Source organism: Talpa europaea (assembly GCF_964194135.1).
Source record: "Talpa europaea genome assembly, chromosome: 12".
NCBI lineage: Eukaryota > Metazoa > Chordata > Mammalia > Eulipotyphla > Talpidae > Talpa > Talpa europaea.
The window spans coordinates 64,651,947-64,796,125 of record NC_140079.1 but is presented as its reverse complement, the minus strand read 5'-3'; the positions used below and the strand labels follow the sequence as shown (position 1 = coordinate 64,796,125).

At 41.7% G+C, this 144,179-nt stretch overlaps 3 protein-coding genes across 4 annotated transcripts; 2 read left to right on the top strand and 1 right to left on the bottom strand.

Annotated features, from left to right (window-relative positions):
* Positions 1-4,343: 4,343 nt before the first annotated feature.
* On the top strand, positions 4,344-55,229 carry MPZL1 (myelin protein zero like 1; the record flags this gene model as incomplete). 2 transcript variants are annotated; one of them, XM_084250860.1, is made up of 6 exons in its annotated part: positions 4,344-4,493; positions 40,771-40,937; positions 44,416-44,629; positions 45,354-45,486; positions 47,921-48,017; positions 55,128-55,229. In XM_084250860.1, 6 exons carry the CDS (start codon positions 4,403-4,405, stop codon positions 55,227-55,229), a joined length of 804 nt encoding a protein of 267 aa, XP_084106986.1. The 2 variants fall into 2 exon arrangements, with proteins under 2 accessions (XP_084106986.1, XP_084106985.1); XM_084250859.1 differs by lacking the exons at positions 44,416-44,629; positions 45,354-45,486; positions 47,921-48,017 and having other exon boundaries at positions 4,403-4,493.
* Positions 55,230-69,286: 14,057 nt separating this feature from the next.
* Positions 69,287-70,963, top strand: LOC311180793 (glycerol kinase-like; the record flags this gene model as incomplete). Its single annotated transcript, XM_084248757.1, has 1 exon — positions 69,287-70,963. The coding sequence occupies exon 1, from the start codon at positions 69,302-69,304 to the stop codon at positions 70,961-70,963; it is 1,662 nt and encodes a 553-aa protein (XP_084104883.1). The 5' UTR covers positions 69,287-69,301.
* A 3,821-nt stretch (positions 70,964-74,784) lies between these two features.
* On the bottom strand, positions 74,785-141,343 carry ADCY10 (adenylate cyclase 10; the record flags this gene model as incomplete). The annotated part of the gene is made up of 32 exons (XM_084250614.1): positions 141,223-141,343; positions 140,101-140,205; positions 138,879-138,917; positions 138,527-138,670; positions 136,305-136,510; positions 134,373-134,469; positions 132,638-132,726; positions 130,156-130,347; positions 127,379-127,497; positions 126,312-126,388; positions 124,157-124,346; positions 121,259-121,314; positions 117,417-117,570; positions 115,218-115,410; positions 114,162-114,248; positions 110,635-110,909; positions 108,670-108,806; positions 100,643-100,768; positions 98,877-99,155; positions 98,192-98,482; positions 96,477-96,546; positions 95,975-96,206; positions 93,703-93,810; positions 92,750-92,925; positions 89,659-89,815; positions 85,665-85,869; positions 85,490-85,586; positions 84,863-84,978; positions 83,494-83,611; positions 81,667-81,862; positions 75,515-75,703; positions 74,785-74,946 (listed from the first exon to the last, which is right to left on the bottom strand). Exons 1-32 carry the CDS (start codon positions 141,239-141,241, stop codon positions 74,785-74,787), a joined length of 4,701 nt encoding a protein of 1,566 aa, XP_084106740.1. The 5' UTR covers positions 141,242-141,343.
* Between the last annotated feature and the right edge of the window lie 2,836 nt (positions 141,344-144,179).

Below are 144,179 nucleotides of genomic sequence, written 5' to 3'. Positions count from 1 at the left end.
CAGTTGGTTCTGACTGTATTGCCTGGGCTGCCTGAGCTGGAAAGGGAAGTTTGCAGGAGGAAGGAAGTATCTGAAAAGGAAGAGGTTTGATGAGTAAGAATCTCAAGCTATCAAGAGTGAAATCCAAGGGTTTCTTCCATTTACTATCTGTATCTGTACAAAAGGATCAGAAACTACAGTGCAAGGGCTATGGCTGAACAGCCTTGCATGAGTCATCTTTTTTTTTTTTTTTAAATTTATACAAGCACTGGGTACAGTCAGAAGCATGGGAGGGTGAGAGAATTCACCAGAGTGGCAGACTGACAAAATACACTCTTGCGGGGAGCAGTGGGCACAGCAGAAGTCTGCGCACCATGTGGGACCCTCCTCTGGTGGCCGGGGAGCAGTCAGGGATCGAACCGGCGCTGCAGAGGCTGTGGGCAGCTTCGCAAACCAGCGCTCAACTGCTGCTCCACCGGGGAGGTCTATGAGTCATCTTTTTCTTTGTATCATCTCCAGATTAATTCATTCATTCACTCATCTATCCATTCACTCATCTATTCATCCACTCATCTATTCATTCAACAAACACTTTTTGACTATGTACTGTGTGCAAGATTCTCAATGTATCAGTGAACAAACCAGAAAATACCCCAGTCTTAGTGAAGCATATATTCCAGTGAGGGAAGACCATTTGTGCAAATATTGGAAAGATCATGAGGATATGTGTTATGTGTTTATCTGAGTAGAAGGAATATCCAGGACACAATCCTAAGACAGGAATGTTCCAGAAAGAGAGAGTAGGATAGTGGGCTAAAAGGAAGGGGCATGAATGAGAGTAATAAAAAGATGAGCATCAACTATATGTCAGGCTTTGTCTTAGGTCCCATGGCAAGGCCATCATGTCCCTCATCTTATATGGGAGACAGACAAGTAGTGGCTTAATATCAAGAAAGTGTTGATATAATAGCAGTGACACATATTTAATATTTACCATGTGCCTGACACTGTCAATTAATCACTTACTAGCTTGTTCACGTTCTCAGAAGCCCCTAGAGACCCTTAGAGATGGGTCTTTTTATTAAATCTAAAGGTGCTTTGATATAAATCTGTATGTGTGCAGAGCAGTAACGGGCCAAGAGTGGTCTATTCTACACAGGGCAGTGTAGGGCAATATTAGAGACTACAAGAGAACTTTCTAGAGGAATTCACCCTTGAGTTGTGCTTTAACAGATGAAAAGATAAATAGGCATTGTCTGTCAAGGAACAGAGAAAGGTGTGAAGGGGCATAGTGTATTAGAACTGAAGGCAGGTATGGAAGGCCCAACTGGTATACAAGACAGGGGCTCCTAAAAGCAGACAGTAGGGATGTGTCTGTCAGTCAAGGCAATTAGGAGTCAAGGAAAGACTTTTAAAAGGGAATACATGGGGGCCTCCCAGGTGGCGCAGCGGTTGAGCGCTGGGTTGCGAAGCTGCCCGCGGCTGCAGCGCCGGCTCGATCCCGGGCTGCTCCCTGGCCACCAGAGGAGGGTCCCACATGGCGTGCAGACCTCTCCTGCCGCCCGCTGCTCCCCTCAGCAGTGTACTTCGGTCCTTCTGCCTGCTCTGCTCCCCGCTCTGGCTCTGGTGAATTCTCTCACCCTCCCGCACTTCTGACTGTACCCAGTGCTTGTATAAACAAAACAAACAAACTAAATAAATAAAAACCATGCCTCTATAAAAAAAAAAAGCTATCAGTGTTGCTTACTAGAATTGTGAATACTTCTCTTTCTTTAAAAAAAAAAAAAGGGAATACATGGGAAATTAATTCTGTCAGCTTGAGGTGGTTGTGGAAGTTGTGGAAATATCTGGATTTTTATAGGGTGCACTGAGGGGAAGTACAGCAGAGGCGAGCCCCCCCTTTTCCCTGCTGTCTAGAGTTGCACACAGACTAGGGGTGGCTGGAGAAGATTCTGAAGGATGGGATGGGGAATAAGGATGGGGGAAGAAGGTGGCTGGGGTTTGGAGCCAGGGATGAAAGGAGAACTGGCCAGATTTCTCCCGGAGAAGCCAAGTCTGGATGTCATCCAGAAGTCCCTGGGAAGAAGGCCCATTAAGCAACTAGCACTCAGACAGACATGCCCTCTGACTCTTCCTAACAAATAATGTCTCAGAATTCATTTTCATCCATATCTCATATTTGAGGAGAAGGAAATTCTATTAACTTGAGATTGGCCATCTGAAACTATTTACTGTGGAAATATTTTGCCACCATTGTAGGTTCAGGTTTTTATCTTAGCCCTTCTGCTGCTTTCCTGGCTATACCTGAGACATCTAACTTACTTTCATTTCATCATTAGGATCCTCAGCACTTTAAGCCAAGGCCTGGGTCTTTAGCTTTCCTCACAGACCAGGTTCTCTACCTGGTTTTTGTCTTGATTATCAGACCACCTCTGATAATTAGCAAACCACTTCTGTCTTTTTGGATTCTTTTCTTTTAATTAGATTTTCCATCCAATTTCAGCACCTGGTTCTGTCATTCTTTTTTCGAAAGTTTTCTCCATTCCTTGCCTTCTCTCCACCCCTACTTCCGACACCTATATTGTGTTCATTCTTGCCTTGTCTGCTGCAGTGGCCACAGTATTAAAAAACACACCTGAGTTTGTCATTCCCCTTTCATCACCCCCAAATAGCCAAAATATGACTCCACCCTACTTTCCCAGCATTCTTTCTTTCTCCTTTTTTCCCTCACTCCCCTGAAATTCTAAACCATACAGGATTCTTCAACTATTTCTTGTACCCACTATTCATGCTTTCTTGTTCCTGTGTTTGCTTTCCCTATTCTGCCTGGTGAATTTTCATTCATCCATTAAAGTCCCTCTCAGGTGCTGCATCTTCAGTGCATCTTTCCTAGACACCTCTTAGGTAAGTGGATTCAGAAGAGGGGGGTATGCATGAGGAGATAAATTGTGGTCTGCGGAGTTGTTGACACTACCTGAGTCTTTGAGGACCTCTGTCCCTGTTGCTGTTGGGTTTCTCCTTCATTGGCATGTAAAAAATTTTAGTACATAGTACTTTTTGAGAGTAGGGTCTAAATGTTCTACATCTATAGGACATAGCACTTGCTCAATGCACTTGCATTGTGTGATAGCCCAGACACTTCTTAAGGAATTTGCTCAGAGAAATAAGGCAAAGCACCTATGTCATGCTCATTTAGTTTTCTCTCACTAATGCTAAAGTAATTAGTATGCACATGATGTGCTACAAGGCTAGAAAGCTAACACAGCAAAACTATCAGAAGGGGCTTTGATAAGATTGACTTTAGACAAAACCTAAACAATGGGAAGACTCTCTCCCACCCCCACTCTTGTCCAAAATGTCTAAAACTTGCTTCCTTCCCTCACTGTCTCAACCACCACCTGAATCTTTCCTTTCTTCCCCCTCACCTTTCCAGTCTATCCTTTTTGAAGGCTGCTATTCTCATAAGGACCCTTCCAAACACTTTTCAGTATTTATTGGGCAACCAGTAAATGGCACACACTGTTCTGGGCCAAGGTAACCAAGTTGAGCAGGGGCAGTCACGACACTTCAGAAGTGGGTGAGGAACTTGTCCTATCCCAATTTTTATTGACAAATGGCAGGACATTTTATTTGCAAAAGCTAAACTAACAAAAAGCACATTCATTTGTGTTCCAGGTAGTAGGACGGGCACTTCTTTTTAATCTAGATTTCTCGGTTTGCAACACAGGAATTAAGCTACTCTGGGCGAAAGGCAGGCCTGGGGACAGGGCAAAGTGGGGGAAGGGAGATGCGTTCTATCTGAAGTTCCTCTCCCTCATTCGTATGTATGTATGTATGTATGTATGTATGTATGTATGTATTTATTATTATTTTTTTTTTAAGGTCAGGCTCAGCGAAAGCGAGAAAAGCAGAAACAGAAGAGGACAGAAAGGGCAAAGACCTGTGGCTGGTAGACACAATGGCGAGATCCGCGCGACTGGACCTTGGAGACGCAGAGAAGGCACTGGCAGGCAGTCGGATCGGCTGGGACAGACCGACCGGCGGACAGCCACGCAGGCAGGCCGGGAGCGGGCTTGGCGGCTGCCGCCTGGGATGCTCGGGACAGGGCCTCCAGCCCGGGATAAGGCGCCTGGGTGGGACCGGAAGGCGGGGCCCCACCAGCCCAGAGATGGACAGCTCGTGCGGCCCAATCGCGTCCTCCGTCGGAGCGGAGCAGCCAATGAGCAGCCGGTTGCGGCCGGGGCGGGGCCGGGGCCGGGGCCAGGGCGGGCGGGCTGACAGCCCCGGGGCCGGGAGCGGGGAGCGAGCTCCGAGGTGCCACCGGGCGCGGCGGCGGCTGTTCTGGTCCCCTGCCCCGAGCCGAGCCCACCGCAGCAGGGACCGGGATTCAGGGGCGCGCGGCAGCGGCTGCAGCGGGAGGACGATGGCAGCGCCCGCCGGGGCCGGGGCAGTGATTGCAGCCGCAGACCGCAGACTCTGGCTGTGGTCGGTGCTGGCGGCGGCGCTCGGGCTCGGTGAGTGCCGCCGGGACCGGTCCGAACCGGGCGGGCGGCGGGGGCTCCCGGGGCAGCACACGCCCCTCGTGGCGATTGCGGGCCCTGCGCGCGGGGCACTGAGGTGGGCAGGGGGCGCGGCCTGCGCGCTCCGGAGCGCGGGGCACCGAGCGGCGGGAGCCTGGGCCCCGCGGCTGGCTGGGGAGGCGCGGAGCCTCTTTCTTCTTCCCGAGTCCCGGCGGGTGGAGGAGGAGGGGGGAGCTCCCCACCTTGCTCCTTCTCGCGGGGCGGCCAGAGGAGGGGGCCCCGCGCGCGGCTGCCTGGAGCGCACGCGAGTCTCCTGCCTTCTCCCCCCTGGTGACTCTGGGGCGCCCAGGGCCATCCGGGGTTCCAGTCCAAGAACCCGGGGTCCTGGCGTTCTCCACCTTTGCGAGGTGGCGGAAGGTTGCAGTTGCAGGCCCTTTGTTGGTTGGTTTCCATGTTTTTAGCGAATGTTTTGCTTTACCTTGTAAGTTTTATTTTGAATGCTCTGCTCTGCGTTTTTATAAGCTTCCGTCATGGAAGAATCCTGGAGTCTCATTTGTCTCGTCTCTGTAGTCTGCACCAAGGAGAAATTTACAGTACATTTGGGTTAGGATGCAAAGCACTGGCAATGCCACTGACATGACCTGGCTTAAAAGAATGCAGCCACATCCATAATAATTCCAGACGTGGTCACTGGAGTTGGACAAGACACTGAACATAAAAAAGCACATTTTCCTTCAAAATAAAACAAAACATTTTTCTTGCCAAAATGCTTCGGTCGAGCTTAAGTAAACCTTAGGCTCGATTTATGGAACCGGATGGGTTGCCTTATGGACATCTGAAATGGTGTGTGCTGTAGGGCTTTTTTGTGGTGTTCAAAGCAGAGTAGTGTTGTTGTCTCAGAATGTGGTTAAGTAACGGTTCTAGAGGGCCAACTGCTGAGAAACTGCGTAAAGGTCTTCATTTCTTTTGTTTTGCAAGATGTCAGCCGCATCAGTCTCTGAAAAGTTTACTCAGTGCTTGCTTTCATTAAAAGATCCTTAATGTAATCTTTGCAACCATTTTAAATAGCATTTAACCAATGAGTACAGGGGCTTATCAGGCATAAATGTAAAAGCAACCCCTCTCCAGATTGACAACGGAGGGTATACTTTGTATATATAAAACGAGATCAGTCTGTGTTAGTGTCTCTTCTTCAAAGTAAAGTTAAATGTTGAGTTTTTTTGTTGAGGATGGTAGTAATATTTAAGTGACCATATAAGAAATAACTAAAATGAAGGTTCATCAGATATTGTTATTGGAGGACACAGCATCAGGGTAATCTTAAACTGGAGGTATTAAAAGCAGCATAACTGAAAAGCTAAGTATCAATAGATATGAATCTGAAAAAAGTCACAGAATTATAGCCGCAGCCACTGTGAACATCCCTAGTTTTTCAGTAATGAAAGATGAATGCTGACGTGTAAAATTTAGCAGTTGATATACGTAGAAGTTCACCTTTTACAGAAAACTGAGTTTGACCCAGACATAATTATCCAGCTAACATTTATTAAGAACCTTTTCAGATAAACACCGAAGTATTCCAGGAAGGACAGTCCCCACCCTTTTGTAATTTGCAGTTCATTGGGAGAAACAGTGTGATAAGATGTCTTTGGGAAAGGTGTGCTGAGGGAGGTAATCATCTCAGACCGAAGGTCAGGCTGCTGGAATACACACAGAATTGTGAGCTGACCTGTTGATGGTTCAGTGTGGTGGGTGGTTGGAGTGTTGAAGAGAGACGGTGGTGGGAGACCAGTCAGGAGAGCCAGTCTGAGGACTGTATTTACCCATGAGGAGGTTGGATTTCATCCTAAGGACTGTGGGAAGCCAATGGAGGACTTCTCTGTCCATTGAGATAGGGAGGATGGGTTAGAGTGAAGATGAAAAACCAGAGAGCTGTTCTAGTACTCCAGGGGAGGATGATGAAGATCCACATTCAAGCAGTGGGCCCTGTATAAAGAAGTGCCATGATCATGAGTTCACTAGAAAGTCAATTTGATAGAACTTGGAAACATATTTGATATGGACTTGGAAGAAGAGGTATCTAGTATGATCCTAAGGTTTTGGGCTTGAGAAACAGCTTTTTTTTTTTTTTTTTTTTTTTTTACAGCGGGGCTTTTCGCAGATGAGGAATATGGGATAATAGAATAGGAATGCTGGAAGAATAAGATGATGAAATTGCTTTGGATATGTTGAGTTTAAGATGCTGCTGTGGCATCCTAGTGGAGAGGCACTGAAGGCAGTTGGAAAGATGGTTCTGGATATGAGGAAAAATTTCTTGGTGGAAATACAGATTTGGGAAGCTTAATGTGGATTAATGTGTCAGGTAATGTGGATTGTTTGGATGAGGTCACCAGGGGAGAATGTAATGAAGGAAATAGCAGAGGGCCAAGGACAGAGCCCTGGGATGTATAGGACCTGAGAAGGACGCTCTGATTAAGAGAAGAACTGAGAGTTTGGTATTTGAAATCCCAGAGAGAAGAGGAAATGGTTAAATGAGAGGATTGGTGTCAAGTGAGAGATTTAGTACAATGAGGATTCTCTGGATTTGGCAGTGGGAATGTCTTGGGAAACCCTCAGGGAGGCATGAGCACACAATACATGAAGAGTAAATTTCAGTAATTTGCTCCACCCAGTTCAGTAAATGGCACCATCATCAGTCTAATTGCTCAACCCAGAAAGCTAGGATCCACCCTTAATTCCTCACATCACATCAGATCAATTCTTCCATCTCCAAAATGCATCTGGAACACCTTTTTCTCTATAAGTGGATCACTTATCACTTCAGCCTGTTAGTCAAAGTCACTGTTGTTTCTTGCCTATTTTACTGCCATTTCCTCCCATGTTGTTTCCTCCTTACCCCACCTGCCTCATTTTAATCCATTCTTTATACAACTGCAAGAACAATTTCTTTAAAAATACAACTTGGATTATGTCACTTTCCTGTTTAAAATCCTTCATGACCTGGAACAACATCCAACTTGTCCCCCCGACTTACAATGCTCTATGCCATCTGGTTTCTGACTACCTTTGTAACTTCACTTATGTGTGCCGCCTATACTCGCTATATTCAAGTTACACTGCCCTATCTCCCACCTCAGGTCCTTTGCAACTGCTATTGCTTGGTGTACTCTTTCCCAGAGTGGTCTCCTCTTCTTCAGGGAGATCAGGGACACCTTACCATAAATATGACTTCTCCAGAGAGAACTTCTCCAATTATCCTATGCAGAAGGGTCCCCTGTTATCATTTCCTGGCCCTTTGTTCATTTCCTTATTTCTGACTATTTGGTTTTTCTTCTCTTCCCATCTCCCCACCCCCACTAGAATCAGGACAGAGCTAGCATCTAGCTTGTTGTCTTGTTTATAGACGTATCCTTAGTGCTTGGCATAATGGACATGATAGATTCTGATAAATGCTTGTTCAGTGGCAATGAGGCATGGACATAGCTAGCATTTGTTAGTAGTTTGTAATATGTAGTTAGGATTTAGCCTGGTACACAGTGGCTCCCCAATGTTTGTTGAAAGAAGAAATAGTTTTCCCAAGTCTGATTTCATGCATTATCTGATTATTTTCACTCTGTAAATACCATTTCATATTTTTTCAGAAATGTATGGAATGAATTAACATTCTATGACTACTTTAAACACCATAGTTTTTGAGTTTAGTTATTACATATTTGTATTATTTTATTATGTTTATTATTGTACCTAAGTGTTTGATCAATAGAACTTTTCTACTTTTTGATACACACTAACTAAATTTAAGCTTGAAACAGAAAGACCCCAAATCTCATTCCTTCTGTCAGTCTGACTTATTTACTAGTTGGGAAATAAAACCAAAACAGCCTTTTTAAAAAATGTTCTACCACTCATTTTTACACTAACTGCAGCATAATCACCAGACTCAAATGTTGCTGATAGAAAAAATAAAGACAACTATTACTTGAAAAAAGGATTTATGTGAAAGTCCATAAATGCAAATTTCTGTTTTCACAAAGTTTTTATTCACTTGTCGACTAAAAGAACTCTTTTTGGTGCCAAGCTCTTTTTTAGGTAGGGTACCACAAGGAGCTTGATTCTGCTGAGAGGTGTTAGGAAGGAGGCATATATTCCAATAAATAATGAATACCAAAAGACAGATTTAATTTCTACAGTCACCACTTTTAACAAAATAAGGATTCACCGCTTAGGAACTTTTGCAGCAATTAAAAAGAATAGACTTACTTGCATTACAGAAGATATTTTTAAACTTAAAAAGGATACATTGTTGGGTAACATTTGAAGTTAATCTTTCCTATTGAATTTTTAAAATGTAAAAATGCTTTTACATACTTTTTCAGAAATACTGCTGCCTCCCTCTGTCTAGTAAATGCTGATCTACCTGCTATTTCTCACATTCCTTTCTACCCCCACAGAGGCTGATTTAGTTCAACCACAGTTCTCCCGGACAGTTAAACATTTCTAGCTGAAGTCTATGGGTGTTTTAAAGTTGTCTTTTATCTGAGAATTTGAATTCTCCATGTAGGATGTACATTTCACCCTCACCTAAACCTTTGGGAAGATTTTAAACTTGTTCTCTGCCCCACGTGGTGTCATTTTAAAAGAGAGATTGAAATGGTTTGCTTCGGCGAAGAATTCCTTATAGATTTGTTTTGTCTTTACCCCCCCCCATGAGAGGGAATTTAATTTTTAGCACTAGAAGCTTCTCTTGAGGCCTTAAGTGTCATTGGCTCTGACTCTTAGTCCCTAAGGCTGGGGAGATATAGGTCTCATTTATGTTGAGTGATTTCTTTCTACCTTTTCTGGTCTTATTTTGTTAAGTGCTTGACATTAGCAGTGCCTTGGAGTCCAGATTAAATTCCATGAATTTGGGCTGCCTTAAGAAGGCAGAGATCAGCTGGTTGGTGAACTCTCACTGTGCCTCCATTGAGAGATTGTAATTGTCTCCTGAGAACTATATTTTTCTCCCTTATTCTCCTGTATTTATTCATTATCTTTTGGAATACATGTGGCTGATATAATTTTTTATTCATTCATAATTTTCCCTCAGTGTCTTTGGGTCTTTATCCAAAAACAAAAAAAGATTTCATTGATAAATTCTCCTTCAGTACCTTATTTTCCCTTACCAAATCCAAAGTTTCTTTGGAAATTGTGATGCTTTGTGAATCCTTTCTGGTCTGTTGTCAGGGCCTGTAGATTGACTATATTTCTAGCAGTTGCCACACACCATGCCCAGTTCTTAGCTTTAACAATTTGGGGTTAGAAGTGCTATATTTTTGCTGAGCCTAAGGTATTTATTGCTGTAAACAAAGACGACCCCATAGGATGAAATCCATGACTTGTGCTTTGTTAGTCTCACACTGTAACCAATGGAAAAAAACACAGCAAACCAATGAATCTGCCGCGAACATTTTCTATACTGAGATCCCAAAATTTTGCCTTAGGATCGCGGGAGCTTCTGATTTACAATTTAAAGCCATTTTAAAATCTTCGTATCAAAATTAAGATGTGTTCTTTCCTTTCCAAACATGAAGGAACACATGTGGAGTGATAGAAATTTAGTATAATCTTGTGCTTCTTCTGCATAACACTTGAAAAGATAAAGAGTTGTAAGGTCCTATGCTGTGGACTTGGCTTCAGTGAGAACTGTATCACCTTGTGTCAGACATTGTTCACTAGTTACTGTCCAGGTTAATCGTCAAGTACCTTCCTTCAAAGAGTGCTGCTAGGAAATATAACCAAAAGATTCAGCTTCTTAAGAGAAAAATGTGTTAAGATGCAAATATTTCTCATCTCCTTGTGACTAAGGGCTAAGAAAAAGAGAATGAATGAATTAGGTAGTTAATTTGAAGTTAATTAGGGAGAAATTTCAAACTCATTCTCTCTCTTTCTCTCTCCCCTTTCTGCCCTCCCCTAGCCACGGATAACTGCAGCTCTTTGGCCCTTAAATTTTTGACATAAAAGTAGAACATAAAAGCAGGAACGTGCCAAGCCTGTGCTACATAATTGATATGTGGTATCTCATCTACTCCTTACAACTCTGTGTGGTAATTAATACTTTTATTAATTTTACTGATGACACTACAAAGAAAGAATAATATCGATTGTGTAACTTGTCCAAGGTCACATAGCTAACATATGGTAGATTTCGAACTCAAACTCCAAAGCATATGTTGGCAGCTACTCTGTTATATTACAGAATTTCTTTCAAAGCCTCTAATCATTTTTTGGGAGGCTTCCAGGATGTCATAAATGTTTACAGAGAGTTCTTTTTGCTGTCCCAGGGCATCCACCAGTTTCCTCCTCCTTGCAGTGATGTTTGTGCCAAGAACCCGAGGCCTTGGTGCTGCTCACTGCACTATGGAGGGGCAGAATTGCCATCTTGAAGCCATCCTTACTAGCAGTGTGGAATCTGTGCCACCCCATGCTCTGACTGCTCCTTGGGATATTTTGATGGTTGTAGGTTCTTCTCACTCTTATACTACTTCCTCTATAAGGGACACAGCCTGGATCCATTTAACTGAGTGTCTAACACCATTCTGGGCTTAGAGTGGTTCCTTGCCCCAGCACAGGGGGCATGCATGTGAACAGAGCCACAGAACCTTAGCCTCCCCTCTTGGGCTGAGTTCTTCCTTGGAGGCTGCGCACATCCCTCTGCTGTTTGACTCCAGGCAGGCTTGTCAGGAATTCCAAACCAGCGACTTCTCACCTTGCCCTCCCTTGGCTCTTCCACCCCCCTGCCAGAGGTTCCACCACCCCACTGCCCTGCTGCCTGACAGGAGTGCCAGCCCTTGCTTCTTCACTAGTGGGGACTTGGGGTCTTGATCACTCTCAGCTGTTAAGAATTTAATTCTGTGTTGTTTCTTTTTTCTAAGACTGTGTGTATAGAAGAACCCCAGTGAGGTGTGCTGAACTTTATGTACCAGGGAAGTTAGAATGTATGAACAGAGGTGATGCTGACTTTAATTAGGTTCTATCATGTAGATTTCAGAACAGAAAATGTAGAGGAGAGGAAGCCATTTCTTATTCAAATGATAGGTCTGTAATCCCCTCTCTGCAATTCCAAAATTCCCCAAAGCTCTAAAAACTGAGTTTTCCCCTAAATTTGATATAAACTTCTTTGACTGCAAAATTCAACCTGGACTAATGAGAGACTATTTCCAGTTGTGAGCCACTTGGTATGATGAGTCACATGCTTCACCATAGAAATACTGTGTTTGATTATGGGTTGTCCTATACCTTGCTGGGGTGGGTAGATAATGTATTGTATATGACCTGAATTTTTTTTAATTTTTATTTTTTTACATCATTGTTCATTTTTAAACACTATTTGCTTCCCCCCACCCCCTCAGGTGTAGTCCCCATAGAATTTCCTTCCCCAGTGCACCCGTGCATCATCACCTCAGTCCCCTGTGCTCCTTCCTCCCTCCCTCTGATCCCTCTCCTGCCTCCTCCCCTGCAGGATGTCTCTGGTTTATAATTGTCTGTTTTTGCTTTGTTGTGTTTTGTACTGTTATTATTTTTTTACACTGATATCTTATTTGGTTCCCCTATATTCCTGCTATAAGTGAAACCATCCGATATTTTTCTTTTTCCTTCTGACTTATTTCACTGAGCATAATTCCTTCTAGCTCCATCCACATTGCTGCAAATGGCATGAGTTTATCTTTTTTGATTGCTGAATAATATTCCATTGTGTATATGTACCACATCTTCTTGATCCAGTATGACCTGAATTTTTTAAAATATAAAAAATGCTACATTTTAAAACTTTTCAGGCCCTAAGAGTTCTCAGTTATAGATTATGGGTTAATACAGTATTTTATCTGTGCAGATTTCTTCTGCTTTAGAAATATTAAGAACCACAAAAATATATTTTCATTATTTAAATATTTTGGTCCATAAAGGTAATGGCTAGCCACTTAAAATCCTCCATTCAAATTCTTAATATATGCTAGTCTGGACTCAACTTTCCCCTTTATTCAAAGGGCTCTGGGTCTGTAAATTGGCCTACGTTGTTTGAGGAACCATGGCCTTCTGTTTTTATGATTCAAGTGAAACTCTTATTCATAATCTTTTTAGCTTTTCTGCTTCAAATCATGTATATAATTGTCTCTTCAAAGGCAGGAACTGTGCCTTATTTGTCTTTGGGTCTCCAGCAGTAAGCATGTAGTGTTTAGTAGTATTAGGTGAACCTTGAACCAAACCTCAAGTAGGAACTATAAACATTAGAACAGAGAGTGAGTGAAAATAGAGAGACATAGCTTCTTAGAACCTGGGATCTCAGCTTTGCAGTCCAGACACTGGATTTGACAGTAATATGTCTCAGGGGGGAAGCTGTCTAACCAAGCTGTCAAGGGCATGACATCCAGTAATACAATGTCAGCTTATTAACTTACAGTGAGCAGTATAAATGCTGGGGAGTTAGAGTGCTTAAGTAGACTGGACTGTTAGTGCATCTTTCTCCCTAAGCAAAGACAATCTTCGCAAGACTTTCTGGGGAATATGGGATCAGCTCAAGGGATATTTATTGAATGACCACAGGGCTGCAGTTGGAATACCATAGGAATATAACTGACAGCTATATCAGACCAGCTCAGTTACTCTCTTCACTGAAGAGTCTTGCAACAGACTGACTGTTAACACTTTAGACATGAAGATACAATTTAGAAAAGCTGATTGGATTTTAGAGTTTTCCTGATCCTTGAGAGTTTTCCTGAACAAAAAATCTATTATTTAGAGTAGGTTGACTCTTCAGATGACCAATATCGTACATTGACTGTTGATACTTCTTGTTTCAAAATTCATTGAATTGCCTTTTTTCTTTAACTAATCCAGTCCATACCAGATTTTAAGATATTTAGTATCCTAATGTTGAATGGAATTATGAGAGTGCACCAAAATGAACACAAGTGCAACAAACATGACCATAACAATGAAATGGGAAAGAATAAAATGGGCATAAAGTTGCTCACCCCCATTAGTTGCTGATCTCTGTTGTTCTGCTTTATGATCTCCCTACTCTTTGCAGCTCAAAATATTTTTTTTTCTAATATATTTGTTCTGGGGCACAGTAGGAATTAAGTAGGTGTTTGCTAAATGCATTTGTTGGTGGTAGGTAGTGCTGCCCGAAAATCTTTAAAGTTGGTTAGTTGAAAGCTTGATATAGAGGAGTTTTTTGAATTTTTAAAATGAAGATTAAGACTTTCTAAAATTCTAAGATATAATTTACCGTATACAAATATGGAATTTGAGCTCTGAAATTCTCAGTAGGCACCTCCTTTGCATAAGCAGTACCATGACACCCTGAGAACCCCCACGGAGCCCGTCCATACCTGGGGGATACAACAGAGAATTTGTTTTGTACCTCTCAGAGAGAATCTGGATTTACCCTTTCAATTCATCATGTCCCTGTTGGCACAGTCACTTGTGGGAAGTCCCTGACTTGCCCTCTCTTGAGGAGTTGTTTCTGACCCTCTCCTCTCAGCCTTTTTTGAACCTCGTCATTACGAGAAAATACACCAATTTGCAAATCTCACCCTACTTATCAAGTATCATCTTCTTACAGTCTTACCACAATGTTCTCTGGAACTCATTGAAACCTCCCTGCTCTTACTTAAAATTAGTCACTTCCTAGTGCTCCTCTCTCCCTCTCCAGTCTGGAGTCCATGGTCCATTGTTGCAATCACTTCCTTGCAAACACTCCTACCTCCTGGCCTTCACTGCCTTCTTTGTACCAACCGTCAACCTGGGAAAACCCCACCGCCTCTTTTCATGTCTTCGAGGATCTATTACTTTATTTATTGCCACTCTTGAGATCATTCTTATTACAGTACAAACATGCTCTAGAATTGCTAATCTTTACAAACCTTCCCTTGGTCTCACAGTTTTCCTTAGTTCCATTTCCAGACTCCAGCTCTCAGCAGAATTTCTCAAGAATTACCAGCACTCCTCTCTGTACATACCGCTTCTTCCCACCTTTTCTTAGTCCAACCTTTTCAGAGCTGCCTCCTCAGTCCTCAGGATCACCAGTGAATGCCAGGGTGCCCAAACCTACTGACCCTTTTCTGTAGTGTCTTCTGTTCCCACCCCCCACCACTTCTCTTCCCTGGTTTTTTTCTGGCACCCCATTTCCTGGTTTTCTTCCATTCTCACAGTCTGCTTCCTTTTCAGCCACTTTTGCAGGCGCTTCCCTCCATCTTGTCTGACCACTACAGCTTGGTGCTCGTCCAGATTTAAACCCAATCCTCATCTTTTTTTTTTTTTTTAAGATTTATTTATTTATGCATACAAGAACTGGGGTACAGGCCAGAGGGGTGTGGGGGGGGTGAGAGGAGTCACCAGAGACAGAGTGGGGAACAGAACAGGCAGAATGACTGAAGTACACTGCTGAGGGGAGCAGAGGGCAAACCAGGAGAGGTCTGCTACGCCATGTGGGTTGCCCCCTGGCCAGCCCGGGATTGAACTCCTGATGCAGTGGCTGCGGATAGCTTCATAGGTTGTGTCCTTAACCCCTTGTGCCACCAGGGAGGCCCCAATCCTCATCTTTCTTGACGTTATTTTCCAAAGGGAAATGGAATTTCTCCTGGCTTTAAGTGCCTCCTATATGCTGATAATTTCTGGAATTTACACACAACCCAGACCTTTCTGTGCCTCAGACCTGCATCTCTAATTACCTACTTGACTTCATTTGGACAAGTGCTAGAAGTCTAGAACTTAACATTTCCAAGAATGTAGGTTGGTTTCTGTTCCTTCTGCCCAGTTAAAGCACTAGCTCTGAGATCACCTTTATGCAGATGCTCAAGCCAGAAACCCAGGAGTTATTCTTGGCACATTCTTTTTCATCCCCATATTCAGTTATCAGCAAGAAGTCCTGTTTATTGTCCATTTCTCTCTTGCCTTCTCCTCCCCATCAGTCCGGATCATGACTGCATCAGAACTATTGTAGTATCGGGCCTCCCCGGTGGCGCAGCGGTTGAGCGCTGGGTTGCGAAGCTGCCCACGGCCTCTGTGGCGCCGGTTCAATCCCCGGCTGCTTCCCGGCCACCGGAGGAGGGTCCCACATGGCGCGCAGACCTCTCCTGCCGCCCGCTGCTCCTCTCAGCAGTGTACCTCGGTCCTTCTGCCTGCTCTGCTCCCCGCTCTGGCTCTGGTGAATTCTCTCACCCTCCCGCGCTTCTGACTGTACCCAGTGCATGTATAAACACAACAAACAAACAAGTAAATAAAAATCATAAATAAATAAAAATACATGCCTCTTAAAAAAAAAAAAAGTTTAAAAAAAAAAAAAAAGAACTATTGTAGTATCTTCTTAATGGGTTTCCCTGTTTCTGCCTGCATTTCTTCACTCCATTTCCTACATAGCAGCAAGAACTATTTTTAATCAGATCATGTCACCTTAAGAGTATTTGAAACCCTTCAGTCTTATCAAATTATCCACAATATCAAAAACCTGGAATATAAATGTAAAAATAAGGTATATTGCTTAATTATAATATTATGGGCAGATAGAGTAACTTTAAAAAGAAAACGTACTTTCCAACTTTAAAAATAATATATACATATAGTTGGCCCAAAGGAATTTCTGTAAGGAGCCCTCGCCTATCATCAGTCTAGCATAATCACCACTGGAACAATAGTTTCATTTTGGGAGTGGAACCAAAACTCTGGATATATTAACTTTAGGGTAGTGGTGGTGGTAACTCCAAGCCAAAGTGTATATGTTTCATAGGATTTAGAATTGTAAATGTGACAGAGGTATGCCTTTTTCAACTCATTCAATTGATTTATGTATTGATAAGTTTTATCATTCAAAATTAGGCATTCTATAGAACATTTAGCGTAATTTTTTTTCTGGCTGTCAGAGCCAGCTTCATAGACATGCATCCAGTGTTAGTCACACAGCGTTTCACACTCAGAAGTGCCTTACAGACCACTTGGGGTTTAATGCTTTCATCGCCATCTTGAAATTCTTGATAACTTGGCCTTTGAATGTGTGTTTTTTATGTGAAGGCTGTTGGGATAGTGGAGTATATTCAGGGGTTAGGGCCTTAGCTCACATGCGATCTTGTTTCCTGCTACCTCCCTTCTTGCCAGGGGTGGGTTTTCTGCCTACTGGACTTCAGTTCTGGTGCCCTAGGCCCCAGCCCGCCTCTGACACCTTGTGGACCCTGTGAACACTGGGTGAGAGTCAGGTATGTGTCTGGTAGTGTCTTTGGGTGGGTGATGTGGTGGCTGACCATCCCATCTTCCATAGACTGGTAGCACCAGGGCGGGTTGGGCAGGTAACTTGCCAGGGGCATTCCCTGCATCCTGTTCCAGGTGCAGGCACTTCCCCAACTGTGACTAGTGTTCTGTAAAATATGTAGCTGATGTCTGTTTTGGGTGACTGGTAGCAAGTACCCTGGGAAATTTTTAGACTGACATCAGATTGCCTATGCTATATGGTGTAAGTTGATGGTGTGATCGATCATTTGTCCTTTATTCTGTTGCCATCTCAGAAGAAAGTGCTGCTGTTGTTTTCGGGGGCCTTCCCAGGGTTCACCACCACCTGTGGGTGAGATAGCCACCAATTTAGGTGAGAGCTTGGATTTGTTTTTTACAGTGGACTGGACCTGCATTGTCCTTTGATCTGTCAAGAATGTGGATATGCCTTTGATAATCAACACAGACCACACTGGCAAAAGAATATAACCGGAAGCATTTCTCCAAACAACTTTTATAAGGAGACCAGTTAAGGGAAGTGATACTTGCAAAGGATTGTTTAAGTGATATGCAGTCCATTTATTTCTTTAGCTATTCCATGTTTTATCCTTGACTTTGTACTTGGACCAAGTGTTTGGTTCCTTTGAATCCTGTTGTTGTGTCCTTTATTAAAAAGGGGGTGTCAGGAGAGCCTGCTTTATAAAACATACTGTTGCATCATCACTATGAGTTCTTCTTGGAGATGTAACCCCTACATTACTCAGGGTGCCCTACATAAGGTATATGAGAATTCTCTCCTGGAGGCCAGGAAAGGCTTTGCTTTAACTAGTGTATAGTCCTTACTGCCTGCATATCTGTGTCCTGTTCCCCTACCCCAAATATTGGTCTTTTATCTTAATTTATGTTTCCTGATTTCATATTTGTGTTTATATGTATTTATAGTAGGGCTCCTTCATATAATGAGGTAGAGAATAAGTAACTTGTTTCCAGTGATCAAGTGCTCTTGTTTTATTTTGCCATTGCTCTTGGCCTCTATCTCTGGACGCTCCATGAACAATTGTTGCATATTGCTTTAGGACACATCTAATTTTCAAGAACAGTAGATGTCATTGAGGTAGGCTTTTCTACTCTCTACTTCTGGCACTGCTTATCCTGTTTCCAGAGCTGGTCAGTGCATCAGCATTGTTGAATTCAGTTAAGGAGGGAGACACTAAAAAGTGCTGGGTCAGAATAGTAGCAGCCTGCAGGGACGGTCTGTGCCCTAAGTCCATTTGGGAGAGAACAAGCATAGGTGAACTAATGACACCAACATTTTTGGACTCCCTACTTATGCAGTAATTGTTCAGAGAAGAAAGAAGCTATTGTCCATTTTGATGGTCACTTTCATAGTCCAGGGCATCGCATTGCCAAATATACCTATACATTCCTGCAGCTGCTTATTTATTTATCAGGCATACCTTGGAGTTGACCAGAGTCAGGCATTCTCCTGGGCCCATGATAAAAATACACCCATTTGGTTCTTGTGACAAAACCAGGAGGTTGATGCTATTATTAGAATAGATTCACAGAAGCAGCAGCTCAGGCACAAAGGGGTTTTTGTGCCAGGTTGCACATCGGTCTTTGTTATCTCTGACTGCCAGAGTTTCAGGCTACACTGGTAGTTTTCAGGAAAAAATTTCTGGCTATCATGGTAATAGTTTTTGATGCATGAAAGAGATAGCATCCATTAGAAAGTTTGTCTAAGTCAGGTTCCAGAGTTCTATTATAACCCACATATAGACAGGTGGTTTGCGCACTCTTTCTTCTGAAATGAATTCATACATAGGCCTTAATAAAAGTCGTTATCATGGGCCTTTGCCAACAGTAAGTAAACATTTTTTAATCTTTAAGTTTATTTTCTTTAAATTGGGAGTAGAATCATAATGGAATAATATTTGCTACCATCATTTTGAGAATAAAAAATTCAAGAATAAATATTGTGAAATAGTGCATCTTTGGAGTTCTGCTCACAGTATGTAGGTTTTTCACCCCTCAGCTCACAATTGCGAGACCACTCAGGCTAGGGGTACAACAACAATGGAGTTTATTAACAAACAGGAGATTTGGGGATAGGAAGGATTTCTAAGGCCACAAATGGCCAGCTGTCCTAGGCCAGATAGTGTCCACTAATCCAAACCGAAAGTTGTTCATGCATGATTGTGTTGTCCCTCCAAAGGGAGCCTAGAACTGGTGATACCCCAGTATGCAGTGGACCAGGACCCAACTAATCTGTAGCAGCTCAGGTGGTCATGAGTACAGCGGAGGGAGCACCCCAACAGGGTGTCTCCTGACACTGAAGTCTGTCTTCTCCTGGAGCTTCTTCCAAGCTAAGTCAAACCTCTCCATCACTGAGGCCTTCCCAGGCAGCCTCCCTGTCAAGCTGAGTGTCCATCGAAACCTTTTTCCTTCATCAGGCTGAGTGTGCAGCATCTCTACAGCCTTTGCTTATATCCCCCTTCAGGGTACCTGCTTTTAAATCTGATTGGTCAATTTTCCACACCAGCTGGTCCCAAGACTTAATCGGTGCCAGCTTGAATCTAATTGGTGCCAGTGGGAGCTAGATCCATAAATCCCTGCCATGGTATAGTCTGGCTAATGCTGCTCAGCTGAGGGCCCTGGCACCTTCAGACTGCCAGGACCTTGAGGGGTTACTGTTTCAGCTACTCTGCAGAGGCAGGATGGAATCCTCCCTACCACCTTCCAAAACGTGGTTTGCACATAGGTATTGATGGAGCCACACATTCACTGAAAAGGTACAAAAAGTTTTGCTACTCACATGACAAGACTTTCTGGGAAGTGCAAGAGAAGTATCCCAAGCAGGTCCAAAAATGGCCCAAAAAAACCTGAAAAGGACTGCCTCTGCTTTTCTTGTAATTAAATGGTATGGTTGGAGGAAGGTCCTGTCTGCTCTGCAGATTAGTTCTTGGTTTTAGCTTCACACCAATTCCAAGGAGGGGTCACTTGGATTCTTACTAGCTGGCCCTTGGTGGCACAAAAATGTTACTTACCATTGATGGTATCCTAGAACCGATAGACAACACCAATTTCTGTACTCTGCAAGTTGTTTTCCTCTAAATTCATTTTAACTTCAGAAAAGTATCCACAACTACATGAGCATCAGGGGAGAGCTCATAGGGTCTCCAGTGAGGAGATTGTCATGCAGTTGCCTTCAGGGGAGAGTGGGTGTTGACCCAATTTGAGTGAGTGGGTTACTGGAGATGGCATTCCAGGCAAGAGAGTAACATGCATAGAATGTGTTATTAAGGAGTGTGTTGTTAAAGACGATCTAGCAATCTGATGTGACAGACATGGAGGATCTGATGCGAGTTGGTGAGAGGTCTAAACTGGCCAGAATGGCAACCTGGAGCCAACCTTGGCAGGGCTTTGTGTGGCTTGGGGAGGAGTACGGCTGGGGGATGGGTGGCGTGCAGGCATGGCCAAGCCACCTGGCAAGGCAGCTCGCTCCCCTGTTTGCATTAGCAAGAGGGTGGGTGGCATTGACATAATTGCAGAGGAGTGCCGATAAGGCCCTATATCAGATAAGGTCCATAGTACAGAAACTCGCTAAAATAGAAGGCGCTAGATTCCCCATCTGAGGAGACAGATGGAGGGAAAACTCCCTTCCTCGTGGGAGTGCAGTCTGGGCTCTGTGACCTGTTTTAGAAACCTATTTCTGGCTCTATGACAAAGTTGGTGAAAAATGACTTACAGGAGAGAGTTTTCATGCATGTGGGTGGAAATTTAGGAGTGGACCTTGTAGGAAGTAGCATTTTTGAGCTGTTTTTTGGCATTTCCCCAAGGGTCATTTATTCTTAAATTAAGGGTCATGTATTATTCTTAATTTCCTCTAAAGTGTAACATCTGGGAAGGAAGTTTTTATCTTAAAAGTTTTTTTAAAACAACGAGTTTGGGTGCTCGCTTCAGCAGCACATATACTAAAATTGGAACGATACAGAGGTTAGCATGGCCCCTGCACAAGGATGACATGCAAATTCGTGAAGCGTTCCATATTTTTGCAGGAATTTAGAAAACCTAAATAAGGGACAAGGAAAAAGACTAATTATAATAAAGTCAAAATCAAAATCAATAAGCAACTATAAACCAGAGATACACTGGGGGTAGAGAGAGGGAGAAGGGATTAGGGTCAAAATAAGGGGGGTGGGAATTGTATGGAGAATATAACCAAGATGAAAATGCATACATTGTGCAAAAATGAAAAATGATGTAAAAAATATATAAAATTAAAAAAAAAAACGAGTTTGGGAATTTGATCTATTATCAGAGAAATTTTCAGTTTTGAGTCTCCAAATAAAAAAGGCACAGAAAATTTATTCATCAGAGAGCCACTAAGAGTTAGAAGACCAATGGGGAAAAAGTTAATGGAATCAGAATTCTACAGTACAGCAAAGAGAAACCATGTTAACTGTTCTGTTACTTAGGCTAATTTTAGCACTCATTACCTTCTGCAGGCCCTGAGTGTGTTTTACCCAGAGCCTTGTATTATTAAACCAGTAGAACAAACTAGCTTAGTAAAAACATTTTCTAATTTCATTTAACCGCTAATTAAATTTTTTTTTTGTTTTTTTAAGTTTTATTTTATTTGGGGCCTCCCCTGGTGGTGCAGTGGTTGAGCGCTGGGCCATGAAGCTGCCCGCAGCCTCTGCAGCGCCGGTTCGATCCCCGGCCAACTGCGAGGGTCCCACATGGCGCAACAGACCTCTCCTGCTGTGCCCGCTGCTTCCCTCAGCAGTGTCTTTGGTCCATCTGCCTGTTCTGCTCCCCGCTCTGGCTCTGGTGAATTCTCTCACCCTCCCGCGCTTCTGACTGTACCCAGTGCTTGTATAAATAAATAAATAAATCTTTTTTTTTAAAAAAGATTTATTTTATTTGTTTATGCATGTAAGAGCTGGGGTGTAGGCCAGAGGTGTGGGGCGTGAGAGGATTCACCAGAGCCAGAGTGGGGAGCAGAACAGGCAGAGCTACTGAAATACACTGCTGAGGGGAGCAGCGGGCCAGACAAGAGAGGTCTGCTGTGCCATGTGGGTTTGCTCCCTGGCTGGGGATGGAACTTGTACTTCAGTGGCTGCCAAAAGCTTGATAGTGCTGAGACTTAACCCCTTGTACCACCAAGGGGAATAATATTGTATTAATATAGTTCAAAAGTCAAAAATTTAAAAAAGGATTCTTGGTGAAAAATTCTCCTCTATTTCCCATCCCTTTGCTGATGTAGCCAGTGTTAGTTTCCTATGTGTCTCTGAAGATATTTTATTGAGATATGAGTATGCCCATAAGTGATAGTATCCCAGACACACCATTCAACCCCATGCTGTTTTTATTTTTATTTTTTTAAATATTTATTTATACAAGCACTGGGGTACAGGCCAGAGGCACGGGAGGGTGAGAGAATCCACCAGCGACAGAGCGGGGAGCAGAACAGGCAGACAGACCAAAGACTCTGCTGAGGGATGCAGCGGGTGCAGCAGGAAAGGTCTCTCGCGCCATGTGGGAATCTCCCCGGGCCAGGCGACTGCGGACAGCTTCACAGCTCTGCGCTCAACCCGCTGTGCCACTGCCACCAGGGAGGTTCCCCTTGCTGTTTTTAAACAGTGACTTTTTGAGATAATTCACATACTGTCATACTCACTCTTAAAAATGTGGGATTGAATGTGTTGGTTATTGTTGATTGTTCACTTTATAATCATAAACTTACTAATAATCCAGCTCAAATTGGAAGGGGAGAAGGAAAACATGGAACTCATATAACTGTAGGGAGAGCAAAAAGATACTCCGAGCAGATGGGATGAAGGGGTGCTCTCCTGAGCTGCAGAAGGAATGGCCTGGTGGTTAAGATAAAGCACAAGTCCATTTTATTAGATTTGTCCACAATCAGCAATGGTGATCTTCTTCCAGGGCTTGCTGTTCTCAGACCCTGAGCCTCCATGGCTTCCACAATATCGTGCCCGCCTCACATTGCCAAGGACCACATGCTCTCCATCCACTCAGTCTTGGCAGTGCAGATGAAAATCTGGGAACCGTTTATATTGGATCCAGCACTTCCCACTGACAATATTCCCAAGATCTGTGTGCTTCAGGATGAAATTCTCACCCTCAAATTACCCCCCAAAGATGGAGTTGGACTTGCCACCATTGCCATTATGGTGTGGGAAGTTACCACCCTGGCACTTAAATTCTGGAATAATTCTGTGAAAGCAGGAAACCTTATAACCAAATCCTTTTTCCCCAGTGCTTAGAGCACCAAAGCTTTCTGCTGTGTTGGAACTTAGTCTGCAAACAGCTAGAAGGAGACGCGGCCCAAGTGCTTTCTGTTGCTAGCCATGTCAAAGAACACAAGGGGTTCAACATCTTCGCCAGGTGGGAGGTCTGGCAGTGGGGTATTAGCAAGGCCGAACTAAACATTTATTGTCTTTACAGATCACTTTAGCCATCACTGCCATCTATTTTAGAACACTTTCATTGCTCTATAAGTAGTCTTCCTTCCTGTTTTTATTTTCCTCATTGTGGTCACTCTCTTTCACTTTTGTCCCCAGGCCACCCTCTCTATGGGTTTGCCTATTCTAGAAATTTCATATAAATGGTATTGCATAACATGTGACCTACATCTAGTTTCTTTTACTTAGCATGTTTTCCAGGTCATCCATGATGATAGCAATATTGCAGTTTCTTATGTCTCAATAATTTTCCATTGTATGGCTATGCCATTGTTTGTGTAGCTGTTCATCAGTTGACAGGCCTGTTTTTAACTTGATTGAATATATACTTAGGAGTAGAATTGCTAATTCATATCATAACTCTGTGTTTAGCCACTAGAAGAACTACCAAGCTGTTTTCCAAAGGCCTGTACCATTTTACATTCCCACCAGCAAGGAGAGAGTTCTGATTTCTCCACATCCTCATCCAATACTTGTTATTGTTTTTTTGATCATAGCCATCCTAGTGGATATGAAGTGGTGTCTCATGGTAGTTTTTGTTTGATTTCCTTAATGGTGAGTGACATTTGAGAATCTTTTCATTTACTTATTGGTCATTTGTCTATATTTTCTTTGGAGAAATATCTATTCAAGTCTTTTGCTCATTTTTTAATTTGTTTACTTTACTTGTCTTTTTATTGTTGAGTTATATGCATTCTTTGTGTATTTTTTATACAAGTCCCTTATCAAATATATGATTTGCAAATATTTTCTCCCATTCTGTGGTTTGACTTCTTTCTTGATGGTATTACTTGAAGTACAGAAGTTTTGGGTTTTGATCAAGTACCTGTTTTTCTGGTGTCATAGCTAAGAAATCATTGCTAATAAAAGATCACAGAGATTTACTATGTTTTCTTCTAAGAGCTTTATAGTTTCACTTCCTACATTTAAATCTGTGATCCATTTTGAGTTCATTTTTATATATGGTGTCTCTTTTATTTCCCATTCCCAGTCTTAGAAATTGTTTCATGTCAGTATCAAAAAACTTCCTCATGCTTTCTTATGAAATTATGATATTCCCTTGTATGAATATGCCATAATTTACTTAAACAGTTACTCCCTTGATGGAAATTTATATAAACATTTAGGTTTGGAAATTATTTCAAAATACTATGTGTCTTGGAAGTTATCAGCTTCCTTAAAATGCCAGTTTCAACCACTTGATGGACTTTGTTGCTCCAACCATTTCTTGTCATCTAGAAGGCTTTTAGTAAATTCCACTCTGTTGGGGAGAATGACCCCAAAGAGTTGTTTCAAGAGATTTCATCCATTAAATGTTTACAGTAGGTCAGGGGGCAGAAATTATTCAGTTGTCTGAAAATATCTAGAAAAATTTTGAGGGAATAAGGTATTCTAAAAAGGTATTTTAATCTGTTTGGTTACAGAAGACTTAATAGCATATGTCCTCCTTTTAGTCTTTTTTCACATTATTATTTCTCATGCATGTAAGTCTAAATAAATTATAAACTTTGAGCAATATAGCCAGTCATTCAGTAAACTATAGAATATCCAGAAATTATGAAATATATGGATTTCTTGTATTAATGAACTGTAAACTTTGGGGGAAGTCTTGAAAAATACCGACACTTTACTAATCTGTAGAGGCTTAGCTGGTCACTTGTAAGCAAGCCAAAAAAGGCCAATGAACAGCTAAGATTAATATGACGAGGCCCAATTATACAAGTTCAACAATAATCATGGCTGGTGATATCTAGATAGGGGCATATCTGAATGGCCCCAGAGTGCATCACTAAATTATATTATGTTCCTGGTATCCTCCCAAGTCCTGAGTCCCTGAGTTAGAAAAAAAAAAAAGTGTTACATAGGCTATTATTTCATCCTCAATTTTTACTTTTATATAATTTCATACTTATAGGAATGTTGCAAAAAATGTCAAGAATAGGGCCTCCCCGGTGGCGCAGCGGTTGAGTGCTGGGTTGCGAAGCTGCCCGCAGCCTCTGCGGCACCCGTTTGATCCCCGGCTGCTCCCCGGCCACCAGAGGAGGGTCCCGCATGGCGCGCAGACCTCTCCTGCCGCCCGCTGCTCCCCTCAGCAGTGTACTTCGGTCCTTCTGCCTGCTCTGCTCCCCGCTCTGGCTCTGGTGAATTCTCTCACCCTCCCGCGCTTCTGACTGTACCCAGTGCATGTATAAACAAAACAAACAAACAAACAAATAAACAAATAAATAAATAAAACATGCCTCTATTAAAAAAAAAAAAATGTCAAGAATACTTTCTACCTTTCGCCCAGATTTCTCAGATGTTAAAATTTTATTACATTTTCTTATTCTCCCTCTTGTGTGTTTCTCAACGATATGAGAGCAGCAGCAATGCCAGTACTTTATCCTTAAATAATGTAGACGATACCTTTATCCTTAAATACTGTGTATTTCCTAAGACTAAGGGGATGGTCTTCCATAACCCTGGTGTAATTATCATAATCAGGAGATCAGTATAGAGAACACTATTATCTAATATACAGACTTCATTCTGGTCTTGCCAATTTCCCTATAATGTCATTTAGGGAAGAAGAAAATCCAGAGAAGGGTTTTTTCCATTGTCATGTCTCTTTAATCACTGTTAGTCTGCAGCCCTTTTGGAGTCTTTTCCCCCCTCTCAATTTTACATGAACACCTCTGAAGAGTGTAGGCCAGTTGTGTAGTAGAATGCCCCTCTGTCTGGTTTGCCAGAGCTTCAGGCTGGGCACAATTTGGCAGAAGTCCTTGCAATGCAGAAGTAGTGGTCTGCCCAGGGCATGATGGGAGGAGATGCGCCACCAGTTTGTTCCATTACTAATGCCCTTAACTTCCATCCTTGGGTAAGATGGAGTTGGCCACAATTCTCCACTGTAAAGTAGCTATTTTTCCCCTTTTGTAATTAATAACTACCTTGTAGAGGAGAACTCTTTGAAACTATGTATGTGTCCTGTTTCTCCTCAAGTTTTCAGTCACCAATTATCTTTGTATGAAAACAGAAGAAAAATACATTTTTGCAAGATATCTGTTAAAAATGGTTGTGGAGGTAAAAATAATAACTTCAAGGAACATGTGGCAGCACTCTGACAGATGTAATCTTGTGGAAGTCCTTATTAATTATTTAAGAGATTAGATATACTTAAGACTTAATTTTAAAAAATATCCTCTAGTCACTTTATAAGCTTGCAAAGGTGAAAGTAATTGGGTTTGTTAGTAGTTAATTGCCTTTGAAATATTTAGGAATGTGTCACTCCCGAAGTTTTTCATTTTGTCAAAATATTTTGGGCGAAAACATCTTCTAAAATGCCTCTTCATGCTCCACCTTTTTCTGTTTCCTTACATCTTGACTTTGTCCATATCACCCTGCTTAAAAACATCAGTGCCCACTCCTCACAGTAGACTTCTAGTCTACCTTTTCACCTTTGAAGTCTTTTTTCTACTCCAGCCAAATTGGCCAGTATAATTCATTTATAAACATCATCTCAAAACTTTCTCTCTCTGCAAAGTGGCCTTCCTATCTCTCTAACTTTATTCTTCTCAGCACCAGATAAATGTCAAATGTATTCCTAGGAAAACACTCATGACCTCTTCATTATTCAAACTTCAATTGTAATTAACTATATATAAGCTGTTTGCTACTTTGGGGAGATACTTTAGTAGGAACTTTTTTAGGGAGAAGGTAGTAGAAACAAATAAAAATACAGACGAGATCCAACCACTATGGAGAGCTGTGTGGAGATTCCTCAACCTACTAAAGATGGAGCTTCCATATAATCCAGCAATTCCACTCCTAGGTATTTACCCAAAGGACACAGAAACATTAATTCCAAAGAGCACCTGCACCCCTATGTTTATAGCAGCACTATTTACAATAGCTAAGTTTTGGAAACAACCCAAATGCCCAAAAATAGATGACTGGATCAAGAAGATGTGGTACATATACACTATGGAATATTACTCAGCATTCAAAAAAGATAAACACATGCAATTTACAGCAACATGGATGGAGCTAGAAGGGATCATGCTCAGCGAAATAAGCCAGAAAGAAAAAGAAAAATACCGGATGGTCTCACTCATAGCAGGAATCTAGAAAACCTAAATAAGGGACCAGGAAAAAGACTAACTATAAGAAAGAAAAAATCAAAATCAACAAGCAACTATGAACCAGAGACAAACTATGGGGGGGGGGCCGGGGAAAGGAGGGATTAGGGTCAAAATAAGGGGGTTGCAATTGTATGGGGAATATAAAAATAAAGTTAAATAAATTAAATAAAATCAGTCTTGTTGCTGAAAAAAATAATACAGACCAGGTGGCTGTTATCCCTCTCTTAAGTGCTGTCTTCCTGTGTCCTCCCTGTGACTAGTTTGCGCATGCCCTAGGCACTCATGGTTGGTTCTCTGCCATCTTGTGTGTGTGTGTGTGTGTGTGTGTGTTCATGCAAAGTATTTAATGAGCCCCCCACACATCCTCACACTTATTAACTATTCAATAAGTCAGTTGTTTCATTGATATTATCTTTTTAAATTTTCTAACAAAAGCCTGCATCTCCACAGGAAGGGGGGAAGATGGTTCCATTCCTCACTTCTATTTCCTTCCTGTCCAAGGGTCAGCATTTACACTTTGAACTCTTTCTGGCAGCGATCAGTTGGTGCTGACTGCTCTGAACCCTTTAGCCAAATTTTTCGAAGAGTCACAGAGAACTGGAGTGGGGTAGATGTCTGTTTAAGGGCATTGGTATCTTTATTTGAGGGGGGGAAATGATGCTTATTAGGTTTCATTAACTATAACCTCACATTTTCAGAATCCTAAAAATTCAGCTGTTATCAGTCTGCTTACTCCTTTTAGAGCTTTCTGGCCTCCAGAAAGTATCCTATGTGTTGGGAACACAAAGACCAAATAAGATGTTATTCTGTTGGCCTCCCTGGTGGCGCGGGGGTTGAGCGCTGGGCTGTGAAGCTGCTCGCAGCCTCTGTAGGCCCGGTTCTATCCCCGGCCACCGGCGAGGGTCCCACTTGGAGCTCGGACCTCCCATGCCATGCCTGCTGCTCCCCCCCAGCAGTGTATTTCGTCAGTCTGGCTGTTCTGTTCCCCGCTCTGGCTCTGGTGAATCCTCTCATCCTCCCGCACTTCTGACTGTACCCAGTGCTTGTATAAATAAATCTTTAAAAAAAAAAAAAAAAGATGTTATTCTAACACCTCACTGAGTCATGCGCTGGGGAAGCCTGAGATCACTGCAGTACCAGGACCAAAAAGATTTCTGCTTTTCACTCAAAGAAGCAGCTTCAGGAGACTGCAGTCACAGAGAGGTATGCGAGACACATTGAGCAGTAGGGCTGGAGCAGAGGTCAGATAGAGTTGTGGGGGAGGGGGTGTCTTGCCCATGTCATGTTTGGACGGGGCCTTAAATTCTGTAGGATGAGGCAGCCTCCTTCCAAGCCAAGTGAATACATACATCACGTGCCCAGTGGTATGCCCATCGCATGGCATGTGGAGAGAAGTGAGAGCAAGCTGGAACCTGCTCATCACCTATAGTCCTTGACAAACATAAAGCAGGAAAGGAGGGTGGGGGTGTTACCTTGACATGTAGTGTGTCATACTGAGTATAGTGCACTTAGTGAAGCAATGTGTGTGTTTGTGTGTGTGGGGGGGGGCGGGTGCGGTGGGAGGCTTTTAAACTAGGTTTTAAATGGACAAACTTGAATATTCAAGAATTTGCCCAGAGGATAATCATGTGGTCAGCTCAGCTGGGAGAGGATCTATAGCTCTAAAAAGGATGAAGCATCGCTTCCTGTTTCCAATTTTTTCCCTTCATGGCATTAGGATGTGTTTACTCTGTGTAGCACCAGGCTGCTGTGGCAGCCGGCCCTGGTTTTACTTCCCCATTGAAAACTCCAACTTCTCAAAATACAGACAGAGCAGTGGTTTCAGGCTCTCTCTGCTTTAGAACTTCCAAATATTTGATAGGCATTTCATTTGGTTCTACAGTGTAGTTTATAACCATTAACATAACAGTAGGCAACAACATGGATGGATACTTCGGAGACTTTGGAGACCAGCCATGTTAACTGTAGCGTTCTTCAGAATAAGGCAGATTTTTATAATTTCCGTGTAGACATTAAATTTCTTTAGTCTTTTGAAATATTCAGGTCCACACCTGTGTGCTAATATATATCTTGCAAGTAACATATCTATTCTTACACTCTATCAAATCCTAGACAAGGTTGGCTCATATACTTCAGCAATGGTCTTGTACTATAATATCAAAAGTGAATACCACCATCTACTTGGTCTTCTGGAGAGTGGTACAAGTTTAGAATCACCTAGGGTTTTTTTTCCTTTTTAAAAATCTTCATGCCCATGCCCTAGCCCATACCAATTAAATCAGTTCCTGGACTCTCCTGCACTGTTGGTGGGAGTGCAAACTGGTCCAACCACTGTGGAGAGCTGTGTGGAGATTTCTTGACCTACTAAACATAGAGCTTCCATATGATCCAGCAATTCCACTCCTAGGTATTTACCCAAAGGACACAGAAACATCAATTCCAAAGAGCACCTGCACCCCTATGTTTATAGCAGCACTGTTTACAATAGCTAAGCTTTGGAAACTGCCCAAATGCCCAAAAATAGATGACTGGATCAAGAAGATGTGGTACATATACACTATGGAATATTACTCAGCATTCAAAAAAGATAAACACATGCAATTTGCAGCAACATGGATGGCGCTGGAAGGGATCATGCTCAGCGAAATAAGCCAGAAAGAAAAAGAAAAATACCGGATGGTCTCACTCATAGCAGGAATCTAGAAAACTTAAATAAGGGTCCAGGAAAATGAATAACTATAAGAAAGTGAAAATCAAAATCAACAAAAAACTATGAACCAGAGACACTTTCTGGGGGGTGAGGGGCGGGAGGGGAGGGATTGGGGTCAGAATGGGGGGGTTGCAATTGTATGGGGAATATAAAAATAAAATTTATTTAAAAAAATAAAAGGAGTTACAATAGGGAGGAAAATAAAAATAATAATAATAATAAATTAATCAGTTCCTGGAGTAGGTGTCCCAGTTTCTGGGAACCAGATGTCTGCACCTTCTAAAAAGTAGACTGTTTTTTATTTTGCTTTATTATTTTTTAATGAAGATTTATTTATTTATGCATACAAGAACTGGGTTGTAGACCAGAAGTATCGGGGGTGAGAGGATCCACCAGAGACAGAGTAGGGAGCAGAACAGGCAGATTGCCTGAAATACACTGCTAAGGGGAGCAGCAGGAGAGACAGGAGAGGTCTGCTGCGCCGTATGTAGGTTAGCTCTCTGGCTAGGGATCAAACTGAGGCCGTAGTGGTGACAGTGCTGAGATTTAACCCTAGGACATCAGGGAGGCCCTCTATTGTTTTATATTGACCTTTTCTAGTTTGCATTCAATCTTGGTTCAAATGCCTTCTCATAGAGCTTCGAATGAGATTTGAGAGTGCAGGAAAATTTAAAGTAAAGTAGTCTTTTGCTTGAATAGAAATTTCGATATGTCATTTCAGCACCTGTTAAGTGTAAAATATGTCAGAGTGTCATTCTTTTATCTGTCAATATACTCCAGAGTTTTCAACAGTATTCAGTCACTCTCATCTGTTACAAGAAAAATTTGGTTTCTTCCCAAAAATTTCTTATTTGTCAGCTTGCTAAGAACTAAGAAGTGTTTGGACCCTCGACGCAGGTGATACAATTGAGGATGATGACAACTGTGGTGCTGGTGGGGACAACTTGTTTGGAGACTGGTCTTTATTGGAAACCCTGCCTGGTGCCTGTGCACCAGCTCCCTGTGTGCCCCTGGGGCCAAGTGCAACACTCCGGCCCCTGCACTGTGGGCGTCTGTTTATTTGTCTCCACAGGACTGTCAGTCCATTAAGGGCAGAGGCCAGGTCCCAGCAAGGCTTGAGAGAATGAATGGTTGATTGAAAACAGGAAAGCAGTAACAGCAGAGGAAGAACAGTGTGCACATAGTGGAGGGCAAAGCAGAAACTCCAGGACTTAAAGAGTCAAGTGATTAGTTCGATGACTGGCCTGATTCAGAACTTTTGGATAGGTCTCATTTGAGAAACAGAGAGATCTTTGTTGGTGCAAAAAGGTTAAAGATGGAGATGTGGCCAGCTGGCCATCAATCGTGAGTGGAAGGAATTGAGTCTGGGAGGAATTTGCTCCTGGGTGTGAGTAGAAGGACATGGATTTTTTTAATTGGATGTTTCCAAAGATGGCTCCTTTGGGATTCGCTCATCTAAATGGGAGGATGAGCCCTGGAGGAACCATATCGAAGCTGCCCCAAAGATCGCATTGGCTTTCAACCTGATCTTCATAATTTCTTCAAGCACTATTTGTGTTGGGCATGATGCTGAAGCATTTGTGGTGAAAGAAGAACAATTTTTATTGTTGAATTTATTAGAGTTTGTAGTTTTTGTCTCATTCATTCCTTCTCCCTTCATTTTTCTCCTATATTCAAACAGGTATTTGTTGAGCACCTTGACAAAGGGCAGACGTTTGTGAGGTAATGGGACATGAGGGTGACCAAAGTACAACACAGTCCCTGCAGGTCCTGGTCACAGTCGGTCTTGATCTTAGTCTGCCATTTGAGCAGATGGTGATGAGTGCCTGGAGAGGGAAGGGCAGGATGTCGGCGCCAGGGGGTAGGGAGTTGGGGGCAGACATGGGAGGAAGTCACTTGTAGATTGAGGCCTGGAGCATAAGTTCAGACAAAGAGTGCAGAAGAACGTGTTCCTGACAAATGAAAAGCTTAATTTATTACTACTCAGGGCACATTGAATAGAGTATATTTTTGTAACCTTTTCTTACTTTGTGCAGCCCAGTCAAGGGAGGTCCAAAATAGCCCTGATTCATGGAAGAAAGCTACAGAGTGGCCCTGTTCCGAGGGGTGCGGTGGCCCCGATGATACCCCCTTTGTTCCCACTAGCATGCGTCATTAGTTTGCTCTACTTTATCCATCCAACCCAGATGACTGTGGGGGAATCTTCCGGAATGCTTTCACTGGAACATTTTGGAATTGAGGAAGCAAGTCTCTTATCAACTTACTAATGCCTTACATTCTCTTTTTTTTTTTTAAAAAAAAAAAGAACTGTTGTTATGAAAAAAATCAAAATAGATGAGAGAGACAGAGAGAGACTGTGAATGCAGTTTACAGAGTAAGACTTACTGTGACCTCCCATGCCCTCACTACCTAGCCTGGGAAACTGGGCATTACCAACCTTGTAGGCCCCTCACATTCTGCCCCTCCACCCTCATCCCATCATAAACCCCAGTCAGCATTTTGTGATCAGTGTTTTCTTTGGATCCTTTCTCTTAGTATGTTTTAAAAGGTCATATTTATGCTTGTGTTCGAGGTACTGCAGTACTGGCCTATCATTACCTGCCAACAGCAAACGAGACAGGCTGTTTAAGTAACTTGCCTGTACTTATTCTTTTAAGCAGGAGAATATACTGGTAGCCTCAAAGTGCTTCAAAAAATTTTCTAAACAAGAATTTTCTTTTGATTTTAAGGAAAACCTTAAGGGGGTGTGTTAAAAGGATAAGGTTGTTAGAGACCAGTGAACTGTAAATGGACTTAGCAGTGAGTTGACCAGGAATTGCTTTAGTCAATATGTTTCAGGTTCCCTGTGAGGGCCATGAAAATGTTTATTTGTTTGTAATAATGCTACTCCAGGATATTTCAGTTGCTGTTATGGTGTAAAAGCTGAAATTCATTTGGAGTAAGATCATCTTGTATGTTGGTTGAGGGTATTGTTGACTTTGTATACTTCAATAATTCAACATGTTATCAATAGAATAGATCATGTCAGCAAATAGCTTCTTGAACAGACCCTTATTGAATTTGTTTCTCTTCTTTGTGGATATGATGAATGAATCTTGTACTCCAGATTTGTCATTCACAGTCTACTCCCCCACTCCCCAACTGTCCTGGTTCTCCTTCCAAAATGGAAGAAGATCAAGTTTTGGGTGTCACTTGATTACTATAGAAATGACCCTTGGTCAATTGATGGCAACAAACTTTTTCATTACTTGGCAATGAGCTTGCAAGCTGCTTCATTTGAATTGCTTTCCCACTTTGGGGTTCAGTATCATTCACTGCCAAATGGCACCTTTGAACAAAGTGGTACATTTTAGAGACCTTTCTTTCCCAGAGTACTCTAGGAGAAGGGTTGTATTTATTTTTGTTTTTCTTGCCCTTTAAACTCTAGTGTAACTTAGCAAGAGTCCTTACTTAGGAAGAAAGCTCAGTTCCCATTACCATTCTGAAGTTAACAGGTAAATTAATAGGTAACTCAGAATCCAATATTGGCAGGATATAAAACATGTGTATGTCCCTGAATCTTTTTATTTCATTTCTATGTTTTTATTCCTAAGGTCATTGGTTCTTCTAGGACTCAACAGGAGACGCTTTTTGCCTCAACTGTGAGGTTTTGAAGCAAAGCTTTAACACTTTAAACAGTGAATTTTTGCCACTGTACTGTAATTGTAGTCACAAATATAGTAAATCTTAGCTCTAAGAAAAACCTACTTAATATCTTATTCAGACTGGGATTCCAGTCTACAGTGATATGGAATGAAGTAAACTGAAACAATAGTTTCTTTACATCTTAGTGTTCTTTGCATTTGCATTTTTAGCCATTTTAACTGGCCCGTAGAAACTCTTTTATGACTCTGGAGACAAGCCATCTGGATTCCACAATAATTTTACTATGCATTTCCATAATACTCCTAGTCACTCTAAAAAAAAAAAAAAAGACTGGACAAAGCAAACCATTCCCGATTGTTTAAAAACACGGTGAACTCATCCCTTGCTCGGGCTGCATGGAATGTCGTCTAAGAGGGAAACCTGTGTTTTAGATTCTCTCTTTACCCCCACAAGAGAAACTTCCTAACAAGATGCCATTCATATCATGTCAGTTAGCAGCAACTGTGAATTGTTCTTGGTAAAGTCCTTTAGGATTCTGTGATGATGCGCCTGGAGGCTATGAGCAGTTGTGAGCAAGGCTCTCCCCTGAAACTTCTCTCCCAGCTCCAGGTGCAGAGCTTTGGACTCTCTGCCTTGCACACAGTCCATTGCTCTTCCCATATCTCTCAAGGCCTCACTACCTTCTGGGATACCTCCTGTTTCTATGTGTGTAGCATTCCTCTTATTTTGGGGCACTCATCACAGGCAGAGGAGCAGCATGGTGATAGGTTGTCTGCTGCAGCATGTTTGAGAGGGGAGGAGAGGATGAAAGGTGGCCAGGATTTAGCTCATGTGGGGCTTTCGTCTTTAAACTAATCCTGGTTGATGTGGGGAATCCTTGGGAGAGCTTTGAGCAGAGGAGTGAGGAGATCTGAGTTTCATTTTAACAAATCTCTCTGGTCTCTATGGATTGGTCACAATGAAGTGGGTGAAGGTGGAAGCAAAATCACCAATTTAGGGAACTCCTGAACTAACCCAGGTGAGACAATGTGGCTTAGACCAAGATGGTAGCATTGAAAGCAGCAGGGATCAATTTTGAGATATGTTTCTAAGTGGAGATATGTTTTGTGAGGGCATGGAGGTAAGTTGTGAAAAAGGAGAACTAGAAGGATTCCAGGGTTTGAGCCTCAGTCACTGGGAGGTTGGGGTTGCCATTTACTGAAATGGAGAAGACCATAGAAGGGTGACTTTTTTTTTTTTAATTTAAAAAAAATTTTTTTTAAAGATTTATTTATTTATTTATTTATTTATTTATTTATTTATTTATTTATGTAAGCACTGGGTACAATCAGAAGCGCGGGAGGGTGAGAGAATTCACCAGAGCCAGAGCGGGGAGCAGAGCAGGCAGAAGGACCGAAGTACACTGCTGAGGGGAGCAACGGGCGGCAGGAGAGGTCTGTCGTGCCATGTGGGACCCTCCTCCAGTGGCTGGGGAGCAGCCGGGGATCGAACCGGTGCTGCAGAGGCTGCGGGCAGCTTTGCAACCCAGGGGAGGCCCAGAAGGGTGACTTTGGAGGTGAGAATTAGGAATTCAATTTAGGCATATTAAATGTGAGATGCCAGTTAGATCCAGGTGAAATTGTTGAATGGATATTTGTGTGTGTGCATATATATACACACTCACACACACACACAGGGCTCATCAGCATTTAGGAGGTATTTAAAGTCTTGAAACTAGATGATGTTGCCAAGAGAATGGATATTAAAGAGGTCAGAGGAATGATCTGGCACCCTACAGCATGTAGAGGTCAGAAGAACCAGAAAAGGAACAAGCAAAGAGATAAGAAAATCCAGAGGAAGTTATGTTTCAGAAGTCAAATTGGAAAAACACTGCTTCAAGGAGGGAGTGTGTCAACGCTGTCAAATGTTGCAGGTAGATCATTAAGATAAGTTTGGAGAATTTACCATTGATTTGGCCATATGGAAGCCCTTGGATTCCTTAATAAGAATAGTTTTTTTAATATTTATTTTTATTTATTTATGCATACAAGAACTGGGATCTAGGGCAGAGGGTGAGAGGATTCACTAGAGACAGAGGAGAACAGGTGTATCTACATAAATACATTGCTGAGGGGAGCAGCAGGCAAGACAGGAGAGGTCTCCTGTGCCATATGGGTCAGCTCCCTGTCCGGGGATTGAACTCTTGCCACAGTTGCTGGGATAGCTTGACAGTACTGAGACTTTAACCATTGCACCACCAGGGAGGCCCAGGTAAGAGTAGTTTTTGTGGAGGACCGGAGGGCGAAAACCTGAATGGATTTACTCCAGAGAAAATGAAAAGGGAGAGATTGGATACAGGGAGTATAGACAAGATATGTAAAATAGAGGCAGGCAAAGGGGCTGCAGCTACAGGGAATTCAGCTTCTAAATTTTTCCTTTCTTTAGCTAGGAAAATATGTATATTTATATGGCTGGTGGCAGTAACTCTGTAGAGAGTAAAAATTTGGGGAGAAAGAGAGGATTGCTGGATCAAGTTCCTTAAGTGAGAAGGATAGGTGAGAGAGAGAGATGAGATCTGGTACGCAATGGGAAGGTTGAACTTGTAGAGGAGTTGCAGACATGCTCAACACAGGCAGGTCGTGTGGACACAGATACAGGAGATGGGTAGTTGTGATTGGGATCATGAGGAAGTGCTCTTCTGATTGCTTCTGTTTTCCAGTGAAATAGGAAGCAGCTATTAACCGAGTGTGAGAAGAGGGAGAAGGTAGAGAGCTGATGTTAGAAGGTAGAATACAGAAATAAGATGGTGGAGAGCAGGTGGAGTCAGAAAGGTGAAAGCACTGCCAGGCAGCATTAAAGTCCCTTTGAAGTTAGTGGCCTTGAACTTATGGTGAAACCACTCAGTGGGGTTGCACACTTTTCTCCAGCTATGGTGAGCCACCAGTAGAGATGCAGAGTGAATAGAGAATGGGATTAAACAGGATTGAGATTTGGCCAGGTGACTGCCCTAAAGGGAGACAGAGGCAAGGGAATTAATGTTGCCTGGAAAGGGATGAGGCATCTGATACCCCATGAATCTAATCTGTGGGAGCAAATGACATGCTGGAAACGAGAGACTGTAAACAGACAGGAGGGATGTTGGATTTTAAGTTCCGATGTGACAGAAGATGAATGAATTCAAGGTATTAGGGGAAATGCCCTGGAAATATATGCGTGTTCAGAGAGTAGAGAAGCCTGAAGTTGAGATGCAGTGGGGATACAGGTATTGGTGATTGAATCCCAGGTAGTGGTCACAACCAGGAGCGATTTGCCCTTAGGGAACCCTTGCAAGGTCCAGCAACATTTTTGGTTGTCACAACTGGGAAGGAAGATGCTGTAGACAACTAGGAGAGGCCAGGAAAGCTGCTGAACATCCCACAATATGCAGGCGAGCCCCCTACAATGGAGAATAGTTTGGCCCAATTGTCAGTAGTGCTGAGGTTGAAGCACCCTGGTCTAGGGTACGACCATGGGGACGAGGGGCTGGCATGGATTATTGAAGAAGAGATAACAAAGAGACCAAAATTTTGGAATGTTCATCTTATGACCGATGGAAATCTTTAAGAATCATGACTTAAGAGTCGGAAAGACAGAAACTGGCAGGGGTGAGAGGAATTTGATTAGAGACATGTGGAGTCATTTTTTTTTTTCTGTGTCTACCTGATGGATTAGAATTGAAATTCATAACCGTGGTTCTAATAGCTACATATTCAAAATTAGGCAAAGAATAAGGAGATATTAAAAAAAAAAGCCTTTTATTAACTGGCTTTGGCACAATTAGATTAAGTCTGTCTTAAATACAAGATTGTCCAAAGCCATTTAGGGGTCTGGTTAGTGTTTTTGGTGAAACTTCCGCGCCTGTAAACTTGGACACTTGGCCTAGTTCCACCATTAAATGACATCTCAGAGTAACAGTTATGGCAAACAGGCCTTGTGGTAGGGATCTGGTTTGAGAAAATCCTTGAGAAACTTTGTTTATTGACCTTAAAGACTGTGGTTTTCCTTGCCGTGCTCACCACTTTGGAGAAAACTAGTCAAAATCACACAAAGTAAGGGTTACACACCAGCTTCCTGGAACCAGCTGGTCCAGTCATCCAGTCTTGTGCTTTGTCCTTCATTTTGAACTCAAGGGCCCTGGGGCTACTTTTCTGCCTGCCCACAATAGCAAGGAACGTCTTTTGTTTGCTTCTTGTTTGAACGAAGGGCTTGTTTGGAGGTTTGGACTGCAAATAATAATCCATTGTTCCCTATAATAATAATCCACCTTCTTTAGCAGAAAAAAAATCTGCTGGATGTAGTGTGGCTATCAGTTTATTTAAAAGAATAGCCAAAAGTGCTCATTGTGTCCTGAGAATAAACATTTGGGAGATGGTGGGGAGAACTGGGGGAGGACTTTGGTTCTCCTTGGCCTAGAGTCATAGTTAAGACCTCAGGAAGAAAAAATTCTAACTATGACCAGCAGTCTCGGTGACAACACACAGCCTTATTCTGCTCATCTGTTACATTCTGAGAATAACTGGAATATGGCAGATACGTAGTCTCTCAAGACTGTTTCTTTAAAAAACTTATCTTATTTTGGGGCCGCCCTGGTGGTGCAAGGGGTTAAGCACCGCACTATAAAGCAATCTGCAGCCTCTGCAGCACGAGTTCGATACCCCACTGGCCAGGGAGCAACCCACATGGCGCAGCAGACCTCTCCTGACTCGCCCTCTGCTCCCCTCAGCAGTGTATTTCAGTCAGTCTGCCTGTTCTGTTCCCCGCTGTCTCTGGTGGGTCCTCCCACCTCCTCCTCCGCATCTCTGTCCTGTACCCCCCTCTTGTATGCATAAATAAATCTTTAAAAATATATATTTTTTATTTTATTTTTTATTTTTTTTAAGATTTATTTATTTATTTATACAAGCACTGGGGTACAGTCAGAAGCACAGGAGGGTGAGAGAATTCACCAGAGCCAGAGCGGAGAGCAGAACAGGCAGACTAACGAAGTGCACTGCTGAGGGGAGCAGCGGGCGGCAGGAGAGGTCGCCATGTGGAAACTCTGCCCAGCGGCCAGGGATCTAGCCGGCGCTGCAGAGGCTGCGGGCAGATTCGCAGCCCAGTGCTCAACCACTGCGCCACCAGGGAGGCCCTATATCTTATTTTAAAGATGGTGTATCCGTAAAAACATAAATTCAAAAGGATACCTGCAGCCCTATGTTTATTGTAGCACTATTTACAATAGGTAAGATAGGGATACAACCTAAATGCCCAAAACAGATGACTGAATCAAGAAGATGTGGTGTATATACACAATGGAATATTACTCAGCGATCAAAAAAGATAAACTAATGCCATTCACAGCAACATGGATGGAACTGGAAGGGAATATGCTCAGTGAAATAAACCAGAAGGAAAAAGAAAAATATTGGATGGTTTCACTTATAGCAGGACTATAGGGGAACCAAATAAGGGATCAGGAAAAAAATAATTATAATAAATTAAAAAACAAAATTAACAGGCAACTATAAATCAGGGATATTCTACAAGGGAGGGGGAAAGAGAGGGGACAGAACAGGGGAGGAAAGAGCACAGTGGACTATGGGGATGGTACACGGTGACTTGGTGGTGGGAATTCCATGGGGACTACACCTGAGAGGAGAAAGCAAACATTTACAAAAATGAGCAATGTTGTAAAATATATAAAAATAAATTCTATTAATAATAAATAAATTGTAAACAGTTAAAAATGATGGGTCTAATCTTTTCTGGGCTAGCTTTGTTTCCAATTTTAGGCTAAATAAGTTTCTAATATCTGTTTAGTCTTTGGAAGTGTCCTTTGAGTAAAGATTTTTTTATTTGAGTAGCAGTCCTTGATAATCCTTGTAGTTACCTCTGATTACAGGTCTTGAAAAAGATTGTTTTTATATTGCAAGTGGTGGAGATTTTAATGACTGTTTCCTGGGCTTAGGTTCACTGAAAAAAAACTTGATTGGTGAAATGGTAGTAAGATTTCATTCGCAAAACCAAAATATGTTAAGCATTTGTTGTTTTTACTGAAATCCTTTATAGGAAAGGGGTCAGCTGAGTAACATAAGTGGCTTTAAAATGAAGTATTCTTAGCTAGAATAGTTTTAATTGCTTTCAATGTGGAAGATGAGAAAAGTTCAGCATGACATCAGTTGAAGTGTGACAAATGAATATGAGAACTATTTATAGAAGTAATATATGGTCATAGCATCATTCATAATAGACTATTAGGGAGGTGATCATGATGTCTTCCAGAAGGTGTATGGGTCAGCTGTAGTACATGCACACAGTGATGTCATTCAGCCATTAAAAATGAACTGTCATACCATGACATGACATGGAGGAAACTTAAGTGATTATTGCTAAATGAAACAGGCCAATCTTAAAGGACTAAATTTACTGTTTGATATCCACTGTGTCATATTCTGGAAAAGGCAAAAATATGGAAACAGAAAAAACTCAGTGGATGCTGGGGCTTAAGGGAAGGAGAAGAGAAATGAGTAGGTGGGATACAAGGGATGTTTAAGGCACCGAAACTCTTATGTATTTTACTGCAATGATAGATATGTCATTATACATTTATCAAAACCCATAGAATGTTCCACACAGAATGAACCCTAATGTAACCTGTGACTTTACACTAATGTAACAATCATCAAATATAAAAAAAATACCACACTAATTCATGATATTCATAATATGAGAAATTGGGCCTTGAGAGAGGGAAGAGGGACTATCTATATGAACACTAGATTCTGCTCATTGTTTCAGTAAACCTAAAGTTTCTCCTTAAAAAACTCATTTAGAAGAAAACAAACAGAGGGTATGGCTGAACTAGTAAAACAAAAACAATCCCAGACTGCCAGCAGTTTATCCTATTTGGAGGACAGTACCTGGCCATGGAATATGCTGTCCACAATGGCAGTGCATTACAGCATGGATCTCCTAACTTTCTTGTGTTTTGCTTCATGGTCTTATCTGATATATATGCACAGTGGTATTCATGCTAATCCTACTCTTAAGCTGCCCTTCTTCCCTCTCTTCAGTGACCACTGGCGTATCGGCCTTGGAGGTTTACACACCAAAGGAAATCTTCGTGGCAAATGGGACGCAAGGGAAGCTGACATGCAAGTTCAAGTCCACTAACATGACCGGCACGTTGACCTCAGTCACCTGGAGCTTCCAGCCGCAGGGGACCGAAGCCCCCGTGTCGGTAGGAATGCTTGCCTGCTCTTCGCTGTCCACTCACCCGGTTCTTCACTGAGTAGTGTGACCAATGAGCCATGCTTCTGGCTGCACACTCTCCACTCAGGGGTGTGCCATCTCTTGCAGAACCCAGGCCTTCTCTTGTTCAAATTCTCCAAGAGAACATAAGTTCTGCATCTTTTATAGGCAGCCTGTCTCCTTGTCTTTGCCTGACACCCTACCCTTGTCATCTTCCTGGTTACTCTCCACCATCAACACAACACCATTTTGAGGTTTATCTTTTCCACAGAGCAGTCACTAACTGATACTGGGGACTCTTAAACGTGATTATCCTATCTGTTTTCAGCTTACACTTGCCCATTTTGCATTTATTCTAAGTATTTCTCTCTCTCTCTCTCTCTCTATATATATATATATATGAAGTATATATACACTGTATATACATATATACATATATATACACTGTATATATATATATACACTGTATGTGTATATATATACACACACACACACTTTACCCATATATATATATGAAGTCCCTTTCTGATTTAATTATCAGTTTCTTGACTCACAGTCTTGATTCAGCAATATTCACCCGGAGCTTCCTGTGCTGTGGGCATCATTGTAGGCTCTTCAAAAATGTGCACAACACAATCTCTGCTCTCACTTGGGGAATAATTAGGAGTAAGACTGGTGTGCTGATGACTTCTGCGTAAGGTCAGGAAGGAATGGAAATACACCAGAGGCTTGGGAGGAGGGTTAGTTAGCAACTAGAGGAGTACTGGTTGTGCAGTGGCTGCTGATTAAGTACTTGGGACAGTATCCAAGCCTTGAGGTGCTAATACAGTTGACCGGTGAACAACGCGAAAGTTAGGGGCACTGACCCCCCCAAGAATGCACAGAATCCACATAGAACTTTTGACTCCCTCAAACTTAACTAATAGCCTATTGTTAACCAGAGACCTTACTGATAACATAAACAGTCGATGAACAGATTTTTTTTTAATATTTAGACTTCATTCAGCGGAAGTAATCATTAATCATCAGTTAGTGGATGTGGGTCATCATGAAGGTCATCACCCTTGCCATCTTTATGCTATGTAGATGGGGAAAGAAGAGGAGATGGAGAGGAGGAGAGGAGGAAATGAAGGGTTGGACTTTCCTGTTCAGGGATGGCAGAAGTGGAAGTGGAAAGAGCAGAGGCAGACTGTCACTGTACAGACATATAGAAATACTTCATAATTTCTATCTGTTGTTTTACCTTTTAATTATTCTAAGAATGTTTCTATATGATGCCAATCCTCCTTCCTCCATCTTCTTTAGCTTCATTGCCTGTATCCCAGAAGGGGTTCATGTCTTAAAAGATGTCAACACGATCTGGAAGAATCAGAACCTTCTACCAAATTGTTGATTTTGTTTCTGGCACTCCTCCTTTTGTCTTCTTCCTCTCATCTGGCACTGGCTGGGAAGCTCTCACCTCCGTTAGTTCCTCTGGCACCGTGTCCATCTGTGTTAAGTGGACCCCTGCACTTCAAACCTATGTTGTTTAACTGTGCATGTACAATTTAGAATGTTTCTGTTGTCCTGGCTACATGCTGACTGTCTTTTAACACTGTACCTGCTTCACTGGTGTTGTGTATTTCAGGTTGTCAGTGCTTGGCAGTGACAGGCTGCCACTTTTCTCTAAGGTAAATTCTTATTTGAATGCTAAGAGACTTGTGTTGATCATCGCTAGATGCTCAGCCCCTCATTTGCCTGTGTGATAAAATCTCCACACCTTTTTCCCACTTCCTGGTTGGGGGTGGGGATGGAGATAAACTGACTCATTATTCTCCAAGGTCACATCACTCAGGCTCCAATTGTCCAAACTCTGTTTTGTTGAACTCTGCTTGCTATAGTATTTCCCTTATGCATTATTTCTCTCTCAGATGGAAAAGTCTATTAATAATATTTATTCTCTATAGGCTTTAGAAATTCCTTAAAGCAGTGTTTCTCAACCTCTTGTTTTTCCATTATCACCTTCCTAAAGATACTTTAAGATTTTTTCCTAATTGCTGCTACCCCTCTATGAAATTTTGCTCTACAGATAAACTGGGTGTGTGTATACATATGTGTCTGTGTATATGTGTCTCTGTGCATATATATATATATATATATATATATATATATATATATATATGCATGTATATCTCCTGAGATCTCTCCTTGGAGGAGAGAGCACCCCTATTGAGAATACATGGTCTGGGTTTCTTCAAGAAATTCTCTTATAGTAGCTATAAGGGAATTATCTGCCTCATATTTGCTGTTTTGTGAAAGTTTTGAAAGTGTTTTGTTTTGCTTTGCTGCAGCCCTTTGTGTTAAGAATTTACCCAGGATGCCTTTCCTGAGAGAACAGAGTAATTACCTATAATTGTCTACAGATCTTAGTTCCTCAGGGTCTCCTTTGGGAAAACATAGAGTTTATATCCAGGTGACTGTAGCCCCTGGAATAAAAACATCTTTATGTTTGGCCTAAGTGACTACATTTTCAAATGTGACATTAGAACTATTTTCTGTTGCAATAAGTTTTTAGGAGAAAAGCTTTATTGCCCTGAATTGGAATATATAGCTGATATCCAAATTCTTTATTGGATCAGTGCTCCCCAGGATGGATAGAAAGGGAGGACAGCTGGTTGGGGTGCCTGAGAGGAAGGGAGAGGAAGGTAAAGTAAGGGATTACACATGTATAGGACTTCCTTAGTGGGTCCAATTGGGTGCAGTTCTGTGCAGGACCAGGTGAAGGAGTAAGAGAGAGCAAGAAACCTCACACACATGTCAGGGGGAAGGTGAGTCAGGGGCAGCCTATAGAGACCACAGTGAGCTCAGGTAGGTTTACTCTGGGGAGTCCAAAGAACTATTTAAATGTGTGAAGACTTCCCACAGATGTCATCTGTGCCATTTGTGTCATTAGAGCCAAGATGTGAGGGTCATTGTTTAGTTTCTAGAAAATGTACCATCTTAGGAAGGCAACCAGAGGTAATGACTTTTTTTAAAGAGCAGTTCCATTTATGTTCAAAGCATTTTTGTTAAATCAGTCAAGGAAGATGCACATACATTGAGATTTAATCTTAAGAGCATGCTGTATTTCTGGTTGTTTTGGGTTAGCCAATCTTCGTCATTGTGACCTTGGGCAAATGGCTTTTTTGAATCTCTATTTCCTTATTTATAAAAATATGGGTGGGAATCCCTACATTCTTGTGATATTGAGAGGATTAGACATGATACACAAATTTATTTCTTCAACTGAAATTGGGTGGAACAGCACGATTTTCAAACCTCTGTCCGGCTTAGATTCCATAGCTTAAGATTTGTAATATGAACTTGTCTTTCTTTTTTGTAAAAAGTCTTTAAAAGACTGTTTCACAGCATGTTTACTATAGTGTTCAGAATTTAACTTCCAAAAATAAATAGCTCATGTTTTTTTTTTTTTTTTTTTTTAATTGCAGTTTTTCCACTACTCCCAAGGCCAGGTGTATCCTGGGAATTATCCACCGTTTAAGGGCAGAATCACCTGGGCTGGTGACCTCGACAAGAAAGACGCATCAATCAACATAGAAAATATGCAGTTTATGCACAATGGCACTTATATCTGTGATGTCAAAAACCCTCCCGACATTGTTGTCCAGCCGGGACACATTAGACTCTATGTCGTAGAGAAAGGTATATGCTCAAGTATTTTTGCAGGAATGACACAGACCCCTTTATCTTGTGTTTACTTGGAGAGCAAGTGTTCCATTTCTGGGTGTGATTGGAAGGGGTTTTTCCTCTCTATTTCCATGGATCTGTGTTTTCACCGAAGACTCATTCCAACAGAGCAGCCAGTTCCTCCATTTATGTGCATGGAGCCCTGCTTTCTACTGAACCAATTTCTAGAGTATTAATTTTTCTGTGTTAATCAGGAGTAAGACCAAATTCATGTGTGATAAGAGTGTAGGGGTGTGACTGGTAAAGAGGGACATGAGTACTGTTGCCATATTCTCCCGGAGAAAATTTTGATTTTATAAAAACTGTACAACTATTCCTCCCCCCAGTTTTTTGTTTTTTTTTTTTTTTTTGAGAATGAACATTAAGTGCAGGTTGCAGGGTTTCATGCTGAGACAATATCTGCTTTGTTGGAGAGTAGCTTGAAATAAAGTCACATCTCCAGTTTTTCTTTGATTTCAGAGCATTGAAAGAGACTGTACAAATGACATACTTAGTTCTGTAGTTTATTCCTTATTAGCTAATGTTTATTTGTACGTCATCCATTCAATACCAGGATGTCATCATTTGCATAATGAAAAAGGGAGTGGTAACTGCTAAAGGGAGACACTTGCTTATTAAATCAATTAAGTTCCGTTATCTCCGTAACAAGTACCCTAAACATGCTTTGTTCTTCCTCTAGAGAGCTTGCCGGTGTTCCCCGTGTGGGTGGTGGTGGGCATCGTCACGGCCGTGGTCCTTGGTCTCACTCTGCTCATCGGCATGATTCTGGCTGTGCTCTACAGAAGGAGGAACTATAAACGAGACTACACTGGGTAATAACCTCTGCTTTCTGTGGGAGGGAGGGAACCGGGGTTTATGCTCTTTACGGAATATGAGTTGTGAAGACTTAACTATGGTTTGCTTCCAGGTCAGAATTGTGCAGTCCCCTTAGGAGGGATCGTGGACAAGCAGAAGTCAGGGTCTGCTATTAAATGTGGGATCTGACACTAATCCCTATTTCTTTCACAGGTTTGCTAGCACAAATACCTCAGCACTCTGTGCTGCGCACTTCAGTCCCACCCACATTGCAGTTATATCAGGCCACGACATACCTCCCCCAACATGAGCTTAGTTTGAATCTGTCCCTAATAATCTCTAAGGGTCTTCTTCTCAGTTAAGTAAATATAAAACTCTAATCAGAAAGAGTCGTGCGAATAAGCTACTCCCACCCAGTGTATTGATGCATGGCTTCTCTGTGCTGTAGTTTTGTAAGCAGTTTTAGTGCTTTGGTCATTCTCAAGTGCGTGACTGGACTCATTCAAACTGGGATAACGAAGGGAGAACACCCACTATACTGGCAGTAAGGAAGAGTAGAGTTTCTTTTTGTATGTGGCTTCTCATAGAGAACACCTTTGAGTACATGGTTTGGGATCTAATTGAAGGACTTTCTCTTTTCCCACTCCAGCTGCAACGCTAACCCAGTAACCTATGTAGAACTCATGTGGTAAGACAGAGTGAAGGTTGGATTCAGGCTGACATGGCATGAGCTGTGTCCAGGCACTCCTGCTAACCTTGACCGCCCAAAGGGACTGTGTTCTGAGGATCACATGTCCTGACTACCCTGCTGGTGGAAGTGGTGGGAAGCTCTCTCTTTTGGGCTCTGCTGCTCTAGTTTTTAGGGCTGCTGTGTTTAATGACTGAGTATTACTTGCCTGGAATGCTGTTTTGCTGACTTTATCTACCCCTTGCATGATGAGTGTTTTATGATTAAATATAGCTGCAGTGTTGATTTTCAACATGAAACTAATCCAGAAAAGTGACATGACAGTTTCTGTAGTTCGGCTTTTGGGTTAATGAAGGGGCAGAAATATGTGCCTTAGAATCCTGCATGGCATCATGAATGCTGCTATTCTTCTTACTTTGTTGTTTTTTTTTTTCCCTTTCCCCGCCTTTCTGCCTTGGTGTGCCAGGATCAGATCCTGTTTACCTTCCACTTCTTAAGAAAAGCTGACTTAGACGACACACTGGGAATAACAGGGCTGGGTCTCCTCTTCCACTCCCATTAGACACATGGTAACTAATCACATTGCAGTTGCTGTTAATATTCATGTGTGTGCATTCAACCCATCTCTCTTGTTGACAACTAACCAGCTGGCTCTGAACTAACCCAACAGCCATTATAATTTGTCTACAAATATGTTATCTGTTTGTATTGAAAACATCCCAATGAAATTGGGTTGTCAATGAAATTGGGTTGTCAGGTTACGTAGAGATTTTGTGGCCATCTGAATATGTATGTTCCACATGTAAAATGCTTGTGTGTATGTTTGTTTTAGTTTCCTGTTTTTGTTCATGAATCATTGATGAATAAGACCCCCTTTTTGTTAGAATACTCAAACCATTTTAGGTTGGGGCATATAACTACCCATTAGAGAGAAGAAACAGTTTGCAAAATGCATGGGATGCTTTGATTAGTAACAACACTTTAAATGTGAGCCTCACAAGAAAATGTCATAGAGGATTTAAGCTCTGCTGATGACACACGCTATGAGAGAGTACCTTATGAGTTCTCTCCTGGCATTCACGTTCCCTCACTTATTCAGATTGAGCTTCTCAGTAAAGCACGTCACTGAAAAAGCTCAACCTGGGTGCTGTGGCATTCCTCAGTTTTGTATCATTCATGGGTGGTGTCCTGGGTTTTCCTTGGACTAGTTGTGGGTTTGTGAGGTAAGAAAACATGGGGAACTAGGGACTGAAAGGGACAAGATAAGCCAAGATAACAAGCCTGGATGCACATCTTTTATCTTTGAATTATATTCAGAAGAGGTTTGCTTTTCATAATCACAAAACCAAATTGCCATTAAGAAGGTTAAATTTGCTCCTTTAAACTTTTATACCAGAGGAGGGTTGATGGCAGTGAGGAAAGTCAAAATAGCAAAAGGATAAGTGTATATTATAGATAGGACCCCATCTAGCAGATATCGCTTTGTAAACTGGTTGTACCCCACTGCTGTCTGTGGGGTACTCTCCATTAGTAGGTTTCCACTCTCCATTAGTAGGTTCTTTGACTTGGAAGAATAAGTGTCAGGAATAAAAAAGCTTTGCAAGATATGTGATCGTTTTGATACTCGTTTGTTTTGTTGTGTTCTGTTTTTATACATTTACTGCTTCATCTTGCCATCACTTGCCTTTCTATATTTTTGTTTCCATTTATTTTAATTTTTCACTTTACATTTGTTCTCCAAACTGCCATCTCATCAACTGCAGTACATCAGAGAGTCTGTCACCGGTTAAACAGGCTCCACGGAAGTCCCCCTCCGACACAGAGGGTCTGGTAAAGAGCCTGCCTTCTGGATCTCATCAGGTAACCACTGATTGCAGTTCTGCCCCTGGGCTATAGCCAGTGCTCTGTCACTTCCCTAGCTCTGTCACTTTTCTGGGTGTAGGAAAGAATACCGGCTGTGAGAGCAAAAATGTGAGAAACAGAGGGAAATAAGAGAACTGTTTGGAAACTAAAAGCAAACATGTGGGGAAGAATCTGACCTGAGGAAAGGTTTCCACCAAGCCAGCATGAACAGATGGTTTATTAATAATGTGGCTCCTCTGACCCAAGTGGAATAAGGAAATGGCTTTGTCAGATGTAAAAGTCTCCCTTAATTGCTCAAGGAAATAAGTTTAATGTGCTAGAGTCTATATTGAGGTGCTCAATAAAACAAGGAATTAGCAGGAAAAGTTGATATTCTTTACATTGAAAATAAACCAGAAGAATTATTTTGTGTGAATTCTTTAGAAGAAACTGAAAGAAAACATTTATCAATAATCAGTAGAATTGATGAACAAGGAAAAATTTTGGTTTCTAATTCTTGTAGAAAGTAAGAGATAAAATCTTTTTATCTGTAACTTAGCACAGTATCTAGTACCGGGATTAATACTGTGTTTTGGCCATGCTGTGATAACTATGCTTGTAGGATGGGAGGAATTTCACTCTGTTCTTCTGAGGTAGAAGCCTTCTAAGCAATTTGGCCAGCTTTAACTTTGCTCTGAGGGGGTGTTGGGGATAGGATGAGTAAAATGGATTTAAGAGGAAGAAATGAGTAACTTTTATGGAAGAAGAACCCATAGTCTGTTGTGACAGGAACTTTATTGCCACTTTGCGGTGGGAATGCGATGAAGAGCACAGTAGTCATGGAGCAGGTTTGCAAGGCAAGACTCTGCTACTTGCCATTTATTGAAAGCATACAGGCTAGTAAAAGCTGATCACAAGACAATGGTATGAGGAATAAAGTCCCGAGGGTGGGATTAGAATGGGGGACAAAGTTTTACAAGGAACAGAGAAGGGGCCATCATGACCACACATCAAAAGACATTTGTGCCAGCAAAGTATTTGATGTTATCACAGCAGAGTTATCCTGAGACCACCATGGAGATAGTCACATAATCAGGTCAACAGCTGCCTAGGTGTCCCCAGGGACCTTGCCTCGTTATATGGGCTACACTCCATAGGTAGTCAAGGAATGCTCTGCTGTGATTTGCAGATAGTAAATAGGTCACAGTTGCCCATGAGTGGCCAGCTAGTTGTCAACTCATAGGAACCCACAACAGTCTTTTTTTTTTTTTTTTTTTTTTTTTTTTGCACTGGGATGTAGGCCAGAGTTGTGGTGGCGGGGAGAGGGGGAATAGAGAGGGGGTGTGAGAGGATTCACCAGAGACAGAGTGGGGAGTGGGGAGCAGAACAGGCGGATCTACTGAAATACACAGTTGAAGGGAGCAGCAAGTGAGACAAGAATGGTCTGCTGCTCCATCTGTGGTTTAGCTCCCTGGCTGGGGACTGAACTCAGGTCAGAGCAGTGATAGAGCTGAAATTTAACCCCTACGCCACCAGGGAGTCCCAAGAACCCTTAGTCTTATTCTGCAGTTATTATATGTGGTGAGGAAACTGAAGCATTGTGATAATTAAATTATTAAAAGCACATACCCAGTTAGCAACAGAATTGGGGCTAGATCCCAAGTTTTATACAGTCTTCTACAGCACTGGGCTCATTACTTATAGATGGGAATAGGGTTGTGGATTAAAAGCATGAGAGTTGCAGATAGGCATAACATCTAAAGAAACTTTGGAAACTGTCTTCTGCCCTTCAAGTGCTGTGGGAGTTGTTTTCCTATTGAAAACAAACTAGAAAAAAAGAATGGAAACAATGGAGTTTGGACATTGGAAAGCAGGTTCTGTAGCACTGATCCCTGGGGAAGACAAATAAGTGAGCCTTACACTTGTCTCAGTGTACTGCTTCCATGCACTTTCCAGGCTGCTCGACAGAGACAACAGAAACCGCATAATTGTCTTATTGAGTGGAGGAGGCAGGCCAAGGTGGCTAGAATCTATGAGGCAGAGTACTGAGAAGAAGCTAAAGAGAGAAAGCCTCAGATCTAGAGTGAGGGCCTTATGAGCCTTTCACTGAATACAGATTTATGATGTATGGGAGATAACTCATTCAGAGCTGAGAAGGAACCACCTGAAAAGTAGGAAGTTGCACAATGTCTTGAACTCATACAGGACTGGGAACAGTTTGTTCCTAAAAGTCGGAGTGGAGATATTTTATAATGTACAGGATATTTGGTTGGAGTGCAACATTAAGGATGTTAATGACTTAATAGTGGGGCTAAATTATCACCAGAATATGGAAATACTATGGGCCCACCATAACAATGCTTAAAAGGAAACCTTTAAAGAATCAAACTAAAAGTAATTTAGCTGCATGCAAGAAAAAAATCCATCACTCTTTACAAGACTACAACAAAATCCAGCATTCAACAATATAAAATTTACAATGTCTGGCATCAGTCAAAAATTACCATGCGCGAAAATAAAACACAGAAATGATAGAATTCATAGACCAGAACTATAAAACAAGTATTATAAATCTGACAAAATTAAGAATGAAAAGGAAAGCCTGACATAATGAGGAGACAAATAGAAATATAAAAGAGACCAAAATGGAGCATCTAGAAATGGAATTTCTAGAAATGAAAAAAAAGAAACCATATTAAATGGCATAAAAACAGATTAGACACTATAGAAGAAAATATTAGTAAACTTGAAGACATATAAAGAAATAAGTGCCAGACTATTATTTCTTTATACAATAAAGAAAATTTTATTGTATAAAGAAATATGAAAATAATTTTTACATAACTTGATTATATTGCTGTTAGTAGGTTTTTCCATTTTTGATATATAGTCATTCCATATTATGGAAAATGAAGGCGGGTCAGAGTCAGAATTACCTTAGTTCTCTTTTGCCGACCAACCCTTCTTCCCAACACACTCTTCCATAAATACATGTATCTTATATACACATGCCACTTCCCAGAATGATTTATCTCACTGTAGACAAGCAGTTATTTTTCAGTATTACCCGTACCCATCTTTTCCACCACTGTACTACATACATTTGTTTTCTGATACAATATTTAAAAAAATTTTTCATGGAGCTAATTATACCTTGTTTGTTATTTGCTTACTTTATATATCTATACATATATTTATATTCCATCTCAAAATTCTCTAACTAAAAAATCTGTGTACATTAAAAACATCACATTTTCTTTTGGTTTCATTCTATTCTTGAAGGCATACCTGTTAGACTCTTCTGATCTTTTTTGCACTTCAAGCTGCTTTGTAGCAGTCATCCTGCATCTCATCTCCAAAGGAATTTTCTTCAGCCTTCTCTTCTTTTGAGCCTCAGTTCTTCACCTTCCCAATTTCCATTTTCTGGTGGGGCATATCCTCCATAACTTCTTGAGAAGGAGTGCACAGGAGATAAAAATTTGAGACTTTGTATGATAAGACACTATCATGACCAAAGATGTCCTTCTCTTAATCCCTGTAATGCACAAATTGTGTTACCTTTCTTGTCAGAGGGGATTTTACAGAAGTGATCTAGAATCCCAAGATGGGAGATTTTCCTGGATTACAGGGTGAACTTAATGCAATCATGAGCATTCTTATGAGAGAAGAGGGGGAAGAAGGGTCAGAGTCATAGAGATTTGAAGATGGAAGGGATCATGAGCCAAGGAATGCAGGCAGCTTCCATAACCTAGAAAAGCCCAGAAAGTGACCCTTCGTCAGAACTCCCAGAAGAAACAAGGTTCTGCTGAGACCTTGGTTTGAGCCCAGTGAAACCTATATCAGACTTCTGACTTCCCAAACTCTAAGAGAACACCTTTTAATTCTCCTCTCTCCAGATTGACTGATAATCAGGTTGGGTCAGATTCCAGGTAGGAAATCATTTCTCCCCACATAACTGATATTTCTGGCTCCCAATAATAAGATGTTGATACTATTCTGCTTCCTATTTCCCTCTCTTACAATCTTTCCTAGCCCTTGTATGCTGGAACTTCATAAAATTGTAAGTCTTTTTTCCTCATTGTGCTGACTACTCAGGGGGTTCATTCAATTTGAAAACAGTATCAGATTTTAGTGTATTTTCTTCCAGTATTCTTTAGAATTTTTCCTCCTCCCCTTTTCTGTTCCCTTTTTTGGAAAGTCCTGTTAGGAATTGGACCATGTCTTAGATCAATTGTTTAGTTTTCATATTTTTCCTTTCTGGCAGTTTTGTTCTGCTTTCTAGAAAATTTCTGCAACTTCATCTACTTTGATTGAATATTTAATTTCTGTTTTTTTTTAACTTTCAAGAGCAAATTCTTATTCTCTAATTACAATGGTCTATACTTGTTTCGTGAATACATTGTCTTATCTTTCTGAACATATCAATTTTTCTTTGTTTTGTATGATTTTGTTTTCTTTTGTTACTTGATTTTACTTTGTTGCTTTTGAATTACCTTTTTTCTTTCAGAATTTCTATCTTTCATGATAGAACTTTTCTCAAATACCCTGAATTCCTTGGTTATCCATTCACATTTAAGGCACTCAAATTCTGATCAGAAACTCTTTACAGCAAGGAAGTTTATTGGGTAGGGAGCTTCATTGTTTGTCTAACATACTGGCCAGTTTCATGGATGTGCTTATTCTTTTCCCTGAGGTAAGTCAATTTCTCCATAAAGAAATGCTCTGATTTCCTGCTTGAGAGTTGAGCAGAGACAGGAAAGAATGGGGCTTTCTAGTTAGTAAGCATGCCTGCCACCCCATTTTCAGTTCTGACAACGCACCCCACTGCCCTTGCTGTCCCTGAGTCAGAGATTTGGCTTGCTTCTCCTGTGAGTAAACCCCTGGGGTGCTGCACAGGCGTGACTATGTATGTGATCATTGCATTTTCTGAAGGTTGGTGAGACTTGATTCAGCCATTTTGTTGATCTGTATTGTCATTTTTAATCATTTGCAATATTAACACCAGATTGGCTTTGAGAGTAAAATCAGTATGTTCCTCAGGGTTGAGTTGCTGAGTTATATACTCTGCATTCAGTGTAGGCCCACTGAAGACCTTGTCTCTCCCATAAGTTTTCATAGTAAGTTTATCTCCCAATAGTTGTTTCATTTTAGCTTTTAGTATTTTGTTATAAGGGTGTAGATGCAGCCAGGGAAAGGATTTATAGCCATTTTTACAATCGAGCACATGCATAAATACCTTCCCCTATGAACACACCTGAAAACTCCTAATGAGTCTTTAGGAATAATTACATAGGGCTATACTTTCCAGGAAGTTACAAAATCTAATTTCGAAATCTGACTTATCTTTGGAAGCAGCTGTACCAGGGAGCAGTTAATTTACCAGAAAACATTTTGTTTTCATTCTGTCCCTAGTAGTAGAAAATAGAAAAAACTTTTATTTTATTTTTTTCCTGTTTTCCTTTTGGGTTGGCATTTAACTTGCAGCCTACTGAGAACATAAAGGGTCTTGATTTGAGTTGGTATTAACAGTGGGATCTATTATGTTACCTATGACAGGCGTATGCATATCGCATATAGACAAAAGACACAGTTTGACGATTTGATTTTCATGATCAATTCCCCTTCAAGAAGTTGAAAGCATATTTATTTAACAAGATGTCCATAATAATGACTAATGTATATTGAGTGCTATTTGTTAGGCACAGCCTAAGTGGCTTATAGATTCATCTCATTTAATTCTCATAACTACCCTTAGAGGTATGATACTGTTATTATTGTCATTTTAGAGATTAAAAAAATGCACTGAGGTTTACAATTATGAGTAACCTCATGGTTACAAGTGCTACCATGTTTAAGACAAATATCTTCTGAATCCAAACTGCAGATTGTCCAAGGTCAAATGGGTCTGACCTTTGGTTGTTAATTTGTAAGTCCACTTTCAGATGCACTGTTGTATAGCCTCACTCCTGTAGGTGTAATGTATAAGGTTTGTCCCATGTGCAGATATTGAAGTGTCTGAAGGATCCCAAGTCACCCACTAAAGGGTACAGGGTGTTGAGGTTCCCAGATGGGAGTAGGGTACTTATTTTAAACCACATGCTTTTGGCTACTGAGCTTAGGATTTTAACATTAGATACTAATGCACAATACCAGATTTCTCACAGAGAGTTTCTCTGGGTTGGGAGAAAAGTAGATTTTTGGTTATATTGAGCTGGCCATTTAGAACCAGGGCTGCTTTGTTGTTGCGGTTTATGGTTTGAGAATCTCTGTATTGGAAGGGACTGTAATGGTCATGAAGCACAACCGCCTGTCTGATGTTTGAAACCCCAGACTATGCTCAGATCTCCTGCCCCCAAAAGAAGAGGATTCATTCTGTCCCATCCTTCTCTTGCTCTCCTAGCTGAAACCCCTTCCTTACTGCTGAGGTCAAGGTCATCCCTCTGCTTTGGTCCACCTAGGGTTTTTCTTTGTATCTCTGTACCTGGTGGCATTTGTGTTTTTCTTCTGAATTTTATTTTCAAACATGAAAACCAGGTATCTGATCTTAGCTGTCAAAGAATCTATATATTCTTTGGGAATCTTTTTTTTTATTAGTTATAATAAGACCAGACTAAAAGAAGGGTGCACTAAGTGGCTATGTGAAACAATATTTGAAATGTTTTAAAGTACCTATTAGTCTAAAGTGACCACTTCAAATTGGTTGTATCTTTGAGCAGTGCTGAGCATGTTGGTTTCTGACGTGTGTCATTCTGAGGTCTCCTGATTTTAGCGGGTCTCTCTCAGGTTAGCAGAAGTGCCGGTCTTAGTCCTTAAGACTCTGATACCAGTTACAAGGGTTGAGGAATTCTGTGACCGATATTAAGACAAAAATAATTCCCCAGAAGGGGTATTATGTTGTAGAAATTTCCAAGCAGATACAAAAGGAGTCAGGATAACATAATAAATCTCAGTGTACTAGCTTTAACCTTTGCAACGTATGTCCAGCCTTGTTTTAAAGTCAGTCCTAGACATACAGTCCTAAGAAGTCTTGAAGCCATTCCAGAGAAGGAACTCTTTGCTCTGGAACTCTAATGTCATCTGAAGGGATGTCCAGTTTTCCATTCCTCTCACTCTCTTTCTCTTTTCCAGGGCCCAGTCATATATGCGCAATTAGAACACTCCGGTGGACACCACAGTGATAGGATTAACAAGTCAGAGTCTGTGGTGTATGCGGACATCCGGAAAAATTAAGAGGAGACTCAGATCATATCCTAAGCAAGAAACAAACACCAACTGGACTCGTGCAGAAAATGTAGCCCATTACCACATGTGACCTTGCAAACCTGGGCACGGACAAGCACATGTTTATTCTTAGAGGGAAGAAAAGCTGTGTATAAGGGATATGTATAAATATTCTATTTAATCTGATGTGAGGAGTCAATGTTGCATGATGGAAAGATGGTTTGATTCTACTCGCCTATATGTAAATTGTCTTGCTGACTTGTACTTTATTTCAGGGTCATTTACAATTGGGAAAATTCAAAAACATTCCTATCACCATTGTTTAGATATGGTTTGCCTTAATGGAGCTGGTAGCAGTTTCTTTAGTATTCCAGTAGACATGGCCTTTTTATCTAAGGGCTTAACCAGTCATAGCACTTATCGTAGTTGGAGAATGGAAATACTATGATGGAAGCTTATCCGGGGTGGTTTTAACCCAGTGTCAGCACTATTTGGCTGTAGTTTTTGGAAAACACCCATTTACTATGCCACTTGAAGATAGCTGGAAAAGTTATGTTGTTGTTCTCTCTCTAAAACACAGGGCAGGTTTTAACTTTATCTGCTGTGTAGACTTACTTTAACCTGACACCCTTCAAGCATATCAGTTTGTGGATTCATCCCAGCAAAATTAGCAAAGGATAAATGTGAGAGGTTCTTTCCTTCTAGGTACCTTGAGATCAACAGCCTAGGGAGAGTGGTTGTAGAAAACCCACGCCTTGCTGGAGGAGTCTGATGCTATTATACAGAAAGCGAAGATAGCAGTCATGTTCCTTGCTGAAATCCCTCGTGTAGTAAGAGTCCCCATGCAGCTGAAGAAGAGTTTCATTTCCTCCTAGTAGGCACAAGTGGGATGATTGGATTGTCAGTCTCTAGAGAATTTTCTTCTTTACTAAGTTCCAGCCAAGCTTCCAGCAAGAGGCAGCATCTCCTGGCTCTGGAATCACTCCCAAGACCTTTGAGGATGAGGATGATTAAGGGTCTTTTTAATCCACAAGTAGGGCTAGTACTTCTACTTTGGGAATCTTTTTTCCATTCCTGGTTGGTGGTGGTTGCTGTTTTTAAAAACTCCTCCAACCCCCACTCCATAGAATTGATAAACAATGATATGAAAAAATATGTAATTTGAGTATCCTTCCTAACGGTTCATTTCCTCCCATTGACAACCCCCAATCCTACCTCAAATGTAGGAGTTTTTATTTTTTACTCAAAATGAAATGCATGGTAAAGATCATTAAATATTTATTTATATTTTCATACCCCCCTTTTCTGGATGATTTGTTTTGAAAGTAAGTTTTTACCATTAGGGGAAGAGTACGGACTAGCTGGTCACAGAAAATGTTTGGGTAAGTGGTAATGTTAGTTTTCCTCCCATTTAGTTTGAGGTCCGCGGTGAGCTGCTTCCTTTTCCTTCCTGAATTCTGTCATCTTTGTGAGGGAGTTTGAAGCCTGAGTTCTAGAGAATTCCTAAAGGAGATTAAAGGAGGATTTAGATGTGAAGTTGTGCCATGTGAACTTCTAAACTAACTTTGTCCCACTTAAGCAGTTTGATATTTTCTGAGGAATTGTTTCTTATTCCCATAAGATCCCAGTGACATTCCATTCATAGTAAGTAGGCAGGGAACAGGTTTTAGCATCTCACCTACTAGCTGCCGTCTGAAGGTGAGGTCTGGTTCGTGTTCAGTGAGGAGTGGAGGAAAAGAGCCCCACTGTGCAGCGCCCCCGTCTTTTCTATGTTCACAGGCCTACCGTAGCCTCCGCCAGCCGTTTCTGCAATGTGGCTGACTTTGCCTTCCCTCCTCACACCTCTCTGTGCCCACTTGGAAAAATGCAGGAGCCTTTAGAAGACTCTTGTGTATTTTGGGGAAGGGGAAGGGAACAGATGTGGGCTTGTCACTGTACATCAAATGAATGCCAAGATCGCGATTCTCTTGGTAAGCCTTTGACACTGTGACAATTGTTCAGCTGACCAAGAGTGTTTTTAAGGTAGAAAGGACAACTGTCAACAGACCATGTGTGTATATTTATATATGTGTCCTGTTTCTGTATAGTTATTTTTCAGAGAAAAGAGGCATTCTTCTACTCCTTTTCAACAGGTGCTATGAATGAACTATATGCCCCTAATACTCCTGATGGCAGAAACCCTCATTTCTCCTTTGGGGGCAAGGATTTTATGTTCGTGAAGCTGCCACCAGGGTACCAGCCAGCACCCCTACTAACGATGCCTATGGGCCTTCCCCCACTCATGTGCGAGACAGTACCACCTCCCCACCCAACCAGACACCTCAAACCCTGCCAACGTTTGGCATTCTGTTGGAGAGTCTCCCCACCCCACCAAGCTTCCCTGCCAGGCAAGGGCAGTCACTGCTGGCATCCCTCCTGGGTCTGTGACCGGCTTGTCCAAAGGAACTTGCTCATACTTGCAAGGAACATCTCAGGGCCATATCCTTCTCAAGCCATATCCGATGGAGGCTTTGGGCCTTTCTCCTGTGTCCCAGTGCCCTAGGCCTGGCCACAGGCGGCAGCAGTGAGGCTGCTGCCAGCTGCCCTTTCCATGTCTTATCAGCAGAATGACCTTTATAATGACAGGTGATTTTTGTAAGGGGACACCTAAAAGGGATTACTTTGATGAATGAATTCCAAACTATCTGTAGCTTTTGGTGGAAATGTGTGCAGTTGGGTAAAAATCATTGCAATGTCCATTTTTTTTAATTGTATTTTTGTGAATATTTTAATACATCTTTTCCAATTACTGAATTGTGTTGTGTGCTCATTTTCAATCAAGTAGAAAAAGAGATAAAAGCCTTTTCATGCTTCCCACTCTGGCCACACAGGCCTTCTTGTTCTTCCGGAATACCATGCGCATGCCTGCTTCCAGCCCTTTGCATATGCTGCCCCCTTCCTGGAACATGCATATATTTGTATAGTTTCTCTCTTACTTCCTTTCAGGCTCTGCTCAAATGTCACCTGCTCAGAGAGACCTCTAAAATATAATAAGAATGATCTTACCCCCCCACTCCTAGCTCTCCCTAAACTTTAATCCTGCTCTTTTTCTCTCCCTCTGTCAAATTATATATCACTTGTCTGTTTTCCATGCTAGGGCATAGAAACCAAGGGGCCAGATTTTGCTGTTTTGTTCAGGTCTTCTATACATTCAAGATGATTCCCTACAACATGCACCTCCTTCCTTAGTACATGGATAATACCTGGCACTTAATAGTGCTCAGTACATGTTCCGTGGATGGATGGATGGATGGATGGATGGATGGATGGATGGATGGATGGTTGGATGGATGGGTGGAAGGATGGATGGATGGATGGATGGATGGATGGATGGATGGATGGATGGATGGATGAATCGATGGATGGCTGGATGGATAGGTGTATGGATGGGTGTATGGGTAGATAGGTGGGTGGATGGATGGATGGAAGGATGGATGATGGGTGGATGGGTGGAAGGATGGATGGATGGATGGATGGATGGATGGATGGATGGATGGATGGATGAATCGATGGATGGCTGGATGGATAGTTGTATGGATGGGTGTATGGGTAGATAGGTGGGTGGATGGATGGATGGAAGGATGGATGGATGGTTGGGTGTATGGATGGGTGTATGGATGGGTGGATGAATTTACCTACTCAACAAATCTTTATTGAGAACTATCCTTGCCAGGTACTGTGCTCTGCATAAGGAAACAAAAAGAATGGAAAGCTCCTCCAGGAGCTTACCTCAGAGTGGGGTTGACACAAGATGATTTAATAGTTATAATAGCTACTAAATAGTTGTAATAATAGCTACTAACTAGGTGCTATGTACCAGGCACTTTATGTTTCTTACTCTATAGAGTACTATGAGTTAACACTAATTATACTAATCTTAACCGCACTTTCAGAAAGACATTATCAGGCTTAGCTTATATAACTTGCCCAAGGTCACTGAGCTAATAAGATCCGGAGAGGCAAGGCTGGGACTGATGCTGTTTGATCAAAGCCTTGTTCCAGCTACTGCCCTGTGGGCTTACCAAAGGGAAATGAACTTCTTCCTTATTCCAGGAAAGAGAGTGTGTGCCTGAAATGCAGTTTTCCCCTTGTTCTTTGGGGGCCCGTCAGGGGTAAGTGCAGGAGGTAGTAGTTGTGTGGGTGGCAGACAAACAGATGCCCGGGAGCTTTAACTTCAGTTTGGAAGACTATGGTAACTGAGTCTTTTGAGGGTTATGTCACAAATAATATGTCACTAATATAGCCTTGAAGTTTTATTCTATAAATTCCCACGGACTCAAAAGCCTCTGGCTTGCCTGACTATGATTTCTGGAGCGGAAGAGAACTAGTTAGAGCTGGAGGGGAGGCCTGTGGGGGTGAATCTCACGTGAACTGCATGCATCATCAGTGATGTGGCAAAAAGAACAGAAATGCTTCCCCAGGCCGCAAAAGCAGCAGCCGTGGGATCTGAAGGATTCTTGTCTCTATGGGTCCTCCCAAATTAAACTAAGTATCAGGGAATTCCTCTTCTGACTGGGACTCTGTTTTCTAAGCTGCACAGGGAACAAGCCAATCAAACACACCCTGTCAAATGGTTTGACTTGCGCTTTTTTGCTGCAGATAGCTTCATAGTGCTGAGACTTAACTCCTTGCACCACCAGGGAGGCCCCGGTATCCTCAATTTCTCATTATGAAGACTTTTTAAACATGAAAAGAGAATAGTAAAATCAACTGCCTCAGTCACTTTTTTCTGTCCCTTTTTTGTTTTCCCTCTTTTGAATTTTTAAGAAACATCCCAAAGTGATGTCAATTCACCCCTCCATTCTTATTGTGCATCATTTAAAAATAAGGGCATTACTGGACCTCCCTGGTGGCACAGGTGGTTAGGCGCAGCACTGTGAAGCGCTCCGCAGCCTCTGCAGTGGCTGTTTGATCGCCGCCAGCCTCAGAGCAACCCACATGGTGAGCAGACCTCTCCTGTCTCACCCGCTGCTCCCGTCAGCAGTGTATTTCATCAGTCTGCCTGTTCTGTTCCCCACTCTGTCTCTGGTAAATCCTCTCACCCTCCCGTGCATCTGGCCTGTACCCCGTTTTTGTATAAAAAAGGGGGGCATTTCTCACTTGACTTTAACATCTTGTCACATTCAATGAAAACAGTAAAACAACAACAACAACAAAAAAAAATCCTCCTCGAGTTCATCAAATACCCTGTTCAAACTCAAATTTCCTCTTGTCTCTAAAGCAGCATTTTACAAATGACTTGGTCAAATCAAGACCCAAACATGGTTCTAATAGAGATGCCCTGCCTGTTTTAAAAACAAAAATGGGATCATTATTCTTGGTAGTTTGCTTTCTTCCTTTAGTACTATGCCTGAGAAACTTCCACATGAGCAGGGGAAAAACCAGGCCATTACTTTGTAATACCTACAGAGCCTTCCTTGCATAGATAAGCCATAATAATTTTAAATAATTTCTGAGTTTAGATTGTTCTCAGTTGTCTACATTTTTGCTCATCACAAGGGGTGCTGTCTTTGTCATTTGTAGGAACCAACGCAACCTCGGTAAGAGAAATTGCAGGCCAATAGAATAAGAGTTGCCCCAAGTCCTGTTTGAACAAGTGGACTGAATCATGGACTGGACTGGTGAGATGTGTCCAAACAATTTGGCCCACTATGCTGACCATAAGGAACCATGCTAGATAAAAAGTGTTAGGTCCTGACTAATGATTAGCACACAATTTCTTGGAGAAGGCCAAGAGCCCATAGATATCGTTGAGTGTAACCTGTCCGGGAGTAGCCCATCCCAGAAGCTGTGCTGATGCTGTTTTCCGCCCTGCCTCCCAGACTTACCCTCTAACTGTGTCTTCCTCACTCCCTTCACAGAGCCAGGCTAACTTCTTTCCTGCACTGCCTCCCTCATGCAGTATGAGTCTCTAATAAAGCATTGCCTGGTTCAGCTACACCTGGTGCTCTCTTATGAAGTCTTCCCCTCAGGGCAAGGGACCTACTTTTGGAGCTAGGCCTATACAGAACTATGAAAGAAACAAAAGTCAAATCATTTGCTGCCACAGAAAAAAACAGTTAAAACCAGGCCTCCAGGCCCCTTAGAAATGAGAGCAGACATTGGCTCACCTTGCTCCTCACCTCCTCCCTGAAGCCCTCAGGGGTTAGCAGAAAAAACACAGCTTTCAAGTTTGAGTCTTGGGTTATAAGAAAACACAAGTGGGGGCTGAGCGCAGGAGGAGCTTAGAAACTACAGGAGACCTGGCTGTGTTTGAAAGGAAGGAAACAAATCTTTCCAGATTGGAGACCCAGGGGAGCTGCTGCTTCCAACTTCTGCTTCCTCCTATAAACAGGATGTTTGACTATTGTCCATTCTTAGCAGGGTTTAGATTTGATTGTTGGTCCATTTCTTCACCGAGGGCCTTGCATTGGCCTTTAGTGTTTCAGAATATAAGGAAGGGGGCCTCCCTGGTGGCACAAAGGGTTAAGACGCAACCTATGAAGCTTACCGCAGCCACTGCAGCGCGGGTTTGATCCTGGCCAGGGAGATATCCACTTGGCACAGCAGACCTCTCCTGACTCGCCTGCTGCTCCCCTCAGTAGTATATTTCAGTCAATCTGCCTGTTCTGTGGCCCTCTGTCTCTGGTGAATCCTCTCACCCCTCACACCTCTGGCCTGTACCCCAGTTCTTGTATGCATAAATAAATAAATCTTTTAAAAAAAAAAGAATGTAAGGAAAGGATGAGTTGTTTTTTTTTTTCCCAAATCTCTTGACATTTGGGAAGAGGAAGTCTGGCAGGTTGAATATCCTCAAATTGGCTTTGGGGTTCTACCCTCCAGGGCTATGTGGCTGGCACATGTGTTATTCTTCGTCCATTGGAGCATTAAGCACTCCAGGCATCTGTACCTGAATCACTGCTGTGCTGAGGGAGATGAGAAGACCAAGCTGAGGCCACCTTGCTGAAGGTCTGAGATTTCCCTCCTGATGGGGACCCCAAGGACACTGAATTTTCAGTCTAGACCCAGTCTTGCTCCTTTCTCTGGTTTTCAAGTTATTGTTGTTGTTATTTTTATGAAATTTCTTTTAACTAGGTAAAAGAAGATAAAATTTATGTTTTAGGGAATCACCTTGAATGTACAGCAGACCTAGAAGAATGTGAAACATTTTGCAAAGCCCTCTCTTTGCTATCGCAGACCTAACAGAACCCCAGGATTTGTTTATATGCATCCAGATATTTTCAACTGAGAGAAACCCTGATCCTTTTTACATGTGAGACATTCCTGAAGGAAGTTGCTCCAGTGCAAGGGTAGTTTTCAAAACACTTGCACAAGGATCTTGGTCCCAAAGAATGTAAAACATCTGCAGCTTACAGGAGTACCAGCAGCTTGCAGGAACCGCGCTGCCAGTGCCCTTTAGCCAAGAAAGCCGATCCCAGCTCCGGGGTTAATGTTAAAGGGTATGAAACAGCCCTGCATCCAAGGAAAGGAGCACGCGCTGCCCAGGGAGCCACGTGAGTCCCTCCGACACAGGACACCTGAGGACACGCCGGCCTCTCAGAGGAGACAGAGCTAATGACTTCATGTTGACTAATTGAGGCTGAGCCAGAGAAGAACAAAAGCCCAAGGGAGAGAAAGAAAGTAAACTTAGGAGAGAGCTAACACTTGGTTAGAAATAACTGGCCTCCGTCCATGGACTCTCTAAAAAATACCCCAGAGAAAGTGAAAGATTTGGGTCCCTATTGTAAATTATACATCTGTTTACATTCATTTCAGAGTTTTTGATGACTCTTTCACCCTGCACGCATCCGCTTCCCTATTAGCCCTCATGCATTAGTCATTGCAAAATGCAATCCCTTCCTGTGGAGGCCGAGGACTGATAGGAGGAGGTAGAGAAATATAAAGCTGGTGCATGAACTGTGCATTAGGCTGACATCCTGTCTGGTAGGAAGCACTAGTTTGTCGTCCTGGAGTCACATGAGTTGGACAAATTCACACTGGTAACTAGACACATTTTCTCTTTATTATTATTTCCACTCAGATCCAAGCCGGTGATTCATCACTGCTATATAAAAGTCTCAATTCAACCTTCCGTGGTTCTGCTCTGGCATTTTAAGATTAACACAGTCATTGCACTGTCCTGTGATAGTGACTGGCCATGTGCAGCCATTTGCATTTTAGTTAATTAAAATTAAAGAGAAATTGAAATTCAGATCCTCAGCACACTAACCACATGTCAAGTGCTCAGAGGCTCCCGGCAGCTTGCGGCTACCATATTGGATAGTGGAGAGACAGAACATTTCCTGCATCAAGTAAGTTCTTAGGGCCTCTCCTGGTGGCTCAGTGGTTGAGCACTGGGCTGCAAAGCTGCCCGCAGACTCTGCAGCGCCAGTTTGATCCCTGGCTGCCGGGGAGGGTCCCACATGGCACGCAGACCTCTCCTGCCACCCGCTGCTCCCTCACCAGTGTATTTCTTCGTCGGTCTGCCCGTTCTGTTCCCTGCTCTGGCTCTGGTGAATTCTCTCACCCTCCCGCACTTCTGACTATACCCAGTGCTTGTATAAATAAATAAATAAATCTTTAAAAAAAGAAAGAAAGTTCTTGGACAGTGATGGTTTACACCATGCTGCAGTTGGCAGCCTTTTTGACAGTTGGGCCAGTTTACACACACACAGGCTCACAATCTCCCCACAACCCTCTTTACTTTTGCTATGGAGGCTTGGTGGGTGGGATACACCCCATAGTGGTAGTCTCTGGTGGCCATTGTGTTTTGGTCAGTAGATACTCCTTCACTCTCTCACTCAATATGTTATTGCCTGCTGGGCCCCTCACCTCCTAGGAGGTAGCTGTGAACTAGACTAAGCAAGCTGTGGCCTTATAATGCTTGACCCCATACCCATTGCTGGGGATCTGCCCTTCACAAGGTCAGAGAGGGGCCTCCCTGGTGGCACAATGGTTAAGATGCAACCTATGCCACTGCAGTGTGAGTTCAATCCCCAGCCAGCCAGGGAGCAACCCACATGGCACAGCAGACCTCTCCTAACTCACCCCACTGCTCCCCTCAGCAGTGTACTTCAGTCAGTGTGCCTGTTCTGTTCCCCACTCTGTTTCTGGTGAATCCTCTTATCCACCCCCCCCCCCCACCTCTGGCCTACACCCCAGCTCTTGTATGCATAAATAAATAAATAAATCTTTTAAAATAATAAAATAAAATAAAAATGCAAAAAAAACCCAAAAAACAAAAACAAGGTCAGAGAGGAGACAGCCCCACACAGTCACATGTGCCAGGCAGTCATGGGGGAGCAGCTCTAACAGGAAAGGATAGGCAGACAGCTGGGGGACAATAACAAGGATGACGCAAAACTCAGAGAGAAGGTGATGGGGGTAGAAGCATTTGAAAATGGCAGAAACCCAAAAGACCCTGATAAAGACCTTTCCAGCTGGAAGAACCAGACCCCTTGGTTCAGGGTGGGAGAAAGGGAGGGCAGTGTGATTATAGCATTGGATTGGGCAGGGAGCCAGACAGTCAAAGCCTTACATTCCAGGCTAAGAAAGTGGAATGTTGTCCTGAAAGCAAAGAGGATTTTTAGCAGAGGAGTAACAGATGGGGATTTGCATTTTAGCAAGCTTACCTTGCCAATTGGTAGAGGATAGAAATACGAAATTAAGAGGTCAATTAATTATATAGCTATTGTGAAACTCTGTCAGATTTCGGTCAAAGATGAAGGACCCAGATTTTCAGCAGTAGAAATAAAGGTAAGAGGGATCTGAAAAGTCTTTGGAAGAATGCGTATTGGTAGAATCTAATAACTAGCTAGAAAAGAAACATGATGAGCAGTGACTGGTGCCATTAGCAGAGATGGGAAATTGGCTTGTGAGTAGGTGAACCTGGAGGAGGTGGGATTGCAAGGCTGCGTTGGGCTGGGGGTGGCGAGTGAAGAAGACAGTCCTTTCAGAAACTTATTTTTTATGCAAGTGATTGTAACTTCTCAGTCTAGAGAAATAAAGGTAAGAGGGATGTGAAAAGTCTTAGGAAGAATGAGTATTGGTAGAATACGGTAGTATTTGTTTCCTGGATCTCTCTGTTTTTGTGACTTTTTAGCATTCTCCCTGAAAAGCAAATTCCAGTATATTCTACCTCTTCCAATATCTTTCAAATCTAGGCCCTTATCTGTAACTCCACTGGCCCTTCTTTACTACAGGGCACCGTAATTCTAGCAAGTCTCCCTGCCTTCATCTTGGCCTTATATTTCCAATCCATTCTCCACCAGGGGGTGGTCTTCCTAAAACAGAAGGGTAGACTGTGCATTTGCTCCGTAATCATTCAGCGACTCCTATTGCAGCAGAAGTTCCCAACCCCCTGGGGGCTTTCGTGATCCAGACCCTGCCCTCCTCCCACATCATGACTCACACACCACTCCTCGATCAGCAGCGCTCCATCTAGACCAAATGGACAGCGATTACCACCTGATGACTACCCAGGGCTTAAATATGTGTGTGGCTTCAGAGTTTGCCAAGTAAAGTTGACCTTTGAACAATGTGGGAGTTAGGGGTGCTGATACCCCCCTCACCCCAGGGATGCCATAATGCCCAGGTGTGCCAATCCTTCCATCTCTGCAGGCCCCACATTACTCAAGAAATTCCGCCTACAAGCAGACCCATACAAACCCATGTTGTCCCAGGGTCAACTGGCCTCCTATCCAGTTGACACCCTGCAGAACTCCCCCGCCTTGTGACAGACTAGGTGCATCCTTTTTTTCCAGCTGAGGTCTAGGGGAAGTTGCAACACAAGTGGCCCACCCTGAACTTGCATGCAATCCTGCATCTGGCAACCTTGGCACTGCAGGGTGCTGTCACTACCCTCAGCACTCCTTTGTGGCTGTGTGCACCTAAAGCCATTGCCATCTATTGTCCTGAGGTTTGAGACCCTGGAAACATCAATATTTCTATGTATTGAATTATTTCAAGTGGGTGGTAGGGGAAGGGGCAGATGAGATTTCAGAGAGGCTTAAGCATATTTCTTCAGAAGGAATTTCAGGGCCTCCCCTGGTGGTGCAGCAGTTGAGCACTGGGCTGCGAGGCTGCCTGCAGCCTCTGCAGCGCCGGTTCATACCCTGGCCTCCAGCAAGGTTCCCACAAAAAAAAAAAAAAAAAGAAGGAATTTCAAAACTATCCTCCAAATCAACTTCTGGGGTAGTCTGCACCTGACTTTTTGGGTGATAAATGACCCTTAGCATGTTATAGAACTCACTGGTACACAGGTTAGCCAGTGAATGATCCACAGTGGAGATAAGGAGATGGGCACTACTCATCTGTGAAAGAATTAATTTCTGTTGTTTTCAATCACCAATTTGTGGTAATTTGTAGAGCGGCCATCGGAAATGACAGTAGATGTTCAATAAACATCAATGAAGTGAACAGGTGAGCTCAGTGCAGATATGATGTCCACTCAATGGACCCATAAACTGATGTATCTGGTCCAGGGGTGCTGGTCCACGGGTGCTGTCCATGAGGACTGGAAAGGAGACCTGAGTCTGTCACCAACCTCAACTTTCTTTCTCGTAGTCCAGTGGTTTTTGCTCCAAAGGCATATTAGAATTCAAGTGGGGGGCTTGAGTGTAACTTTTAAAAAACTCCTCAGGTGATTCTAATGTGCAGGTAGTGTTGAAAACTGTCTAGATCAGGTTCTTCATAGATACTGGAAACCCAACCTCTCCAGGACCTCCAAATGTCTCCAGCACTGAACACCAGGTCCAGGCTAGTGAAGTTCTTCACCTGGATGAGTCTTATTTCCACTTCCAGGAAGATTTCTAAAATTTTCCAAAACCTCATTAGGGTGTGATGGATAGGAACCCCCAAGATGTTCAGCACAGGTCTTCCCAAGATATGTCAACGTTAGCATGAGGATTGTTTTGAATTGAGAAGTCAAAGGTTCATGTTTAAAAAAAAAAAGAAAGAAAGAAAAGGATAGCTCATCACTTTCCCATGCCCCGTGTTGCTGAAGCCTTCATGGATTCTTTCTCCTAAGCAGAATTCTAGCCAGAATCTACTTCCTTAAGTGATGTTCCTGAGAACAGGAAGCTAGAAGCTTCCTGTAAGTAATGAGGGGAGCTGTGGTGGCTACTGAAGTGGCCTCTCCATGCTGAGGCTGTGTGGTGGGTCTGAAGACTAAAGCTTGGAGAGATTCATTAGAAACTGTTCCCCTGCAGTGGTCACAGCAAAAAGCCTGTGCTGCCCTCTGCTGGTGGGTGGGAAGATGCACTCAGTCCACCCTGTTGGTAGGAGGCCTGGCCTGGAGGGAAGGGGCCAGTCACAACCTGTTTAATTCAGAGATGAGAAAACTGTCAAATAAGTCACACAGCTGGTTTGTGGCTTAGTAGGGGCCGGGTTCCTGTGAAGCCCAGTGTCCGCACTTTGGGATTTTGACACTTGGAATCTAAAACCTTTAGATGCAGTCAGGCCTTTTCTTCTTCCTCTGTTCTCAATTTTTCTGTCAGTCCTTGGGGAATTACATCACTGCACTTTTAATAATGGCTTCCCTTCTTCCTGCCTCCCTCCGTCAGTCTTGCCCAGTCATTGTTTTGGTTTGGTCAGAAGCCAGTAAAATAAAGACATTTTCAAAGTTTTGGAATGCTTGAAGGATTGTGGGCACCCCCAGCTTCTCCCTGGGGGATTTCATCTCCTAGGAGGCTGGTCACTAAGTGAAATCCCTAACAAATGGAGGGGGAGCTGCACTCCCTGAAAGGGCGGGATGCATGTGCTGGGATAGGAGGAAGGACAGTCAGTTGGCACAACAGACATCAGATGCTGAGCCTTTGCCTGCTATAAGCCCAACACCAAACACCTCTCTTCTACAGACCAAGGATTGCCCAAATTGCTCACCCACTCTTTCTTCTATAAGCTAGTGTTCACCCCACTCTTGTTCTCTACCCATTCCCAGAAAGGGGGAGTTCCTAAAGGGAAAGTCCTTAGCTTTGTCTCCAGAAGGGAACAGCAAATGTCAGAGTCTGTACTCAGATACGCATTCGTAGAAAACCTGGCCTTCCTGGGCCAGTCAGGGCTGTCCTAGCCTAAGTGGCAGCAGTGAAAAAGAATTCCTATTGCTTTCTCCCCATAGATTACCTGCTAAAAATGATCATTGGAGGCAATTCAACCTAGCTCTCATGCCACCCCCAGCTTAATTTTTTATAAATGAATCAATGGACACCCAGCAAGATGGCAGAAACAAAAATCAGACATTTATTTCTTCTCAGGATGTCCAGCAAGTTAGAATGAAATTTTATTTTAAGGTCAAAAGAGAAGGGTGACGGTAGAAGGGAAGGCAGGCCAGATCACATAGGTCTTGCACACCAGAGTAAAAAATTTGGGACATCTCCTCCTTACTCAGTATAGTAGTACACTGGCGGATTTTTTTTTTTTTAATGCTAGAGGATTTTAAATAGGGAGTGTGACATGATAGGATTTGCCTTCTGTGGAAAGTACAGGCTAGATAGAGTAGGCAAGAGTAGAGCAGGAAGAGGAGTAAGAAATCACAATGACTTTGTCTAGAGTGGTAGTGGAAGAAATGGAGAGAAGTGGTATATTCTAGATGGACCTTGAAAATTAAAGGGATTTGCTATAGATCGAAGGGTGTTGAAGAAACAGAAGCATCAAGAATGACCAGAATTTGGCTAGCACTGCTGTGAGTGATGGAGCCATTTCCTGTGCCAGGGAAAGATTGGGGAGGAAGCAGTTGGCTAGGGACTTGCAGTGGGCAGCCTTGCAGTGGGAACTGACACAGCCTTCGTTTTTTAATAATTTGGGAGCCAAATCATTGGTTTCTGAAATCCCCAAAGTCAATCGCATCCTCTAGCCTTGAAACAAAAATCACAGTGAAGCTGGTGGTGTTGAACTGCAGAGAATCCGTGCGCCTGTTGGAAGCTCAGAAATGGCCCTGGGGTGGGCAAAGACCCTCCCCCTCCAGACGAGCCGCTCGCCCCTCCCCCCCCCCCCCCCCCCCGCCCGCCGCCGTCGCCCAGGAAACGGGCAGCGACAGACCGCCCTGTCCACTCGAAGCTGGTTTCATGGCAGCCACGAAGAAAACAGTTTTGGCGCCCTTGGTGGGGGCAGTGGACCAAGGCACCTGCTCGACCCGCTTTTTGGTTTTCAATTCAAAAACAGCCGAACTACTTAGTCATCATCAAGTAGAAATAAAACAAGAGTTTCCAAAAGAAGGATGGGTAGAACAAGATCCTAAGGAAATTCTGCAGTCTGTCTATGAGTGTATAGAGAAAACTTGTGAGAAACTTGGACAGCTCGATATTGAGATTTCCAACATTAAAGCTATTGGTGTTAGTAACCAGAGGGAAACCACGGTAGTCTGGGACAAGCTGACCGGAGAACCGCTCTACAACGCTGTGGTATGGCTTGATCTAAGAACGCAGTCTACCGTTGAGATGCTCAGTAAAAGAATTCCAGGAAATAATAACTTTGTCAAGTCCAAGACAGGCCTTCCACTTAGCACTTACTTCAGTGCGGTGAAACTTCGTTGGCTGCTTGACAATGTGAGGAAAGTTCAAAAGGCTGTGGAAGAAGATCGAGCTCTTTTTGGGACCGTTGATTCGTGGCTTATCTGGTGTTTGACAGGAGGAGCCAACGGAGGTGTCCACTGTACAGATGTAACTAATGCAAGCAGGACGATGCTTTTCAACATTCATTCTTTGGAATGGGATAAAGAGCTCTGTGAGTTTTTTGAAATTCCAATGAAAGTTCTTCCAAATGTCCGGAGTTGTTCTGAGATCTATGGCCTAATGAAAGCTGGAGCCTTGGAAGGTGTCCCAATATCTGGGTGTTTGGGGGATCAGTCTGCTGCATTGGTGGGACAAATGTGTTTCCAAGATGGACAAGCCAAAAACACGTACGGAACAGGCTGTTTCTTACTATGTAATACAGGCCGAAAGTGTGTATTTTCTGAACACGGCCTTTTGACCACAGTGGCTTACAAACTTGGCAGAGACAAACCAGTCTATTATGCACTAGAAGGCTCTGTAGCCATAGCCGGCGCTGTTGTTCGCTGGTTAAGAGACAATCTTGGAATTATAAAGACCTCAGAGGAAATTGAAACACTTGCTAAAGAAGCAGGAACCTCTTACGGCTGCTATTTCGTGCCAGCGTTTTCAGGGTTGTATGCACCTTATTGGGAGCCCAGTGCGAGAGGGATCATCTGTGGGCTCACTCAGTTTACCAATAAATGCCACATTGCTTTCGCTGCATTAGAAGCTGTTTGTTTCCAAACCCGAGAGATTTTGGATGCCATGAACCGTGACTGTGGAATCCCACTCAGTCATCTGCAGGTAGACGGAGGAATGACCATCAACAAGATTCTCATGCAGCTACAAGCAGATATTCTGTATATCCCAGTAGTGAAGCCCTCAATGTCAGAAACCACAGCCCTGGGGGCTGCCATGGCGGCTGGAGCTGCAGAAGGGGTTGGCGTTTGGAGTCTTGAACCAGAGGATTTGTCGGCTGTCACGATGGAACAGTTTGAACCCCAGATCAACGCTGAGGAAAGTGAAATTCGTTATTCTACATGGAAGAAAGCTGTGATAAAGTCAATGGGCTGGGTTACAACTCAGTCTTCAGAAACTGGAGACCCTAGTATCTTCTGTAGTCTGCCCTTGGGCTTTTTTATAGTGAGTAGCATGGTAATGTTAATCGGAGCAAGGTACATCTCAGGTATCCCATAAGTAATACCAGCTCATGGATTCAAAAGATGCAAGCTTTTTACCTAACGAGAGAATTCAGCGATTATGTCTTTTAATGTGATGACACTGTTCATAGACTGATTTTATTTTTAAGCCACTTGCTGCATGACCCTCCAAGTAGACCTGTGGCTTGAAATAAAGAAAATGCAGGAGAAAGAATGCTATAGAAACATTTGGTGTGTTTTTTAACATTAACAGTTAAGATTGGACCAGCCACCTTTCAGGCTGACCCCTCTGTTGCTATCACTTCTGGCCCAGTTCTCTCTAAGATCTAGGAAGCATTCGGATCCTGTCCATTGGAATCTTTCATCAAACATATTCACATGCTGATGGGCCAGGATTTGATTCTCTGCACTACATACACTTCATGGGTTATTACTAACTGGCTAATCATGAGCAACTTTTTGTTTGTTTCTTTTGAACAGACCCCCCCCCCCTCCAAATTCCTCTTTCCTGCACATTAGGGACATCCTCATGATTGTTTAAATGTAAATCTCTGCTAAATTCTTTTTTTTTTCAAGATTTATTTATTTATACAAGAACTGGGGTACAGGACAGAGGGGTGGGAGGGTGAGAGGATTCACCAGAGACTGAGCAGGGAGCAGAACAGGCACACGGACCAAAGACACCGCTGAGGGGAGCAGCGGGCGAGGCAGGAGAGGTCTGCCACACCATATGGGTTTCTCCCTGGCCATCCGGGAATCAACCCTGCGCTGCAGAGGCTGCTGACAGCTTCACAGCGCGGCGCCCAACCCACTGTGCCATCACACTATAGCCTAGACATTTTTCTGAAAAGGACTTGCCAAAACTGAAATTCTTTAGACATTTTACATAGTCTCACTAACTACACTGAAATTGCTGTCTGAATCTCATGGGGAAAGATGTTTTTTCCTTTTTGTCATCTCTCCTTTTTATATTTTTTACTTTGTATGGATAATGCACCTGCCTATATATTTTATATATGAGGGCAGCCCATTTGTAAATTGAATGCATTTTACACAATCTCACTAATTACGGTGAATTTCTGTCTGCATCTTACAGGGAGAAACACTTGCTCTTCTTTTTCTTTTCATCTCTTCTTTTTATATTTCTTACTTTGTATACATAACATACACACCCATGCATTATTTACTGAGGATAGCCCATTTATAAATTAAGAGCACACTGAATTCATTAGGTTGTAATGGGGCTGGTCTTAAGTGGTCCACTATGTGTATAAATATTTTGGGGAAAATGCTGTGTACATTTTGGGGCAATGGTTATGCATAATTATTTATTTATCAGGGAAACTTTTTCTTAAAGAGCCAATATTTAAAATTTAATCAAATGTTCTATGTCAATAATAGAAAATGTACTTTATTGTGACTTCAACTATTTTTCTTATACCTTATCTTTTAATTTAATTGTTTCCACTGGATACATGCTAGGGAAAAAAAAAAAAAAGAAAAGCCTGGAATACTACAGTAAATATTGTTTGCAAGCCCTAGTCCATATGAAGTTATTTTTCCTTGACCTACTTTTAGACACATTTGGGATCATTTTTAACTTCAAAAAAGGTTAAAAACCTAAGTAGAAAAAAAACTTTCTTAGGAATAAAGCTAAGAATACTCTTCTCATTCAAATATATTATCAACTACTGATAAGCAATTATAATATTGGGGATGACAGAATTATCTCTGTTTAATGTCATATTACAAATGAAAAGAAATATTTACCATTAGAAATTACTTCTAATGAAACCAAGAATTTCTCAAAATATTTAGTATGACATGTTATAAAAATTTACCTAATCTAGTCATTTTTAAAATATCTTTTGAAAAATGACTTTCTTAAAGTTATTTTTAAAATAGTTTGTGTTTAATACACATTAAAAAATGCCTCAATTATTTTCTTCAATCACTGCTGAAAATGGGGAAATTTTTATATGTTAATATAAAAGGTTTTGTTTTGTTTGGAATTAATGGTTGCTTGCATTTGCAGTTCTGATTGTGCTATTTCTAAATTATTAAATCTGCCGAATTTTAGACATGCAGCTGCCATTTTACTGACATTAATGTTATAGAAAGGTTCTGTGAAATTATTACTTTGTGGCAAGGATACTTTTAAACATTGTTTCTACAAAGGTAGGTTGAGTTCATTGTAAATAGTTGTGAAAAACACTGTTCAAACAATATTAAGATTAATTTTCTATAAGTGGCAATATTTATAAATACTTGAAATTGTACATGTTGATATTTAATGATGAATTTACATAAAATAAATTGACCCCTCGCTCTTAAAAAAAAAAAAATGCCCATAGGTCACCTGGGTTCACGAAATGAGCCAATAGCCCAACTCTACATTCACCCAATGAAAGTAGCAACCAGAAGATGGTAGACTCTAAGGAGATTAGTTGAGTCTATCACCATGACAACCTGAAGCCAGGAAGCCTAACACTGGGGGTAGAGTATTTAAAGGGAAGCAAAGTGTGTAAGCTGGTAAGGAAGGGCAACACTAGAGAGAAAAGTCCCCACCACACAGAGTTCCAAATAACTTCCAGACCTTTCCCCAGAACTATAAGGAGGGGAAAGGCACTGGAGTTTGAATTCAATCATCAGCGTTCTGTGATCCAATTAATCACACCTCTGTACAACCAACCAGAGGGGACCTTGAGAGCTTCTTGATTACTAAACAAGTAGAATAAGGGGAAGAATCAAGAAAACATGGAAGCTCTGAGTCCTTTCCCACACCTTGTCCTGTGCATCTCATCCATCTGGTTGTTCTTGAAGTATATTCAGTGCCTGAGGTTTGTAATAAAAGCAGTAATCCTGTGAGTTACTAGTGGGTTTCCTGAATTCTGTGGATGGCTTTAGCAAGTGTTAATAGAAACTGAGAAGGGGGTCCTGGGAACCTTTGGTTTATAGCAAGATGTTTTTGTCCAAGCAGAAGCAAAGGGGAAAATCTGAACTTGCAACTTGTTTCTGAGTGAAGAGGAATCTTGAGAGACTGAGTCCTAACCTGTGGAACCTGGTGCCGCCTCCAGGTAGATAGTGTCACAACCGCACTGAATTGTGTCTGAGAATTGCTTGTTGGGTGAGGAAGTCCTCACACACACCCATGTTGGAATTTGGCCCAGGAACCCTTTTAGGCACAAAATTAAGAATTGTCCTGCTTGCCAAAAGAGAGACATGGCATCAATGACCCTGGGGCAGATTCTCTGCCATCTGGGAAATGAAGTTGAACGCTATTATTTTCTTAAATATATAAATGCTGAGCACATAAAAGATATCCACACCAAAATTACTAATATTTCCACTTACAGAAATTTAGAGGGGCAATGGAAGCCACAATCAATCACTACAAAAATGTGTCTTTTAATCTTGTTTTTAAGACCATGACAGGAATTTGCTATTTGTTATAATGCTGTGCTATCATACAAACAATTGAAGAATTGAACATTTAGAAATAAATATTTTCAGTTTAATAGATAACTAAAAGTATTTCCATAGCAACGTGTACCATTATGATGATATTATTTTCCCATATGATACAATTTCGTGTGGGCTGCAATAAACAGGACAAGTTAAAACAACATGAAAGGCAAAAGCAATCTGTGCAAATATCGGAGAGAGAACAGCATGACACTGTCCACCTTTTTGGACCCTCCCCAAGGAAAAGAAACCAACATGTCTGATTTCTGATTTTGTGTCTGGAATGGAAGGGTGTGTAGGTAGTTGAAGGGTGCTGGCTATGGAGAAAGGTTAATAATGAATAATCACAAGAGAATGAGTCTTAGTAAAATCTTTGTTCTCTTCCACAAAATGTTAAAAAGGATTGACCAGGATATTAACTTTCATTAGGAATTTGTTCTTTGGAAGTTCCTGCGTGTTTACCTTGCCTGACACAACTTTTTCCCAGGTTGGGAGATTCAAGACTGTTTGAAACCATTGGTCTTCAGTGAGCCCAGAGTTGGAGTACCACCATTCCTGAGAGGGGTGATAGAGAACCCAGAATTAGTCAGTGCTTCTCGACTTGTGTGGCCACGCAATGGTTAAATGTCCTTGATCTTTGCAAGCTGGTGAACCCATAGACAAATAATGAATTTTGCTGCCCAAACTAGATTACTGATGCAAGACTCTATAAAGAAACTCATAGAAGGCTATGTTCATTCACTCATTCAACCAACACTGAATAGAAGGCACTGTGTTGGGTACTAAGCGTGAGTTTTGCTTTCTAAGAGTTTGCTTTATCGAGACAAGAAAAACATGTGCACAAAAGTAACACAAAGTGGAAATCAATGAGGGCCTTGAGAGAGAGAGGTAGAGTTCTTGCCAAAGCGGATCTGGATGAGGGGAGGTTCCATGAGAATTCAAAGGGGAAAAGGAGGAGCTTGCACTGGACTACAGATGCATTTCCCTCCCCGGTGGTAAGAGTCCAGAATGGCCTAAGATGGCCTTCTACGCCTGGTGCAAGCTGACCAGGTCTTTGGCTTCTGGGACTGTCTTAGAAGAGAGTGAGCACCCACATCCCAGCGGGCTTGTCAATGGAACGTACTTTGTTCATGGTCAGCCAGCAGTTCTCCAATGCATTGCCTTGTGTCTCGGAGAGCTGCAAGGCCGTGTTCAGGAAGAGGTTGCAGTTCTGTCCATCTCCCATGAGTATACAGACATAAGACATCAGGTGATACAGCCTTGGGTAGAAGACAGGGCCAGTGGTAGCTTGTGCCACCAGACTTTCCAAGTTCTAAAGAGAAAACAGGATATTCCAATCAGAAAGAGGCCCTTGACTACAACTTTTTCCTCCCCAGATGATTGGAGGACATTACAAGGATAGAAGCAATGTTACAGAGAGACACGTAGAGAGTAGTGGAGATCAGCTGAGGAGTGTCAGGCTTCTAGCTTCTGTGGCCCACCCAGACCGAGAATAAGATGGACATTAGTGGGTTTCATGGCAGCCCTTGCCGGCAACCACTTTTAAAAAAACAAAAACATTTTCTTTTAATTAGCCAAGCAATCATTATTCAAAATTGGGGGAAGTAGGGCACGTAGGGGATGAAAAATACAAAAAATAAGAATCATCTATAAGTCTCGCATCCAGAAAATAAATATTTTCAACATTTGGGTACATGGTTTCCCACTTTTTAGTTTCTCTGCCTATCACATATATGCGTTTCTCTCTCCTCTAACCTTTCTCTCTCTCTATCTCTCTCAGCCACCACAAATGGGATCATGCTAATCAATGAGTAACACTTTTTCCCCCCTCATTTAACATCAGATTATGAACACTTTCTGATGACATGATTCTTTTACCTTAGTGCTCACAAATGCAAATGCTGGCAGGAGCCAGGCAAGTAACATTAGGAAGCAGTTTAGATGGAGCACAAGAAACAGAGGGGTCCTTGTCACAATGTAGAAGGTGCGTCCTATCTTAGTGTCATCCCTTGTTAACTCCAGCTAATAGCTGCCCATCAGGAATGCAGGGCTTGTATTTAAAAATACTACAATTTTTGGGCCTCCCCAGTGGCGAAGCGGTTGAGCGCTGGGTTGCGAAGCTGCCTGCAGCCTCTGCAGCGCCAGTTCCATCCCCGGCTGCTCCCCGGCCACCGGAGGAGGGTCCCACATGGCGCGCAGACCTCTCCTGCCGCCCGCTGCTCCCCTCAGCAGTGTGCTTCGGTCCTTCTGCCTGCTCTGCTCCCCGCTCTGGCTTTGGTGAATTCTCTCACCCTCCCGCGCTTCTGACTGCACCCAGTGCTTGTATGAATGTATGTATAAATCAATCAATCAATCAATAAATAAATCTTTAAAAAAAAAAGCTACAATTTTTAAGAGTCAGAAAATCAGATTTTTTAAAATGGGAAATATCCGAATGTATAGATACATTATTTTTTTTTAAAGATTTATTTTTATACAAGAACCAGGGTACAGGCCAGATGCGCGAGAAGGTGAGAGGATTCACCGGAGACAGAGTGGGGAACACAACAGGCAGAATGACTGAAATACACTGCTGAGGGGAGCAGCAGGCGAGACAGGAGAGCTCTGTTGAGCCATGTGGGATTCTCGCTGGCCCGACGGGATCAAACCCGCACTGCAGAGGCTGCGGACAACTTCACAGTGTGGCGCTCAACCGCCTGTGCCACCAGGGAGGCCCTAGATACATTATTTTGACTTAACCAATCTTCTTTTGAAGAGCAATCTCTGAGGTTTTATTTTTTTTAAACTGTAAACCTGAGATTAACATTTTTATAGATCAATGTTTATTTGCTACCTGATGATTTCCTTAGGACAATTCCCAGGAGGAAAATTATCGCGACAAATGATGTGCCTATTTTAAAGCTGTTTATGCATACAGCCCTCATGCTTCTAGAAAGTTTATGAGATTTCTTTGGAGTGTTAATGTGTTTTTTCTCATGTCGTTGCTAATATGATGGTCTACAAAGCAATGTCTTATTGTTTTGTGGCTTTTGCTACAATATTACAGACGTGGGATCAAAACATTGTTTACCTGACTAACCTGTTACCTACCTATTTAGTCAATCAATCATTTATTCTAGAAATTAAGCACCCATTGTGTACAAGGCATTGTTCTGTGTACTGTGGGCAATGCAAATTTTGAGTTTGCATTCATTTATTTTCTTGCATTCTTTCTACTCCCCACCCCCCACCCCCACCTCCCTCCCACATCCCTCCTCAAGCTTCCTACAACTACCCCCTTTTCCAATTCAAATAAACCACAAATTCCTTGGGGAAGATGGTACTTTATTCATATTTATTACTGTATTTTTAACCTGTACTGTCTTTAGGATACCGAGTCTTAGCACATTATGATTCATTAAATAAAGATGTACTTTTTAAAAATTGCCTGCTAATTTATCTAATCTAGATTTTTACATATTCCATTGGCTAAAAATGTGATGAATCTTTATTGATACTCAATTAATATTTAAAAGTGATAATGACAACCAACTCACTTGTCCTAGGTAATGTACCTGGTATTTGAAAGGAAAAAGAGAAGTTGGAATGGATTATATTGTGGTCAAAAATCTATTTTTTCCAAACAACATGAGTTAAGCATGTCTGGAATCCTTCCTGAGATAGTATTTCTATCAAATTCTATGCAAATAATGTTCATGTCCCAAGTGAGAACCTGTAGGATGCATTGTGAATCAGAAATATAAATACACATTCTATGCCAACAAGTACAGACCTTCAAGCACACAGTGATCACAATGAACTTTTATGTTTTCAGAGGCAGGGATTTATAAGCTGGTGTGAACACGTGGCGGAAGAGCTGCTGGGGCTTGTATGGCACTAGAGCTGCAGTCAGCGGGCCCCAATGTGTCCAAGTGGAAGACCTGCCCTTCACCACCACAGGAATGAAGCAAAACTGACCACATAACAATGTTCAGAAAATCATGATTTACTACCCTTCATTGGCCACAAGATGCCTTGTTTTGAAATGTTAAAGTGTTAAATGTTTTAACACTTTAAAATCACCAGCATCTGATTCTGCTCATAATCTAAAGGAATTTGGGATCAGATTCTTCCTTAAACCATGAGAAAGAAGCTCAGCTGACACTTTGATCTTAGTTGTTAAGACCCCCGAGCAGGAAACCCAGGCAAGTGAGTGTAAACGTCTGACCTGCCAAACTGTGAGATAAGAAGTGGGTGTTGTTTAAGCTGTTACATTTGTGATAATTGGGGGTATGACCATAGAAAATTAATACAACAGTGCTTAGTTTTTAAGCAAACGTCTAGCCATCCCAGAAGCTAGCCCTTCATTCTCATGGGGGTTTGCCCACACTGGCCAGCAAACTTTGGGCACCAGGTCCAGTTTGCTCAGCAATAATACCCAGTATGTATTACATATCAATGAAATATATAAAATTTCTGTGTTTAAAGGTTTAAATACCAGGATATCTATTAAAAGAACAGAAGAATACTACCTAAAGGCTCTATTCAAGAATAATCTGTCAATATAAGAGTATCTCTATTAAACAAAATACTATGTTATATTTTAGTAGTATAGAAAGCATTTTCATGGCAGGAAATTAGCCATAGTGTATTTTATTTAATAGCAAGTTTTAAAATGGAAATGTGTGGGGACACACACACACACACACACACACACACTACACAGAAAAGCACCTAAAAATTGATGTTTCCATATACCCGAAGTGGTTATCTCTGAGTATAAGGTTTTGGGCGTGTAGGGTCAGGAATGACACAGAGCAGGTTTTCTATGATCCCATGCAGACCAGAGTAAAGGAGGAGAGTCCTGGAGCCCTCAGTGGCTTTTTTGCAGGCTTTTATTTGGATTTACCAGGTACATGGCAGGCAGGAGTGCTGGGGGGCTGGGAGGCTGGCAGTCCTCCCAGCCCCCAGCAAGTCTTTACTCTTTCTGGGCTCTCTGGCGTTCTCTCTGCTTCTTTGCTTCCCTGATTTTCCACTTCTCAGCTTCTGCTGCTGCTGGCATCCCTGTGACGCCACCCTTAAAAATCCAGTCTCTCAGCCCAGGTGTATCCACTTCAGGTGGCCGTCATCAGGCATGCATTGAGGACCAAAAGGTTCCCTCATCTATCCTAATGGCGGGAGGGCAGAAAAGCCTGATACCTTTCACCTACCCTACAGCCCACCCCCTCTGGGTTTTCTGCCATACAATCTACATATATACAATTTTCTTGGCAAACAAACAATGCAGCGATGGCCCACAAAAGCAAATACATCACAATATAACAACAAAATACAACAGAACACAAGTCCCAGCAGGGCCCCAACCTAGTGGCCAAAGACAATTATTGGTACCAGCAGATGAGCCACCAAATCTGCTGCGAAGGCACTGCTCATATGAGGGAGGTGAACCACTCATGGCATCTACTGTAACACACCAGGAGCCGTCAGGCTTCCTGGCCTTCTCTGGCTGTAGTCTCGGCAACAAGCCACACACAGCGTCCACCCCCAGGATGCACTCACTCCTGGATTGGAGATTCTCTACTCTTTGAGGGTAATCACCCAACCCTCAGGGTTTCTGTCTGCTGTCACTCCAACATTAGGCTTTCATAGGCACCAATGCGACGCACAGACCCCTGCACTCAGGCCAACACACTGCACAAGCACATGGATCAGGGATCCTTGGATACAAGCTCTACATTCGGCTTGGGCTCCACCCCAAGCCACGTTCCGCACCCATCCCCCAAGGACGGGTTCCTCAGCTCCTCACCCTCACTCGACAACGAGCATGGCATCAACCAGAGGTGATTTTACGAGACTCACTGGCCTTCCTCAGCTTACTTAGTGCTGAGCAGCCACTCAGGGCTTCCCAAACTTAGCATCAGCACCAGCTTTTGCCTTCTCGGTTGGCTTTTCTCCTCTGCCTAGCTGCTGGACATACACAGGCTGCTTTTGGCCACTGAGGCCCACTGGCCACCCCCAGATTCCCATCTCCGGGGGTGTACAAACAATCCTTCCCCAGGGTCCCAAAACAACATTAACTTGCCAAAGTTCTTCTGCCTTCTGGCGGGATTGTCAGCCCAAGTACATCAGTCCAGGTCCATTAGGCCTTTCCCTGCCATCAGCACTGGCGAGCTCCGAATCGTGGCCCTCTCTTCCCCAATGATTCTAGCTGCCTCAGGGGTCGTTGGCTGGTCCTCTCGGGCATCTCCTTCATGTAAGGTCTCATCCCGCAGCTCCTGGACCTTGTCCCTCTCCTGTGCCGCCATGATGCCTCCAGGTCTTCGGAGGGCTCCATATCCGTCTGCATGGATCATCTTGCCGACTTATGCCAATTGTAGGGTCAGGAATGGCCACAGTGTAGGTTTTCTGATCCAGTAGACCGGATAAAGGAGAAAAGAGTCCTGGAGCCCTCCGTGGCTTTTTGCAGGCTTTTATTTGGATTTACCAGGTACACGGCAGGCAGGGGTGCTGGGGAGTCGGGAGGCTGGCAGTCCTCCCAGCCTCCAGCAAGTCTTAACTCTTTCTGGGCTCTCTGGCGTTCTTTCTGCTTCTTTGCTTTCCTGATTTTCCACTTCTCGGCTTCTGCTGCTGCTGGTATCCCTGTGACACCGCCCTTAAAAGTCCAGTCTCTCAGCCCAGGTGTACCCACTCCAGGTGGCCGCCATCAGGCATGCATTGAGGACCACAGGGTTCCCTCATCTATCCTAATGGCGGGAGGGCAGAAAAGCCTGATACCTTTTACCTACCCTACAGGGCGACATAGAGTTCCTTCTACTTTGGGGAGAAGGGCGTACCTTCAAAACCTTGTAATACAGCAGATCATTCAGTGTCATTTCATTATAACATTGATGAAAAAAAAAACAATTTTTGGCCAGGGACACCATCTCTGTGGGGTTTGCATGTTCACCCCATTTCTTTGTGAGTTTTCTCTTGGGATTCCAGTTTCTTCCCACATCCCAAAGACATGCATGCGAGGCTCACTGGCGTATCTCAATTGTCCCAGTCAGTCAGTCAGTGTGTGTGTGTGTGTGTGTGTGTGTGTGTGAGATGCCAGTGCAAATGGAGGGAACATGAGACTATGGTCAAATTGGTTTTGTTATACATCATTTTAAGTCAGTTTCTAAGAACTGACTGATGTTACATGATTACTTACTATAGAAATATGTATAAAGTCTGTAATCAGAAAAAATAATTATCACAGGAGATAGAAACCATTTAAGGACTGATTTGCACTGGAAGGAAGAAACTAGACCTCACCTTGAGTAGCTCAACACCAGTGTCCTGAGCATTTGCAGATTGTTCGTCAATTTGTTTTTGCAGGTAGAGAACCTGTGCCTCCATGTACCTACTGATCCCTTCACTGTAAAGAGCTGTTGGAGTTCTTCTTGGCACTAGATTTTTAGCTCTATTAGAAAATATGTGGAACTTGTCCCAATCCTGCAGTCTGGCATACCTGCACCACCACAAGAATACAGAAAATTCAGTATCATTTTGGGGATTGACTGATTTTCTGAAATGGATTTCTCTGGAGGTGTAGTTCCTAGTACCTGGGCTTCTGGAAGCTGGCTGCCTGCCTATCTGCAGAAATTACAGTAGTGCCTTTGATTCATGGCTTCAGTGACTCATGGTCAATCATGGTCTGAAAATATTACATACAATATGGTATTGGGGGGAGGTGCAGAAAGAGACCACATGAACTTGACTTAACTACAGCACATTATAATTGTTTAATTTTATTAATGGTTATTATTGTTACAATGCCCACTGAAGTGTGAGAAGCACAGGCCCAGGCCACAATTGTTAAAAGAACTGTTCCATGTGAAACAGGGAATAAGAAATTAGAATGATGTTTGAACTTTAGAGTCCTTGCATTTTAACTCTCAAGGGCAAGTTGTTTTTTTTTTTATTTTGAATTTTAATTTCTTTGGACTTTAACTAGCAGGGTAAATGATTTTTGGATTTTCATTTCTCTCAGGGAATTCTGTAAGTGGAGGCGATTTCTGTTCAAATTTGGACTGTTCTGGTTTGTGGTACTTTACACAGGAATGTCTTCATATTGGCATTTTACCTCATCACAAAATCTCTAAATAGCAGACAACATGGCTCCATATATGATTTGAGGTGGGAAATAGGATAGGGAATGGCTTTCAGTCTTGGGGATAACTGTGGAAGTAATTTAATTAACCTCTGGAACTTCACTGTTGATCTACTTCTTGAAGGCAAAGCCAGAGCTACAGATTTACTAAGGTAGGAATTGAATAGGTTAAAGGGATTAAGCCCAGACTTTATGAGTTGGGGGGAGTACAGGGGAGTACAGGGGGAGGACTCTTCACTCTGTAAGTTTCCTAACACATAAGGGTGGTCAAAGTGCCACATCTCTTCCCTGCTGCACTTGCTCCTCCAATCATAAGGGGTGACTTCCTTGGCTGGTGGCTTTTAGAGAGGAATGAGACAGCTGGCACAAAAGCCTGCCCTCCTCCTTAGTCTTAGAGTCAAGGAGGCCCACAGGGAGTGCGCTACTGCCCTTCTGTCTGCTGTGCGGTGGAAAGAGGCCAACTTGATGGGGAAAACCTGCAGCTCTCCAGCACTGCCTGCTGCTGAGTGGGCAAGTGTAATCCAGTGGTGTGGTATTAGGAAGCCCACTTGCCTGCAGATATAATCCATAGTCTCCAATGTCAGCTCTACCACAGTGGTTTTCCATATGATTAGATCTTGGGGGTAGGTGGGCAAATGATGCTATGAGTCTCCCTCAAATCCCACACCCCTCCGAAGTAAGTACTCTTCTCTTAATCATCTGTACTCCCCCACCATGACGTGTGCAAAATCAGTGCTGGTTGCACTGAGCTGATTATACTTTTCTGGCCTTGGTTGAGGGGAATAACTAGATGATCCCCAAAGTGTCTCTCAGTGTAAGTCTACTCTGAGACCCTCAACCTGTTTATGAGCTATAAGTAAATTTATAAGTTACTTATGAGTAATAAATATTTTTCTTTTCCTTTTTTCTTAAACCTCATAGAACTCATTGTCAGGATTCAGCATTTTCAAATTTGGGGATTTAATGATATGCAACAAACACATCATTACCAGATAGCTACACACGAATAAAGTCCCAGGAGGATTCCACTGTGGAACTTGAGGATTCTGTTGTCTTCATTTTCTTGTACAAATTCCAAACACTCTTCAAATGTCCTATAAATAAAGCCTAAAAAAGAAAGGAACAGGACACTTTTGCGGGGGTTGTCAACTCTTAGGCCTGGTAGTCCCAAGAGAATATCCCCCCTTTCCCACAGGGGGAAAGCCTTAGTCTCTGATTGCTTTATGAATCCAAAGGGTCTGCTGGATGGCAACAATCATGTGACTTTGCTGCCCATGTTTGCTGAGTTCCAGCCTTGGTGAAAGCTTGTGCATATATAATACAATTCCATAGTATTCACCAAGTTAAACCAGCACTCCGTGCTCAAATCCAACCTGTGGGCCTTAGGGCAAACAGGCCTTCATCTGGCCCCCATTTTCCTTTATTGGCATCCCTTTTCAAGATCAGATTTGGGGAAGAGAATGCCCAGGTTGGCCCCTCTGATTTAATATGTACACTGTAGGGTGAATTATTGTCAGGCTTTTCTGCTCTCCTACCATTAGGATCGATGATGGATCCCTGTGGTCCTGACCTGATTGCATGCCTGATGGTGGACACCTGGAGTGGGGTGTGGGCATGTGTAGGTGGGTTCACCTGGGCTGAGAGACGGAGCTCATAAGGGTGGCGTCACAGGACGCCAGTGGAGCATAACCACCAGAAGAGAAGCAGAAGAGTGAGAATGAGACCAAAAGAGAATGCCGGAGAGCCCAGAAGGAGGCCTGCCAGCCTCCTGGCCCCATGGCACCCCTGCCTGCCATGTACCTAGTAAAACCCAATAAAACCCTGAAAAAGTCACTGAGGGCTCCAGGACTCTCCTTTATCTATCTGCATAGGATCATCGAGATTCTGCTCCGTGCTCTTCCTGCCCCTACATACACCAAGGGCTGCCCTTTGGGTGTAAATTGAAGGCTATCAAGAAAGAACTTGTTTTCCAAAGTGCGGACTGCCACCAATGCCTGGAATACTCATGGTAAGTGATCTAATCCTTCACTCTAAAGCACAGTCTCAAAGTGTATCCCATTAAAAGTCAAATACCCTAGTTAAAGGCATATAGTAAGTTACTGTCAGCTACTGTTACTTGGTAAATATTGATCCAGTACTTTAACTAGAAGTTTATGTCCAACGGTTCTTTTAGATTCTTCTACTTGTTGATGCCTTACAATTCTTGTCTCTTCCAGATGGTTCCTCAGATCATGCTGTCCCCTTGCCTGATGTATACCTCTTTTTCAGACTGAAATTCAGTGGTCTCAATGCCTCAGCGTTGACAACTACCCCACCCCGAATTTCTAGTAAATTCTAGTAAATTTCTAGTCAGGTTACCAGAATAAAGCATGATGTCCAGGCAGACAAAATAGAAAAATGCCTTGCTGTAGATGTGCTCTTCTGCTACAGAGAGATCCCATAGCCACCCCAGCACCTGGATCAATTGCCTGGGTCTATGGAAAAGGAAGGTAATGAGATTAAGGGGTGGTCAGGAAAAGAAGATGAAATTCAGTCCTGGTTTAGTCTCAGTCCTGCCCAGTAATTCAGAACTAGATGGGAGCCTTCAACAAACTTCTAAATCCATCCTTAAGTCTCAGACTAGTTCTGTGTTCAAGCTGTCTTTCAAAGACCTCTATATCGGGGTGACCACAGTCAGGCTCATTTGGCCTGCTCTCTATTCTCATTTGCTTCTGCTAGGAAACATTTCCCTTTTCTTCCACCTGGCACTGTTGGAGTCCTGATTCCCATAGTGAGGATGGCTCCCTGACTCACCTCCAGTTGCCCAGCAGATTAGAGATGATGCTTGTGAAAGTTGTCTATGCAAAGAGCAGTGGAACCCAACAATGATGATTATCAGTCCCATCATCATCTGGGAAACCCTACCTCTCTTCTCCACCCTTCAGCTGAAACATTCAATATGACTTTCTCCCCCTAATATTTTAGGAAGTACTTTAAGATAAATACCTGCTTTTCAAGAAGATAGATCTACTAAGCCAGCAGAGGACATGACGGTGTTTCTTGGGATTCCGGAGCAATGTCCACATCTTGTGGGCTCGAGAGCCTGGGAAGAAAACACTTCCAATGTATTTCTGGGTATTACTTATGCCTGCATGACCCTTCTTGCCCCATCAGCCCATACCTAAATCAATGGCCAAGTCCAAGTGACCCATTATGAGCTTGATGTAGCTCAGTGTATCAGCCACATATGACACAATTTCAATGCCCTCGGCTTTCAGGGGGAGGTTGAAGATTTGTTCCATGGCCATAACTTCATATTTGAACCACACGCCCTGGTAGCCGGCCAGCTGGTGGTACAGCGAGTAGTCCAGGTAGGCCTTAATGATCTGAAATGACAACCATGGAGGAGAGAAGGGGCAAGATAGAGATGGAAGCCAAAGCAGAAAGCCAGGGACATCACCCAGTGTTCACAAGTAATCATGTGTTCATCAACTTAGGAACAGAGCTGTGATTTGGCCAACACACAGGCTCAAATAGAGAAATTTAACTGGGTTTCTGCCACCTATTTACTGGCTTGCTCAGGACAAGGTTACTGGCTCCTCTTGCCCACAGTCCTTAAAACTTAAATTTTGTGAAAAAGAGAAATAATCGTTTGTATGTGTGGATATATGATTACATAGGCAAAGGCCTGGAAAGAGTCACTCCCAAGTATAAATAGTAGTTGCCCGTTTGGAGGGGGATGAAAAGATTTGAAGGAAAAGAAGGACTTTACTCTTTACATTATGCATTCCTGGGATGTTTAATTTGTTATAACAAGTTTATGTTAGTTTTATTATTTAATTCTAAAAAGGTTGGTTTGGGTTAGTTTGGCTTGCTTTCTTAAAAACTGAAGGACTAATTCTAAATTTAATTGGGAGATTTAAGAGAAACTAGTTACTCTTTACATAAATCTTTAAAATAATAAAATTGCTTCAGTCTATAAGATCTTAGGGAGAGAAAAATGTTCCTATTAAAAAGCAGTTTATTATTTAAAAAAATACATAAAAATTGCTTTAAGAGATACAATAGAAATACTGAATCCCTAGTGGTGGGAGTGTTGGATGTTGTGGTGGGGGAAGGACTTGGGAGAAGAACTTTTTCAATGGAATTCTCCAAATCTCACAAAATCACACAAATTCTGTCTTATAGGCAGTTCCATAGGGACTTATTAAACCGCAATGCTGATCTTAGGAAATTCCTTTATTCCTGGTTTAAACCACAAAGTTGATTCTAGGAAATTCCTTTATTCCTGGTTTAGAACATGTTTCAGATAATCCTACCAGGAGGACAGAATAGCCAAAAGTGGCTATCTTCTGAAGGAGATAGAATTGTTGGGCAAAGGAAAAAGCCAAAGGTGCAATCAAGCCTAGGGTTTCCTGGATTTGGACCAAGACAATGGAATCCAATTACTTCACTTCATGAGGAAAATACAAAATTATGCAGTTTGCCAGTGGTCACATGGTGGATGAATGGCATCCTAGAAATTATTCCCCCAGAGTCACTCTGGTTCCTTCTATCACACTGCACTGTAGACTTCACCTGCTTTTGAACACCCAAGGGAGCACTCTCCTGGCTGGCTGCTCTCAATCACAGCCATCTTGTTAACCAGTGTCTTTCATTCACTTCCCAATTTTGACTTCTTCATTTTACCCTCTCTGCCACCCCTCCCCAAATCCACCATGTTTTAGAAGATAGCCCCAAGTGTGGAAAATTAAAGCATTTCACTCAATAACTATTTTTTGAGCCCCTACTATGTGCCTGACACTGTTCTAAGAATCCAGGGGGTGAACAAGGTGACAGACAAGGTTCCTGCTCTGACAGAGCTTACGGGGTAATCATAGGGGGCACAGACCACGTACTAACAAAGGAGCAAACAAGAAATGTCAGATGGTAATGAGAGCTACTGAAATAGGGTGACAGGTTAGAAGTGAATAAGGGGGGGCCTCCCTGGTGGCGCAAGGGTTGAAACGCAACCTATGAGGCGGTCCGCAGCCATTGCAGCACCGGTTCAGTTCCCAGCCAGCCAGGTAGCAACCCACATGATGCAGCAGACCTCTCCTGACTCACCCACTGCTCCCCTCAGCAGTGTACTTCAGTCAATCTGCCTGTTCTGTTCCCCACTCTGTCTCTGGTGAATCCTCTCACCCTCCACACATCTGGCCTGTACCCCAACTCTTGTATGCATAAATAAATCTTTTTTTTAAAAAAGAGAATAAGGGTGTGACTTCAAGATGAGAGCCCCGTAAATGTTAGGGGGTCGTGTTCCGCAAACAGAGGAAAGATCCAGCCAAAGACTCTAAGAAGCAATTGAACATAAAGGTTTGGGGAACCAAAAGAGGCCCATTACCCTTGGGTCTGGTGATTCCAAGAATTAGCAGAGGAGGATAGGTTTTGGGCAGAGGCCAAACCTGATGGATTTTATAAATACTTATCCTGGCTGAGCCAGCCTGGGTCTACTCAAAGGAACTAAAACATGGACAGATTCCAGGCTAGGAATTTAGGCTCCTCCCAAATTTATAGTGCTACTTGTCCACTTCCCTTAATTCTTGGAGAATTAAGAAATCTATTGCCTCAGATATACCCAGAATTGATGTATTTTTATAAAGGTCAGTTTCACTAGATGAGTTAGATTTAGCTTAATAATCTCATGATCTTGTCTTCTGGAGTTTTCCTCATGCAAAGAGTTCACAGTTTATGACCAGATTACTGGTTCTCCCAACATAGTCCCAGGACTGAGGGGTCCCTGAGACCCCTTCAGGGAGTGTACAAATAGGTCAAAGCTAGTTTCAGAATAGTAAGATATTTACAGGCATACCTTTTTCATGGCAATTCACAGATACTATGTTTTTTATAGACTGAAAGTTTGTAGCCTATCCTCATTTCATGTGATTGTGTCATTTTGGTAATTACTGCAATATTTCAAAGTTTTTCTTTATGTTATGGCGATCTGTGGTCAGTGCTCTTTGACATTAGTATTGTAACTCTCCACCAACAAAAAGATTATGACTTGCTGAAGGCATAGGTGATGGTTCAGATTTTTTAGCAATAAAAGATGTTTAATTAAAGTGTGTACATAACTTTGTTAGATACAATGTTATTACATACTTAATAGGCTACAGTATAATGTAAACATAACTTTTAGATGCACTGAGAAATCAAAAAAATTGTGGGACTTTCTTTATTGCCATATTCACTTTATTGTGGTGGTTGGTACCAAATTGGAATATCTCAAGATACGCTTGTATTTATGTGAGAGAAAATAATGAAAGACTTTTAAAAAGCCACCCCGCTCAAAAAAAAATCTACTGGTGTCCTGATTGGCTGATTTGTCAGTGTTACTTCTGCCTCCCATAGTCTTTGGGGTACTTTAGAACTCTCTTATGCTATAGAAAACTGACAATAATGGATATTAATTCTTCTTCATAGGAATGTATAGGTTTGGTGGAACACAAGTGATTACAGCTTTACATCCATTCATAAATTGAATTCTTCTTGGAACCAGTTGAAATAGCCTACTAATTAATGAGTTGAATAAAACCTTTGACATGACTTCTTTTTGACACAAGTTCTTTTAGTATGAGTCATAATTTTATCCTTTTAAAAGAATTGTCCTTTAACGTTTTCCTTTTTTAAACCTCATTATTTCATGAGTACATAGCGGAATTTTCCAGAGACAAGCTGTGTGATATTGCAACAGAGTGAAGGTAAAAGCAGACTGAGAATCTAGCTGTCTTCTATGAAGTCAGACATTAAGCTACTTACAAAAATTAATACCTGCCACTCTTCTCACTAAATTTTTCTTTGGAGATTTTAAATGAAAATGTTACTTATGTTACTATGTAATAGGTTTATTAGTTTTATTAAAATATTTTTAAATGCCTGTTTTTATTTCATATATAATGATATCAAGAGGTACAACCCATATAAATAAAAACTGCTTGGGGTTCCTGTGCAATAACTAAGAGTGTAAAGTGATTCTGGAACTAAAATGTTTGAGACCTGCTGGCCTGGGTAAAACAAATAAGCCCAGAGGCTTTTATTACATCCTCGTGATCTTGAATCCCAACTGACTTTCACTAGGTTTTTCTCTCCAAATGAGATTCAGAAATTTAAAAAACAGCTACACAAAACCCTACCTGGAAATCATCTTGAGTTTCATGGGCGGTGTTCACTTGCATCAGAGCGGCCAGGTGGCTAAAATACTTGCAGTGAAAAAAATAATTTAAGCTGTAGATCTGCCACAGCAAGGAGAAGCAGGTGATCTGCTGGTAGAGCTGTGCCAACCTCTTCTTCCTGTTGGATCAAACACAAAAAGGGACCAGAAATCAAGTTTTGTCATCTGCATGTCATCGTGAAGGGGCAAAGGTGAGCAGAGTCCTCACCACTGGCTTATTGGTCAAAAATGACTTGGGTTGGAGGCCGGCCTCCTTTAGTGATTGACCAGGCCATGAATTTTAATCATTTTCCCTACTGCAAAATGGAACCACAACACAGGAAGTCCTCACTTAATATCACGAGGAAACTGGCTTGAAGTGAAATGACGTATAGTTAAGCCAGTTCCCCTAATAACATCTTTGCTTTTTCCTCATCATTGTTTAAACCAAATTATTCAAAGAGCTACTTTGAGCTTTTTGCTAGAGCTACTTGGTAATGATTAATGAATATAATTTGTGTAAATCACCTGTCCCTTGTCAAGGCATAGCTATTTAAGTGAAGCTATTTTAAAAGCACATTTGTGTCACGCCACTTTTGATTCTGATGACAACCCTGTAAGAAAGGGAGGAATAATTAATCCCATAGTATATAAGCAGAGGTGAGATTCAGACAGGTTAAGTAATTAACTCAGAGTCACACAGCTTGAATGTGAGATGTCATGACTCATGCCCATCTGTCCATCTCCAGCACAGCTAGTTCACTGGGTAATTTCCTCCATATTTGCACATTGCTATCAGAATTGAGGTCAAGCTTAATGAATGACAACCTGCTATTGTCTGAATGCATCCCTCGAAATTCATATTTTAATCCTAACCTCCAAATTGTACTTGTAGGTGGGGCCTTTGAGAGGTGATTAGGTCATGAGGGAGCACCTTCATGAATGGAATTAATGCCCTTATTAAAAAAGTCTCACTGGAGCCTCCCTGGTGCCCTAGGGGTTAAGTCTCAGCGTTATGGCTGCTACGGCCTGAGTTTGATCCCTGCCCAGGGAGCTGACCCACATGGCGCAGCAGACTTCTCCTGTCTCTCCCGCTGCTCCCCTCAGCAGTATATTTCAGTAGATCTGCCTGTTCTGCTCCCCACACTGTCTCTGGTGAATCCTCTCACCCCCCACCCCACACCTCTGATCTATACCCCAGTTATTCTATAAAATAAATATTAAAAAAAAAAAAGCCCCAACAGAACTCCCCTTTCCACAATGTGAGGACATGAGTCTGCAATCCAGAAAAGGTCCTCACTGGACTTTGCTATTACTGTGACCTTAGACTCCCAGTCTCTAGAACTGTAAGCAATAGACTTCTGCTGTTTATCTGTGAGATTTTGTTATAGCAGCTGGAAAGACACACTTCACCAGTAGAATGTGTTGTTGTAAGTTGTGGTGAACTTCCTGTGCTGGAGGTAATCAAGGAGAGGATGGATAACCACCTGTGATAAAGTTTGGGTTCCTGGTCCTGGTCTCAACAGGCCATTGAATCCCCTATTTTTGAGAAAATGGAAACCTAAACAGGATGGCTGTTTTACTAGTAGTTTAACCAAACCAAGAAAGCAAAATATAATTAGAAACATTTATCAAAAAGCAGATTTTAAATAAAAGTGAGGAGGAAGAGCTCTCCTAAATGTGCTTGAAGAAATCAAGATACTTCAAATTTGTCCTCGATGACACCGATTCTGTTTGTGGGAATTATTTTGTAAAAGTTCAAAGGAAACAGAGAAGACAAAATCCCTTCTAATACAGGGTATTCATGAGGATATAGCAACTCTAACATTAAATAATGCTTCTTATTGTTGCAAGAGTTGTAGCAGCCTACTCCTAGGAATAGGTGTTCGCATCTCAGACAGAAGCTACGGGAATACAGCTACCAGTCTCTCCCAAGATGGAAGAGAGGTCTCCTGTCAGTACTTCAGGTCCAACTAGATGGCATCTCCCTTCGTATGGACTACTAGATAAGGGGAAAATATTTTAAAATTTTCATTTCATAAAACTTCAAGTACACACACACAGTAAAATAAAAAAATATAAGCCACATATATCCAACACTCAGCTTCAACAACTATCAACATTTTTATTTCATCTATCTCTCCACTTATTGTTTCTCCTTCCCCCATTCCATTATTATTTCTTCAAGTTCTTTTATACATAAAATTTACATACAATGAAATATTAATGGTGTAGCCTAGACCTATGGATATTTCTATAGTCTAGACCTAGATCTATGGATATTTCCATGTCATCCACATGGCTACTGAGATATTTAGATGGGTGGGAGGGTTTGTCTTTTGGCAAATGTCTTCAGGAGCTGCTATTTTTCTTTGGGGAGGGGACAATGCCCAGTACCTTAGCACTCAATGGAAAAGGGCTTGTGGGACTCCCTGGTAGCACAGGTGGTTGAGCGCAGTGGTATGAAGCTGTCCGCAGTCTGCAGCGCGGGTTCTATCCCTGCCAACTGGGGAGATACCCACATGGCATGGCAGACCTCTCCTGTCTTGTCCACTGCTCCCCTCAGCAGTGTATTTTAGTCATTCTGCCTGTTCTGTTCCCCACTCTGTCTCTGGTGAATCCTCTCACCCTCCCGCATATCTGGCCTGTATCCCGGTTCTTGTATAAATACAAATAAATCTTTTAAAAAAAAAACAAAAGGGCTGTGACTGGGCCTCCCTGAAATGGTGGTGAGATTCCTACTGGACCATGGAAGGCCAGAGGGTATAGTGGTAGAGGTGGGTAGAGAGAGGGCATTGGAGCTCACCTTGCAAAGGGGCAACACTTTTTGTCACTTGAACTCTCTTTGACAACAGCTTCCAGTGAATTGTTCACGGCAACCCAGCCCTGGTCTGCACATCCTGCCCCCACTCAGCCCTGCCCCCACTGGTCCCCACCCCCACCAGTAGGCCAACAGGACTCCTTGTGCCCCCTAGAGGCCCAAGCTTTGGGGCTGACCGCTGGAGCAATGTGGAGATTTTTCTCCTTTGGGGACTGACATAAGACATCCATCTATCCCCAGCTCCTTCCCTTACCCTGGAGGTGAGCTCTCTTGGGCCTGCTGATTCATATAATGATAGTGTCTATTTTTCTCCACATGGGTCTGGAGAAATAGAGAGATTAAGCTATAAGGAAAGATTCGGTTGAGGAGCTTCAATGCCTTTCTCAGCATTTCCTTGGCAAGCACCATGTGGCCCATATTGAAACAGACCTACAGAGAAAAGGAGGGAGAAGAAAGGGAAAGCAATGATGTAGAACTTGGTTGGGATGTTCCAACAACACATACTTTGGAATTCTTTTCCCAGAAAGGTGATTTATGGCTTAGGAATAAAATCCCCTGTGCTTGGCACAATGTTTATTGAATATGTGCATGGAAGGATGGTTGAGTGACTAGGATTTGGCATCTTTGTTGTAGATCATCTAATGCTGAGAACATGTTTACCCATTCAAGTCTACTTTTGGAGGTTGGTAGGATGAAACTGGAGGGGATTATGCTAAGCAAGATTAGTCAGAAGGAGAAAGATAAATACAGGATGGTTTCACTGATTGTGGAATAGAGAAACAAGAGTGAGACTTAAACCAAACCAAAACCAAATCTAGAAATCTGACTGTAAAACTGAGGGTGGAGAGCAAAGTGTGGAAGGGCCCCAATGGACATGGTGGAGGACGATGGGTGCCTTGGTAGGTGTGGTGTGGTGTGGTATGTGGTGAGTTGTGATTCTATACCTCTCAATCATATACAGTGTTGTAGACCAATGTCACCTCAATTAAAAAATATTTCATAATGATGTCAACAGAGAAGGCAGGGATGATCTTGCTGCTGGCAAATGGCAGTGGGGAGGTTTGAGTCCAGGGGTTGGGGTTCTGAAGACTGGGGCAGGAGCTAGAGCAGGGGATGGGAGAAGGATGTAGAAAGTCGAGGGATGACTTTTTCTATGGAAAGCCCCAATGCAAATAACAAATGAATCATGTTTTAATGGTTTCTTACCTGACCTTTGAGGCTGTAAAATGTGGCAAACTCAAAGGTCTCACTCCAAGATTTTCTCCTCTTGAGAGTTTTCAGCAATTTCTCTCCTTCATTCAAATACATATATGCCTGCAACCAGCACAAGGAGCAGAACGTGGGAGTCAGGAGGAATCCAGCCTAAAAGGGACCACACCCCCAGGCTCTACTGTAGGAAGAGAAACAGGAAGAAGGAGCTGTTCCAGATCCCACCACTACTCACCATATCCCTACCCACTCCCCTCTCCCTTCATCTCCTGATTAAAATGGACTTCCTCCAAGCTCTGGACTGGGTTTGGATGGGTAACTCTCCCACTGAAGAAATAGGCAGTCTTCATGTCCATCTTTGTCCACTGCGCTATCACTCTAGAAATGAATCTAGAAATCTCCCCCTTTCCTCAAGTTGTCACATAAGTCACCTTACCTGAAGCCCCCCATCCCAGGTCATGTCCTCCTTTGACTCATTCCATTCCCAACTTCCCTATTTCCAACAATATCCCCACTGCCCTGGAAATCATCCACATCTCTGTGAGAAACTGGTCTCTGTCAGAAACCTCTGGAATGGGTTATGAACCACCCCCATTTCCTGAGCCAGGGTCATCTGTGAGAGGTAGAAGAAGAAGGTGAGACCTTGAGTTACTCTCCTCTTCATCTTTAACCTCCTACAACATGGCTAGACAGGAAAATCTTGGCACAGTAAACATCAAGGCAAGGTCAGACTTGAAGTGTGACACAATATCCCCGAGTCACATGCCACTGAAGAGGAAGGGGTGGGAGGCAGAAGAGGGAGATATGAACTCTGGCCCTACTAGATTTTTTTTTTTTTTAAGATTTATTTATTTATTTATACAAGCACTGGGTACAGTCAGAAGTGCGGGAGGGTGAGAGAATCCACCAGAGCCAGAGGGGAGAGCAGAGCAGGCAGACTGACGAAGTACACTACTGAGGGGAGCAGCGGGTGGCAGGAGAGGTCTGCATGCCATGTGGGACCCTCGCCCAGTGGCCGGGGATCGAACTGGTGCTGCAGAGGCTGTGGGCAGCTTTGCAACCCAGCGCTCAACCGCTGCGCCACCGGGGAGACCCCCTATTAGATTTTTTTATTGGCAGAGTTAAAAATGGCACATTCTAAGACCTTGTCTAGGGTTCTGTTTCAATCATCATCTTCCTGAGCCTTTACCACTCCCTGCAGAGTGAAATGGGGTTATACTCTGGTTTATCACATTGGCCCCCTAGGGCTCTCTAAGCCTTCTTCTGGGACCCACTGGTCATATTCCCCGCTTCTCCAATTGTGTTTATCTACTATGCACAGGAGACTTTCATTCTTAAGATAGATAAATTGACCCTTGAACAATACAAGTGTTAGGGATACCCGAGCAGTTAAAAAAATCTATGTATAACTTATATCTCTCCCAAAACTTAACTACTAATGGCCTGCTGCTAAATTAAAGACTTACCAATAATATCAACAGTAGGCAGAATATTTGTATGTTATACGATGTATTCTTATAGTAAAGTGCTGGAGAAATGAAATGTTATTAAGAAAATTGTAAGAGAGAGAGAAATCTGGGAATATTGAGGTCCTGAAATATCTAGTCAAGAAACCTATTTAGCTTATTCAGCTCAGTGCTTCCCCACTTAACAATGAATGCTTTTTTTTTTTTTCATTTTAGGTATCAAGTCTCTTTTCTAGGGACATATTGCTCTGCAAACTTATTTTACAAACTTATTATCCTAAAGATGCTCTCACTAGTGCTTCTTTGGTGGTCTAAAACATGTTTGATAGTCAAGCAGCAAATGCATATGGTCCAAATTGGGTGAGCCTTTTTGGGGATCACAACATTAAAAACAGATTTCACCCTATTTAGAGACCAACAGGTGTTATGCTCACAGGTATTTGCAGAGGACAGAAGACAAATGCCACCAGGCCATCACTGAGAAAAACTGCTGAAACTGAAGTGTCAAGGCCAAGAGTCATCTACATCATTTGGGAATGAGGTATGACCTCTCTCCTCCCAACCTCACCTCTCATACAAGTAGATAATTCATGGCAAATTTCTTAAAGTGACAATATTTTAAATGATGTGTGATGCTAGCTGCAATCTATTCTAACTTTCTTTCCTCCACCTCAGTTCATGTTACCTCTAAGCAATGCGATTTTCAAAGGTATTGTCAGGAATGGAGATCTGAGTGGAGATCAGGACTCTGTGGTCTGTGAGTTGTCTCCAGGGTAGAACAGCTCTAGAGAAAAACAACTTACCATATAACTATCACCCAGGATGAGGTATGCAGATGCAATTTCTAGGAAGTAATATAAGGCTTTGTTGTTTTCTCCCAAAGCCAGAAAATGGTGGGCTAGAGGCAGGATGACAATCTCTAGAATCTCCTCACACTGACACGATTCCAGAGGGATGATATCTTCCTCAGATAGCTTCATCCTTATTATAGTGAAGTCCAAGAAACTCAAAATCTTTTCTCTGATTTCTTCAGAACTGTCCAAATGCAGAAGTAAATAGTAGTAATAACTTGTAGACACTGTCTGATTTTGACATGAAATATCTTTTAAAACTTTATTATCTTTAGTAAAAGAGCTGGATAATGGCATAGATACTACCGACCAAACTCACCAGGCACACCCCCAACTTTTCCCCCACTGTATCTAAAAGATCAAAGTATTGAGCAAACCAATGATTCTAAAACTCTTCTGTATCTAATGACAATGGTTTATACTCTACATCTGAAACAATGATCTATGCCTGTACCTGAAATTTTCAGGAAATATGTCAAATTTCTTTGGAATCCCTATTTTGAAAGAGGTGATCTCTTCTTCCACTAGAAAATAAACAAATAAATGAGTTGTGTGGGTCATGGAAATGGTCCATGTGCCAGAGATGTCTGGTGTCCACCAAAGACTGAAAAAGATAGACAACTTGAATTTAAAATCTTCAGTATCCAGACATCAATAGTTTAGAAAGTTCTATAAAAATCTTATCACACACACACAAACACATACTGAGACACTTCTCTACTCAGGAAAAAGGAAGTTCAGGGGTGATGAGCAGAGCATGAGCTTGGGGATAAGATTGACATGAGATGTAATAAAATCCGTCACTCGTTCTGTGGCAGTGGACAAGTTACATAACCTTCCAGAATCTCAATTTTCTTGTCTATAAAATGAAAATAATCTTCCACCTGGAGGGTTAATGTGAAAAGCAAATGAGAATGCATGTAATATGGAGAACAAATGAGACAAATATGTATTTTGTACCTACTACGTGCTAGGCACTTCACATAAATTTTCTCCCATTTTTAAATATCCCTATAATACAGGAGGGCTCTCTGCTTGCCCAACTAGATTTAGCCCATAATCACTGAGGTCCTCTGCTTGACCATCTAGCCCATGGGGTCTCCCTGATCTCCCCAATGAGGGCTGGGGTTGGTATTATTGCCCTACACCTGACATCCATTATACCTGTAGGAACTGAGCTCCCGGGCCTCTGCACCCCTTGAATCCTCTACTCTGTTTTCTCAGATCACATGTATGTTTCTGTTCTTTTTTTTTTCTTTTTTTAAATGTTTTATAATTTATTTATTTATTTATTTATTTTTTCGAGTCAGGGTCTCGCTATGTTGCCCAGGCTGGAGTGCAGTGGCTATTCACAGGCGTGATCCCACTACTGATCAGCACGGGAGTTTTGACCTGCTCGGTTTCCGACCTGGGCCGGTTCACCCCTCCTTAGGCAACCTGGTGGTCCCCCGCTCCCGGGAGGTCACCATATTGATGCCGAACTTAGTGCGGACACCCGATCGGCATAGCGCACTGCAGCCCAGAACTCCTGGACTCAAGCGATCCTCCTGCCTCTGCCTCCCTAGTAGCTGGGACTACAGGCGCGCGCCACCACGCCGGGCTGTTTCTGTTCTTGTTGGTAACTTTTTAACCCTTATTTCTCAGAGGATCTTGAATCCCTGCCCTGGACTCAAGTCCTCTTTTCTGGAGCCCTCACTTGCTTAGCCCTAGCTAATTCTCTTCCACTCCTGTTCTTTTCCTGAGAAAACCTTGTTTCAAACTAAGGAGACTGACAAAGCAACACTGTTCTAGTCCATGAGAAGCACTCCTTTGGGGAGCTTGCTCTTTCTCCCACTTTATCACTTCAGATTCCATTCCCAACCTCTTGGATTCCATCCCTTGTTGTGAATGAAGCTGGATCTTTATAATCCCTTTCGACATTTTAATTTGATCTCTGGGTCACAACCTACATCACCAGAGTCCTTATCCCCAAGCCCTCTCTGCCAGTGGCACAGTGAAATTGGTTCTGCTGGACTCAGTTACTCACATATTCCCCAACTCTTCCCATCCCCCACTCTGCTGAAGTCTCATCATTGGTTGTGCCCCAGCCTCAGATCTAGACCATCCCTCTAGGTCTAATCTCCATGTCCCCAGGAATAGTTAAGACTAATTAGAATGATGTTCATTTACATTGAAATTCATGGGACTTAGCCATCTTCCGGATGGTATTCAAGTCCAAAGCGTTGAGCCGAATGTCCACCGTGAAGTGGTGATAGGGAATGAAGTCCCCACTCCGGCAGTGGTCACATCTGTGGGCATCTTCTTCTAAGAAGCGGGCACATTTCAAGTGCATGGCTTTCTTTTGGTCCTTCAGCCACAGCTCATAAGCTGTCTTCTGCATCATGGGTCTGCAGAATCGAATGATGTGACACTCAATCACTTCGCTTTCCAGTTCAAGAAGCTCTTCGCTTGCACTGTGAGCTAGAGAGAGCAGAAAGGGTTTTCAGCTAAGCAGTGGACAATGAGTCAATTCCTAATATTTACTTGCAATCAGTTCTTAATATCAGTGCAATGTAGATGCGCCTTTACTTTGTTTTTGCATAGAAGAACTGGAGTGTAGGCCTGAGGTGCAGTGGTGAGAGGATTCACTAGAGACAGTGGGGAGCAGAGCAGGTGGAGCTACTGAAATACACTGTTAAGGGGAACAGCAGGTGAGACAGGAGAGGTCTGCTGTGCTATACGTGGGTTAGTTCCCGGGCCGGGGATTGAACCTGGCATTGATAGCTCTGAGACTTGATGGCCCCTACACCACCAGAGAGGCCCTAGATGTGCCTTCAACTAAGATGCAGTATGGGTCTCTTCCAGCTTTACTCACCCATGCCAGCAGTGGGCTTCAGGAACTGGGAGCGACAGTTGACCTCAAATGAGGGTGGATTCTGTCGTAGGGCCATTCGGAGCTCCTTGCCACTCCGGAAACAGTCAAAGACATTGGATTTTACTAGGGTTGCCAGGGCAGTGATCATCATCTTCATGTTCCAACAAGGGAGAACCTCAAACAGCAGCTCTGTAGTAAATATCTGGCCAATGATGGCTGCACATCTCACCAGCATCTGGTGGGAAAGGCTCATACTATCCAACTGGACCAGAGAGATTTCTGCAAATGCAAAGCCACACAGTAGGGAAACTAGTCATTCCAGATATGGACAACTACCCTGCATTACTGTTCTTGTTTATAGAAACCTAGCCAAGCTAAGCTAAAGGAAATATTTGCTTATACACAACTTCAGAGATGGCATTTGTGCTGGGAGTTCAAAAGATGCAGATGCTGTGGTCTAAAGCTATACATGACATAATGGCCACACAAAAATCAGATGGGTTTCAAGGGGTTCTGATGTTCTGTTAAAGTGTGACAAGAGTGTGTAAGAAGAAGAGAGGTCATGGTGAATCTGACCTCAGGTCATGGTATGACCTGACACCCCTATTCTATGTTGACTTAGCCACCTGGCTCTTCCCCATCTTCCTTACTGACTATTCTTTTTCCCAGAACCTCCCAGCAATAAGGCTCTTCTCTCTCTGCCCCAGAGAATCATTTATTCTTGTGACAATCCATTGCCATCTGTAGGCTCATGGCCAAGTGTTGGTGTTCTTAGCTCCAATCAAAATGTCTCGCCGAAGCTCAACTATCATTGCTCATGTGGCTTCCTGAACATCTTGACCAGGAAGACCTCACACTTATGAGCAACAAAATGTGTATTTCTCAACTTGCCCACACCACACTGTAGAAACCAAGATAATCCACCTTCCTACTTTAGTAGACACTGTGACTAAAATGCAAACGGTGCTGCTTTGAAGGGTGAGAACCTTGAGGTATATCTACATCATCCTAAACATTTGAATATTTATAGATGGCATGGAATTGGATTTAACTCATAGTAGAACATTGCTTGAAAGTTACTTTTCTTTAGAAGAATCACAATGTATCTCTGATAAAAATTCCCATATTTGTCACTTGTTAGGAAAGTAGATGGCAGAAAATCAGCATTAGATTTTCTCTCTCACTGTTTGGTTTCTATTTAATTAAGAAAGTACTATACCTTGTTCTTTATGCAGCTTAACAAAACTTTGTTCAAATCAGATTCCAGAACATGCACAGTGGGAAGTGGGTCCTAATTAGAAACCAAGATCCCACAAGGCTGACATGGAGCCTTCCCACAGCCCTGGCTGACACCATCATCTATTACTATCTTCCCTTCTTCTTTTTATTTATTTTATTTAATTTTCTTTATTTAATTTTTTTTTTATATAATTCTTACATCATTTTCCATCTTTGTATTCATTTTCATTTTTGGTTATATTCCCCATACAATTGCACCCTCCCTTATTTTGACTCTAGTTCTTCCTCTTCCTGTCTCTCCCTAATATCCACCCCCCGCCCCCGCCCAGTGTATCTCTGGTTTATAGTTGCTTGTTGATTTTGATGATTATTTTTCACTGATTAGTCTTTTTCCTGGTCTCTTATTTAGGTTTTCTAAATTCCTGCTATGAATGAGACCCCCTTCTTCTTTTTAGAAAGTAATCCTTGACAGAGCATAACAGGAATCTAAGTACTGGGAAATGAATACCAGGTTGGGTTTTCTTTACCTTTCAGTGATGCTGGTGGTGACAAGTTTTTCAATCTGACACCTCTAACAAGGTTACAGACTTCATTTTTTTCCTCATTATTGAGAGTAAGTACTCTTAATTCCTCACTTGGATTAGCAAAGTTTTCTATGGGGAAATAAAAGGGAAGAAGCACTGAGAGGCTATCCTGTTGTCATACCCAATTTTCCAATCAGCTGGAGATGGAGCTCATGGGACAAAGAGCAGGCAGAGATTTGCTTACCAACCCTTCTGGTGCACTGTCTTTTAAGTAAACCTGATTGTGAAAATCTAAATTTACTCAAAAATTTTTTGCCTCCCCTACCTTCCCCAAAAGGATTGGTAATAATTATTGGATGTATTCCATAGTATATGCAGCTTAACAAAAATTTGTTTCAAACATTATGAGGATGTGTCATAGTATATAGTAACATGAACTTGCATGCATGATCAATAACTACAGTCAGATGCAAAAAAAGTCCTGTGGGGCACTGTACTTTATTTAAAACATGGTTATAATCAGAAAAAGATGTTAAAATGGTGAGCTTAAATAGTAAGCTCCCCAATAGTTTTGTCTCCTGGTACTCCAAAATGCATCACTTATTTATCCCCCAGTCATTCATGTAAACTTGAGTTGCAGACACTGTGATAGATGATAAAGAACTATGTAGGGGCCTCCCTGGTGGTACAAGGTTAAGCACAGCACTGTGAAGCTATTCACAGCCTCTACATCACAAGTTAGATCCCCCCGGCCAGCCAGGGAGCAACCCACATAGCGTAGCACACCTCTCCTGTCTCGCCCGCTGCTCCCCTCAGCAGCGTATTTCAGTCAGTCTGCCTGTTCTGTTTCCCATTCTGTTTCTGGTGAATCCTCTCACCCCTGCACCTCTGGCCAGAACTGCACCCCAGTTCTTATGTCCATAAATAAATCTTTTTTAAAAAAAGAAATATGTAGGTGATCATAACTAAGTTCCTGAATGTCCTTGAGAGATAAGTTGTATACACAATGAGCTAGACTTCAAGGCAGCATATGTCCCACACAGGTAGGCACAAACTGCAGGTGTCAGAGAATTCCCATCAATTTAGTACATAATTATGAAGGATTCTTTATGCTCCACTGACTGTGAAAGCTATAAACATGGTTAATGCATCCAGCCCTCAAGGAGCTTCAAATCTCTGGAGACAGATATTTGAGTAACTAATCATATTACTAGGAAGAGTGACTGAAGAACTGAAGAGCAAAGAGTTTTTGTGGGAAGAAGGAATAATTAATTCAAATTTGGTGGACCCAGAAGGACTTCATGGAAGAGGAAGCATTTTGATGTAATCTTGAACGATGAAGAGATATTCCAAGCGGAAAATAGAGGGGGTGATCAATACAAAGGTATAGAAGCCACAGAGACTTTACACGTTAGGGAGTTAGAAGGAGACTGGTGTAGTTAAACTATAGAATATGGAGCACTGCTCTGGAAGATGTATTTGGAGCGATAGTTTGGGAGAGCAATATATAGTTTAGACTTTATTTCATAGACAGTGAAAAAATACCACAGGTTTCTGAAGAGAGGATAGTAATAATCCTATTTCCTATTTCTAGGAAAGTAACACTGGAAGCAGAATTTAGAAAAGGCAAGGGACTGGGAGAGGGAAGATTGTGTAAGAAGGTACAACAATGGAGTAGTAAGAAGTGTTGATTGGATAGGACTAGGTGAGTGGTACTGCAAGGAATACCGAGAATGTTGAGTAAAGGGGGGCTAGGCAAGACAGTGATGGAGGTAAGAGACATAAGTGCTGCCATCCTCAGGCTGGGAGGTACAGGGAGAGACACAGATAGTCCAATAAGCAATTGGAATAATGGGTCTGGAATGAAGAGGTTGTGGTTGAATCTCTTTTTCTCTCTCACTCTCTCTCTCTCTCTTACACACACACACACACACACACACACAGAGGCCAGGGATTAGATGAGTAAATGAAAACAACAAAGGAGAAAGTGCTGAGTTAGCAAACAATAGGGGTTAAGGATGGAATTAGAAGAAAGTACTCAAGGGAGGAGTAGACCCAGGTAGAGAAACCAAGCTGAGGACTGGTCAGAGACTTAAGGAGAGGGGTGGGAATAGGAATAGTTCTGGATTAGGGAAGCCAAGTGAAAGTCACATACTAAAAAGAGAACCGTCACATACTAAAAAGAGAACCGTGTGTGTGTGTGTATGTGTGTGTGTGTTTGGTGTTTGTGTGTGTGTTGGAGTCAGGAGAGTGAGAATCAAGGCCATGACTTGTTCCATGCTTTTGTATGCTTTTTTATTTTCTTTTCCAGGACCTAGCTATCAATCAACAATAACTTTAATTACTCAGCCAATAATACTAACTGAACACCCACGGCACTAAACTTTGTTCTAGGATGAGAGACTGAGGAGCATTAAGATTCCTTACCTCCCAGAGCTTACATTCTAACATTGGGAGACCGACAACCAACAGCAGATAAATAGATAATAGGAAAATCTCACAACGTGATTGAGTTGTGTGAGAATAAACACGGTGATAGAAAAATAATATGAAGGTAGAGCCGAGGCCTTCTTGTAGAGTATGGTCAGGTCAAAGAAAGTGGCTCTGATGAGGAAATACCTCACCTAGGAGGGAAGGAGCCAGCAGCATGAAACACCTGCTAAAAGGACACAGCCCTATGGCAGAAAGGAGCCGTGTGTGTAGGAGCAGGTGGTGGCAGTGTGGCTGTAGCATGTTTTGCGGCACCTGTGAAGTCAGAGAGGGGCGTGGAAGCCCTATCTTGTGGGGATTTCCAGTTCTAGCTGGGAGTTTGGATTGTATTGTAAACTCAGTGGAAAGTTTTTTTGGATTTTTCTTAATGTTTGTTTCAGAAAGTTTAAAGCTTACCAAAGTTAAGAATAACAGTGTATTCCTCATTCAAACTTACCTACTGTAAATAATTTGCCCCATTTGTTTTATACTTTGTGCTCTGTGTTCACATATTTTCTGAAGTGTTTGAGTCTAAGTTGCATAATTCATGCCCCTTTACCCCCAAATACTTTACTCTGTATTTCTTAAGAATACCAACATTCTCTTATATAACTTGAGTACACTTAACCATCTTCAGAAAATTCAATATTGATGCAATAATCCCTATCTATATTCCAATTTTGTCCATTGAATTAACATTGTCCTTTAACATTCCTTTTTCTCCTAACGTATGATTTGTCTGCGATCACGTGTTGCATTTAGATATTTTTATTTGGGAGTGAAATACATATAACCTACAATTAACCATTATAATATTTACAACTTAAAAGCATCCAGTGCATTCACAAAATTGTGCAGCCAGCACCTCTCTAGTTTCACATTTCTTTTCACCACCCCAGAAGACACAGAAGAATTATAATCAGGGGATTCATCTGATGGTTTTCAAAAGATCTCATAACAGACACTAAGTAAATATTTGTTGAGTAAACAAACAAATGAATATATGGAATGAAGCAATATTATTGTTCTGCAGTTTTGTTTACATTTACATATTTCTTCCACTAATTCATGGACTAACATGTTATTGTAATGGAGCTATCTATTTTAAAAATAATGTTCATAGCAGTCATTGTCCAGTACCATTGGCTAGGGAAAGCTTTCTGTTTTTGAAATCATGATTGTCCAAAGTGAAAAAAAAATCTTTCCAAAAAAAACAAGCTTAATTCTCTCATTATTAAAAAAAGAAACAAATCGGGCCTCCCTGGTGGTGCAGCGGTTGAGAGCTGGGTTGTGAAGCTGCCCACAGCCTCTGCAGTGCCAGTTCGATCCCCGGCTGCTCCCCGGCCACCGGAGGAGGGTCCCACATGGCGCGCAGACCTCTCCTGCCGCCCGCTGCTCCCCTTAGCAGTGTACTTCGGTCCTTCTGCCTGTTCTGTTCCCCTCTCTGGCTCTGGTGAATTCTCTCACCCTCCCGCGCTTCTGACTATACCCAGTGCTTGTATAAATAAATAAATAAATCTTTAAAAAAAAAAAAAAAGAAACAAATCCTCTACTCAGACCCTGCTCTTCTCTCAGGCCACCATCCATCTCATTTCTCCTAAATGTGACCCTGCTGCCCTTGGGTCCTGCAGACATATACAGACGCAGCTACAGACTGAAACACAGGTCATGGAGGAATATGGGCATCCCAACTTCATTCATTCACTCAGGAAACAAGGGCATTTTCAGGAAGCAAGAGGAATTTTTATATGTGAAATTTTCCTCCTTGTCACCCTCAGGTGACAATTTTCTACCCTGCATAGAAAACCATCAATGTGAGTGCCTTTTTCACACTTCAGCACAATGCTGATCTTGTGTCTACATGCTCACCCTTGAATTTAGTCTCAAAGGGAAAAAGGTTTTATTCTGTAGGCTTAGTGATGTTAATGTGCGCAGTGCCTATTGCTGCCAAAGCACCATCATTTAATTGAGTCACAAAATAGTGAAGAGACTTCCACTTCCAGGAAGATGGAAATCTTCCCCTATGACTCCCAGGAGTTACAACTAAAAATCCTGCCATTACATATAAAACAAGCCTAAGGAGATGTGGTAGGAGGAGAGGAGGCAGACGGGTAGGGACCGCTGGATCCAAGGAACAAGATGGCAGTGTGTCTCTTGGGTTTTTTTTTTGCCTCATACCCCAGACTTGGAACTGAAGCACCTGGCAAGCCAGGAACAACTCAAATTGCAAACAAAAGCCTACTGCATGCAAAGGGTCAGGAAGTCCCACAATCACTGATTTTGAGGAAACCGTGCCTCTGCAGAATCCTATATTCAGCAAAAGTATCCTTTAGGATGAAAGGAAAATCAAGCTATTCTTAGCTAATGAGAAACTAAGAGAACTGGTACTAGTAACCTACTCTTAAAGAGTAACTTAAGGGTATCCTCTAAACAGAAGAAAACAATAAAAAAGAAACCTTGGAACATCAAGAAAGAATGAACACAGTAAGTGAAAATATGGTTAAAGGCAGTTAAATATACTAAATTTCCCTTCTCCTGAGTTTTAAAACTTGTGTTTGCAATCGAAGCAAAAATTATAACTCCTGATACAGTCCTAAATGTATACAGACAAAATGTGTTTAGACAATTATAAACAATAGAGGGTAAAGATATAAAAATAGATAAGACTTTTAAACTTTAATTGAAGTGGCAAAAAGTGGACAATAATAAGTTATGTATATATAGTGCTATATACCTTTGTAAAACTGCTAAAAAATGTTATACCTCTATACTACTACTAAAAAGAGATATGCTCAAAAATACTATATCTATAGCATATCTATGTAGAGAGAGATCAAAAATAGAATATTAAAGAATGTTGAAATAACTCAATGGAAAGTAGGAGAAATGAAAATTTGAGGCATGAAAAACAAACCATGGTAAAATGGCATATTTAACATATCAGTAATTGCATTAAATGTCTGTATATACCAATTAAAGACAAAAATCATCAGAATGGATTTGAAGCATGACTCAACTATAAGAACTAGGGAGATTCAAATGTAATGAAATGAATGAACTAGGGAGATTATAATGAACTAGGGAGATTGAAAGAAAAGAATGGAAAAAGATATGCCATGCAATTATTAACCAAAAGAAAACAGAACTAGCTATGTTAATATGATGCAAAATGGACTTTGGAGCAAAGAAAGTTACCAGAGACAAAGAGGAATGCCATATAATGATAAAAACATCAACACACCAAGAAAAATAACATTCCTAAATGTTTATGCAACAGAAAACAGAGTTACAAAATATGTGAAATAAAATCTGTTAGAATTGAAAGAATAGGTCATGTCCACAATTATAATTATTTCAATCTTCCTCTCAGCAAATGATAGAATAACTTAAACAGGAAATTAATCCAGAATATAGAATAATTCACTAACACATCAACCAACAGGATCCACTCAACGTTTTTATAACATTCTACCAATAAAAGTAGAATACACATTACTTTCAAGCACCTACATAACATTGACCAACACAGACCATGTCCTGAGCCATAAAACAAACAGCAACAAATTTAAAAGCATGGACACCATTCAGCATATGTTCCCCAATTCCAACGAAATTAAACTAGAAACCAGTAACATAAAGATAACAAGGATATCCTCAAATGCTTGGAAACTAACAGCATACGTCTAAATTATCTATGACAAAAGAAAAAAATCTCAAGGAAAATTAAAAAATCCACTAAACTGAATAAAAATGAAAATATCAAAATTTGTAAGATTGAGCTAATGTACTACTGAAAGGGAAATTTGTAGCACTAAAATGTGGGAGTTAGCAAGAAGAAGCATCTTGGGACCCCACTGTTGGTGCAAAGGTTAAGATGCAACCTATGAAGCACCCTCCACACCTCTGGCCTGTACCCCAACTCCTGTATGCATAAATGAATAAATCTTTAAAAAAAAAAGAAAGAAGTATCTCAAAACAATAATCTAAGCTCGCACCACCAAGTAGAGCAAACTGAAAGTCCAACCAAGCAAAAGGAATAGTAAGAGCAGAAGTCAATGCAGTTGAAAACAATAACAAGAGAAAATCAGTATAACAAAGAGCTGATTCTTTAGAAAGATCAAGATTGACAAATAGGTAACAAGGCTAATAAAAGAGAGAAAGAAAACACAAATTACCACTATCACAAATGAAATAGCAAATACGTTCCAGCGAAGTCTGTGACTGGTCCCCAAATATCAGCAATTAAATAGCAGAGATGGCATTGGCACTCTGGAGCCCTGACTTCAAGACCAAACTTTTCTCTTGATTGCATCTTTATAGCTCTCTTTTCATGGAAGAGATGATTATCTCTTAACTTTCCTGTTTCTCCTTTTTATCTAGACATAGCTTATTTTTATTTCTTTTTTGGAGGGTGGGCTAGCTTATGAATTTTTCTTCTTTCACTGCCAACTCTCCAGAAAAATATATAGTATCTCTACCACAAACATTCCCTCATAATTCACTTTAGCCTTAATCCTCTACATTCCAGTTTCTATTCTTACCCTATTCTCCAATCCCCACCCTTCACTAAAATTATTTTCCTAAAGATTCCAATATACCATCATTTCAGATTTCATTCTCACATATGTGTCTGCAGCATGAGAACCTTGTTAACAATTTACTTGGAAATAGTAATTTTACCTAAGGAAGATACATCCTCCACCCCCCACCCCCAGATACCACCTGAATCTCCCTTCAATAATGATTCCAGGTTTTAAGATGCTCTGTATTTTTTTTTTAAAAGATTTATTTATTTATTTATTTTATGTTTATTTATTTATTTATACAAGCACTGGGTACAGTCAGAAGCGCGGGAGGGTGAGAGAATTCACCAGAGCCAGAGCAGGGGGCAGAACAGGCAGAAGGACCGAAGTACACTGCTGAGGGGAGCAGCGGGTGGCAGGAGAGGTCTGTGCGCCATGCGGGACCCTCCTCCGGTGGCGGGGGAGTAGCCGGGGAGTGAACCGGCGCTGCAGAGGCTGCGGGCAGCTTCGCAACCCAGCGCTCAACCACTGCGCCACCGGGGAGGCCCATGCTCTGTATTTTTAAAAAATATTTATTTATTTATGCATACAAGAACTGGGGTACAGGCCAGAGGTGAGACGGGTGAGAGGATTCACCAGAGACAGAATAGGGAACAGAACAGACAGACTGACGGAAATACACTGCTGAAGGGAGCAGCAGGCGAGATAGGAGAGGTCTGCTGCGCCATGTGGGTAGCTCCCTGGCTGGCTGGGGATTGAATTTATGCTACAGAGGTTGCAGATAGCTTCACAGTGCTGTGCTTAACCTCTTGAGCCACTGGAGAGGCCCATCCCTGTGTTCTTTTATGACTATGTCAGCTATACATTCTTTCACCCAGTTCAGTGAGTCCAGGAAATGCTAAGTTCCCTCACAATCTGGACATCAGGTTCAATGTTCCTCCCCGAACCTTTGATCCACAGGAAGTCCCTGGATGACCGGTTCTTGCCACCCTCTGTGCAGAAGAACAGAGTGGAAAAGCCATCCCTTAGGGGACTTACTGAACAGGTTGGTCCAGGTGATATTTGTCTTTTCTTCATATTCCACTGGTTGGAAAACAAGTATCTTGTGGTGATGAAGGTTTTTAAGCAATTCTTCACAGTAAAATGGAATCCCGCAGCTTCCTTCCACCAGATACCTGTAAAGAAAATGAGGCAAACTGTTTACAACCAAGGAAACATTTTAGGAAAGAAACATTTGAGTGTTCTTAATCACTTGAAAGTAATCTCATTTCCCATTCACCACATTTTTTTTTCTATTTGTAGAGATTGCTTTTTTTCTTTTTCTTTCATTTGTTAATGACATAAAACATTTCCCTCACTGGCAGGTATTTGCTGTTTCATTTGTGATACTGGTAATTTGTGCTTTCTTTCTCTTTTTTATTAGTCTCATTGCTTATTTGTCAATCTTGATCTTTCTAAAGAATCCGCTCTTTGTTATGTTGATTTTCTCTTTTGTTTTTGTTTTCAATTGCATTGACTTCTGCTCTTATCATTGCCTTCCTTTTGCTTGCTTGGACTTTCAATTTGCTCTACATGGTGGTGGGAACTTACATTATTGTTCTGAGATGCTTCTTCTTTCTAACACCCACATTTGTGGCTTAGTATTTTTGTCAATATATCTTTGAATTAGATCCCTAGAACTTAGATTGTTAGATCAAAAGGTAAATGCACAACATACACACACACATACACACATATATACACGTACATAATAACATACATAATAAATATATATGATACATATACAGATACAAATATAAATATAGAGAGAGCATTCACTATAGACAGAGAGACCGAGACAAAGGGAGTAAATTACCAAATTTATGCCTGGAGTTATTTTAAATGTGACTCGGTCAAAGACATCTTTCTTTCAGGAACAAGGCAACCATCAGAAAGAATGGATGCACTCAGTGAAATAAGCCAGAAAGAAAAAAAAATATCATCGAATGGTTTCACTTACAGGAAGAATGTAGAGGAAACATATAAGGGATCAGGAAAAAAATAATCATAATAAATTAAAAATCAAAATCAACAGGCAACTATAAATCAGAGACATTCTGCAGGGGAGGAGGAGGGTAAGGGATCAAAATGGGTGGGAAGAGCACAAGGGGCTATGGTGATGGGACATGGGTGAATGGATGGTGGGAATTCCACAGGGACTACACCTGAGAGGAAAAAGCATACATTGTACAAGAACGATGTAAAATATATATATAATTTTTTTTTTTTTAAAAAAAGAAAGAATGGGGCCTCCCTGGTGGTGCAAGGGGTTAAGCACAGCACTATGAAGCATTACACAGCCTCTGCAGCATGAGTTCGATCCCTAGCCTGCCAGGGAGCAACCCACATGGCGCAGCAGACCTCTCCTGACTTACCCGTTGCTCCCCTCAGCAGTGTATTTCAGTCAATCTGCCTGTTCTGTTCCCCGCTCTGTCTCTGGTGAATCCTCTCTGGTGAACCCCACCCCCTGCACCTCTGGCCTATACCCCAGCTCTTGTATGCATAAATAAATAAAATCTTAAAAAAAGAAAGAATGGGGCAGGTTGCAAACTAGCAGCCAAAAAAGAGATTTGTCTGTGTTGTTAAGGAGACTGCTGTCAACCCTCCAGTAGAGGGAGCACTGAAGCTCAGGGAGCACCCAGCAGAGTCAGCTTTCAGCTGACAAAGGCAGAGAACACCACCCCCAGCTACAGTGCCTGTCTCGTCACCTAGTTTTGGTGTTGTTTTCAGTGTTAACCAGTTTGCCTTTTGTATCCTTGTCCATCACTACACCCTTAGTCCTTGTTAATTAAAGCGAGGCTAGCCATATCCAGTGTGATGAAAGAGAAACAGCATGGGTGTCACTAAGAGTCTACAAAGGGGCAATACAAGGAAAAGGTGGGCAGCACTCTTCCTACCAGGTGAGATGAATGAGCTTTTTGAAAGGAAGTTGCTAAGCCCACAAGACCAAAATAGGCTACTCACAAGTCCAGTTCTTTCGGGATTCCCTGGACATTGAGGTCCAGGCAAGCCTTGTTGCGAATGTCCTGAGGCTGCATAGGTCCAAGAGTGATGTAGGTGGTATTCCTATTCTTCATTATGGCACTGGCAGCTTCACAGGGGATGTTGACGAAGGGTGACAGGGACATGATGATGAAGATAGGGACAGTTCGAATAAGCTTCTCCATAAAGGCCCAGGAGGTGGTATCGACAAACTGGCTCTCATCGATGATGAAAATAATCCTCTCCTCTTTCACTGTCTGGACAAGGTAGAGAAACAAAGACACGTGCTGTAGGATTTATGGTTTTTATACATGTATTTGATGGGTATGCTTGGGCCATCATTGAGTTTGGTGCTAAGTTAAACTGTTTTTTCTGATAAGTTTTTCTTATCAATTTAGATTCCACTAACTTGGAATTTATGGGATTTTGGACAGAACTGTCTGAAATGTACTACTAAGATAGTAAATGTACTACTACAGATTTGTAAATATAATACAAATCTATAGTCTAGTCAGGGTTGCAGCCAGGTAAAAGCAGTCATTACATAAAAATGTGTTTACTACAGGGCCACCCCTGGTGGCGCAGACAGTTGAGCCACACGCTGTGAAACTTTCCACAGCCTCTGCAGTGCCAGTTTGATCCCAGCCGGCCGGCGAGAGTCCCACATGGCACGGCACACCTCTCCTGTCGCACCCGCTGCTCCCCTCAGCAGTATATTTCATCAGTCTGCTTGTTCTGTTCCCCTGGTTCTGGTGAATTCTCACCCTCCCATGCATCTGGCCTGTACCCTGGTTCTTGTATAAATAAATCTTAAAAAAAATGTATGTTTACTACAACTCATTTTAAACTATTGGCAGACAAAGATTTCCTGGAGATCTCTTCTTCACATATATGTGCAGCCAACATAGCTTCAGCACCTAACTACCCTGTGGGTTAGGTAGTGACTACGCAGTGTAGAACGGAATCTGATCTAGTCTTTGCCCTGTTGGCAGTTTATGCCATTCTAATCTGAACTCCAGTATATGTGACAGATCATATGGGCCACTTCTTGGGTAGACTAACCTTTCTTAACTAGCCTGAATTATTTATTCACTTATTAAGCATTTATTGTGCGTCTACCAGAGTAGGTGCTAATGTAGGTGCTGGGGATACAGTGTTAAACAAAATATAAAGCCAACATTTTAATGTTGACCGCTTGCATAATGGGTCCTAGCATTTCCATGATGTGAGGTGGCTAACTGGAAAATACCTTCCTCTCTTACTACTTGAAGCTACTCTTGACTCCCTCTAGTTCCCTTTAAGAAGATATTGGATTAACCCATTCTTTCTCTCCATGTTTTTAAAATCAAAAGCAGTGACGTTAGTTTAAAATGTCAAATTTCATAATACAACCACTAGGAAGTGCTATAATTTGCCTGTCACATATACATAACAAGCCTGCACTTACAGCCCTGTTCTAAGATAGCATTTCATTCTCCCTGTGAACATTTTAATTAATGGGGAGATTATTTTGTTTTTGACTGATACTTTAAAAATTTGAGGTGAAAATGTGAGTTTTAGTTGTTGGTAGCCTTGTCAGTGAATTATTTGTGAATTGAGGAGTGTAAAGCAGCAAACAAAAAAGGTATGAATTAATTAGTACATCATTGGTCCCAGTTTCTTCATATTTAATTTGTGGAGACTGAATTGAATTCTTTCTAATGTGAGTAAAAGCCAACATTTTCTGGGCACTTAGTGTGTCAGGCACTTTGAGATGCTCTTTACATAAATTAAATCATTTAATCCTCATAACACTCACAGGAGGCGGTGCTATGAATGTCTACTGAGAAAATTTAGGTACAGAAATGTTAAGTAACTTGCCAATGTCACACAATGATGGAAAGATTGTTGTCATAGACAACATCAAAGCATAGTTTAAGGAGTAGTTTCTGAACTAGGTTGTACATCAGAAACAACTGAGACATTTTTAAAACAAAGGCAACCAACAAAGATTCTTAGAACCAAACCCAGCCCTTTGAATCTTTAGGGCTAAAATTCATCACCTCAAAAATCCAATTTTTTTAAAAAGCTTGTTTGCAAACTTGTTATGCAAAAAGTCCAAAGTCTGACATTTAGGAAATGCTGACATTGCCTTGTATATTTGCCTGGAGGGGAGGAGGAGGCGGCTGTATTGGAAACTTAATGCATTGTTACACACTTGTATTGATCATTTACATGTGTTAGATATTCTACTGATCAATGATGATTAAGTGGCTCCTTGTCTTTAAAAAGCTCAATGTCCTGAGGGGAAGAGACAGGCATATAAGTCACAAATTGCAAGAGTGTGGTAAATATAATAAGAAATCTGTTTGCAGCTTTATAGAAACATAGTGCAAGAGGCATTAGTCAAGTCTAGTGATTTGGGGGTGTTCTCACTAAAGAGATGACATTGAAGAATGAGTAGAAATTCTCCAGGTTAAAAAAAAATTAATTTTGGCTGTTATCTTATTAGTGCTGGGAATTATTTGGATAGTATAAAGAATGCATTGGTGCAATTTGCATATATTCTGATGGTTTCATGGAGGATAACTGGAATGGGGACTTGTGGGACACAGAGATTAGTTGGAAAGCTATGGAAACAGTCCAGGAAGAGACAGATCCTGAAGTACAGCAGGCAGCTGAGAAAGGGAAGATTCAGAGGTGGCTTGCAGTGAAAATAGTAGGACTTGGCACTGAGTAGATATAGTAGATTGGCCACTGGTGAGGAAAAAGGGAGCACAGATAACTTCAAAGGATGCATGAATGAATTTGCCATCAACTAAATCAAGAATCAGGATCAGGATGAGGAAGAACGGGCAATGGAAAGGGAAAAAATGGATTTAATGGGGTAGGAAAAAATAACCCATCAAGAGTAAGTTATTACAGCCAAGAAGAATATATAGACAGTTCTTAGAAATGTGGTTCTGGTGCTTTAGGAGAGGTGGGGACTAGAATTTAAATACCGTGATGATTAGCATACAGTAGGTAGTCACAACAATACTCAGAGAGATAACCTTGGGTGAATGAGACATATAATCTAGTCACTTCAACTGTACAACCCTATGAGCTAAGCACTAGTACTTTCCTTATTATAAATGACAGAAGTATAGAAGCATAGATGCATAGCCTTGCTCAAGGCTACTCAGGTAGCAAATGTCAAGCTGAAGGGTTCAAACCTCGATAATCTGACTACTGTCTACACCTACAACGAGGTGTATACGTGGCGTCTCATAAAGAGAAAGAAAAGAGGGCTGGCTTTAAGGAGAGGTCAAACTCCCAGGAGAAATGGGTGGTAAGGGATTCCTTTCAAGTATGACTAAATTCTGACTGACAAGGTTTGGAAGGATGGAGGAGCATAAAACACAATAGGGTAAAGCTTTCACACATTTCAAAGCTTTTTGTCAATGGATTCTGTACCCCTCAGCCATTGGACTTCATGGTGAGATGCTGATTTTCCTGTCCCCCATTACTGGGCCCACAGATGTTCTTACTTGCTCCAAGATCTTCATAAACAATGATTCCAATAGCTTTTGTTTTTTCACAGTGGACATCTTTGAAACCTCTCGTGAAATAGGGAACTGTAAATGAATCATGACAATATTGACTATGAGAAAAATAGCAAAGGGAGCTATACATTTCCCCACTCACTGAAAGTAGAGCATTCCTGTGAACGCTTTAGTAAGCTGAAATAGCATAAAGTAAAGTGATTATAGTGAATTTATATGGAAAAATTTGAGCCTTCCCAGACCCCCTACATATCCCACCACTCATACCAAATAATACATCCTAAAAATACAAATAACCAAAGGCAACTACAGGAATGCTATGTCACACAGTAGGTGTAACATGGTTCTTGGGAATAACTTGGTGGGGCCACTCTCACTGGGGGTGCTGCTGCCTCTAAAATGGCTGCTGCCAAACCAACACTGATGCTTTTATCACTTTTTGTTATAAAAGTGAAAATTCTTTTTGCATTTGTTTTACTTAGGAAAAAGGAGGATTAAGACAGGTCCTTTAGTAAATGTGAAGAGGCATATCATGAACTTTCAAACAGTAGAGGATACCTGTAATGTATGACCAGGGCCAATGATTTTACTGTTCTGTGCCTTAAAATATTCATGTGTTAGATAATCCCTAATGTCCCTTACAGCTATGGCTCTAATGTTTTATTATTGAATATAAAAAATGCAGGAAAGAACAGGATGCTCTGATCTTTGCATTGGCAGTCATGTGTGGGAGCAGAGTGACTTGTGCCCCGGGCCAGCGAGGCTAGTATGGCTGTGATCAGAAGCTGAGAGGGAAAAAATGAAAAAAGCAAGTGGCTCTTTGAATTTACTTGAGTTGGATATTTCCAGATACCTCTCATGTGTCTCAGGAAAGTGGATGTTCACTCAGGGAGGATTGGGAGTCATTTCCTCACTACCCAGATGTTCCAGATGAGAAAAGATAATAAAGACCAAAGAAATACTTGGTCATCAAGCATCAGGGAGGAGTTGGTGCACCTGCCCATCACTATTTCCTGCAGAAGTCTAATACTAGTCAGTTACCTGGACATGGAAAATATCATTAAGAAGACAATAGAATTTTTCATCCAAGAGTTTCTTGACTTTATTTTGAAGGTTAGTCTGTCGTTCTTTATAATGTTTACAAATATCCAAACCTAGCACATTGGCCATGAGAATCTGGATGGCATAAAAATTTTGATGGAAGCTGATCTTAGTCAATGCAATAGCAATAGTCCTATTTATAAGAAAGCCAAGAATCAGAAGAGAGTTTTTAAATATATATATTTTGAAAATAATAAAATTTAAAGGAAAGTTCTGACTCTTTGTATTCAGTTGTATTGACAGAATGCCCCAAGCTATCTGGAAGCTATTCATTATCCCTGCTTCAGATATACACCCTCATTCCACGATATTCTTATATCCTGATAATCCAATGTAGCCATGCCCTCTTCTCCAGTTCTACCCCACCACGCCTTGGTTTGTGGCCCCATACTCTCACCTCCACTACTAAATAGTGTCCTACCATCTCCGCCTAGTATTAGGACCCTCTGAACTTACCCCTTCACAGAAGCTTGAAGTTTCTAGAGAGATGTGTATCTTCTCTCCTATTTATAATCATTCAGTTACCTAGAGGTATAAGTCTGGACTCCTTTCTGTAACATTCAAGATCTTCCAAGTCTTCATGTTATTTCTCTGCCTGGTATTCCACCACCAACACAGTGGTGATGGTTCTCTGCACTTAAAGCTGTTTCTTGTCTCCATGCCTCTGCTTATTCTCTCTCTTTAGGCTGGAATGTTATCACTTCTCACAGTTCTTCCCAATCACCCCTTTCGCATTTGTCTGTAAGTCTCTGCTCAGCTGTAGCCTGAAGTTTGGGTTACATACTCCTCCTCCTCTTAGCTTTTATAATACTCTATTGCATGCCTTTATTTCTCTCTCTCTCTCTCTCCCCCCCACCCCCCCCCTTTTTGTGAGAGCTTCTTGAGAGCAAGGATTAGCTATTACATGTCTTTAGGGTATTGACACTTGTTACAGGTTGACTCATGAACCTCCCAAATTCATGTGTTGAAGTCTTATTAGCCCTCAGGACCCAGAATGTGGAATTGGGCCATTGCAGATCTAATTAGGTTAACTTAAGCTGAGGTCATACTGGAGTGATGTGGGCCACAAATATAACTGCTGTTTTTAAAATAGGACACATATACAGGGAGAACACCATGTAAATTGCCAGCAACCCACCAGAAGGTAGGAAAGGTGTCTGGAATAGATTTTCTCTCACAGCCCTTGGAAGAAACCAATCCTGTTGAAACCTTGATCTGGAACATCTAGCCTTCAGAACCATGAGGCAATAAATTTCTGTTTAAGCTGCCCAGTTTGTGGTCATTTGTTACTGCAGTTCTAGCAAACTATTATAGCACTCATCAGCTCCTGGAACATAGTAGGCAAATTGTGATAGAAGACATGACTCATGACTTTCTCCTGGTTGTTGTGAGTTATCCCCTCAGCAATGTTATAAGCATTTTTTAAATGATTTTCCTCAGACCTGACATTTAAAACGAGTACAAGCACAGCTAAAAATAGCATAAGGATAATACGCATTTTCCCCTCAAAGCCTTTAGGTCAGATGGATGTAAGACACCATCACCATCATCTTGGTCATCGGCACTGTTATTAAATACCATACTGTCCTCCTCTGTCAGGGAACTCGTGGGTTGTCACAAAGAGAGCCCTTATCGGAATTAAGAAAAAGCGTGAGGTAAGTACATTAGTCCTGTCTTCCAAAGGAAAATCCCAAGGGCCATCCTTTTTCCCCATTTTCAGCTCTAAGCAGTTTGAACTCATGATTTCCTGGTCAATTAGGTGGATAAACTTAGGTGTTTGCTGGGCAGATTCAATCTAGCCTTGGTCTCAACATTACGCCAGTTGTTTTGAACTTGTCTGCACTTAGGATTACCAAGGAAGCTTTAAAATATTGCCACCTAAGCCCCTCCTGGCATTAGATCAGAACTTCCAGAGGTCAACTCAACCTTTCATTTTCTTGGTTCAATCTGTACAGCATTATTTATTTAGCACATGGAGCATGGAGCCCAATAATTGAGAGATTATGTAGACAGTTTACACAAAGTTAAGTTGTACAAAGGAGAGAAGCATTCAAATAAATGAAACTCAAATAAATGAAACTCTTAAGGATGTCAGGAATTTCTGGGTTCAGAAAAAAATGATCATTGCAAGACACTCACCTATGATTTTCACCTTGGGCCAGGTACTCAATTTCCTTAAGTATCTGGCTTTTTCCATATCCCGACAATCCTTCATACATTAGGACTCGGCTGCAGCTTGACATCAAAAATTCCTTCATACTACACATGAAGTATCTGATCTCCTTATCACGTCCTGTTATTTTTATTTTTTAAAAAGGGAGCAAATCCAATCAATTTAAAGATTTTTTAAAATCTTCTTTCTAGAGCTTTCTGATTTACAATATGGTTTTACAGTTTTGATTCCCACAAGCTGTGAGGGAAAGCATTCTCATAATGTTAATTATAATGTCTGTTTAATTATAGTGTAGAAAACTGAGATTAGTATAGATTACACCACTAAGAATTGTGCCAAAGCTATCTGAGCCAAATGCTTGTTTTTTTCCCTCTTCTTTCTTTTTGCCTTTTTGTTGTTTATAAAACACTAGACATAAGTGAAAAAGAACATTTATATCAGGGTTGCTAGAAGAAGTAACAGTGATAAGAAAATTCAATTTGCTTTCAAAAATTATGCATAGATTGCTTCTATCGTAATAAATTTTTGGTAAAAATAAACTATAATTTTTTTTCTGACTATAAAACTAAAGCATTCTCAGAAAATACGGAAAACTTAGAGAAGGGAAAAATAGTACGTCAAAGTCACCTTGAGTTATAATCCTGTCACTTATTCTTCTTGTGTATTTATATATATATGTAACAGGATACTCAGACTGAAATTTGAAACTCATGAGCACAGTCTTTGAAAGCTGGGTGGACAAGGAGCTGGAAGAACTGTAGAACTGTAATTTTAAAAGAGTGAGCAATTTCTATCAAAAGTGTTGGAAACACACATGGGGCCATCACCACTTCATTGCTACACAGGCACTGCAGAGGTTTATTTTGTTACCAAACTAATAACCCCTGATCTGTGGGGTATATGTTCCAAGACCCCCAGCGGATGCTTGAAGCTACAGATAGCACCAGACTCTCTATATGCTTCTTCCTATGCATTTCTAGCTATGATACACTAGGCAAAGGAAGAGATTAATAATAATAACCAATAATGAAATAGAACAATAATCACAATAAACTGCAATAAAAGTTATCTGAATGTGTGTGCTCTCTTTCAAAAGGACTTACTGTGAGAAGTATTTTAGACCTCTATTGACAGTAGGTAATTCAACAAATGCAGGGAGGAAACTACTGCAAAGAGTTATCCAGGCATTATTTAATGTCTGTTGAAAACCAGAACCACTAACCTAGTTTACACATCTTTACAGAGAAGCTAAGTGTCTTACTTAGTAACGTAAACTTCTGAGTACAGTTTAATGAGAAGTATTCTGCAGGCTAGTTGCTTCTTTTGGCTGAAACAATGCCTTTCTGAAATGCATTTGAACTTCAATTTTGTGAGATGCCTGTTGTTCTTTTTGGGCCTGAGGCTTTGCATTCAGAAGATGAGTCCAGGGCCTTCCTGGTGGCACAAGGGGTTAAGCACTGCACTATGAAGCAATCCGCAGCCTCTGTAGCATGAGTTCAATCCCCTGCTGGCCAGGAGCTACCCACATGGCCAGGAAGACCTCTCCTGTCTCGCCCGCTGCTCCCCTCGGCAGTGTATTTCAGTCAGTCTGCCTGTTCTGTTCCCCACTCTGTCTCTGGTGAATCCTCTCACCACCACCACCCCCATCTCTGGCCTGTACCCCAGCTCTTGTATACATAAATAAATAAATCTTACCAAAAAATAAAGATGAGGCCCAGAGGGCCACATAGCAGGATTTTCTACCTCTGTATATTCTCTTCATATAGGACATATACAATTATGACCTTATGGGTTGTCTTATTGGCTGGAATCTAAAATAAGATTGAGTTGACTTAAAGTACATGTACCTTGTTCTAGTCTATCTAAAGATGGCCTTAATATCTGAGATTTTATGTATTTGTGACTCCCCAAAATCACTGTTCATTATAATTTTGTTATCTATATTGTTAGTATATACAGTTTTAGGTACAGGAGCTCCTGAAGAGAAAGGTATTTCCCATACTTCTAATATCTTGACAGTCTGATTTTTACTATAACTTTGAAGAATTACATATGGGCCTGATCTTTACTTGATGACGGTGGAACCAGGGCAAGAAAGGTGTCTGGGCCAGACCATCCAACATGTCATACTGAGTTTGCAATCTTGTAGAAAGGGGGTAATGACTTCCAGTTAATGTCCAGTTAATCATTATCACAACAAGCACATCTTGGAATGGAAAGTAAGGCGTCAGAGGAAGGTGAGAGTGGGACTTCTCCTCTCTAATCTTCAGTAGTTTGGGGATCTGGACTTACAAGATGAGAATTTCTTGCAGACTCTGAAAAACACCTGACTGTAGTAAAATTGGGGAAGTGCTGTTGGCCCAACTGCCAAGTATTCTGGAAATGTCCCCTTCAGGTTTTGCTGACATCAATGGTCTGTCCTAATGTTCCCCCAAATTAAGCCTCTGCTTAATTTCCTGAGAACAGTTGGATATGATCAGGATTTAACTTGTGATGATATTTCTAAGGAAATTCAGGTCTAGCAGTGGAAAATACAAGTGTTAGTAGTAGTATTGGCTTCCATCAGAACCTACGAGTCAACCTTCATAGGGTCTTTTCCTTCAGAGGTATATCCCCACCTCATTTTATCTCTATTTCCCTCACTAGTCTTGGGTTAGTTTCCTAATAATGGGGTCCCTATCACCAAGAATCACCAAAATATCACTGGAAGATAGATTATAGATATGATTGTAAAAGGTAAAATAAAGAGAATCTAGAAAAACATCTTCATGACTTTTAGGAGAGGAAAGATTTCTTAAATAGTATATGCAAACACTAACTATAAAAGAGAAGATGGATAAATAGTACTATATTAAAATTAAGAATTCTGTTCATTAAATATATCATTATGGAGTAAAAAAGACAAGCATAGAATGGGAGAAGTTACATACAATTAAAAAAAATGGCAATTGACACATTTCCAGAACATATAAACGTTCCAACAGATTTATAATAAAAAACAACCCAATTGAAAGGCGGGAAATAAATTTGTACAGATACTTTATAAAAGATGATGTTCCAATGGTCAATAACACGACTAAGTTGCTCAACCACATTAGAGAAATACAAATGAAAACCATAATGAGATACCATTCACTTTATACCCCCATATTTATAATACCAAATTTATAAAGACTGATAAAATTAAGTGGTTGGCAAGACTAAGAAGAAACTGAAATTCTCATGATAAAATTTGAAAAAATACAACCATTGTGGAAAATTATTTGGTATCATCTACCAAAACTGTTCTTTGTCCTTACAATTTCACTTCTACTTGTACAAGAGAAAATGCATACATGTGTTCATCAAAAAACTTGTATTGGAATTTTTATGGCAGTATTATTCAGAAGAACCCTAAACTGGATGCAACTACAAATGTATAAAAGAATGATTTTTTTTATGTTTATAAAATGAAATACTAAATAGTAATAAAAATGAATGAATAAAAGCTGCACCGATAAATTTCAAAACTTAATGTTGATTTCAAGACGGCATATGTAATTATGCAACGTATGATGTCATCTATATGAATTTTAAAACCAAGATCAAGTCTTTTTGAATTAGTCGAGAGTGTTAGATTTTGGGGGGAAAGGGAGAAGAAGGTTAGAGTTTTTGGAGTACTGCTGTTTTTTGCTGTTTTTGCCTGAATGGTGATTACATGTTCATTTTGTGGTAATTCATTAAGCTGCAGATTTATCACTGGTGTGCTTTTCTGCACGATGTTATAGTCCAATAAAGCAGTTTAAAAAAATCAAGGCTCACTACCTACCCAGCAAAGGGTAACCCTCATTTCTGTTGCAGATGAGGTATGCCATACCAAACATGCTAAAGAGAAGAAGAGAAGAACAGATGTTAGATTCAAAACAGGGAAATGTTGAGAGCAAGGATGATTAGTTCTTACTTTCCAGAAAACCTTCTGTTCAGTCTGTAACAAGAGTCTATCCTCTGACTCAAGAATTGCAGATATCAAAAAGAGTAAAGGAGAAGCTCTTACCTGATAATGGAGAGTCCAAGCAATGTATGTAGCAGCCTTTACCCTGGTGTCTGCCATAGTGTTTATAAATGTTTATTGAGTCTGCATTGGCAGAGCTGACCCCTTTTCTAAAAAAAACAGAACCCAATATGGTACCCAGTAGACTTGGATAAGTGCACTGTCTCGCATTCTGGGAAGATTTCACCAGTTGCTCCAATAATAATAAGTCACCTTAGTTGAGCACCTGTTATGTGCTATTTTCCAAGTGTTTTACATGTATCATTTCATTCACTACAGATAAAAATCCTCATTGAGAAGTACTATTATGATGTCCACTTTACAAACAAGGAAATTGAGGTTCAACTTCCCTAAAATCCCAAAGCCAATGGTAACAGGATATTATCAACAGTCAATGTCTAAAATTAGATTAGGAGGCATATGCTTCCTTATGCATTATATTATCTCCTGAACAAATCTTTGTAGTTAAATGAATCATCCCCCTCTCTGTACTATCATACCACTTTTTTATGGTCTCGGTTATAGCACATATCAAGTCTCCTGTGTAATACACAGCCATTTTTGTATACGTTGGTCTTCCCTATTAGATGTAAACTATCAGGTCAAGGACCCAGGCCCTGTTCATAGTGTGTATATATTTCTACATCCTCTTATTTGCAGAGATGATATAGAAAATCCATGAGGAGGGCAGTCTTTGGGATCAGATAGTCTTGGGTTTCTGTGGTAGATTGTATTTGTGGTCCCACCTCTTTACACTACTCATATCCATGCCCTTTGCTATGTAAACTTGCAAAGCCCTCCCACTCTTGGCTCAGCCTTGTGAATACTTAGACCAATGGGATGTTAGTAAACATGACATGGGAAGAAGCTCCAGAAATGCTTGTGCATTGCTCTTGCTCTTTCTTGTTCTTCTGATAGTACCATGAAAACATGCCTGGGATAGCCTAGTTCAGGATGAGACATATTAACCAAACTACCCCAGTCATGTCACCTGATTTTGCCCTGAATTCGCCAACAATCTGATGAACGTCAGATATGCCAACATGCGTAGGCAAGATCTGCCTCATCCGACTAAGAGAATCAAATCCCAAATATTCATGAGATAAGTAAATATTGTTACTTACCACTAGGTTTTGTGGCTGTCCATAATGCAGCATTAGGGTGGCATTGCTTACTAGATTTATGACATAAACAAGTCACTTGACATCTCTGAGTTCCAGTTAAATTTATAAAATGGAGATATCAACCTCATATGGTTGACATTAAGGATAAGTTATATATTTTAACTAAAGTTCTAAGAGTTAAGAAGGTCTCACAAAAATGATCATTTATTCAAACAGCATTTTATTGATGATCTATGTTATGACAAGTGCAGTGCTGAGCCCTGGGAATACAAAGGTGAATAATAGAGACTGCTTGAACTAATAGAACCTGGTTCTCTTATCTGATCCTTTAAGATCTAGATTCTACTTTGCTAAATAAAGAATAATACTTTCTGCTTTCCACATCATTCATTCATTCACTCAGTATAATTGAGTGCCTACTATGTGTCAAGCACTAGGAATTTAAGAATGAATGAGAAATGATCACTAACATCAAAGGGTTCTCAGTAAGTGAAAAACATATCAAGTCAATAATTATGATGTGTGTTCTGCGGCGCCGGTTCGATCCCCGGCTGCTCCCCGGCCACCGGAGGAGGGTCCCACATGGCGCGCAGACCTCTCCTGCCGCCCGCTGCTCCCCTCAGCAGTGTACTTCGGTCCTTCTGCCTGCTCTGCTCCCCGCTCTGGCTCTGGTGAATTCTCTCACCCTCCCGCGCTTCAGACTGTACCCAGTGCATGTATAAACAAACAAACAAAACAAATAAATAAATAAAGCATGCCTCTAAAAAAAAAAATAAATAAATAATTATGATGTGTGATGAGTGTGATAGAGGCAAGTTACTATAGAGTTACACAGAGGAAGAAAGATAGTCTTAGCTGTAATTGGCTAGTTCCAGACTCAGAAAGGAATGAACCCTTGAGTTAGATTTCAAAAATTGATAGTGGTTTCCTATTAACTTGGGGATAGGTGGGTGATAGTGAGAAATATCTACTTAGACACACTGGAGGAGCGGGTACAGGAGGAGATGAAATTGGAAAGGCAGGTGGTTTTCTTGTATGTTATCACAAAGAATTTGAACATTATCATGAAAATGATCAGAAGTGATTGAAGGAATTTTAACCTGAAAGTGACACCAATATGCCTAAGTTGGGCATTTGGGGAATGTATTTCACAAAAGACCTTGAGGGGAAAAGCATCTCATACTGTATTAGCCCTATCAGTGTGTAAGTACGCAGTTGTCATGATCAGTTAATACTTAACTGTTGGTGAATGGTCCATTTGGGTCCAAATTGATACTCAAATGAGGGGATTTTCTGTTTGGTTTGCATAACCTTTGAAGACTCACTCTCAGATTCTCAGAACTGAGAATAGAATGGAGTCTTCTACCATGTTATAATATTAGTAGGATGGGGGAAGGTGACAGATTTTGAAATTTGGACCTAAGTCTGGGGGAGGAATAGACTTTAATTTTATGAACTGACTTCAAATTGAATATGAGTGACCAATTGCTTTGCTGTCTAATTCTCCCACTTCTTCACTAAGAATACTGTAAACCCAGTGCCCCACACTCACACTTTCTCATTAAGGCCCAAACACTGATAGACTGGTCCAGAATCTGCAACACCTTTCATGACTTTCTTTGGAAGCTCTTTAAAAAAGTATGTTGGTAGGTTGCTGCCACTGTAGGTGACAGAGTCACAGGTCACGATTCCTGGGTAGTACATCATCATCCTGGCAGCTATGTTGACTTTTTGCCCAATGACTATAACAGGAAGGAGAAAGACAAAGATAAGGGGAAAAACAGCTGTTGAACTGAATGTCATCAGAGATATACTTGTCCCCAAATGGCATTTTTACACTTTACTCCCACCATTTCTCATGAATGACACAAACATCTTTTGGCTTCAGCTGCCCTTTTTTTCATACCCAATGGCTACTACAAAATATATGGGAATTAATCCAATTATCCATTAACATTGTTTCCACCTCACCTGAAAGGCCAAAGGGACAATAGAAGAGCTTTGCACATAAAGAAGGTGCTGCAAATGGGATGACTACAGCCCTGGAGGCTCTCAGGTGGGGTGTATTTGGCCTTTTGCTACAAGTGGGACAAGAGCAGGTTTCAGCCTAAAACACTGACCTCAAAAAGAGGCACAAATTTGTGACTGTAGGTTCCCGCATGTGAAGACTTTCATTTCATTTCTAAATGAATTGTTTTCTTTTTCTTTTTTTTTTTTGTTAAAGATTTATTTATTTATGCATACAAGAGCTGGGGTACAGGCCAGAGATGTGGGGTGGTGAGAGGATCCACCAGAGGCAGAGTGGGGAACAGAACAGGCAGACTGTCCGAAATACACTGGTGAGGGGAGCAGTGGGCGAGATAGGAGAGGTCTGCTGCGCCATGGGGGTTTCTCCCTGGCCAGCCAGGGATCGAAGTCATGCTGCAGAGGCTGTGGATTGCTTCATAGTGTGGTGCTTAACCCCTTGCTCAACCAGGGAGGCCCCGAGTTGTTTTCTTAAGACTGAACAAAAGCAACTGGAATGGGTTTGTGTGTAGGATTAAGGTGACATTTTAAGGGATCATACACTATAGTGTAGATTCTGAAATTAAACTGTTTAGGTTTGAACTCTACTATATGCAAAATAGGTGTTAAATATACTTTCACATAATTTGAGTACTTTTGATCTCAAGATTTCTTTTTAAAAAATGTTTTGTGGAAAAATTTGCCCTTACAATAAAGCATAGTATCATGAATCTCCATCTATTTATTTATTACCCAGCCCCAAAAGCCATTAAAAAATGGTCAGTCATGCCCCATCTTCATTTTTTCCACTCTCTACCCTGTATTATTTTGAAGAACCTTCCACACATTGAATCATTTTAGACATAACCATTTCTGTATTTTAGACATGTTATTTCTGAACATCTTAAGCCCTCATAGGAGTGAAGAAGGAAGTAATAGAGCAGTGAAATCTTGAGATATTATCTATCAACCATTCTCATATGAGATTAGAACTGTGTGCCAGTAATGCCAATGCTCACAATTTATAAGAAGCAGTCCTAACCTAGTCCAGGAATTGAGAGGAGTAACTGTCTAATGTTAAGATGAACTTTAACATAAATTAATAATTCTAGGGCCTCCCCGGTGGTGCAGCGGTTGAGCGCTGGGTTGCGAAGCTGCCCGCGGCCTCTGCAGTGCCGGTTCGATCCCCGGCTGCTCCCCTGCCACCGGAGGAGGGTCCCACATGGTGCGCAGACCTCTCCTGCCGCCCGCTGCTCCCCTCAGCAGTGTACTTCGGTCCTTCTGCCTGCTCTGCTCCCGGCTCTGGCTCTGGTGAGTTCTCTTGCCCTCCCGCGCTTCTGACTGTGCCCAGTGCATGTGTAGACAAAACAAACAAACAAACAAAATAAATAAAAATAAAACATGCCTCTATAAATAAAAAAAAAATAGTAATTCTAAAGGCCTCTCATTTCATGCTCTTGTAGGTTCCTACTGTCCCCCTCTAGTGACTGCCAATTTCTTATTCTCCTGCATGGCCCCTTAAAGACATGCTGCAATCACTGTGCTGTTGGCAGACAAAACTATGTGGCTTGGTTCCACCTGAAACACTGCAACCTTCATGAAGGCAGCGCCTATGTCTTATTTTTGTCCTTCCTCTTTCAAACTCCTTGGGCAAGGCACAGTGTCTGCAGAAAGAAAAATGGAGATAAGCCAGCTCAGCGCACCTGTGTACTCATGTCTCACAGAGTGTCCAACGATCCCACAGAAGACGATCCCACTGGCAACGCCGATGGAAACGGTACTTTCACAAGGAGAGAATTACGGGGCAAGAGACAAAGAAAGTGATCAGAGAGAAAGGAAGATGTATGTGGGTGGGGGGAGGGGGTGATGATGCATGGGGTGGGGAGGGTTGGGAAAGCATTTTCTACAAGTAACTCTCTCCCCTTTGTACTTATTTGGGCAATTGTTCAGAGCCTTAGAGGTGTAAAGGAAAGACAGCTGGAGACAGAGCTAAGTTCTTAGGAGTGGTAACTCAGTTCAGTTATCTGCTATTTTTAAGTGTTCATCTGAGCTACTTTCCTAGAAAATAAATTCTCATCACCCCATTTGATAGTTAACACTATCTTCATTAGTGCTAGGAAGAATAAAGTTGTTACCTTGAAAGAAAGTAACTCAGATAAGGTGTGTGGCATCAAAATCTAACTCTTAAAATACTTGAGGATGGCTGTGCACATATGTGAGGGGCTGAGGAGGTGGAATTATTCAGGGCAAGGGACTGGCACCTGTTAGAGTAGACCAGAACAAGACTGTATATTGGGGTCATGGGGGTGTTCAGGCTGTAGCTCTTAGGCAGCCAGGGCTGAGGATAGTAAACCTTACTGTTTTACCATGAGTGTATCATTTTAAGCCAGAGCAATACTTATATTCCCAGCCCAAGGACTCATTTTATCTCCTGGTTACTAAAATTCAACTCAGCTATCCAATAAGGTGTTGGGAGCTCATCCTCTATCAAGAAGTCAGAAGTATGGAGAAACAACTGAGTTAGATTCTCTTGCAAACCTGGTAGAGTTGGACTTTTTAGGATGGTTCATTCATCATCTTGCCTTTACCATCCCCCTCTCTTACTGAATCAGGACAGGGTGTCCCCACTTCACTTGTGTATTAGGTACATAATGAATGCAAGCAGGAAGGCATCATATAAAGGGCAGTTTCATCTCCTTTGCTGTTCTTGTCTCACTATACGATACAAAAGGCTCAGGGACTACTGGGCAGGAACAGAGTCAACACTCACTGGATTTTGTGGACCTGAGAGCAGAAGTCAAATATATCCACAGCGCTTTCCAAGGCATGAGTGACCTCATCAGGTGCCTTTTCCCCAGGGAAACCAAAGACACAGAGGAAGGAGCAGCCCTGTGAAGGAGAGTCAGCAAACACGGCAGGTACATGGACCATGCATGAGAAGGCCCAGTGGAGTGTAAGTAGTGAATTTCACTTTCTGAGTCAGATTTCACTGTGATTTCTCTCATACCAATTTTATTTTTAGCAAGCATCATATAACTTCTAGTGCATCATCAACAGTAGGGCTGGAGCTCAAGAAGTATTTGCTTTTGCTCCAGAGATAATGGCTTGCACTGAGCTATTTGTGGGTACATTCCTATTTGCCTGCTCCTGTGGCCAAGATCCCATGCTGCAATGTGCTAGTTTAAGTATAAGCAGCAGCACAGAGCAGTTGAAAGGAGACCAGTTCTGGAATCAAAGCCACTTTCCAAGTGTGGAAACTACAATAAGTCAATTATACCCTTTGATTTCAGTTGACCAGTTTGAAAATCAATGTAGCATGGACCTGCCAAAGTTGTTTTGGCAACTGAAGAGATTAATGAGACTCTGTGTGTGTGTGTGATCTGTAAAGTACTTTCAGATATTGCTGTTATGGTTATATTTCTTAGGGATAAAGAGTTAAGCTGTGAGTGATTTTCCTTGGCAGAAAGTTACCTGTTCCAAGCAGAGATTAAACTCAAAAACTTGGCATTCGTAGTCATAGTTGTTTGAAAAGGGCATAAAAATAAAGGGCAATGGGTTAAAATTTTGAGTCTATAAATGATATATTTGATGAAATACAAAAAAATAATTTCTTCAACAATTGTCAAAAGAATCTCATCAAGTGTTAGGTCCTAATTGCCACTAGACTCTGTCTTGACACCAGGGGGGAACCCTGATTCTGGGACTAGAGACAAACCCTTTTGGGGGCACCAGCAGGTCTGCTTGGTCTGGAAGTTTTGCCTGGTGACTTGGGAGGCTGAGCATCTTCCTCACTGGCAGTGAGAATGGCAGCTCCCATTTATGGAGTGATGACTGTGAATAGACATCACAAAAAGAGCTTCATATATATGTGTATATACACATATATATGTGTATATTATATATATTATATATGTGTATATTTATATACACATATATATGTGTATTTTTTTATATATGTGTGTAGTTTTTTTATATATATGTGGGTTTTTTTTTTGTTTTTTTTGTTTTTGTGGGACCCTTGCCAGTGGCCGGGGATCCAACAGGCGCTGCAGAGGCTGCGGGCAGTCTCACAACCCAGCGCTCAACTGCTGCACCACCGGGGAGGCCCTATATGTAGTTTTAAATATATGTGTGTACATATAATTTTAAAGCTTTTTAAAAGTTTTCAGATCATTTGAGGCAAATACTATACCCATTCAAAGATGAGTAAGCCAGGACTCAGAGAAACGCAACGACTTGCCAAGTTCAATGACACAACAGAAATGTTTGGAGCCATGTCTTCAAGACTTTGAAGACTGGTGTCTTTGGTTTTATGCTCTTTTCTCACAATACTATTTAATGAATATAGAAGAAAGTACTGGGGTGCATTGGACAAAACTTCTTCCTCAGGTTAGAATGCAGATGTGAATTTTCATGTATAGAATATATTCTTTCTGCCTGACATTGTAGTAATGTGTATGATTGCTCAGCTTTGCTGCCAAGTTCTAGCTTTCAGCCCTCTATAAAATCCTCAATAGGTACATAGTAAGTAAGTGTACAAGTGGGGTGCCACTCTTAAAATATGAAACACCTATGATGGGGAATCAGTGCTCATGAACTCTTCTGTAATCACTTGTCAATCACAGTATTTTACTATGAGCTAAGAGATTAAGAAAAGATTTAAAATACTTGGGAACTGGAGGTGACCACCCCTACCCCCTATCTCCAATGAAACTGAAAGGGAAATGGGGGTATAGATAGTACAGGTGAGGAATATAGGGCAGCTGGGGGTACAGGAGTGGAGGTGGAGGTGGAGATAGAGCAGGTGGCAATTATTGGAAATTTTCATTTCCAATAAATTATTATTATTTGCATCACAGATTTGTGGTATGAAGATTACAAGGCAGCTGACCTAAAGTCTCTGGGTGGTGTGTTATTTGGTGGGCTGGAGGACACACACAGTGAGACTAGTGGGGCATTGTCACTAAGAGCACACGCTGGGAAGGCAGACTCCCTGGGTCTGACCCACCACTTAGAGCTGGATGACTATGAGCACAACTTAATCTTGCCTCATCTCAGTATCCTCATCTCTACCTCAACCTTCTCATCTGTGAAATGGGGATCACAATTATAACACCTATCCTTTTGGGCAGTCATGAGTATGAAATGGGTTAATGCAGTCCTACATCGCTTAATGACAGAGATGGAATATGATCTGAGAAATGTATTGAGTGAATTTCATCATTGAACAAATGTCATAGAGAGTACTTACACAAACCCAGAGAGTACAGGCTACTGTGCACTCAGGCTGTGTGGTAGTTACTGGACCCACCATTGTCTATGCAGTCCCTTGAGGACTGAAACGTTAAGCGATGCATCGCTGTGTATGCAAAGTGTTGAGAATACCTGGCCTGAGTTAATGCCATAGTCACCACATATGCTAATATCATAATCACACATAAATTTCTGGTATTTCTAGGTTAAAAGAGCCTATCTCCCTCCTCCTTCCAACAATGTCTGTGGGCATGAATGCTAACCTTAATGAATTGGTAGGTAGTTCATATCTACCTTGTCAAACATGAAGACTTTATTGATTTGGCCTCGGAAGACTCTCAGGACAGAACTAATATGCACACAGGCATCCTGGATGGCTTCGCTTATGTCTTCTACTTTGTCTTGTTCCTTAAACATGAGGTTTACGAACACAATTGTCACTGGGCGGAGCTCAGATAAATAACCCCGGAGCTGTTTGTCATCAATCTGTAAGACAGAGAGAAGTTTTCCATGGCATGCGTCCTTGGCAGTTGCTCCTTCTCACTCCACCACCACACTGTGACCCCCTCAATTATCACTGGGAGGGAACTAGTCCATGGAGATTCTCTGGGGAGGCTGAAGTAATCAGAATGTGTGAGGCACAATATGGCAGAGCCATCCCAGAGTCAAGCAGATGGAAATGGAATGTACTATCAATGTATCTGCCTATGGGAACTTATACAGTTGCTTATTTTTGACCAGCCACCACTCCCTTGCCCCAAATTCTAGTTCCCCCAACCCCCACATCCCCTTCCCACCCAGCCATGCCAATATGAGCCTTCACAATAAGAGAAAGAACTAGGGCTCCTTTTGGCTCTCTTATAATTAATTATAAGAGTAGCATGCTATATAATTCAACTGTACATTTTCATAGCTTGGTACCTTCTAGAATAGTTATATTCTATCCCACTTTATCTTCAAATAAAATAAAATGAACATCATGATCTCCATTGAACTGAGTAGATAACTCAGGCATGGAGAGGCAGCATAATTGTCCCAGGGTCACATAGTAAACTAGAATGCAAACCTCCAGACTCAGAGTCTGACATTCCATCTACCGTATGCCTGGCTTTGCTGGGGTGGAATATCATCAGCTCCCCTCTTCTCTCCAAGCCTTTCCACATGGGCACAGGAAAGAAAGTAGAGAGTTCCCAAATAACCCCAGTCTAGCATCATCCCTGTATTCTGTTAAATTGAATAAATAGGAACCAAAAGGCCAAAAGGGGAAAAAGCATTGCATTTTCTCTCCCTGACCCCCAAATGGCACAAAAGAGTCAGGTTCTCCAATGACAGTGTGAAACCCATCCCCAGAGTGAGAGCGGGAGCTGCATGGAGGGAATCCTGCAGTCACACTTGCTGACTGACAGGGAGAGCCCTGAGACTGTGTCGTTTTATTTTTTTACTAAAAGAAAATTTAATAATTTCTAACTAATCAATGTGCTGATTTTATTTTTTCAAATGAATTTATTAGTAAATACTAAATAATATCCATGATTAGCAATCAAATGTAGTGCTTAATGAAATAATGAAGGATTATTTCATCTGACCGTATGTTCTTGAGTATATATTTGGAAAATGCCACCCCACTATCTCTAAGGATCTCTGTTCTTTAGCTGCAGAGCAGGTCTTGGTAAAGCTGTGAAAGTGTGTCTTTTACTTTCTCACAGACTCCTTGGTTGTATTACTTGACCCAGTGTTCATTATTCTTATCCACAACTTTGCAGGTGATGCATGGAATCTCTCTTCTACCCTATTCCTGTTGATCTTGCTCTCAGCTTATTGCAGTTGAAGAAGAAAATGTGTCACATCTCTTGGGTGTTGGGAGGAGAGGAAGGGTTGACTTTCTCCAGTTGAAAGAGTCAAACAATTGCAGGTTCTAGAATAGTGTTTTTAAATTGGGTTCAAGGTGGAAGGATGCATTCTGATACCTCTGCAAGCCACACTGTGAAGGCAGCTGCCCACTTCTCAGGCTTGTCCAACAAAGACTTCCCCCCAGGACACAACAGCATTTTGATGGACTGAAAGACTAAAACTCATATCTCTTAGGAAAATATGTGAGACCCATGCAAAATATGTGGGGATCAGATTGAAGAGGGTTCAAATCCTATCTACTTTGCAACCAGCCCTTTGCAACCAAAGGAAAGTTCTTCAGACTCTGCTGGTCTCCATTTTATTATATATAAAGTGAGGATAAAGATATCTATACTAAGGATTATGAATAATAAATAAACAACACAATAGCATTTGGAAAATAATGAGAACTGAGAAACAGTTATAATTCACATAGATGAATACATTTGAGAGAGAGTAGATCTGAAGCAATAAAAAAAATAAAACCACTGGGTTTTGCAGGTTGTTCTGAGCACCCTAATCATCTGTTACTTTTCAAAGCTTAAGATCTAATGAAAGAGACTAAGAAACAGTGTATCAGTGCTCAACCACTTGATCTCTTTCTGCTTTGTGGCATATGGAAAGGGTCACTGTACGTTTTTTTACACTTGGGACAGCTCTAGTTTGCCCAGTTGCAACAGGTAATGCAGTCCTTGTTTATACCTATTGTTGCAGTGTAATTACGAATAATGTGCCATGTAACTTTAAAGAGTAACCCAATTTGAACCATAAATTTTATAGTCCCCAATACATGTCAGTCCCACCTCTTTTTAAATATTTTGCTGCTATTGGTTTTCTCGATCTTTCCAACTGTTCATCCAAAAGACAACAAATCTAATGAAAATACCTGCTTCAATATGCTTTCCATCACATACTTTTGTAGGGACAGCTCCAGCTGAGGATCAGACTCCAGCACGCATGCAAGCCTTAGGTGGTCTGCAAGGGCAGAAGGAGGGATAGGCTTAGGCAGGGTGGCTTGACTCTGCAGCACTAGAGAAGCCTCCCTGTCCTCAGTCCCCAGGCAGTGATCTTGACAGTTGAGTCAGGACACTCTGGGACACAGTGCACAAAGGGATAAGGGAAAGTCAAGAAGCCCTTAGAGGTTGTGGGTCCCTAAAATTCAGTTGCATGTAGCTCAAAATCCTATCCTAATTCATACAAAACTTTGAAACTCAAAGAGTTCACCTCTGAACTAGAGCTAAAACTATTGTCACAAAAGATAGGAATGGACAGATGAGGGTATGACAATAGGGGAGGATGGTGACAGAATGAAAGGCAAGATAGAATTGAAAAAGCAGCAGGAGAAAGATTCATGAGAGTAGCTGCTAATACGGGTTTAACACCTGGACAAGTCACTTTGCTGCCCTGGTTGTTGCCAATTTCCTCACCTGAGATAGAAAAGCAGTGGAGTTTTGTCATCTCTATGATTTCCTTTGCTGAAATGGTTGATAGTTGGAATTACCAACACTGAAGGAATAAGAAGGAGACTAAACAAAGGACACTGGAAGTGAGCAGTTTGAGGAGCAAGAACAAAACTAGTTCTTGAAGCCAGAGTAAGAGGAGAAGGTGGTTTCAAGGAAAAGAGAATGTCTAAGGTCAGCCACCTTAGATGGGGTCTGAGGAGGGGACACCTGGTTTGGCAAGGTGATAGTCATTATGAAAGGGAACTGCTAAGAAAAAGAAATCTTTCCCTGTAAAAGAGTCATAGATCTGGAAATGTAAAGTAAATAATAAGTTTGCTTCCTTAATAAGCATATCTAAACAAGGTCTGGCAGCCTGCTAGGCTGATTTATCTCCCAGGCCATCCTGGAAGATCTGTATCCTTCCCCGTTTCCTGTGTCAAGAATTCATATGCTAACTAACCAACTTTATCAATGTGAAGTAGTTGTGTATAAATTAAACTCTTTTTCTCTAGACCAGTGCTCAGACCTTAAGGGACTGAGACCTCATGCATGAGTAATAAAACTTTCCTGGCGTCACCATTCTTAAAATGTTCTTGTTCTTCCCCTTGTTCTTCCCCTTCCGCTTGTTCTTCCCCTTCCTGGGTAAAAGGCTAGAATTTATTTGTGCAACAATTAGTGGGCTTGACATAAACATTTCAGCAGATAGAAAAGGGTAAAGTATAGGTATCAGGGGATCAAGGCTGAAGAATATGTGAGTATGTGCCCCCGCAAGTCCTGTGCATGCAATCAATGTTTATTGGGTGAATAAATGAATGAGAGAATGGAAGAGGAGGCACAGATATACAGATGACTCTTCTGAGAAGTTTGATAGTGATGGTTAGGAGAGAAAATCCCCTCCTAATAGAAAATGGTTAGAATTCGCAGAAGCTTTACCTTTTCCTTCAACGTGCAGAAGACTTGCAAATATTTGGAAGATGAGGGAAAGGAGTTAGTGCTAAGGGAGGGAGAGGACCAAGGAGGGTTGTTCTTAGAATTGCTGTGTGTGGACGCAGGTGTCTTGCTAAGGAATGGGAGTTGGAGGGAGGAGTCCAGTCACTTGTAATGGGCCCCTTGGCATTGGTATAAGACCCTGCTCCCTGCTGGGAGAGGGAAAGGCTCTCATATACAAAGAGTACTTACTTTTGTGGTCACCAGAAGGATAATAATGCATGAAAGCCATACACTTTGTGAAAAATTCTTCAAAGTTAAACGTAGGGGGTGGTTTTAGGAAGTTAACCTAAATTTTAAAAAATGAGAAACTTATGGTTATTTCGAGGGTTGTAATCTGTTCCTTAGTGTAGGAGTGTCTCTCATCTTTGCCATCATCTGCACAAATTCTCCATCTTTTCTTCCCATTTGCCATGCAGTCCTGTTCTGATTCAGTTAATAGCTAAATGCTAGCCCTTCCCAAGACATGTCACTTGGCCTGTGGATTACTTGGAGCTGAGGTCAATCAAGGCCCTGAAACCTCTTGAGAAATTTTACTACTCCCTTTCCTACCTCAAAGAATGAAAGCTAGGGGTGGGGTGTCTTATCCAGATTCCTTATTTCTAGAAATAAACTTTCTTTTTAAAAAAAAATAATTTGTTTATGCATACAAGAGCTGGGGTACAGACCAGAGATGCAGGGTTGAGAGGATCCACCAGAGACAGAGTGGGGAGGAGAACAGGAAGACTGACTGAAATACACTGCTGAGGGGAGCAGCAGATGAGACAGGAGAGGTCTGCCTTGCCATGTGGGTTGCTTCCCGGCCAGCCAGGGATCGAACTTGTGTTGCAGAGGCTGTAGATTGCTTCATAGTGTGGTGCTCAACCCCCTGCACCACCAGGGAGGCCCTCTAGAAATAAACTTTCTGTTAGAGAAGCCAACACAATGGCAGAGCAAAGATGCTTTTTTTTTTTAGAGCAAAGATGTTTTAATTACAGAGCATCTTTATCATATGAGAAACCTTCTCATCATGTGAATCTACCTCTTCTCTCGTTGAAGTCCCAGGCCCCTATCCTTGTTTCTTAGCTCAGAATAAATACCCTAATTTTGTCCAATTGGCTTTAGACTCCATATCCATGTCGATTCTCTCCAAGTTTGTAATTAAATTTGTTTTTTTCCTAATTTGTCTGATGCTAATTTGATTGTTTGAATAGCCCAAGAAGAACTTAGAAGATTGGGGAGAAATTTCCTCTCTGCCCCTACTCAGCAAATCCACCTCTCCTTTACACATTCTCAAAGCAGTTTTGCAGAATCAGTCATATTCCACGAACAGTTCTGTGTATAGTCTTCTATAGACTGCTTTGCCTAAACCACAGCACTTTCTACTGGACAGAATCAAGGGAAAAGTTTCACTTGCCTAAACTTTGATGGCCCCATTGGCCCCAATTTTCACTCCTCAGTGATTCTTCCAGGAAGGAAGTAGAGGTAGGTGGAGGAGGAGGGAGGTTGGATAGTGCAAGAGAAGGTGAATGGCAGCCTTTAAAACTACTTCCCTTCTGTACACTTTCCTCTGAAGGGTCTCCCCAGGAGGCCCTTCCTATTCCTTAAGAAAGGACTGTAGGGCCTCCCTGGTGAGCACAAGGGATTAAGTCTCAGCATTTTGAAGGTATCCCAAGCCACTGTAGCACAAGCTGGATTCCCCCACCCCCACCCCCAGGAGCTACCCACATGGCATAGCAGACCTCTCCTGTCTCGCCTGCTGCTCCCCTCAGCAGTGTATTTCAGTAGATCTGCCTGTGCTGCTCCCCACTCTGTTTCTGGTGAATCCTCTCACCCCCCCCCCACCTCTGGCCTATACCCCAGTTCTTGTATCCATAAATAAATCTTTTTTTAAAAAAGGACACTAGCCTCCCCTCCCACAAAGGCTTCAATGCCTATATTCCACATCCATAATTACCACAGAGAAAGCCTTTATTTCCTCTTAAAGGCATGAACCTTGGCCTGTCCCAGAGGGAAGGGACTAAAAGCCCTCAGGATAACCTAAGCAACTCAAGACTGGAGCCCAGGAGCTTCATGGAACCAGTCTTCCCAGTGACTTTTCTGTCATGTGGCCCCAGGGCACAAACTGGCCAACAGCACACTTACCTTAACTGCTCTCTGGTCAGGAATTCTCTCTATTTCAATCATGTTGCGGTCACAGAGCTGCCAGCAGTTTGGTGACAGAATGACATCGTTCATCTGGGCCATGTTCTGTGCAAGGCGCACGTCGTCCACTGCCTGACCAATCACCAGAAAGAAGTTGCGTGTTTTGTCCCCAAACACTAGCATAGTGATGTGGCCCGCAGCCAGGCCTGCAAGAGGGCAAACCGAGTGTTACAGGGCAGGGAGAGGGCACCCCAGACCCCACAAACCTATCTGCTCTAAATAGGTTCTGCCATCGCTGCATCAACACAAAGCATGTAAGACTTTAATGGGAAGGAACTTTAATACAATTAGTAAACAATACAGAAAAGACAAAGAATATAGTTTCTAAATCAAGCACCCACATTTACCGTCCCCTTGTGGGTAAAAGTCTGTCCAAATGGGATTGGCCCAGAGCAAGGCCCCAAAGCCTGCCACAAGTCTAAAGCATCTTCCAGTGGGGACCCACAGAAAAGGGTCTGAAACAAGCAGACAAGCCCAGAAGGAAAAGAGCAAAATCAAAATCAAGATAAAAGCTGCCATTGTCACCTCCCCACGGGTCTCTCACCCACACCTGTGTCACCCAGTCCACGACCAAAATGGTAGCGCAGTTTCTTCACATGTCTCTCGGCTCCATGCACCTCCTCCAGGTCTCCTTCTGGCTCCATCCTGCTTCCTCCCCTCCTCAGTCTCTTCTCCAGCCTTTTCTCCCTGCTCAGCTCCACCCTCCCTTGGGGGGTAGGAAGCAGGAAACCTGGAATCACCCCTTTTCTGGGGACCACCCTGTTACAGGAGGTCTGCCCAGGAAGTTCTGGGTTATTACCCAAGGGCATGTGTTCTTGGAAAACTCAGAATCTTGGGGTGACTGTACTACTTCAGAGAAAAATTCAACTTCTGAAATTTCACATAGCAATCACAGAATAACTCTTTGAAGCCCAAGTCTTCCAAAACTCCTCTTTTCCTCATGAAACTAGAAAGTCAGTTGCTAGTTTTCACCTTTCTGTGACATTTGATGCCCTAAGTGGCCCTATCTGTCCTCAAAGTTATTTTAGCTTTTCTCCAATTAATTTATACTTAAGGGAACACCTTTAAAAATTCCTATTTGGGGAGCAATTACATGGTACTAGAGACTGAGGCTTTAGCTATAAAGAAACTCTTGGGGTCAGATTTCAGTAACAGCCTGAGGGAAAACGTAGGGGTTGAGGAGGGGGCATTCAGGTATTCCATTCCAACAATGTGTCTCCAATTGCTCTCAAGTTGGGAGCTGAAGGTTTTAGTGCTGAAGCAAAAAAAGACAGGATGGTATACAATGTGACATATACATCATTGCTTTCTGCTGTGCTGATCTGTCAATGCTGAGATCGGTGAGCATGTGCTTGTGGAGGGGGGGATGGGGGAATGTTCATTTTCCCTCTGAAACACGAGCTGTTTAGAATCATTAAAAGTTACTGCGTCACCTTTCAGACCACTGATTGGCAGATACACGAAGGGTTTGTATCCAAGTCATTCAAATTTTCAGTATTATAATGACTTTGACTTTTTTTTCAACAGAAAAAATACTTTATTTGGAAATTTTAAATAACCTAAAGAAAACTTAGATGATTGGATAATCACTCTGATGACACTCTCTTCTCTTCACCTCTGACACTTCAAAAATCAAAGTTTACAGAGTTGAGTTAGGCAGAAGTTAATACCAACAGTAACACATCATTTATACCTCTCAGGATCTTATTTCTCACAGATAGATAACATAATGCCTAAATCTATCTCTCCAGATAGATAACATAATGCCTAAATCTCAGGACTGTGGTGAAGCAGAAATGATGTCACATGTGTACTGTCTGCAACACAATACAGAAATAAATGTGGTTGTTACATGTGGGAACTAAGAAGCCTTCTATTAAGCTAGGGCTGTGTTGCAGGTTGTTCTGTTAAGCTTTTCTTGCATCTCATTCTTATAAGGTGGGTGATGAGCAGTTATGCTGTTTTTAGACCTATTGATATGTAATTACAAGCTACTTCCTATTGACAGCAGCAGAACCTAAAAACAATTACAGAAGTTTTAATAATAAAGACTTCATTGCAGGGGCCTCCCCTGGTGGCTCAGGCGGTTGAGCACTGCTCTGTGAAGTTGTCCACAGCCTCTTTGGGAGGAAGATGCAGCATCTCTTTTCTCAGAAGCTTACCTATCTTGACTCGGATGTCCAGGCCTTCTTGACACTCCTGAGATTGAAACAAACCGTGGATCTCCAAACTACATTTAATTACCACTGTGATCATGTTTTTCAGTTGATTTCGCTCCACCTTCCACAGGGCTAGCAAGGCGTCACCTTGAAAACACAAAAGGGGAAAAAAGGCCATTCATGACTTTCCCAAGAGATCAGTCGATTTTGTAACAAATCTGTCCAGAAACTTCCTCTTCAAATGTTCCCCAACCCCATCTCTTGGCCCCTGCGTTCTCTGAGATGCCTTCTTTTTCAAGGCTCTAGGAACCCAGAATTTCCTTCTTACTTCTCCCACCTCAGTATGTCCCCATACCTGCAAATTTTAAGATGTCTCCTCCAAAAATCAACACTTCTAAGGAAAAAAGAAAAGTTGAATCAAATTCTGATCTCTTAATGATAATAAAGAGAATTAATTTTTGTGAACCTGTACCCCCAAATCACATATAGTGTTGTAAGCCAATGTTACCTCATAAAAAATAACACACTTTAAAAAGAAGAATTCAAACTTCATCAGTGAAAGAGAAATTAGGTCAAGAGAATAATATTCAGGGAGTGGAACTGCAGTGAAGCTATCATCTCAGACACATCACTTCACCCCACAGGAGTCTGTTTCCTCAACTGTAGAATATGTGCATTGAACTAGATTATGGACCTGCTCCATTTATGTGAATGGGAAAAGAGAGCTTATTCCCTATGTGCCAGAATGCTTTCTACTGATGAATATATATTCTGAGCTAGAGTTTGAGTGAGTGAGTGGATGAGTGACAGGACTCCATAACAACTAAAAATCAGAAAATTGGGAGGCCAGAGCTATGTTGGTCAACTGGCTTTTGTTTATTATTGACTTATATTTTATTTATACTTTATGACATGAATGGACATTTGTTCTTATTTAGGCATTGCTAACAAATTTGTTGAGCATTGTTGTGTTGAGTGGATTGTAAAAGAGGAATTAGATAAGTTTCTGCTTTTAAGAAGAATTAAATTTTGTCTAGTGGATGATAGTAAGATATTGCTATGGAACTTAGGGTTGATAAAATTCTAGATCTAGAGTTTACCTCAATAGAGTAAATCCTTTCCTTCATGAATAATTCAAATTAATATTGCAAACAAGATGGTAGGCAAAGTTTGAAAAGAAGACAAAACTTTTCAGTCAGTTGTAAGTGCTTCAGAATTGATCAGACTTACTGATAAATTAGTTATAAATCACTCATCTATTCATAAAACATTTTCTTAAGGATTACATTTGGGTTACGCTGATTTTTTTTTTTTTTAGTTACTAAAAGCATTACTACCATAGCTCTTTTCAAAGTAGTCTCTAATTCAGTCTTTTAATACAAAATGTTCTTTCTCTCAAATAGTTTGTGTTAGTGAGGTTGTACTTGTACTGTGTTATCAAGAGACTGGTTTCATACACAATTCATGGGGTAAATGAAGAGCACCAAGCAATAGTACTCTATCAGACTATAACCAACAAATAGAGAAAAACAATGAATTGAAACATTCATAAGCCAGAATCTTATGGGTACACTTACTCTCCACTATTGCACTTATGTAGTAGTTGAGGATCTCCACCAACTGCTCAGCCCCTCGGTCCATGTACATCGCTGTGCTGAACTTTTCAGTCATTGCAGTAAAACCTGTAATAAAGGCGTAGCTAGTTTCCTTGGCTACTTGGAGGGACCAAACAGAACTTGCAGAAGAATACCACACTGGAGAGCAGTAGGTCTCAGCTCCTAAGAACTAACAGGGTTTCTTCTTAATGATGTTTGAGGTTGATCAAGTCTAACATCTGCATTCTGTCTCTGTTTACTATGTTAGGGGTCAGGGAGAGGCACCAGACACCTCTTCCCTCTAAATTTTTCAGTGTTTGTAGAGATGACTGCATTTTGACTGGATGTAGAATTTCCAATCTCTAGGAATGAAAACAATTCAAACACTGCTGAAGCGGTGGCAAGTATCCTTTAAGATGTAAACATCTTATGTAGCGAGAAAAGCATCTGGAGAAACGATTCCTTGAGGTCAGTTTTTCCTGGGATGTGTGTAGGGCTTGGGCAGGGGGTAGAGGCATGAGTTAGCCAGTGACATCAGGGCCAGGACATTGGGGTCAAAAATTCCAGGAGTGGGGCCTCTCCAGTGGCACAAGGGTTAAAGATGGTGCTATCAAGCTATTGCCAGCCACAGCAACATGACTTTGATCCTGGCCGGCCAGGGAGCAGCCCACATGGCGCAGCAGACCTCCCTTGTCTCTCCCGCTGCTCCCCTCAGCAGTGTATTTCAGTGCATCTGCCTGTTCTGCTCCCCACTCTCTCTGGCGAATCCTTTCACACACACTGCCCCCTTCCACCCCCGCACCTCTGGCTTATACCCTAGTTCTTGTATGCATAAATCAATAAATCTTTAAAAAAAAAAGTTCCAGGAGTGGTACCGGGCAGCTTAAGGATTTGCCCATGACTAGGCATATGGGTAAGAGAAGGTGAGAGAGTTCCAGGTGCACAGGTTACCTGTCCTCCCTCTTGCCTTTTTAATAGAACTATCTTCTACTGGACATTTGCAGCAAGAGCTCCAAAATAGCTCCTGACGCTGTAATCAAGCTCTGCATGTGAATTCAGTACCACCTACTGTTTACCCACACTCCACATCCCTTTTGTGCTTGCCTGAAATATCAACAAACATCAAGACTCCATCAAAATAATCCACTGATGGTAGCTCTGAAGAGAAATCTCCATAGACAATGAGGTCTGGCAAATGAGCGGCTATTCTGACAATGGCTCGGTCCTGTGACTTTTCTTGTCGTGGGTTCATGTTCAAAGCAAATGTTCAGGGTTTTGTGGTCACAGTAAACAGTTCCCAAATAGACCTTCTGGAAAGAAAAGCTGAGAATGAGGGAAATCTGACATATTTATTTACTCATTTTCCTATTTATTTTTTTCTGTTTGCTGTGCACTTTTTTCTCTTCTAAGTGATTAAGTGGCACTAATGTCTGAGTTATTGTCTCATACTTAGAAAGAGCCAATTCTCTATAGAGAGGCCCCACAAACTTGGCCCCCAACCTGAATTGTTCCTACAGGAATGAGCACCATTACAAATAAGAAGGGGTGAATGGACTCATCCTTTTTCATGAAGGGGGTATCCTTTGTGCCAGTCTTGTTGCAGAGAGGCCAGCTGTACTGGCCCCTCATCTAGGCCCCTTTCCTTTCATGATTCTGCTTTCCCTCCCTCTACCTTTGGCCGCTCATCTTTTCTCTTTCCTTTTTGAAAACTAAAAAACAGTGTAAGGGGCCTCCCCGGTGGCACAGCGGTTGAGCGCTGGGTTGCAAAGCTGCCCGCAGCCTCTGCAGCACCGGTTCAATCCCCGACTGCTCCCCGGCCACCGGAGGAGGGTCCCACATGGCGCGCAGACCTCTCCTGCCGCCCGCTGCTCCCCTCAGCAGTGTACTTCGGTCCTTTTGCCTGTTCTGCTCCCTGCTCTGGCTCTGGTGAATTCTCTCACCCTCCCGCGCTTCTGACTGTACCCAGTGCATGTATAAACAAACAAACAAACAAATAAATAAATAAATAAAAAACATGCCTCTACTAAAAAAAAAAAAAAAAAAAACAAAAAAAACCAGTGTAGGTATGAATTTTTGTATGAAAATTAGGTGATTAGCAAAAATGAAGTATTATCTGTAAGCAAGAGGTGATATGTATTAAGGTAGACTTTAAATAAATAGAATTCAAAAGGGTGTGTGCATGTGTGTGTATATATGTAAGGCTTTAAATGTAAACTAGAAATGTTGAAATTCTAATTTGCTACCTTGTCAGTTCTGAGAAAGCTAGGATTTCCTAAGGCCTTCCTTTTGCTGCTGGGGCCATTTCAGTGTTCATACCTATATATTGTAAAAATCATGCTCTTCCACCCACAACAGGAATAGTGGCCTCAACTTCTTCAAAGAAGTCCAACTTCCTGGAATGGGTGATACAGAAAATAAGAGATTCTTTTTTTAAAAGAGGAACTGTTAATGACCAATAGGGAAGAGTTGGCAAGTAATTTTAAACAGACATTTGTCATGCTGGAGAACATAAGAATAGCAGAAGGGAAAAAGTGAAATAGTTACCATATATCTTAGATTATGGAAAATATTTTGTTTAATCAGGGAAACAGTATATTTAACAAATAAACCTTAAATTTTGTAGAATCCTCTAAAACCAAGTACTGAAAAAAAGAATATTGAAGATTAAATATTCGATATTTGTTGATCTTTAACAGCAAAAGCCCTGGTAAGCTAAAATGTTAAAAAGTAAATTAAAACAGAAACAAGCAACTGAAGTTTAAAAAGAAACAGCATTAAAAACACAGTTTAAAATAGCCTATGCCAGGGATAGTCAACAGATAATAAGGAAATCAAATAATTTCAGACAATAAATGATGTGAACTTAAAGGTATGAGAAAATTGAAAATACAGAATGCACTAAGATTTAGGGAAAAAGATGGGGCCTCCCCTGGTGGTGCAGGCAGTTGAGCGCAGTGCTGTGAAGCAATCCACAGCCTCTGCAGCACGAGTTCGATCCCCGCTGGCCGGCGAGATACTCACATGGCATAGCAGACCTCTCCTGACTCGCTCGCTGCTCCCCTCAGCAGTGTATTTCAGTTAGTCTGCCTGTTCTGTTCCCTCTTTGTCTCTGGGAAATCCTATCACCCTCCCACACATCTGTCCAGTACCCCAGTTCTTGTATGCATGAATAAATAAATTTTTAAAAAAAGAGATATAGGAAAATGTTCAAAAGAAAAAAACAACCAGGAGGGGGTGTTTAGCTTGATGCAAATCAAGGAAATTAAGAGGAATAAGGGCTAAGATTGAATATAATATACTACACATCTCTTCTTTTGCTTCTGCCTTTTCCATTATGAAGGGTTGAAAAGTATTGCTAAGAAAAAAAAAATAAAGGTTGTGATATAGCACCCAGTTATTTTAAATAAATTCAAGTAGACAACCCCAGGGAATATATATCCACAAATACTGAAGGAACTGATACGTGTAATGTCAGAAATCTCAAAAGAATAATGGAGAACCAGAGATGAGCTGGCCATGGTCTCTTGTAAATTTTAAAAGCTGAGACTACATGTGAATTCTGGAAAGCAGAGAGGTAAACACCACCTGTCAGTCAATGTAATACTTCATTAAGAAATAACTCCAAAATCTCAGTAAATTGAAATAACAAAGGTTTATTCTTTGTTCATTTCTTGCTGTAAGTGTCAGTTGTAGGTTGATTTAGGCTCTGCTCTATTGCTGTCTTCAATTTGGGAGCTGGGCTGGGACATTCTGATTGTCACTAAGTGGGGAAAGAGGATTCAAGAGGCAGACATGTTCTGAAAGTGCTCCCAGAAGTGACATTTGCCAATGCCCGAGGCAAGTTATGTGGAAGCATTCAATTTCAGGTAGATCAGGAAGTGCAATTCTACCATGTGTGCAGCAGGAAAGAAAGCTGGAATATTTTTAAGCAGCCTTCATGATAATCATTCTTGATAATAAGTGAGCACTTAGATAAGTAAGAGTAGTTAAAAGCAGTCAAAATGGACTCAGAACCAAGAACCGAAGAGGAAATAAAAGTTTATTTCCACTTTTTTAGAGTT